Here is a 125,000-nt window from a genome sequence, read left to right on the forward strand (position 1 = left end):
CATCTGGAGCATACATAGAAAAGGAAAGGAAAGGCAGGCTTTTTCTAATAAGTAGCACCACAAATGTCCTAACCCAGGCATCGCCAGGTACCTAAGCTAGTCTCTACCTATGTCTTCTTCTTCTTCTATATCCATAATAAAAGTGAAATTATGAAATAATAATACATTAAAACTTTGTTTTTATACCACATCTGCCTCCGCAGGGGGACTCAGAGCGGTTCTATGTGTATGTCTCCCACTTCCACAGACAGGCTCCCATTTTCACGCACACCCACAACCTCCCTCCCTCTCATGGCATTGCAGGCTAGAGAGAGCGCCGTGAACCACGTCCTCCACAAACACCATTCTGCCCACCATCCAAGGGAATGCTTTTCTATGGGGACAATTTCACCCTAGATTTGATGTGTTCCCTCCACCACAGACACCTCAGTGTTTCTTACTCTTTCCATTGCTGTGGAATGTGCACGATCCCACCCACTGCCTCTTCCATAACCCTTTCCTAAACAGACCAGAACTGATCAGCTGACTCCATACAACAGGTCTTGGCACACCAACCTGACATGCCTAATTTGGAATACCGGTGGGTGTGGAGGGGACTGGCCTTAGAGGTTGGGAGTTATGGTTCACCCACAGTGCTCTCTCAGTGGGGGTTCTGTGACCCCACCGACAGATCTGGGTCAAACATGGCACACAGACCCCACATGCCATGGAGGGATTTTAGGGGGGGGGGGGCTGATACATCATGGTAGAAGTTGTAGTTCACCCCTCATCTAGGGAGCACTCTGAATCCCACCAGTAACAGATCTGGACCTAACCTGGCACCAGGGTGGGAGTTGTAGTTCACCCTGCATCCAGAGAGCATTGTGAACCCAACCCATGACCGTTCTAGACCAAACCTGGCACACATACCCAGCATGGCCAACTTTGAATACTGATTGGGTTTGGGTGGAGGGAACTGACCCATGATTTTGGGAACTGTAGTTCACCCTCATAGAATCATAGAATCATAGAAATGGAAGTCCAGTCCAACCCCATTCTGCCAAGAAGCAGGAAAATGACATCCAAAGCACCCCCAACAGATGGCCATCCAGCCTCTGCTTAAAAGCCTCCAAAGGAGCCTCCCCCACACTCTGGGGCAGAGAGTTCCACAGCTCCTGATGTTCAGGTGAAATCTCCTTTCCTGCAGTTTGAAGCCATTGTTCTGCGTCCTAGTCTGCAGGGCAGCAGAAAGCAATCTTGCTCCCTCCTCCCAATGACTTCCCCTCACATATTTGTACATGGCTATCATGTCTCCTCTTAGCCTTCTCTTCTGCAGGCTAAACTTGCATAGCTCTATCAGTCGCTCCTCCTAGGGCTTATTCTCCAGACCCTGGATCATTTTAGTTGCCCTCCTCTGGACGCTTTCCAGCTTGTCAACATCTCACTTCAATTGCAGTGCCCAGAATTGGACACAGTGTGATTCCAGGTGTGGTCTGACCGAGGCAGAATAGAATAAGGGGAGCAGGACTTCCCTGGATCTAGATGGAGGAGGAGGAATTGCGGTCGACGGATTCCCAGGGAGAAGCGCAACAGAGTTCTTGCGACCCTGGAGAAGGATAGGTGTGGTAGCCTCCATGGCAGCCCCTCCGGGCTGAAGGTCCTGCTGTTTATTGCCAGATCCGTCAAGGGTAAATCATCTATTATCCAGGATTTAATCCTGGATGAGCAGGCGGATCTGGCCTGCATCACCGAGACCTGGCTGGATGAACTGGGTGGAGTTAGTCTTTCCCAGCTTTGTCCTCCGGGTTTCGGGGTGCATTAGCAGGCCAGGCCGGGAGGGCGGGGAGGTGGGGTTGCGGTGGTCTTTCGGCAGTCCATCGCCCTGGTCAGATGCGCCGCTTTGCAACCTGCCGGGTTTGAGTGTCTCCACCTGAGGGTGGGTACCCGGGACAGTTTGGGGATTCTGCTGGTGTACCGTCCACCCCGCGACACAGCAGTCTCCCTGCCTGAGCTAGCAGAGGTGGTCTCTAGCGTGGTGCTGGGTTCCCAGCGCCTGGTGGTGCTGGGAGATTTCAACATTCACGCTGAGGCCACCTTGACAGGTGCAGCTCAGGAATTCATGGCCGCCATGACGACCATGGGACTGTCCCAAGTGATATCGGGTCCCACTCATCAAGCTGGACATACACTCGACCTGGTTTTTGTTGCGGGCGACGGTTTGGTTGGAGTGGAAGAGCAAACTATCCTTCCATTGTCATGATCCGACCATTATCTGATCAGTTTAAGACTCACCACACCTGTAAACCTCCGCAGGGGTGGTGGACCCATTAAGATGGTCCGCCCCAGGAGACTTATGGATCCTGAGGGATTCCTGAGGTCTCTTGGGGATCTGTCTGCCATGGAGCCTGACGATCCTGTCGATGTCTTGGTCGCTCGCTATAACAGTGAGTTGTCCAGGGCTATAGACATGATCGCCCCCGAACGTCCACTCTCGCTACGTGGAGTTGCCCCAGCTCCCTGGTTTACTGGGGAGCTGGCGGAGATGAAACGTGCGAGGAGGAGACTAGAGTGCCGCTGGCGGACAACTCGTGATGCATCTGACCGAGCACGGTCTAGAGCCGCTATTTGGGCCTATTCTGCGGCGTTGCGAGCAGCCAGGAAGGCTTTCTCGACTGCCTGCATTGCGTCTGCAACAACTAGATCCTCAGAGCTGTTTCGGGTTGTTGGGGAGCTCCTCCACCCTCCTCAGGCTGGGGGGGCACCTGACATCCCGGCAACTCGGTGTAGCGAGTTTGCTCACCATTTTGCAGACAAAGTCGCTCAGATTCATTCCAACTTAGATGCTGGCCTTGTTGCAATGCCAGGTGAGGTAACCGAGGCTTCTGTCTGTTCGATCTTGTGGGATCCGTTTCAGCTTGTGCAGCCTGATGATGTGGACAAGATTCTTGGAGCGGTGAGGGCGACCACCTGTGCCCTTGACCCTTGCCCATCTTGGCTTTTAAAACAGGCCAGTGGTGGGTTGGTTGATTGGTTTGTGAGAATAATTAATGCCTCTTTGGGGCATGGTAGATTTCCATCTAATCTAAAACAAGCGGTGGTGAGACCTATCTTAAAGAAGGCCTCCCTAGATTCGACCAACTTGCATAACTACAGACCAATCTCCAACCTTCCATTTTTGGGCAAGGTCTTGGAGCGGGTGGTTGCCTCTCAGCTCCAGGGATTCTTGGATGATACGGATTCTCTGGACCAATCGCAGTCTGGCTGCAGGCCTGGTTTCAGTACCGAGACGGCTTTGGTCGCCTTGGTGGATGACCTCCGCAGAGAGCTGGACAGGGGGAGTCTGACCCTGCTGGTTCTCTTGGACATCTCAGCGGCTTTCGATACCATCGACCATGGTATCCTTCTGGGACGGCTCTCCGGGATGGGCCTTGGGGGTACTGTTCTGCAGTGGCTTCAGTCCTTCCTAGAGGGGTGTTCCCAGATGGTGAAGCTGGGGGACACCTGCTCGGACCCCTGGCCATTGTCCTGTGGGGTCCCGCAAGGTTCTATTCTGTCCCCCATGCTTTTCAATATCTACATGAAACCGCTGGGCGAGGTCATCCGGGGTTTTGGAGTTCGGTGCCATCTCTACGCGGATGACACCCAACTCTACTACTCTTTTCCACCAAAATCCAAGGAAGCCCCTCGGATACTGGATCAGTGTCTGGCCGCTGTGTTGGCCTGGATGAGGGCGAACAAGCTGAGACTTAATCCTAATAAGACAGAGGTCCTCCAGGTCAGTCGAAAGTCCGATCGGGGTATTGGGTGGCAACCTGTGCTTGACGGGGTCGCACTCCCCCTGAAGGCGCAGGTCCGCAGCTTGGGGGTCCTCCTGGATTCGGGGCTGACGCTTGAGGCTCAGGTGTCGGCCGTGGCCGGGAGGGCCTTTGCACAACTAAAACTAATACCTCGAGAAGTCTGATCTGACTACGGCGGTCCACGCCTTAGTTACCTCTAGACTGGACTATTGCAATGCGCTCTACGTGGGGCTGCCTTTGAAGACGGCCCGGAAATTGCAATTAGTTCAGTGCTCGGCAGCCAGGCTTCTAACAGGAGCAAACTACAGGGCGCGTTCTACGCCTCTGTTTAAGGAGCTCCACTGGCTGCCGTTTGTTTTCCGGGCCCAATTCAAGGTGCAGGTTATCACCTACAAAGCCCTAAACGGTTTGGGACCCACCTACCTTCGAGACCGCATCTCCCCCTATGAACCTGCACGATCTCTTCGCTCTTCGGGTGAGGCCCTCCTCTCGCTCCCACCACCTTTGCAGTTCCGGCTGGTGGGGACGAGAGAGAGGGCCTTCTCTGCTGTGGTCCCCCGCCTCTGGAACTCACTCCCGAGGGAGATTAGACGGGCCCCCACCCTCCTTGCCTTTCGAAAAAGCCTTAAAACCTGGCTTTTCCAGAGGGCCTTCGACGACTAATTTTTGGGGGTTGATTTGTCTGCCCATTTAATTTAATTAGAGAGTGTTCTGCCATGATTATTGATACCTTGCTGAGTACTTCTGCCACGAAGCTACAGAAGCCCTCTATTTCGGCCTAGAACTGTTTTATCTCCTTGTTTTTAACATGTGATGTATGTATTGATTGTATGACTGCTTTTCATGTTTGATTTTACAATGTGTAATTTGTCACTGTTTTTATTATTGTTGCGAGCCGCCCCGAGTCCCCTCGGGGAGATGGGGCGGGATATAAGAATACATTTTTATTATTATTATTATTATTATTATTATTATTATTATTATTATTATTATTATTATTATTATTCCCCTATTGATGCAGGCCAGAATCCCATTGGCTTTTTTAGCTGCCACATCACATTGTTGGCTCATGTTTAACTTGTTGTCCACGAGGACTCCAAGGTCTTTTTCACACATACTGCTCTCGAGCCAGGCGTCCCCCATTCTGTATCTAGGCATTCCATTTTTTCTGCCTAAGTGGAATATCTTGCATTTGTCCCTGTTGAACTTCATTTTGTTAGTTTTGGGCCATCTCTCTAATCTGTTAAGATCGTTTTGAATTCTGCTTCTCTCTTCTGGAGTGTTGGCTCTCCCTCCCAGTTTGGTGTCGTCTGCAAACTTGATGATCGTGCCTTCTAACCCTTCGTCTAAGTTGTTAATAAAGATGTTAAACAGAACCGGGCCCAGGACAGAGCCCTGCGGCACTCCACTTGTCACTTCTTTCCATGATGAAGACGACACATTGGTGAGCACCCTTTGGGTTCGTTCGCTTAGCCAATTACAGATCGACCTAACCGTAGTTTTGTCTAGCCCACATTTTACTAGCTTGTTTGCCAGAAGGTCGTGGGGGACTTTGTCGAAGGCCTTACTGAAATCCAGGTAGGCTACATCCACGGCATTCCAGCTTGTAACTCTATGAAAAAAAGAGATCAAATTAATCTGGCATGATTTGTTTTTGATAAATCCATGTTGACTATTAGCAATGACAGCATTTGTTTCTAAATGTTCACAGACCACTTTCTTAGCGATCTTTTCCAGGATCTTGCCTGGTATCAACGTGAGGCTGACCGGTCGGTAATTGTTTGGGTTGTTCTTTTTTCCCTTCTTGAAGATAGGGACCACATTCGCCCTCCTCCAATCTGCTGGGACTTCTCCCGTTCTCCAAGAACTCTCGAAGATAATTGCCAGTGGTTCTGAAATAACTTCCGCTAGTTCCTTCAGTACTCTTGGGTGTAGCTGATCTGGCCCTGGGGACTTGAATTCGTTTAGAGAGGCCAGGTGTTCCTGGACAACTTGTTTCCCTATTTGGGGTTGGATTTCCCCCAATCCTTCGTCCATTCCATGTTGCTGAGGTTGAAGATGGCTTTCTTTTTGTGAGAAGAAGGCATTAAGTAGTTCTGCCTTTTCCCTGTCCCCTGTCATCATCACCCCATCTTCTCCTCACAGTGGCCCTATTGCCTCCTTGTTCTCCCTTTTTCTACCAACGTAAGCAAAAAAGCCTTTTTTTGTTGTTTTTTATGTCCCTGGCAAGTCTGAGCTCATTTTGCGCTTTAGCCTTGCGAACCTTTTCCCTACAGGAGTTGGCTATACGTTTGAATTTGGTGATTTCTTTGGTGATTTCTCCCCTTTTCCACTTCTTGTGCATGTCTCTTTTGAGTCTTAGCCCGGTTAGAAGTTCTTTGGACATCCATTCTGGCTTCTTTGCACTTGTTTTATTTTTTTTCTTTGTTGGCACTGTTTGCATTTGCGCCTTGAGTATTTCACTTTTAAAAAACTCTCATCCATCCTTAACTCCCTTGTCTTTTAATATTGGCGTCCATGGAATGCCGCTCAGTAATTCCTTCATTTTTTGGAAGTCAGCTCTCTTAAAGTCCAGAATGCGTGTTTGACTTGTCTTAGTTTCAGCCTTCCTTTGTATGGCAAACTGCAGGAGCACATGGTCACTTGCCCCTAAGGATCCAACCACTTCGACTGTATTGATCAGGTCTTCCACATTTGTTAAGATTAGATCAAGAGTAGCCGATCCCCTTGATGCCTCTTCTACCTTCTGGACCATAAAATTGTCTGCAACGCAAGTGAGGCAATGTGAATCAGTTGCTTTGTATTTTAGTCTCCAGAGAAGCAGGAAAAACTTGCCAATTTCTTTTCAAAGGGACATCCTTCCAAATATTGGCTCTCTTGTCCCCTTGGCCTTTTTTCCCCTCTGAACTAAACACACCCATCACCCTCGGCCATTCCCTAGAGCCCTTCTCTGGAGACATTCTAGCATCTCAAAATCTTGCTTGAATTGTGCTGCCCAGAACTGGACACAAGGTTATTCCAGGTCAGGTCTGATCAAAGCGTAGAAGAGAGTTGACTAAAACTTACCCAGATCTAGACATCACCCTCCCGTTGGTACAGCCTAAAATCACACTGGCTTTTCAAAGCTGCTGTATCACACTCGTTTTTAAAAAACAATATTTATTCAAAGACTAAAGAAGAAAAACAAATCAAAGCATGTTTACACAAATTACAATTTTGGTATTTAAAAACAGTATTTTATACAAATAATAATTTTGGTACATTTTTTTAAAAAAGGACTATTTAACAAATATAAAGGGAACAAGGACACACACCTTGGACAATAAGAACAAAACTAACTGACATCAAACGCTAATTTACAAAACTCACTCACTATATGATTTGTATCTCTATTTACTCTTATTTCCTTTCAATGCGGTTCTATACTTCATGAATGTAGTTAATATGTCCATCTCAACGGATTCATGAATCTTCATCAGTCGTTGTAGTCATTTTTTGTCTTCCATTCTCTGCAGTTGGGGAGGGATACTGTGTGTCCTAATGGACCCTTTGCCAAAGGTGGGGATTGAACAGTCTCATATCCAGAAAGGGTTTCACTCTACACAGGGATAAGTACACACAAAGCAAGGCTGATGGTCTCATGTTCCAGGGCTCTCTCGGTATAAAGTCTGAGGTTTATTAAACAAACACAAGACAAGCCAAGACCATATTATTTTATAGGAAAACTAAAGTCTTCAGTCCAGCTAAAACAGTGGTTCCCAACCTGGGGTCCATGGACCACCAGTGGTCGGCAAGAACTAAAATAGGGTTCACAGCCTCACAGTTACTACACCATTACAATGAGAGTGACTGGTCTCGCGAAACCCTCTTATAGTCCCGAGGATTATTAAATATGGTTTTCTGTGGGCGAGCAGATGACGACTCACTGGATGGCATATCAGGAATGAGAGCTGACGTGGTCTATCCAATGCAATTTTCTGAATCATCACTCCAAATAACCAAACCAAATCTAAAGTTGACCAAAAACTGATTTATAACCCTTCTGGTACTAATTTTGGAGAGTGGTCCCTTGTCAAATGATCCCTAGTTAAAAAAAGGTTGGGAGCCACTGAGCTAAAATAATTGGAGCAACACAGTTGAAGGAACAATGAATACAAGTGCAGGTCAAGAGTCCAATTATTGCGGACAAGTTGAGTACTGCAGATACAGGTCAGGAGTGAAAATTAACAAGAACCAAGGTCACAGTCCCAACAGTCACATGCCAGGAGTTCATTCAGCTAAGTTGATAAAACAACAACCAAGAAATCAAGAGTACAAACCGAATTTAGAGTCCCAAAGTCAAGCCAGAAAGTCAGGGATACAAACAAAGTCCAAGTCCATATACGAAACCTAGACGTCAGTCCAGAATTTAGAGTCAATGATTCAGGATACAACAAAGTCCAGAAAAGGGTTAAAAGTACAGGGCTAGCACCCAAAATTTCAACCAAGGGACTCAGGACAGATCACAGTACATACAGTACACATGCATGGGAAACAATTGATGCCATTGAATGCAGAAGAGCCAAGAAATAAGGCAGGAGTATGAAGATACGACGTTATCTGCAACCAAAGAGCTATTCTTTTTCAGAACCCTTTAATCCAGAGATCTCTGCTGCTGCTCATTTCAGCAAACCTTCACACATCATCCTAGAAGCCTGCGATGGGTCTCTTTGCGGAGGAGGTTAGGTGAACCCCTTCCAAGCTTGCTGCCATTCTGAGCGACACCTGCTCCCAGTAGCCGTCAACCAAGGCCACACAAACTCCGATTCATGGTGGAGAGAGAGCAAGGTGCTGGCCTTCCTCTTTCCTTCCAATGTGTTTTTATAGATTCGGAAACTCAAAGGCCCGTCTCCTCTAGAGGTACATGAGTTCTGTGATGTCTACTGTATGCTGAACTTTTTCTAAAGCTCTGTTCCTATTCCGTGCATTAAGGTGACTTCTCCTCTGTGTGGGTCCTTTGATGGGAACGTAGACTGTCACTCTGACTGAAGCTCTTTCCACATTCTATGCATTTATATGGCTTCTCCCCTGTGTGGGTCCTTTGATGGGAACGTAGACTGTCACTCCGACTGAAGCTCTTTCCGCATTCTATGCATTTATATGGCTTCTCCCCTGTGTGGGTCTTTTGATGGGAACGTAGCTTGTCACTCCGACTGAAGCTCTTTCCACATTCTATGCATTTATATGGCTTCTCCCCTGTGTGGGTCCTTTGATGGGAACGTAGATTGCCACTGTGACTGAAGCTCTTTCCGCATTCTACGCATTTATATGGCTTCTCCCCTGTGTGCTTCCTTTGATGGGAACGTAGATTGTTACTCGGACTGAAGCTTTCTCCACATTCTATGCATTTATGTGGCTTCTCCCCTGTGTGGGTCTTTTGATGGGAACGTAGACTGCCACTTTGACTGAAGTTTTCTCCACATTCCATGCATTTATATGGCTTCTCCCCTGTGTGGGTCCTTTGATGGGAACGTAGATTGTCACTCCGACTGAAGCTTTCTCCACATTCTATGCATTTATATGGCTTCTCCCCTGTGTGCTTCCTTTGATGGGAACGTAGATTGTTACTCCGACTGAAGCTTTCTCCACATTCTATGCATTTATATGGCTTCTCCCCTGTGTGGGTCCTTTGATGGGAACGTAGACTGTCACTCCGACTGAAGCTTTCTCCACATTCTATGCATTTATAGGGTTTCTCCCCTGTGTGGGTCCTTTGATGGGAACGTAATTTGTCACTCTGACTGAAGCTCTTTCCACATTCCATGCATTTAGAGGGCTTCTCCCCTGTGTGGGTCCTTTGATGGGAACGTAGACTGCCACTGTGACTGAAGCTTTCTCCACATTCCATGCATTTATATGGCTTCTCCCCTGTGTGGGTCCTTTGATGGGAACGTAGACTGTCACTCCGACTGAAGCTTTCTCCACATTCTATGCATTTATAGGGTTTCTCCCCTGTGTGGGTCCTTTGATGGGAACGTAATTTGTCACTCCGACTGAAGCTCTTTCCACATTCCACACATTCATATGGCTTCTCCCCTGTGTGGGTCCGTTCATGTACAGTAAGAGAATTTTTCCAATCAAATTGTTTCCCACATTCCAGACACTGATGTAACTTCTCCCCTGTGTGTGATCTAGGATAGGGAGGTAGAGGACTTGCCATTCTTTTATATTTATAATTCAAATATTATGCCAGGAGTTCACAGATATAACCTCCTGAACTTTGTATTTGTCTTTGTATTGCTGTAGCCTTCTGCTCGCTTTCCCAAGCCTCTCTTTTTTCAGCACAATCTTATTTCCTCCTCTTAACTGCATAGGTTTGTAGCTTGAAATATATTTTTACTACTTATTTTTTCTTGTTGTCATTGCTGTGTATTTTGAAGTCCCTTTAGACTTAGAGCACTCCTTGGGCAAAGCTCTCACAACGTATTCTTTGCAGAGCTTTTTCAGAAGTTACCTGCAGACAAATGAGGGGCAAATCTCTTCAGGAGTTGAACAGAGAAAGATTTCATGGAACATGAAAAACAAGTCTCGTGCTGTAACAAACCCAGGGGAAGAGGGTGAGCCCATTGCCTGGTGAGAAATGCTTTAACACTTGCCTAACAACAAACTATCCCTCCTCAGGTCCAAAGGGGACGGTGCGCAAAGATACTCTGCACAAAATAAAATCCAACCATACCAATTAAAATCCAACAATGCAGCAAAGCTGAAGGCATAACAGGCTGTGAACTGTGAACATTTATTTTTGGCGTCTTTCGCTGAATTAAATTATTCTCAATGTCTTGTAGAGATATGTGGTCAGCCTTATATAAATTAATGTAATAATGTTTTAAAGCCTGTTGAATATTGATATCATCTATTAATATTTTATCCTCATGTTGTATCTTAACAGTAAGTCCCCTTCAGGGTAGAGAAAGGCGGGGTAGAAATGTCATAAATAAATAAATACATAAATAAAGAATTGACAATTACATTTTTGGGCTTTCTTTCCTCAACGTATATGCTAACTATTTCCTTGGTTTGTTAGCTGATTCAAAATATTTTTTTTGCATTCTTTATTTTACTTTCCAATTCATTAACTAGTAACACAATAATTCTTTTGTAGGAGTTTTATCTGAGTTAGAATGTTTGAATTCAAAGGATTTTTCTTTAACTCCTCTTCTTTTTTTAATATCATCTGAAATTATCTGAAAATATTTCTGTCTATTCTTTCTCATTTCAGTGTTGCATTTTATAAAGTATCCTCTAATATAAGCTGTACTGGCATCCCATACTGTTTGAATATCTGTAACTTGATTTAAATTAAGTTCCAAATATTCTTTCAGTTTTTCTTTCAAATTCTCAATTACGTCCTCCTTTTGCAGTAGTGATTCATTCAGCTGCCATCTAAGTGTTTTTAATAATAATAATAATAATAACTTTATTTTTATACCCCGCCCCATCTCCCCGAAGGGACTTGGGGCGGCTTACATGGGGTCTTGATCAAATATCAAAACACAGCAATAAAACAGTTATCCAATAAAAACATCAATTACAGTAAAAACAATCGTTAAATCAACATAAAACATACAATATTAACACTGGAGACTAATTCATAGAACCCAGGCAAAGTGCAACATGTGCCGAAATGGGGAAGGGCCATTTTTTACTTTCTTTTTAATTACTAGAGTCACTGGATTATGATCTGAGATAGTTTTGGGTAGGAGTTCTGTCTTTTGAACAGGTTTTGAGTTTGGCAGATATCCATATCTTTTCCATTCTAGAGAAAGTATTTTGTCTTTCTGAAAATTGTGTACTGTATATACTCGAGTAAAAGCCGAGGCACCTAATTTAACACAAAAAACTGGGAAAAACTATTGACTTAAGTATAAGACGGGGTGGGAAATGCAGCAGGTACTGGTACATTTCAAAATAAAAATAGATAGCAATAAAATTAGATTAATGGAGGCATCAGAAGGTTAAATGTTTTTGAATATTTACATACAACTGCAATTTAAGACTTTCCAACTGTGATTAAATTATTATTCTAAGCTTCTTCAATGTAAATGTGCTTATATATTCTTCCAATAATCACCATAGTTTATTTTAACTATACATTTTGGGGGAAATGCAGTGTGTATACGAATAAAGAAAAGTGGGAAAGACGAGTGCCGAGGAGAGGAAGGCGTGCGCTGCATGGGAAAGGAGGAGAGGCTTATACTTGCGTATATACAGTATATTCTTTGCATCCCCCTCCCCGAGAGTTTGTCTTTCTTTGGTGAAATCACTCCATTCCAATCTCCCAAAAGGCACCCGTTTTCATAATGGAGGTCTGTTGGAAACTAGGCACGTGGGGTTTATATATCTGTGTAATGTCAAGGGTGGGAGAAAGAACTCTTGTCTGCCCGAGGCAAGTGTGAATGTTGCAGCTGGCCACCTTGATTGACACTGAATTTCATTTTTAAAGCCTGCCTGCTTTCTGCCTGGGGGAATCCTTTGTTGGGAGGTGTTAGCTGACCCATTGTTTCATGCCTGCAATTCTCATTTTTTGAGTGTTGATTTTTATTTACTGATTTTAGAGTCTTTTTTGATACTGGTAGCCAGATTGTGTTCAATTTCATGGTTTTCTCCTTTCTGTTGAAATTGTCCACATGCTTGTGGATTTCAATGGCTTTTCTGTGTAGTCTGACATGGTAGTTGTCAGAGTAATCCAACATTTCTGTGTTCTCAAATAATATACTATGTTGGTTCATCAAGTGCTCGGCTTCCCCTTGGCAACATCTTTGTAGATGGCTGATTCTCCCACACCAGAAGAGACTCGGGCTCTCATCTGGCTCGTCATACCTCATAGAGCTTGTTGAGTTTAGGATCGCAGTGCTCGAACCGGTTTGTAAACGGAGATGCAGACTATTTGCAGAATCGCGTCCCTGTTTACAAACCGGCTCGAGCACTGCGATCTGCGGAGGAGGCCCTGCTCTCAGTCCCACCCCCGTCTCAAGCACGGCTGGTGGGAACGAGAGAGGGGGCCTTCTCCGTGCTCCTCCCCTCCTCTGGAAATCCCTCCCAAAAGAACGAAAAACTGCCCCCTCCCTCCTTGCCTTCAAACTAAAAACACATCTATGCACTCTGGCCTACTGAGAGGAGGAAGACTAATACGACTCGATATGTATCATTGTCTAGATATATTAAATCCTGTCTAGATACTGGAATTGATCTCAATTGGACACCATCTGACCACTTAATAAGGTCTGAGCTGTTTGAAGTGTTTATTCTGTGTACATTTACACTATGTGACTATGTTTGCTAGGCTTGTCAAGTTTTATTTTTGAGGAGAGTCCTCCAAGTTCTGTCAGTCATCCAGATTTGACTGCAGGCATGTTTCAAAATCCAAAAAGATGTCCCATTGGTGAGGAAGAGGAGGGGGAAAGGCTTCCTTTCTGCTGCTCTGGAGACTAAGGGACAACGGAGCCAGGAGGTCAAACGGCAAGAAAAGGGATTCCTCCCAAACACGAGGAAGGACTTCCTGAGGGCAAGAAGAAGAGCTGTTCAGCAGGGGAACTCTCTGCCTCAGAGTCTGGTGGGAGCTCCTTCTTTGGAGGATTTAGTCAGAGGCTGGATGGAGATCTGTCGGGAGGATTTGGATTGTGTTTCCCTGCCTGGCAGAAGGTGGTGGGGCTGGGTGGCCCTTGGGGTCTCTCCCAACCCTCTGGCTTCGGGGATTCCTCGTGTCTCAGTCCTAGGCCAAGGCTGCCGCCTCCCCCTCCCCCACCTCCTCCTCAAGGACTTGGGAGATATTTGTCTTGGGATAGAACTCCCAGGTTCCTCCAACCCTCATGCCAGGAGGGTTTCTGGGCGTTGTAGTCCAAGAGAGCCATTCCCTTTGGGGAGAGAGGGAGGGTTAGAAATAAAGTTATTACTATTACTATTATTATCATTATTCCCTCCACTCTCTTGAGCAGGGATTCCCAAACTCTATTCCTCTGGGATTTCTTGGACTTTAGCACCCAGAAGCCTCAGCTGCCTTGGCCCAAGATCAGGGATTCTGGGACATGGAGTCCCCGGAAGTGGAAGGCCAGGGCTTGGGAAGGGAGGCTCCTGAGAAGGGACCAGGCTTCCATGGCTGAACTGCTCTTGCCATCCAGAAATGCTTCCCAATGTTTAGTTGGAAGCTTCTTTCCCACAATGTGAATCAACTGCTTTCCATTTTAGTCTCCAGAGTAGCAGGAAAAACTTGCCCTTTTCTCCTCAGTGGGACATCCTTCCCCATATTGGCTCTCCTGTCCCCTCGGCCTTTCTTTCCCTCTCAGCTAAAGATACCCAAACTACTCCCAAGTCCGCCTCACCTTTTGGCACCTGCTGGTCCTTCTCCACTTCGGCCTGGAGCTTCTTCTTCACGGCCTCCGCCAATCCCTCCCTGCAGACGCCCTTCTTTCCGCAGGACGGCCCTCTCTGCCGAGGGAAGGGTCCGGGTTATGGGTCTGTTGCCATTTCAAAAAAGGACAAAGCCGTCAAAAAGGGAAAAGCAGCAACAACAGCAGTTCAGCAGATCAGGAGCTCAATAATAATAATAATAATAATAATAATAATAATAATAATAATAATAATAAACAGATGAAACAATAGATCACACCCTCAGCTGCTGCAGAAAGATTGCACAGACAGACTACAAGCAGAGGCAGAACACCGTTGCTCAGATGATTAATTGGAACTTGTGCCACAAATACCATCTGCCTGCAACAAAGAACTGGTGGAATCACAAGCCCGAAAACGTTACAGAGAATGAACATGTCAAGCTACTCTGGGACTTCCGAATTCAGACAGACAGGGTTTTGGAGCACAAGACCCCTGACCTCACGATCGTGTTAAAAAAAAGTATGGACTGTCAATATTGTCATCCCAGGTGACAGCAGGATTGAGGAGAAACAACTAGAAAAGCTGACATGATATGAGGATTTAAAGATCGAATTACAAGGACTCTGGCACAAGCCAGTCAAGGTGGTCCCAGTGGGTGCAGTGGCTAAAAACCTTGGCCTGCACTTAAACACAACCGGCGCTGACAAAATTACCCTCTGCCAGCTGCAGAAGGCCACCTTATTGGGAGAGGCACGCATTACTCGCCGATACATCACACAGTCCTAGACATTGGGGAAGTGTCCGAGGTGTGATCCAAGACAGCCAGCAGAGTGTCTGCTGTGGACTCATCTTGTTATGTTTCAAATAATAATAATAACAACAACAACTTTATTTTTGTATCCCGCGCCATCTCTGCGAGGGGACTTGGGGTGGTTTCTCTGGGGACCAATCCCAACAATATACCATCAAATGCATTCCAATCCCAAGGAATGAATACATCAGTGCCTCTAAAACACAACATCCCAAAAGCGTAGCCCATGAGATGGGATCAGCCAAACAGTCTGGACCTGAACCATCCAGGGCTTGAAAGGCCATCACCAGCCCTTTGACTTGTGCCCAGTGACAGGCTGTCAGTCAGTGGAGGGGGGGGGGGGGTCAGCAACCTGGCTGCCCCGTTTTGGAAGGCGCATGCGCAGAGGGCCTGGAGGGCCGAGCAGGCCGCAGCCTCCCCGGGACAGACAGACAGACCAAGGCCGGACGGGGAAGGGAGGCCCGTCAGCAGGGACCCCGAACCCTCCCCCAGCTGCCCCTGACCTGCTCCTCTCTCTCTCTCTCTCTCTCCCGAAAGGCCTCCTCCTCCTCCTCCTCCTCCTCCTCCTCCCTCTTCCTCGAAGGGCGCTCACAGGAAAGGGCGGAAGGCGGGGCTTCGCCTGAGGGAACTAGGCGCTTCTCCCCCCCCCCCCCCCCCGCCTTCCCCCCTTCGCTTCACGGTCCGCCAATGGGAACCCGCCTTCCTCTCGCGCGTCATCGGTCTCCGGGCAGGAACGCCCCCTCCCCTCCCCTCGCCCTTGGGCCGTGAAGGGTCCTTCCAGAAATGGGCCAATGGGGATCGGCCTGGTCTCTCCGCGTCACCAGTCTCCGGGCAGCCTCGCCCTGGCCTTCCCGCCCGCGGGTCATGTGACGGGCTGAGTGACCGTTGGGAAGGCCGAGGCCTGAGCCGGGAGCGAGGGGGGAGGGGCGGGGAGGGGCGGGGCCTGCCTTCTTCCTTCCTTCCTTCCTTCCTTCCTTCCTTCCTTCCTTCCTTCCTTCTCTCCGAGCCCGAGCCTGCGGCCTCGTCCTCCGCCTCGTCAGTCCTGGTGAGTCTCGTTGCCAGGCCTCCTCCCGAGGGCCCAAGAGGAGCCAAGGCCCAAGGGAGGGAGGGAGGGAGGGAGGGAGGGAGGGAGGGGAGGCCGAGGAGGGCCCGGGCCTGGCCCACTCCCAGGCGGGCCTTCCTCTCTCGTTCTCTCCCTGGGAACACAGGCCACCACCGCTCTCTCTCTCTCTCTCTCTCTCTCTCTCTCTCTCTCAGCCAGGCCTGGGCAAGCTCCGGGCCTCCCTCCGGGGCGGGGTTTTGGACTCCAACTCCCAGAAGGCCTCCCCTCAGGCCCCGCAGGCCTCACCTTCACCTCCACCTCAAGACTGCGGAGAGAGAGAGAGAGAGAGAGAGAGAGAGAGAGAGAGAGAGAGAGAGAGAGAGAGAGAGAGAGAGAGAGAGAGAGCAAGGGACTGGGGAAGGGAGGTCAACAGACCAAGAGAAGGAAGGAAGGAAGGAAGGGCGCTCGGAAAGGGAGGGGCCCCCAGGGATCAGCTGGCATGGACATTCACAACAGAGGGACATGCAGACAAAGGGAGAACAACAACAACAACAACAACAACAACAAGATTTGTATCCTGCCACCATCTCCCCCAGAGGGGACTCGGCGTGGCTCACAGAAAGATCCCATACAAAACAGGAACAATATACAAGACAGCAATCAACAAGAAGCCCTGCTTGACTCTCAAGCCAAAAGTGGGTGGTAGAAATCACATGGTACAAAAGCTGACTGGCACAACCTGGGGATCCCAACCAGGCCCTGTAAAGACAGGCGCTTGGCTCCTCTGCTGCTGAATTCACAGGCCCAGTGGGGAAGACATCTCACCACGTTCAAACAGTGGACGTGGCTCTTCATGAGACATGCCGCACCCTCACAGGATGTCTGCGCCCCACACCACGGGAGAAATGATACTGTTGAGTCCCTCTGGGGAGAGAGGGCAGTCTAGAAATGAAATGGTATTTATTATTATGATTATGATTATGGCACCATCTGACATCTGTGGGGAAGTAGCAGCCTGTAATGAAAGGACCAAGGCAGTGACATCTCTGGCCCATCCCCTGTTTGGATATCAGCCAGCATGTCAATGCCTTAAATCAAGAAATAGTTTCCTAAGATCTACAAAGATACTCGCAGGAACACCTCAGCAACAACTTTATTTGTGTGTCCCGCCTCCATCTCTCACTCCTTCCTTCCTGGCCTGAGATGGAGGGATGGAGAATGACCTCCACAAGAGGAAACGAAATTTGGGACAGATGAGGTATCAAAGAAATTGCTTGGGGGGGGACGGGGGACACACGGTGGTATGGGATAATGTATATATATATGGGTGAAAATAACAGTGGATGCAAAAATGTATTGTAGAATTGTTTTGAATATTGAATATTATGCGTCTGCTGTATAACAAGGGGTGTCTATATTTTTTAAAAGAACTATATCAATGTCTTCTGTATCATGAGGAAAAGGAAGGGGGTGGAGGGGGGAAGAGAAGCCTTGTCTTTGTTATAGCTTTTACATCGATCTCTTTAACCCAAGCCCTAGTATTATAGACAGTGTCTAAAGTTTTGGAAGATCCAAATGTCCTCTGTGACAGAAACGAATGCACTCTTGTCCTCAGGACTTTGCCTTCCCACGCTATCCACTCTCCTTCCCGCCGCCTTTTCCAGTTCTTTGCATGTATTTCATATCATAACGACTGCCATATAGATCTAAAATATCAGTTCCATTAGTTAGTAAATTAGGATTGTGTGGGTAAGAATTCACTATGTTACATTGTTATCTTCTTTTATTTAAACACTACACAAATATGTATTAATATATATGTTGTCGCTCTAAAATACCTAATTAACAAGGCTCGCAACCTTTTGTGTTCTAATCAAAGAGTGCTGATAGGTCAATTATTCAAAGTCTCTTGAATAAAGAGTTCAGAAATAGTACAAAATGTAACTGTATACTATTAATAATATTTTAGTCAACAGATCCTGCTGTGGCCATCTTCCTTTGCTTTGTGAATTCAATGAATGGCTTCCATTCTTCTTGGAAGTTTCTGTGTATTTGTTTGTTGTACAGCTAAAGTTAGTTTGTCCTATTTGGCCATTTCAAAACCTTTTGTAATCCAGTTTTCTGGTGTTGGCATGTCTTGTTGTTTCCATAGTTTTGCGTATTCAGTTCTTGCTTCTGTTGTCATATAAAGAAAGAGTCTTTCTTGATGTTTCCCAGTAGAAAAAGTTATGGTTTTAATGGGATTTTGTACTCTAGAATAGTTTCCATGTCTGTGTGGATTTTTATTCAGAATTCGTTAGTCCCAACATATCATATGTGTGTGTGTGTGTATTTGAGAGTTTTTCTGGAGTTATGTACCATCTATGTATCATTTTGTTGAAATTTTATTTAATTGTGTGACTCCTTGTAAATTTTAGTCATTTTTACCAGAGCTCTTCCCATTCTCGTGGACTTATTGCTCAGCCTAGACTTTTCACCCACTGAATCATAGGTTTTTTAATTTCTTCATCAATTGTAAAATCTTTCAGAAGAAATTGATGCAGCTTCCCAGCTGGCTTGTTTTTTGTCTGTAGCAGTTGGTTCTGCTTACAATATGAAACACATATATCAAACAACTACAATCACATTTCAAAATTCCATTTAAATTAAATTACATTCAAACCTTTATAAATATACATTTCAAGTCCAAACGCGGTCTGTCATTATACCTTGGATCATATAGTTGTCATTTCTGCTGCTACTATTGCTCAAAAGCCTGGTCCCACAACCTTTCTGCCTTTCTTTCACAGAGGAAATGTGATTTTTGGCTGAGAATTTCGGAGTAGAGCCTGTGGAGGGATTTCTTTCCCTTGAAAGAAAGAAGAGGGAGGAAAAACATTTTGGATACGGTTGGGTTCTTCACCAGAGTGGTTCCAACATGGAGAGACCCAACTCACGTGGGCCTGAAGCAGGACCTGGGGGCAGTGGGGAATCCTGGGAAAGAACCAGACATGAGTCCCTGAGTGTGGACCTTGACAGCTCGGACACACAGCGCCAGCGCTTCAGGCAGTCCTCCTACCAAGAGGGTGAAGGACCCAGAGGGGTTTGCAGTCGTCTCCACGATCTGTGCCGCCAGTGGCTGAAGCCAGAGCAGCACACCAAGGCCGAGGTGCTGGACCTGGTGACCCTGGAGCAGTTCCTGAGCATCCTGCCCCCAGAGATGGGGAGCTAGGTCCGAGAGTGTGGGGCAGAGACCTGTTCCCAGGCGGTGGCCCTGGCGGAAGGCTTCCTACTGAGTCGGGCCGAGGACAAGGAGCAGGAAGGACAGGTGAGAGCATTCCCTCTGGGTTTCACTAACCTGGGGGCTGATGGACAGGTTAAGCTTGCATCCTGCCTTTCTTCCAAGATGGGACCGATGTGGGGGATGAGCAAGGCCCTGCTCCCTCGGCCTCTTTCCCCACCTGCTCTGCCCCTCCATCTCTACCGTCAGCTTGGTTGATGCTCTGCTCAAGATAGAACATAGACAATGATGGGAGGGGGAGGGGGGCATTGGTTCCAAACTAGGTTCCCATCTCAGAGTTATTCTTTCAAGAAAGGTCTATGGATCTGTGATATTTCTGAACTTTTCCCAAACTCCTTCTGGAACACTCTGTGCTCTTCCAGGCCCATAATAATAACTCCATGGAAGTCCCTGCACCAGAGGAATCTCCACCAGACACCACCCAGAGTCTCAGGCAGAAGGAGCTGAAGCGGGAAGGAGACGGGGCTGCCGCCTTGAAGGGTGAGAAGGAACTCTTCTGGGCGTTTTGGGGTTTTGTGCCAGTGGAAATCCCGCTTTGGGGAATTTACACAGTTTCAGCTTCAGAAGGTGAACATTTTGGGTCATTGAGATTGGTATATATCTTAAACTTATGTACCTATGTACTTTGATAAGTATTTTATAGAAATGTAGTTTTAATGTGGATCTTTTATAGAAATATTTATTTATTATTTAATTTATATACTGATCTTCTCCCCAAGGGGGACCCAGAGCAGTCTTACACAATGGCAGAATTAAATGCCACATATAATACAACATGCAAAAAAAAAAAACCAAACATAAAAGAAAAATAAAATCTGGTATCCAAATCAAATTAAAACAATTAAAACCATGTGACCATTACAACGGGGGAAGTTTTGAGCCAAAGTCAGAGCCCTAATATGCATCTTTGTTGAATTTTGGCAATGTTCGTATTTTTAAAATTGTGTTGTAACCCGCCACAAACTGGAAGGACAGGCAAATAAGAAATAAAATTATTGTTGTTGTTTTGTTGTTGTTGTTTTTCTTATATGTAGGCATTGGGTTATTTTAGGTAGCCCTTCAGTATCTTCCCAGGTGGGACCCTAAGCTGAGCTGAGCCCTGAAACTGAGCTGGAAGACAAACAGCAAATCACTTTAGTCAATTGAACTACCAAGCCCAGTACTAGTTTCATTCCAACATATTCACAGCACTGCTTGTGAGATAAAGTCCTAAACCCTCACATTGTAGATCTTCTTGGGCTGTTGAATGCGCCTGTGTTCTTAGGGTCGTTTCCTCATTGGTTTCTTTATAGGACTGCAATGGTCACCTCTGAGGCCTGTTTCTGTGACCAGCTTCCCACCCCTTGCTCTCTCTCCAGGGTCTGGAATGATGCTGTGGCCGAATCCTCAGCCGTTTCTCCCCCTTTGCGATGGAGTGGGACTGAGTCAGGTAAGCAGGAGGATTCCTGGGAGAGGAGGACGGGGCCTGCCGGGGTGCCTTTGGTTCCAGGATTAATGGCCAAATATCTGTTGAAACTGACAAGATGGAATGCGTTTCCTTAGAAGTGAAATACTGAAGGCACAATTACAAGGAGGGGAAAAAATGAAGAGAAAACTAAAGAAACCAGAATGGATGTTCAAAGAACTTTCAACGGAGCTAAGATTTAAAAGGGACATGTACATGAAATGGAAAGGGGAGGATCACCAAAGAATGTAAACGACTAAACAGCATAAGCATAAGTAGCAGATCATGAAGAAGGCCATCTGGAATCACTTAGAAAAAATGCTGTAATCACTGAAGGGCAAGATGGGTTTCTCCAAAACAAGTCATGCCAGACTAATCTGTTTTTCAGTAGAGTTCCAAGCTTGGTAGATGAAGGAAATGCCGTGGGTGTAGCACATCTTGCTTTCAGTAAGACCTTTGGAAAGGCCTCTCCTGGTTTTATAAACAACTAGTAAAAAGTGGGCTGGATAATACTCCTGTTCAGTGGATTTGTAATGGTTTGAGTGACAACGGGTGGAGTGGGCCCAGTACTGCTCAACATGCGTATCTTATTTTCAGATGACAAAAAATTAGCAAGCATAGCTGACAGTCTAGAAGATAGGATCACAATTCAAAATGGCCTGAACATGTTAGAGAGCTGGGCCAAAACTAACCCAATTAATGTCAACAAGAATATATGTAGAGTAGTACACTTAGGCAGGAGAAAAATGCCATGCACAGGTACAGGAGGGGCAACACCTGACTTGACAATCATTCATATGATGGGATCTTGGAGTGTTAGAGGACTGCAAGTGGAACATGAGCCAACAATGTGATGCAGCAGCTGAAAAGACAATGGGATTTTGGGCTGCATCCCAAGGAATATTGTGTCTAGATTCAGGGAAGTCATGGCGACCTTCTTTCTGCTTTGGGGAGACCTCACCTGAAATTACACTGTGTCCAGTTGTGGGCATCACAATAAAAGGGGGAACATACCCTGATTCCATTTCTGATTCTATATATCAATTAAGAAATGGTTCTTACCTGTGACCAACCCGTCGTCTCTACAAAGCTTACCTTTGTGGCATGGAGGCCTTCGCCCTTTCCCTTTCAAGCAACCAGCAGGAATGTAAGTTTACTTTAAATTATTTCTTGTCATCATTTTTCTTGATATCTCTCACGTGAGGAGGGAATCTTTTCTTCTTCCGCCAGGGCCCAATCGCCTTTGAGGACGTGGCTGTGGATTTCTCCCTGGAGGAGTGGGTTCTCCTGAATCCGGACCAGAAAGCCTTGCACAAGCAGATCATGGAGGAGATGAATGGGATTGTGGACTCTCTCGGTAAGGCTCCCTCACTGATGGGGATTTCTGTTTCAAAAGGCAGTATTAGCCTAAATCGTCACAGTCACTGAGGGTCCGCAAGGCAGGGCTTGTGTTAGAAATATATGACATAAGAGTAAATAATAATAATAATAATAAGAAGAAGAAGAAGAAGAAGAAGAAGCACCAATTCAGACTCAAGTGGGAAGATTTCCATAACTGGAGTCAAGGCAAAGTCAGTCAGTCAGTCAGTCAGTCAGTCAGTCTCTCTCTCTCTCTCTCTCTCTCTCTCTCTCTCTCTCTCTCTCTCTCTCTCTCTCTCTCTCAATCTCTCTGAGTGTTTGTGTGAGAAGAAAATAGAGGGAGGAAGCAGATTGGCTGGAGAGAGGGGCCGGAGAATGGATCATGAAAAAAAATCCCAAACTTCCCTTAGCTTCAGATACGCAGAGGCGGCTATACATCTTACGATCGGTGTGATATTCAACCTTGTTTTTCCTCCTAACCAGGCAGGATAACCTTTGCGTGTCTGAAGGCTCAGCTCTCTCTCTACGCTGCCTCTCCCAGCACACAAACAGCCCCCAGCCTCATTCATTCACAAGACGGTGACTTGTAATATCATGTGTTGTGTTCTGTGCTTGTGAATGATTGGGGCTCGGGTCTTTTGTGCACTGGGAGAGGCATAGAGCAGCCGTCAAACTCTCTGCCCCTCTCCTTCAAGTGGTAAGAGTGTCACTCATGGTAGTTTCACATCTGCAGAAATCTAGCTCTTTCCAATTGAGTGCATCTTTTTGAAACACTCTGTATATTTATTTCGTCCTAAATGTTAGAAAATCCCAAATTATCCGCAGCCACTTTCCTAAATTCTTGTATGTGAAGAGGTTGCAGCTTCCAGGTAAAAGGTGTGCAGAATTAGACAGGTATTGGAATCAGAGCTGAACAAAGGGACAGTCGACAGAATGGTATTTCCAAGAAGTCTCTGTTTCTGCGGCATCAGGATTTTGTTGGGGAAAATTATCCCACAAAAAGCAAACCACCTATAATTACCAACAGGATACTTATAGTTGAGCATCCAGGTCACAACAAGCAGAGCATGAAATGATGTAGCTGTAAAAAATCAAGAACTTCTGAAGCAAAGCTGCAGAGTTCAGTCTTTAAAATTACAAAAAAATTAATAACTACATTTCTTAATAGTAAAGGACTGGATCTGAGCTGCTCTCTATTTCCATATCTTCTCGGGTTTAAAAGAGAGGGAAAAACTCCAAGCCCCACATCTCTCCTGACACACAAGCAGAGAGAGGTCTTAATACACAAAGTACACACTGAGATAAAAGTCAGAAATCTGAAGCAAAAGCATGCACCATTCTACAAAACCAATCAGAATGAGAGAAAGAAACACAGAGAGAAGAGTAGATACATCCCAACTGTCAATCAGGAGACAAGGGGGAGGGATTCCCTCAGCCTATTCTGAAACTAGCTCCCTGTTTCTCATTGGGGACTGCAGGCTTGAGCAGCGTGGGGTTGAGTCACAACAGATGGATCAGCAGCTCTTTCCTCTGGTCCAGTCTTGTCCTTCCTCCCAGACTGGGATGGTGTGGAGGCAGTCTCTTCTCTCTCACGTGGGATGTTACGTGGATGCCACTCTATCTGGCCGAGTCCTACAGACATCCCTTTTTTGGTCCTTCTCTGCCTTCATCATTGTTCTCCACTTTTTCTTTACAGTCACGGTTTTGCACATTCACAGCTTTGTCAGGCAAATCTATCCCTTTGCAACTCATATTTACAGCCAACTTCCAAAAACTGTAAAAGTCCCATTTGGTAGTTGGTGGTAAAAGGGTAAGAATCTCTGCAATACGGTAGAGTCTTGCTTATCCAACCTTAGCTCATCCAACGTTCTGTATCATCCAATGCAGTCTGCCTCCCGCCGGGATCCACAGCTGTTTCTCTCGGCAGCAACACGTCTCTCTGCGCACTAGTCGCCTGCCAGGAGGGGTGAGACGTAGTCAGCGCAGACAGCGTCCGACCTGCACCGGCTGCGTCTCGCCCCTCCCAGAATGACAAACTTTGTCTGTCTGGCCTGTATCATGTACTCTGACCCAGTGGCAGCTCTCCAGATTTTCAGACACAATGGTTGTCATCCTATTTTCTTGACTCTGTTCACGAGCGATACCAGGAAGTGAAGTGCAGCAGGGGCCCTCCCTTTGAGCTATGGCCTCTTCTTCAATAATGCTCTTGTGCTGTTCACATTTCCCTCCCACCAGGACCCCTGTGGGAACCCATAGTTTCTACACATAGAATAACAAACAGCGTGTTGCTGCCCAGAAAAACAACAACACGCCCAAAAACAATACAAGTGCAGCCACGCTCCCAAACAAGTGGCAGACCCTTTCCGCCACTGATCTGTGCATGCCCTTTCTTCTGCACGAGTATGGCTACGAAGAGAAAGAAGTTTGTTTTATCCATGGAACAGAAACTTGAGGCAATCAAGAGACTGGACAAAGGAGGAACAATACAGAAAGTAGCCGACGACTAATATGTCCAACAGGTAAGAGTAGGAGACTGGAAAAGGAATCGACTGGAGATGGAAGAATGGTGTACCTCCAAAGTTACCAATGGTGTGCTGAAAGAGGAAAATGATGAAAAGGTTTGACTATGAAAAAGTTAGTGAAGCTTTGTATGTTTGGTTTGTGTAGTCCAGAGACAAAGGCGTGCCTATTTCCGGGCCTATTTTACAGCAAAAGTCGTGTTTTTGAAAGGAATTTAATGAAGGGGAACCAGATTTTACAGCAAGCATTGGTTGGCTCGACAGGTGGAAGAAGCGTTATGGAATCAGTCGGTTAAGTGTTTGTGGTGAGAAGCTGTCATCAAATGATCAAGAAATAGAGGCATTCAAGAAAAACGTACAAGACTTTGTTGAAACTCAAAGCCTAACAGGCGATCAGATGTTTAATTGCAAAATGTTACCAAGTAGGAGTCTTGCAGCCAGAACTGAAGCAGCAGCCCCTGGCTATAAGTGTAGTAAAGAAAGGCTGACAATGTTAGCAGGCAGCAGTGCTACAGAAATCCACAAAATGGGCCTCGCAATGATTGGGAAGCCCAAAAATCCAAATTGTAAATTACTACAATCAAAAAAGTTTGTTGATGACCAGTGAAATTTATTTATTTTGTGTCAAAAGCATTGCATAATAAATAAGTTTAAAAGTGGTAAAATAGAGGAATCACAAACAGCTAAATAGTTTTGGACCAAAAGCGGGCAACAGCAATCGCATTGTTCGTAGCTTTAAACAGCTCCTCCTCCGTGCATGAGGCAGGGCATTGTGGGCAAGCATACATATGAGGAGTTGTTTGTTCTGCTCCACAGTCACACAAGGTGGAAGATTCCTCCAGGTAGTGCCATCTTGCCAGGTTGTCTTTAGATCTGCCCACTCCGCTTCTTAGTCTGTTCAGGGACTTCCAAGTTGCCCATTCTTGGTTTGCCCCTGGAGGAAGACCCTCATGAGGGGCCATCCAGTCAGAATTGCCTGGTTTAGCTGCCCAAAGAGACACCCTTGCTGCTGCTGGAGGAACATCAAGAGGAGGGAGTGGTGGTTCTCATGAAGCCCTTCCGTGATTTGAGTCTACTGTGAGGAGGGTGATAGTCATGCAGTGGGTGGCTTTCACAATGTTCAACCTTTTTTCTCTCGCAGTTAGCAGCAACTTCCCGTTGCACGTCAGGAGGGGCAATGCCAGCTAACTTGTAGAGTTTATCAACAGGTGTAGGTTTAAGGCATCCCGTGATGATTCTGCCTGTTTCATTCAGTGCTATGTCCACCTGCTTTGCATGGGCAGACTTGTGCCAGACAGGACAGGCAGACTCTGCAGTTGAGAAAGACAAGGCCAGGGCTGATGTTCTTATTACTTGTGGGTCTGCTCCCCATGAGCTGCCAGTCAGTTTCCGCAGGATGTTGTTGCGTGCAGCTACTTTGTGCTTGGTGTTCATGCGGTGTTTCCTATATGTTAGTGTTCGGTCTAAGGTGACACCAAGGTATTTAGGATGGAAACAGTGTTCGAGCTCTTGGCCTTCCCAAGTAACTTTCAGTTTCCTGTTGGCTTCACGGTTACGTAGGTGGAAAGCACACACTTGTTTCTTGGAAGGGTTAGGCTTCAGGTTGTTCTCTTTGTGGTAGCTGGGGAGATCTTTCAAGGCATTAGTGAGCTGGTTTTCAACTGTTTCAAAATCTTTTGCTTGTGTTGTAAGGCCAAGGTCATCAGCATATATAAAGCTCTTTCTGAGTGGTGGTTGTGGCTGATTGTTCGTGAAGATATTAAATAAGGTTGGTGCAAGAACGCTTCCTTGGGGTAAACCATTCTTTTGCCTCCTCAATCTGCTTTTCTGGCCCTGAAACTCCACATAGAAGCTGCGGTTTTCCAGGAGGGTCTGGACAGTTTTTGTATAGTCAAAGTCCCGGGTGATATGGTAGACTTTATGCAGCATTTTTCTATGTTGCACCGTGTCATAGGCTGCCGTAAGGTCCACAAAAACTGTTCCCGTGATGCAGCCTTTCTCATAGCCTTCCTCGATATGTTCAGTCAGATGAAGAATTTGACCTGTACAATTTTTCCCTGGTCTGAAACCTGCTTGTTGTGCAATAAGCTTGGGTTCGATAACAGGTCCTAGTCGATTTAATAGCATCCTCTCATAGACTTTATATAGATGACATAAGAGGGAGATTGGTCGATAGTTCCTGGCATTGGAGGCATCTTTACCAGGTTTTAAGATGGCAATGATCTTAGTTTTCCTCCATACTCTGGGAATCTGTTTGTGTGCCAGGCACTGATTGTAGAATTTCAAAAGCCAGTTTTCAGCTTTGGGGCCCAAGTGTTTGATTTGCTCCATCATCAGGTCATCTAGGCCAGGTGCTTTACCAGTCTTACATCGCTTGATGGCTTCTTTGAGTTCTTTCAGGTTTAGAGGAGAAGACAACGGGTGGGTTTCAAGTTCTGGCACCCTGTTGATTTTCATCTTTACTCTGCTGCGGTTGGTTTTCCCATTCTGAATTAGCTGGTGAGCTATCTGGTCTGGTGTTAAGTTTGCATGTCCATGGTTGACCAGAGGGTCACTATCCAAGCGTCTCAGCAATTGCCAGGCTTTTTGGCAACTCTTGGACATGTCAAGGTTCTCAAGCAGCTCTATCCAGCGGTCTTTCTTAGCATTAGCTATGGCTGTAGATAGTTTTTGGGCTGCTGCTATAGTCCCATCACTGTATGGATTCTCTTGAAAGAGTCTGAGATATTCCTGTAGCTGATTTAGTGATTCTTCATTTAGGCCTGGTAGGTAGCTTGTGTGACAGCCTCTAGGGATTGAGAGCCTCGAAAATCTTTTCACAGCTTCTACAAACAGGTCATAATTTTCTATAGAAGGTTCTATATCAGAAATAGCTGCTTCCAAGGTCTCTGTAAACTTTGACCAGTTAGCTTTATTGAAGTTATATCTTCTGCGGAATGGGACACTTTGGTCTTACAGCTGCATATATTACGCAGCATATTGGTCTGTGCTGAGTATTAGGTATCAGGTTTAATACCCTTTTAATGCATTGGTGGATTATGCTTTCAATTACAAAAATCAGATCAGGGTTATAACCACGCTTCCATCGGCCGCTATTACATGATGGTGGTAATTTACTCTCATGAAGGAGGCTCATTCTACTATTATCGGCCCATGTTAGAACTGCTTCACCATTTCTATCATCTTCGTCATAGCCCCAGACACAATTATGGCTATTGAAATCTCCCACAATAAAATGGGCTTCATGATTGTGACAATTGGTTGGGGGCGTAAAATAGAAATCAGCCCCAGGTTTGTAGAGTGAAGATACACTGCAACTATCCAGTTCCACAGATAGGATTTCAATGTTGTTCACTTCTGTGAGAGAGGTTGCAGATATTGCTATACCAGATCGTACAAAAATGGCACTACCATATTGTCTGTGAGGTCATTCCACTGCCAGTTGCATTCCGAGAATTTTTGGTCTTCTCATTGTGATGTCTCTGTGTGTTTCCTGTATACATAAAATGTCACACGAGATGTCCTCGGACATTTTGGCTAATAGCTCTTCCTTAGCAAGTGACAAACCTTCTATATTAATAGACATAATTGTCAGCAATGGTCTTGATGAAGACCTTTAGTGTTCATCCATTTGTGGAGAGATAAAACACATTTAAAATGTTTAAAAAAATGTTTAAAAGCAATGCAATGCTTTTGGATTGGAAAGATCAGCCGTTTACAAGAAATGTTGCCCAGGGGACGCCCGACTGGATTTACTCAGTCTTCGAGGAGGCTCTTTCCATGTCCCCCACCAGTGAAATGTTCAAAGACTAATTATTATTATCATTATTATTATTATTATTATTATTATTATTATTATTATTATTATTATTATTATTATTATCCGTTATTTATATTCCGCTCTATCTCCCCAAGGAGACTCAGGGCGGATCACAATACACATACACGGCAAACATTCAATACCGTTTGGACAGAACAGAATAAGACAAACAGAAGGAGGTATGTGGTCTGGAAGTCCAGTTTTTGGGTGCCTTGGAGGCTGATGTTCTGCTCAGATTCAGTCATGGGGGTGCTGTTGCTTCATTCTCTATGACGAAGAGCCATCAGAACTTCCTCCTTCCACCTTCCTCTTGGTCACCGCATTTCTGGTCTTGTTCTTTATGGTGTTTTAAAATACCTCCCCCGCAATTTGCGTTGCCTCATTTCTCTATTTACAGCTTATAAACTCTTTTCGAACTGCTCAGGTAAACAGTGAGCTGGGCTTGAGGTCGAGCGCTCACCCCCGACCGGGCTTCGAACTGGCCACCTTTCGGTTGGTAGATCTTATTACTGCTACAGCCCAGCCCTAAGGAACTTGTTCCTTCCACGGAGGAATTTTTGAAGGAAATTTACCTGCCCAGGAAAGCGGTTTTGTTGCTAGACAATGCCCCAACACACCCTGATGCAGAGGAGCTTCAAGAGGGGGACATGAAGGCGATGTTTCTGCCACCGAATGTAACCGTCATATGCCAACCGATGGATCAGGGCGTTTTGGAAGAGCTCAAAAGGAACTATTGCAGGAAGCTATTCTCGGCAAGGATAGAAGAAATGGAATAAGTTGTTAGGCCTCTCAGGATCTCACACAAGGATAGGGTTTGGGCTCTAGAAACCGCAATGACACACATCAAGCAACAAGAAGAAGCTACGGGGATGGACATAAAGATGCCGCAAAGATGGCGAGACTTGTCAGCGGAGAAATGGCAATAGTTGGAAAAGCAGGCAAGGGTCACAGATTTTAAAAAATCTTCACAAGACTGAACTTTTTATGGATTTAACTTCCAACAGTGTTGTTTTATGCAATTCTATATTTATAGTCAAGTTTTTAGTAATAAATATTGTTTGTAGTCAATGCTTTCAATACATTGCGATGTTTTGGTGCTAAATTCGTAAATACAGTGATTTCTCCATCATGTTACCGTGTATTGAACTGCTTTTTCTGTTGATTTGTTGTAAAACATGATGTTTTGGTGCTTAATTTGTAAAATCATAATGCAATTTGACCTTTAATAGGCTTTTCCTTAATCCCTCATTATCCAACATTTTCACTTATCCAGTGTTCTCCTGGTCAGTTTATGTTGGATAAGCGAGACTCTGCTGTTCTCTGAAATTAGGTATGGGATCTTGTACGTTGGAGCGGAAAAATCCAACCTTCAGGGAGCATGGGAAAAGAGAACTGGGATTGGGGGAGAGAAATAAAAAGGAGAGAAGGATGGTGAAATGGGTAAAGTCTAAAGCTAGAGAAAAAGGCAAGCATTTGGATGTGAAGGGAAAAGGCATCCATTCCCCAGAGAGAAGGAGACGGAATAAACAACCGGGCTGGGCTGAGCAACAGGGAGCCTCTGGAGCGTATGTTACTCATCTCTCTCTTAGAGGCTCCAGGCAGACAACCAGGGTCCATCTTCACTGAACAAGGGGAGGGGAAAGGACAACAGGCATATCTTCTTTTCCTCCATGTTTATGTTGTCTTAAGGATCATTTCAATCCACTCCTTATCCCACTTCCTTTGAGTCTTTATGACGCACACTGAGGAATGATTTTTTATGTTCTTCTTCTTCACAGTAGATAACGGGGAGAAGAGCCATGTATGCACCAAATACAGGAAGCATTTGGGACACAACGGGTGCCTTCATCGACACCAGCAAGCCCACAGAGAAGATGGAGGTTCTGCCAGAGAAAGGCCCAACAAATGCATTGTATGTGGGCAATGTTTTACCCAAAATGTGGCACTTGTCCTTCACAAGACACTTGATGTTGGGAAAAGCCATCTTAAAGGGAAAGTATCTGCAAAATGTGTGGTGAAACACAAGGAATTTCACACAGGTCAGGAACAATACAGATGCCAAGAGTGTGGGAAGTGTTTTGCTTCCAGTTCAGCCTTGGTGAGGCTCAAAAGACTCCACACAGGAGAGAAGCCACACCAATGTCAGGAGTGTGGGAAATGTTTTGCTGAAAGTTCAGCCTTGTTGAGCCACAAAAGAGTCCACACCAGGGAGAAGCCATACAAATGCCAGGAGTGTGGGAAATGTTTTGCTTTCAGTTCAGCCTTGGTGAGGCACAAAAGAGTCCACACAGGAGAGAAGCCATACCAGTGCCAGGAGTGTGGGAAATGTTTTGCTTTCAGTTCAGCCTTGGTGAGGCACAAAAGACTCCACACAGGAGAGAAGCCATACCAGTGCCAGGAGTGTGGGAAATGTTTTGCTTGCAGTTCAACCTTGGTGAGCCACAAAAGACTCCACACAGGAGAAAAGCCATACAAATGCCAGGAGTGTGGGAAATGTTTTGTTTGCAGTTCAACCTTGGTGGGCCACAAAAGACTCCACACAGGAGAAAAGCCATACAAATGCCAGGAGTGTGGGAAATGTTTTGCTGACAGTTCAAACTTGATGAGCCACAAAAGAGTCCACACCAGGGAGAAGCCATACAAATGTGAGGAGTGTGGGAAATGTTCTGTTTCCCATTCAGACTTGGTGAGGCACAAAAGACTCCACACAGGAGAGAAGCCATACAAATGCCAGGAGTGTGGGAAATGTTTTGCTGACAGTTCAAACTTGATGAGCCACAAAAGACTCCACACAGGAGAGAAGCCATACCAATGCCAGGAGTGTGGGAAATGTTTTGCTTACAGTTCAAACTTGATGAGCCACAAAAGACTCCACACAGGAGAGAAGCCATATAAATGCCATGAATGTGGAAAATGTTTTACTCAGAGTTCAGCCCTTAACCAGCACCAGAGAACACATACCGGGTAAAAAACAGCCATTGTGGGTAAATGTCTGATTTCAAACTTTGAGAAGTTCTGCGTCAGATTTGGTGGAGTCCCGTTCTTGTCATTTGAACCTGTAAGTTGGAGGTCTGTTCTCTGGAGCAGCAGAAAGCAAGCTCTGTGTGACAATCCTTCAGAGCAGTGGTTCTCAACCTGTGGGTCCACAGATGTTTTGGCCTTCAACTCCCCTAAATCCTAACAGCTGGTAAACTGGCTGGGATTTCTGGGAGTTGTAGGCCAAAACACCCGGGGACCCACAGGTTGAGGACCACTGCTTCAGTGTCAGTTCCTGGAAGGTGTAGGAGACAAAGATAGGCTCACACAGCTTGTAGCCATGGAAAACTTTATTGAATCCGCCTTGCCAAAATGGCCGCAAAGCTTCTACTGCCCGTCTTCCGCTCTTTCCCCTCAGTATATTGGGTGGTTGCTTCCCTCCTCCCTTCACGTCTCTTCTTCTCCATTCACACCTCCCTTTCCTTTTGTCCTTTCCCACGTCTGAAGACCAGACCCTGTCATAAATCAGCCTTCCCAGCCAAATGGTCTTCTTTATCCGATTTGTTGTAGTCAGGTGTGAAAAGAACAGCTTGGAGAATGCTGATCTTTTTGCATCCTGACATTCAGAGAGTTAAATATGATTGTCTTGTCACCTCGTCTGAAAAGAAATAAACCATATGTGATTCCATCACTTGTTCCTCTGGTCTTAGTTTCCAGCTCCATTTCCACCTTGGTTTAAATGTCCAGTTTGTGAACGTTGTGCCCCTACAGACACATCCTCTGTTTTCCTCTTTAGTCAGGACTGGTCAGCTTGAATATTGTAAATGGCCGTTATGGGAGGGATCCAGAGTTAGCCCCTTCCCTTTCAGACAGTGGCTCTCAACCAGTGGTCCACGGACTACCAGTGGTTCGCAAGAACTAAAATACGTTCTGGCTTCTAACCTTCCCTTCCTTTGCTTTCTTTTTTCTAGCCCTTCCTTCCCCTTTCTTCCTTCTTTCCTTCTATCCTTGTCTTCTTGTCCCTTCCTTTGCCTTTTCTCTTGCCCTTCATTCCTTCCTTTTTCTCTTCCCTCCCTTTTCTCCCCTTTGCCTTTTCTCTTGCCCTTCTTTCCTTTTTTTCTTCCCTTCACTTCCCTTCCTTTTCCTTCTTTTCTCTTGCCCTTCCTTCCTTTTTCTCTTCTCTCCTCTTCCCTTCCTTTGCCTTCTTTCCTTGCTTTTTCTTGCTCTTCGCTTGCCTTCCCTTCCTTTGCCTATCATATGTTATGGACTGGAGTAGAGTACAATATATGTCTCATTTGATGCCTTATGAACTTGAATGCAAACTATAATTGTTTTTATTAATCTGTTTATCCTATTATATTATATTATTGATGTACTCTGATTGTTGTTTATGTGAGTTTAATATGTCGTAAGCCTCTTTGGGTCCAGTGAGGGAGAAAAGCAGGATATAAATAAAGATTCATCATCATCATCATCATTATTATTATTTTCTCTTGCCATTCTTTACTTCCCTTTTTCTCTTCCCTTCCATCCCTTTGCCCTCTTTTCCCTTGCCCTTCCTTCCTTCTTTCCTTGCTTTACCTTCCCTTCCCTTCTTTTCTCTTGCCCTTCCTTCCTTTTTCTCTTCTCTTCCCATATTTTCCTTTGCCTTATTTTCTCTTCCCCTTCCTTCCTTCCCTTCCCTTCCTTCGTCTTCTTTTCTCTTGTCCTTCCTTCCTTTTTCTCTTCTCTTCCCATATTTTCCTTTGCCTTATTTTCTCTTCCCCTTCCTTCCTTCCTTCCCTTCCTTTGCCTTCTTTTCTCTTGCCCTTCCTTCCTTTTTCTCTTCTCTTCCCATCCTTTCCACTACCGAGAAGGAAGGCCCTGTCTCTCATCCCTGCCAATCATGCCAGCGAAGAGGGCGGGATTGAGAGCAGGGCCTCTCCAGACGGTCTTAGACTCCGAGATGGTTCATAAGGGGAGAGACGTTTGGACAGGTAACCCATCCAACACAGGCTGTGACCCTGTGCCCTGTTTGGCCTTGCGACTGACAAGGAAGACCTCTGCGTACAGATGACATTGAACTCCAAAACTTCAGATGATCTCTCCCAACGGCTTCATGTAGATGTTACACAGCGTGGGAGACAGTATTGAACCCTGCGGGGATTCTGGCAAGGGATTCTGCTTTTCCTGCCTGGCAGAAGGGGGTTGGACTAGATGGCCCTCGTGGTCTCTTCCAAATATACTATTCTGTGAATCTCTGATTTGGGTAAGAAGGCAAGGGCCTAGAGAAGTGGGGGGGGGAGGGAGTCCTCTCTCTGGGTGACCCCAAAAAGGGGCTGGAGAGCGACCTGCGGAGGATGGTCTGGCTGGTGACGCTGCTTGGAGAGAATGGGGCTGGACTCCACGACCCACGGGATCAGTGGTTTCATGGCGAAAGAACACACATCTCTTCCTCCCAGTCAGTTTGGGTTGTGTGCTGAGGGGCTAATCATCTTCAGACCACGCAGGAATAAACCACCAAAGCACCCCCAACAGATGGGCATGCCGTCTCTGCTTACAAACCTCCAAAGGAGACTCTTATGGACTCCCGATAGGAGCAGACTCCACTACTGAACAGCTCTGACCTTCAGGAAATGCTTTCTGTTGTGTAGGTGAGGCCTGCACAACTAGTCAGTGTTAATGAGTGATGGAAGGAAAGGAGAAGCAGAGGAAAACACACACACAAGACCCCTGCTAGACAGGCAGGTGAATTCAGTCCTCTCACGGCCTCCTCCAGCTATACAATGGGACAAACTGTCTCATAGGCAAGGAGTGGATTCCAACCCCCAAAACACTGCAGAGTCCTGGTCACAGTTTCACAGCCTCTGGCCTTGTAAAGTAGTTCGTCTCTTTGAATAAACACTCTTGAGTTCTGACTTTCATCCAAAGTCCTTGGAGGTTTTATTCTTGATTTATTCACTACTTATAACTATTTACAGGTCTTCTCTTAATATACAAAGATACACATTAAGAATGAGTAAGGGCTGTTGGAGAGTGGCCTAGGCTGCCTCAGAGTGTGGTGGAGTGTCCTTCTCTGGAGGCTTCTCTGCAGAGGCTATCTATCGGGAGTGCTTTGATTGTGCCTTCCTGCATGGCAGGGGCAGGACGGGGTGGCCCTTGGGGGTCTCTTCCGGCTCTAGGGTCCTAGGAGTCCATTCCAGGAGGAGGCAACACGGGGTCTCATGGACACGCCTTTCCTCTCCGTCCACCTCTCATCCTGACCACGGCCAACCCTTTTGGGATCCAACATTTCCTTCCTGCCGAGGGAGAAGCCCTTCCTTCTTTCCTCCAAGTGAAACATACCCAGCTGTCTCTCTCCGCCCTTCTCTACATCCCGTCTCTGGAGATATTCTGACCTGTCAATATCCGTCTTGAATTGTGGGACTGAGACCTGGAGACAGGGTCATTCCAGGTGAGTCTGAACAAAGCGGAAGAAAGGAGGCCGTGACTTCCTTGGATATAGACAGAATCCTCCTATCGGGGCAGCCTGGAATCACATTGGCTTTTATAGCTGCTACATCATAATCTGTTTTTAAAAATAATTTATATTCAAATACAAGAAAGAAAAACAAATGCATATTTATACAAATTACAAATACATTTATTAATTTTTTTAAAGAAAATCGTACATCCTTTTACAGCAGCCACATAATATTCAGTACAATCTACAATACATTAACATTTGGCATCTACTGTTATTTTCACGCTTATACAGATTTCTTACCCTCCCCCAAGTCACTTTTTTTATTTATCATCTGTCCAAAATTCCTTTTCATTCCCTCTTGAGGAGGTAATTCTGTCTTTCTTTTCGAATCCTCTTCCAATACATTTTCTCCAGACATCATCACAACCACTTTGTTTCTAAATCCCTCTCCACGTCAACCTATCATTTCTTCCCAGTTTCCATACTTCCTTATACCATTCTTCTATCTCTATATTTATTTCCCTTTTCCAATTCCTTGCTATAAGCTGTCTTGCAATTGTTAATGCGTTTGTTATCGCATCTTTGTCCTCTTTTTCCAACTGTTTATTATTATATAATGAGAATAAAGCCATGCTAAGACTGCTTTCTATTTGAATGTTCATTGTGTCTTCTATCTCTCTTAATACCTTTCCCCAGAAATTATTTACATATTGACACAGCCACCACATATGTATGTATGTTCCCGATTCTTGGCATCCTCTCCAGCAATTGTTTGAGTAGTTTTTATTTATATTTCCTATTCTTATGGATGTGAGGTACCATTTCCATATCAACTAAATAATAATTTTCTTTAACACATATGGATATATTTTTCAAGTGTCTTTGTGCCCATAATTGTAACCCCTCTGTTTCATTGATTTTCATTCCTATATCTTCTTTCCAAATCTTCTTGAAGGTGTTATTCTTTACTTTTCCTTTGTTTTTTTCAATTAATATTTTAGAAATTTTACTGGATATTCCTTTCAAATTTTTATGTTCCTGATCTTTTCTTTCTTCATTCCAACCTTTAGCCAATCCCCTATTTTATCTAAGTTTTTCCCCTTAATTTTTTTATCCATCATATATATTTTTTATTTTTTGGAAATGTCTTTTCCATTATAATTGGGGTTATTATTGAGCCATCTGTTATTAACTTTCTCCTGTATTTGTTCCATATTTCTAATGCATTACTCAACATTGGGTTCCCAGTTTACCTTATTTTTTTTCTCATAAACTATTTTAAAACATATTCCGAATTTCTTCTTCCACTTTTCCTGAATCCATTATTAACTATTCTACATCCTCCTTTTCATCATTCCTTGTATAACCGATCTCAGTCTGTTTGCTTTATAATATTTTTTCATATGAGGAAGCGCTAATCCTTCTTCTTTTTGAGATCTGTTCTGTAACTTGTTTCGTCAATTTCTTTGACTGCCATTACAGTATTTATCATTTGTCCAAATGAGTCTCCTTTGGGGTGGAGAAAGGTGGGGTAGAAATGTTGCAAAGAAATAATGTATTCAACTCTTCTTCTGTAATCTGAAATGGCATTATAAATATAAGGTATATGTAAGTATAAAGTTTATCCTCAGAAGCATTTTCATTTTTAGTATTGCTGTCTTTCCAAACCAAGATAGATGTGTATTAATTTTTTTTGAACTATTTTCCTCAATGCTACTACATTTACCTCTTCTATTTCTTTTAAGTCCTTTGTTATACTTACTCCCAGGTATATTAATTTGTTCTTGATTCTAATTCCCGTATGGCTCTGTTCTATAAAGTCTTTTTCTTTTTTCTTTGTATAATATAAACCCGTTGTTTTCCCAAATATCTTTTAATGATCCTCTCTCCTATCAATTTGACCTACCCAGATATTTAATCAATAACAATGTGTCATCAGCAAATAAGCTCACCTTCTGCTTTTCCTTTATTCCTACACCTTCTACATTCTTACCTTTTTGGATGGCGTTTGCACATAATTCTATCACCATAGCAAATAAAATTGTTTTAATCATCCTTTTATTCTACGTCCCATTCCAAATTAATTCATAATCTCACTTATTATCTGCCATGCTACACAATCAAAGCATTAAATATATCTAATGCTAGTAACATTTGTCTTCCTTTTACAAACCCAGATTGATCTTTTTATATATACTTGTACATGCATTTATTCATTCTATTGGCTATTATAACTGATAAAAACCTTTCATCCTGATTAACTAATGATGTGGGCCTGTAAGACCCTGGGTCTGTTAAATCTTTTCATATTAATATTATGAATGACTTCCTCCACGATTCTGGTATTTTCTCCACAATCATTATTCCAATATACAATTCTAATATTGTTGCAGTCAGTATTTCTCTAATACTTTTGTAATATTCTGTTCCCAATCCGTCCAGACCTGGAGCTTTCCTGGCTTTATTTCTGTCCTCTTAATAGGTTGTTCTGATAATTCTTAATATAAATTACAATTTTGGCATTTTTAAGGAAAGGACTACATAAGAAACATTAAAGCTTCAAGGACACATAACCTACATAAAAAGAACAAAACTAATAGAAAAACCAATCTACAAAACTCTTGCTGCATGCTGATTTTTATCTCGATTTACTCACTTTAAATCATAGAATCATTGAATCCCAGAGTTGGAAGAGACCTCATGGGCCATCCAGTCCAACCCCCTGCCAAGAAGCAGGAAATCGCATTCAAAGCACCCCCGACAGATGGTCATCCAGCCTCTGCCTCAAAGCCTCCAAAGAAGGAGCCTCCACCACAGTCCGGGGGAGAGAGTTCCACTGCCGAACAGCTCTCACAGTGAGGAAGTTCTTCCTGATGTTCACGTGGAATCTCCTTTCCTGTATTTTGAAGCCATTATTCTGATTCCACCTGAACATAAGGAAGAACTTCCTCACTGTGAGAGCAGTTCAGCTGTGGAACCTTCTTTGGAGGCTTTTAAGCAGAGGCTGGATGGCCATCTGTCCGGGGTGCTTTGAATGGAATTTCCTGCTTCTTGGCAGGGGGTTGGACTAGATGACCCATGAGGTCTCTTCCAACTCTATGGTTATATGATTTTGTGATTTCTTCCCCTTCCACTTCCTGTTCATGTCTATTTTAAGTCATAGTCATTAGAAGTTCTTTGGACAAACATTCTGGCTTCTTTGCACTTGTCCTATTTATGTGGCTTCTCTCCTGTGTGCATCCTTTGATGGGTACGCAGATGTCCACTCTTACTGAAGCTGTTTCCACATTCCATGCATTTATGTGGCTTCTCCCCTGTGTGGATCCTTTGATGGATACGCAGATGTCCACTCTGACTGAAGCTCTTTCCACATTCCATGCATGTATGTGGCTTCTCTCCTGTGTGAGTCCTTTGATGGATACGCAGATGTCCACTCTCACTGAATCTCTTTCCACATTCCATGCATGTATGTGGCTTCTCTCCTGTGTGAGTCCTTTGATGGATACGCAGATGTCCACTCTTACTGAAGCTCTTTCCACATTCCATGCATGTATGTGGCTTCTCCCCTGTGTGAATCCTTTGATGGATACGCAGATCTCCACTCCCACTGAAGCTCTTTCCACATTCCATGCATGTATGTGGCTTCTCTCCTGTGTGAGTCCTTTGATGGGAACGTAGATAGTCACTCCGACTGAAGCTCTTTCCACATTCCATGCATGTATGTGGCTTCTCTCCTGTGTGAGTCCTTTGATGGGTGTGTAGATTTCCACTCTGACTGAAGCTCTTTCCACATTCCATGCATGTATGTGGCTTCTCCCTTGTGTGGGTCCTTTGATGGGTGTGTAGATTTCCACTCTTACTGAAGCTCTTTCCACATTCCCTGCATGTATGTGGCTTCTCCCCTGTGTGAGTCCTTTGATGGGTGCGCAGATGTCCACTCTCACTGAATCTCTTTCCACATTCCATGCATGTATGTGGCTTCTCCCCTGTGTGAGTCCTTTGATGGGTGCGCAGATGTCCACTCTCACTGAATCTCTTTCCACATTCCATGCATGTATGTGGCTTCTCCCCTGTGTGAGTCCTTTGATGGGTGCGCAGATGTCCACTCTTACTGAAGCTCTTTCCACATTCCCTGCATGTATGTGGCTTCTCCCCTGTGTGAATCCTTTGATGGGTGCGTAGACTTCCACTATGACTGAAGCTCTTTCCACATTCCATGCATGTATGTGGCTTCTCTCCTGTGTGCATCCTTTGATGGATACGCAGATGTCCACTCTGACTGAAGCTCTTTCCACATTCCATGCATGTATGTGGCTTCTCCCCTGTGTGAGTCCTTTGATGGATACGCAGATGTCCACTCTTACTGAAGCTCTTTCCACATTCCATGCATGTATGTGGCTTCTCCCCTGTGTGAGTCCTTTGATGGATATGCAGATGTCCACTCTGACTGAATCTCTTTCCACATTCCATGCATGTATGTGGCTTCTCCCCTGTGTGAGTCCTTTGATGGGTGCGTAGATCTCCACTCCGACTGAAGCTCTTTCCACATTCCATGCATTTATATGGCTTCTCCCCTGTGTGAGTCCTTTGATGGGCGCGTAGATTTCCACTCTCACTGAAGCTCTTTCCACATTCCATGCATGTATGTGGCTTCTCCCCTGTGTGAGTCCTTTGATGGGCGCGTAGATTTCCACTCTCACTGAAGCTCTTTCCACATTCCATGCATTTATATGGCTTCTCTCCTGTGTGAGTTCGTTGATGTTTAGCAAGAGAACTTCTCTCAATGAAACATTTCCCACAGTCCTTACAATTATGTCGCTTCTCCCCTGTGTGTGATTTTGACAATGAATTTTCCATTTTTTAACATTTATTATTCTAATATTATGCCTGAAGTTCACAGATATGGACTCCTGAATAGGACATTTCCTCTTCCCAGTCTCTGTATTGCTGTAGCCTTATTTTCTCTTTACCAACCCCTCTTTTTACAGCACAATCCTCCCTTTCCTTACATTTAAAGTTATGTAGCTTGAAATATAATTTCTCCAATTCATTTCTTGTTCTTGTTAATCCTGCGTACTTTCATTTCAGACGAAAGGCAAAGGGCAATGTTTTCTTCATAAGGTTCGTTTAGAGGTTACCTGCGAGATGAATAAGAGGAAAATCTTATTAGGAGCAGAGTACAGAAAGATCTCATTGAACAATAGCCTAGTGCTGTAGCAATCACAGGGGAAGAGGGGAGAAAGACTGGCCCAACTGGTAAGAGCCCGTTGCCTCCTGAGAAGCACTTTAACACTTGCCCAACAAAGAACAATCCCTGCAAAGGGGATAGCGGCCTAAGATCCTGTGTCTAATCCAACCTTGGTAAAGGAAGGCCTCTAATAATATGGTCAACACGGAAAGGGGCTAACGATGCAAAGCATTTCCTACCTAGATCCCGCTTCTTCACATCTCCACTCAAAACCTGAGTGGCCATCTGTATGGACAGACTATCCCAAGTGATCAGTCTTGGGAGAAAAATACTTCCTCCAACTTGGGGGAGAGATATTTTCCTGATCCTCTCTTTCCCTGCAGCGTGATCCCTGCCCCACGTTTCTAAAGCAAGGCGCCTGGAGACACTGAGAGCACATTAGGCCACAAAGTTCCTTGACATACTGCATTCTTACAAAACCTATACCACAAAGGTATGTAACTTCAGGCAGAACCAAGGCAAAGAGAAAAACCAAGGAAAATTCAAACTTCTACACTGATGCAGAAGCACAGGGTGGAAGGCACTCAGACTAGCAGCAGTACATGAGAGAAGGCGGTATCGAGGAGACAGATGGACAGACCCCCAGGGTGAGTGGGAATCCTGCTGCCCTCCAGATCCTTCTGCACTCCAACAGCACCCTTGGGTGGGAGACATGATTCCTGCCCAGTTCTGCTCAGTTCAGTCCATTTTAGAAAGGACATTGGCAAACTGCAGCGGATTCATAGAAAGGCAACAAGGACAGGAAGACATTACATTGTAAATGAAGGAAAAATAAAGGCAAAAGTTTGCTTTTGCACAGGAGACAATGTTGTGGCTCGAACTAAAATTATGTGCTAAAGATGATGCTTCTGTCATCTGGGTAGTACCAGGTATAGCTTGTGCCACCAGATGACTGCAACTAGGCCGACCACCTGCTCCCTCGATCCGTGTCCCTCCTGGCTAGTAAAATCTTGCCTGGAGGGATTACGGGAACCTCTGTTGAATATAATAAATAGCTCCCTTGAGCAAGGAGTTTTTCCAGAGGGTTTAAAAGAGGCGATGGTATCTCCGCTGCTGAAGAGCCCAGACTTGGATCGTTCGGTTCCCCTAGCTACCGCCCAGTCTCGAATCTTCCGTTTCTGGACAAGGTGGTTGAGAGGGCAGCAGCGGAACAGTTGCAGCAGTTCCTCAATCGTACAGCCGGACTTGATCCCTTCCAGTCCGGCTTCCGTAGGGGGCACGGGACGGAGACTGTGCTAGTTGCCATCACAGATCAGCTTCGCTGCCAAAGGGATCAAGGCGGATCAGCGCTGCTTGTGTTATTGGATCTCACAGCAGCATTTGATACGGTCGATCACAATCTATTGACCCACTGCCTAGCCATGACGGGGGTTAGGGGGATACCCCTTAAATGGGTGTCCTCCTTCCTCCAGAATCAGGGACAGCGGGTGGTGAGGGGAGGGATGGTTTCCGCGTGGTCTCCGCTAACTTGTGGGGTCCCACAGGGAGCTATTCTCTCTCCTCTATTATTTATCATCTATATGCGACCGCTTGCCTGACTGGTGCAGAGTTTTGGGCTCGAGTGCCACCAGTACGCTGATGACACTCAGCTTATTCTGAGGATGGAGGGCCAGCCGGACTCCGTACCCGATAGTTTCCATCAGTGCCTTGAGGCCGTTACTGGATGATTGCGTGCCAGCAGGTTGAGGGTGAATCCAGCGAAGACGGAGATCCTTTGGCTGGGCCGTCCGGGTGGGGGGGAGATGCAGCTGCCTACCCTGGATGGCGAGACACTGCGTCCGTCATCTTCTGTAAAAAGTCTTGGTGTCTTATTGGACCCTCTGCTCACAATGGAGGCCCAGGTCTCTGCTGTGAGCAGATCTGCGTTTTTCCATCTACGTCAGGCTAGGCGACTGGCTCCCTACCTATCTAGGAACGACCTGGCTACGGTGATCCAGGCGACGGTCATCTTGAGGCTCGGCTACTGTAACGCCCTCTACATTGGCCTTCCTCTGTCAGTGATCCGGAAACTAAAGCTGGTGCAAAACGCGGCGGCTCCGTCTTCTCGCCGGGGTGCCGGCGAGGTGGCGTATCACCCCAATTCTACAACAGCTGCACTGGCTACCGATTGAGTACCGGATTACTTTCAAGATACTGGTACTAACCTTTAAGGCCTTACATGGTTTGGGGCCGGCGTACCTGAGGGCCCGCTTATCCCCCTACCAACCCCAGAGATTACTTCGGTCCAAAGACCAAAATTTGCTTGAAGTCCCTAACATACGGACTTATCATTTGTCTTCTACTAGGCAGAGAGCCTTCTCGATTGTAGCCCCTCATTTATAGAATGCCTTGCCAGTTGAAACTCGAACTATCCGAGGCCTACTTGCCTTTTGGAAAGCCTGCAAAACCTTGCTCTTCCGACAAGCTTTCGATGGGTGAAAAACATGGGGCTATGTCTGTTTTTATTGTTATTTTAAAGCTAAGTGTATTGTTTTAATTTATTTAATTTAATTTAAACCGCTCTGAGCCAAACTGGGAGTAGCGGTATACAAGTCTGATAAAATAAATAAATAAATAAATAAATAATTAGTCCCCCAATTAACCAGAGAATTTGTTGATCACATTCACAAGGACTGCCAAAGGGGTTCCTAAGACCATCAGAAATATGTGTTTTCTGATGGTCTTTGACAACACCTCTGACATCCCCCTGGTGACCTACCCAGGGGTCCCGACCCCCTGGTTGAGAAACATTGATTTACACTGTTACCCTATTGCATATGAAATCTGTTATAGACAAAGACAAAGAGGTAACTCTGAAAACAGAAAAGGAAGAAAGAGGAGAAACAAGAATGAATGGGGAAGCTCAAATTTTGAAATCGAAGATAAAGTGAAGTTCTTCTTGTGACGAAATAGGTACAGTCCCAATGCAATCGTGATTTGTAATGTTCTGGATTAGAGAGAAAAGAGAAAGGAAATAAGGAAGATTTTTCAGTGAGACCTTGAATTGAACAGAAGTCAAAACATCTTCCTGAAGCATTGCCAAATAGAGGAGCTTGTTTAGAAAAGACATTTATTTGAAAACTTATCACAATATGACATCTATTGGATGAAAGTGGTTACATAACAAATCCAATGTTCAGTTGAAAACTCCTAAAATGGAGAAAGGAAAACAACATAATAAGATATTGGATAAACATATAGAAGTTATGAAACCAGTGGAAATTTTGAATGGATTAATCGATAGTGCCAACAACAAGCTAGATCAAGTGAATACTATCATGAAGAATTCTCTAGTGGCCCCCAAAGAAGGACAATTGAAACTGAAAAAGTTTCCAAAAGTTTCTGGGCCAAATTAAAGGTGCAGGTTATCTATATATATAAAAGAGTAATGGCATCACGGCGACCCACAAAACAACAAAACTACAGGCCCCCCAACCTCGAAATTTGACGACACAACCCATCATCCACGCCTCTAGGTTGATACAACAAAAAGAAAAGAAAAATAAAGTCCTAATTAGAGAGAGAGAGGAATAATTGCTTTTATCCAATTGCTGCCCGTTAGAAGGCTAAGCTCCTCCTACTTGGTCTCCTAGCAACCCAATAAAAAATAATAAAAAACATTAAAAAATAATTAAAAACACTAAAAAATTAATATAATAAAATACCATAATAACAAAAAATAACTAAAAATTATACAAGAAAATAATAAAATATAAAAAATAAAAAGATAACTTACAATAAAATTAATTAAAAAATACAAGTAACGTCAAATAAAAATTACACAACAAATCTTAACCAATACTACCACCACTTTGCCACAGCAACGCATGGCCGGGCACAGCTAGTTACCTATAAAGCCTTAAACGGTTCAGGACCTGCCTATCTACGTGATCGCTTCCTCTCCTACGAACCAACGCGAATCATAGAATCATAGAATAATAGAGTTGGAAGAGACCTCATGGGCCATCCAGTCCAACCTCCCGCTAAGAAGCAGGAAATCTCATTCAAAGCACCCTGACAGATGGCCATCCAGCCTCTGCTTAAAAGCCTCCAAAGAAGGAACCTCTACCACAGTCCGGGGACCCCCTAAGATCATCCGGGGAGGCGCTCCTCTCGCCCCCGCCTTTGTCTCAAATGCGGCTGGTGGGGACGAGGGAGAGAGAGGGCCTTCTCGGCAGTGGCCCCCATCCCGGCTCTGGAACTCTCTCCCTAAGGAGATCAGGTTAGCTCCTTCCCTGCCCATTTTCCGCCGGGAATTGAAAACATGGTTGTTCCGGAGCGCATTTGAATAAATAGGCCCAATAGAGCTGCTATTAGAATACTTCTTTATGTTTTAAAAGCATATGGCACTTTATCGCCGTTACTTATTTCCATGATACACCATTTTATGAAACCTGTCCCCACTGGTTTGCTTTTAATTACTCTGATTTTATCTGCTTGGATTTTAATGTATTGTCCATATTTTATTTTGTGTATTGTTGGAATGTTTTTTCTGTCAAATATGTTGTGTTGTTGTTTTGGGCTTGTTCCTGTTGTGGTCCCTTTGGGGAGATGGGGCGGGATATAAAAATAAAGTTGTTTATTATTATTATTATTATAGGTGGAACAAGAGAAGCCTCCAATTTAGTTGGGAGATACCACAGAAGAGATCTGGGGCCAGAAGAAGAGGCCAAACCAAATCTCTTCAAAAAGAGTTGGAATATACAAGGAGACACAGGTTGTTCAGACCTCTGAAGCAAATGCTGAATGCCGCACAGGAAACAAAGGCCAAGAAAGAGACCACAATGCCTTTAAACAAGAATGAGCGAGATTATATTCTTGAATGGTGAAAGCAGGACGTAGTGAAAGCAGATATTAAAGAAAGGAGAAGTCCAAAAAACGATGAGTAGTTGGAACTAAAAACGCTGATCAGAAGATAAAAAAAGAAAAAATGGGCTGAACAAGAGATCAAGAAGAATGAGATTTTCAAATGTGGTGCTTTAACAGATGATTGTTTTATATCTGTTTTAAATAGTATGGACAAACCCCTCATGTAAGAGACATTAGTTCATAGAAAGGCTGTGTAGCGGGAAAGGGGGGTGAAGGATAATGGTATCTATTAATTCGTGTACGTATAACACTAACTTACTAACAAACAGATTTGACTAATAATCTTCTAAAATTCATTTGGTAATAAATACAACGAAACCACAGTTTTCTTTAAAAAGGAGCAAGTTGCCAGGAACAATCAAGAAGAACTTAAGAAATGCCATTTCCTAATGGATTCCATCACAAAAACATGGGAAAAGTTTCTCAAACCCAAAAACTTGGTTTCTGCGGGAGGGACATCCTGCTGTAGCACATTTTGCTCTGGTTTTTCAATAAATTCCTCATCACCAGGTCTCAACCAATTCAATTCTCACTCCTTTGTGGCAGCCACAAAACCAAGTTTTCGGAGTAGAGCAACTCCTTTCCAAGTAAGGAATGCACAATAAAACAGGAAACAATACTTTCAAACCAGGAGCAGAACATTTTTCAAATTTTGTTATATTGTCATTTACCTTGTGTCACTTGTTACATCGTGTCATCTTTTAACTTGTTAATTGGAATTGGAATGTGTTCAGTCTATTTCAATTTTAAATAGCCACAGCTCACCTGCCCACCAAGCAGGACGAAAGCAGAAATGTGAGTAGATAAATAGGTACTGCTTTCAGTGGGGAGGTAATAAAGATGCCCTTAAGGACACTGATCGGGAAGAAGCTCCTCAACATGGAAGATGAAGTGACAGCCCCCCCCCCCTCCCCCCATGTCCAGTGTTGAGCACAGCCTCCAAGATGCCGAAAATAAGATGGGAAAAGTTGTTTTTACCTGTGTCTGCGTTGTCTGTCCTTGTTAATTGTAGAATCAGGCACTGAATGTTTGCCGTATGCGTGTTCTGTAAGCCGCTCTGAGTCCCCTTCGGGGCGAGAAGGGCGGGGTATAAATACTGAAAAGAAAAGACAAGCAATTGGATCAAGATCAAATACAAGAAGATGATTGAAGAAGAAAGACAGGACTATTGGATTTCAAAATAATGGACAATAATATAGAAGACAGATCAACTTTTGGGGGATTCTTTTTAGTAGTTTAAGCAATGGATGTCAAGATAAGAGAGATCAAAAACTGGGAGTAATGCAGTAACACATGGAGTACAGTAGAGTCTCACTAATCCAAGCTAAACGGGCCGGCAGAAGCTTGGATAAGCGAATATCTTGGATAATAAGGACTGATCAAGGAAAAGCCTATTAAACATCAAATTGGGTTATGATTTTACAAATTAAGCACCAAAACTTCATGTTAGACAACAAATTTGACAGAAAAAGTAGTTCAATACGCAGTAATGTTATGTTGTAATTACTGTATTTACGAATTTAGCACCAAAATATCACGATATATTGGAAACATTGACTACAAAAATGGCTTGGATTATCCAGAGGCTTGGATAAGCGAGGCTTGGATTAGTGAGACTCTACTGTATTTGAGAAAGTACGAAGTAGTGATCCAAGGCGGATTTATCCTTACGGAATCCAGTTTGCTCAGGGCTGATGGTTTTGTTCTGGTCCAGCCTGGTCTGCAACTTTATTAATAGGAATTTTGCACAAAGCTTTCCAATTACCGATAGAAGGCTAATTGGCCAGTAATTGGAAGGATCGGGAGGGTCACCTTTTCTGTAGATTGGAACTATAATGGCAAATTGCCAGTGGTTTGGTAGGATGCCCGTGTTGTTAATGATGGTGAAGACTGCCACCAAGAAGAGGGTCCACCACTCAGGATCCGATGTCAGAATCTCCGGGATAATTAACTCCGATCCAAGTACTTTTCCATTTTTTAGACCAACGATCAGGTCTGCTCCTTCACTACTGAAACAGGGGGACAGTCGGTCAATTCAGGAGAATCTATCGCTTTTTTTTCGTGTCAGGAGCAACCGGAGTTGCTTCCGGAGTGAGAGAATTGGCCGTCTGCAAGGACGTTGCCCAGGGGACGTTGCCTGGATGTTCTGCTGTTTTACCATCCTTGTGGGAGGGAGGCTTCTCTCATGTCCCCGCATGGAGCTGAGAGAGGGAGCTCACCTGGGTGGGGTTCGAACCTGGCAGCCTTCAGGTCAGCAGCCCAACCTTCAAGCCCGGAGGCTTTTATCCCCTAGGCCACCGGAGGCTCCAAAATCTACCCCTGAGCTCTGGGTTTCTAACTCATCAGCCCGAAAGAGGTTGGAAAAAATGACTATATCCGTTTGAGGGAGAGACTTATTTATTTATTTATTTACTTACTACATTTATATGCCGCTCTTCTCACCCCGAAGGGGACTCAGAGCGGCTTACAATTCAAATGTACATACAATATATTATTAGCATAGCACAATATAAGCAATTAAATTACTATATTGTACTATATAATTTCATGGTAATATTATTAGTAATATTACATTTAATATATAATATATAATTAATATTATATTATATTATTAATTAGTATAATATTGTATTGCATTATAATATTATTATCAATATTACAAGTACGTACAATATATTGTATATTTATAAATTATTGTATATTATATATATCTATATATATAAAAGAGTGATGGCATCATGGCAATTCACAAAACAACAAAAGTACAGGCCCCCCAACCTCAAAATTTGACAACGCAACCCATCATCCACGCCTCAAGGTTGATACAACAAAAAGAAAAGAAAAATAAAGTCCTAATTAGAGGGAGAGCAATAATTTTTTTATCCAATTGCTGCCAGTTTAGAGGGCTAATCTCTGCCCACTTGGTTGCCTAGCAACCAAGGGACAGCCAGGTTTCAGTTAGGGGACAGGCAGATTTAGGCCTCACTTAGACTTCTTCCACAGATTATCTAATTTGCACTGGATTATATGGCAGTGTAGACTCAAGGCCCTTCCACACAGCTATATAACCCATTTATAATCTTATATTATCTGCTTTGCACTGGATTATCTTGACTCCACACTGCCATATAATCCACTTCAGTGTGCATTTTATACAGCTGTGAAGAAGGAGCCTCATATAATCCAGTTCTGAGCAGATAATATAAGATTAGAAATATACAGTAGAGTCTCACTTATCCAACGTAAACAGGCCGGCAGGATAAGTGAATATGTTGGATAATAAGAAGGGATTCAGGAAAAGCCAATTAAACATCAAATTAGGTCATCGTTATACAAATTAAGCACCAAAACATCATATTATACAACAAATTTGACAGAAAAAGTAGTTCCATGCGCAGTAATGCTATGTAGTATTTACAGTAGAGTCTCACTTATCCAACACTCGCTTATCCAACGTTCTGGATTATCCAACGCATTTTTGTAGTCAATGCTTTCAATATATCGTGATATTTTGGTGCTAAATTCATAAATCCAGTAATTTCTACATAGAATTACTGCGTATTGAACTATTTTTTCTTCCAAATTTGTTGTCTAACATGATGTTTTGGTCCTTAATTTGTGAAATCATAACTTTATTTGATGTTTAATAGGCTTATCCTTAATCCCTCCTTATTATCCAACATATTCGCTTATCCAACATTCTGCCGGCCCGTTTATGTTGGATAAGTGAGACTCTACTGTACTGTATTTACAAATTTACCACTAAAATATCACAATGAATTTAAAACACTGACTACAAAAACATTGATTATGAAAAGGCAGACTGCGTTGGATAATCCAGAACATTGTATAAGCGAATGTTGGATAAGTGAGATTCTTCTTTAATATGAAATAATTACTGGGATAGAATAATGCAGAACAATATAATCTCTAAAACCAGGACAGTAAATAAACAGGGGAATTCCACACAGGAAACAATCAGGGCCAGCTAACACCTCCCAACAAAGTATTCCCATCATCAAAGTCTGGCAAATCCTGTTTTCTCAGGGCCACAGACAGTAGAAGCACATAAAATATCGCAAACAACACCACTCTGAAAACAAGGGAATTCCAGACAGGAAACAATCAGGGCCAGCTAACACCTCCCAACAAAAAATTCACTCAGGGAGGAAACAGCCAGGCTTTAAAGCTGCAAGGCTATTACATCCTAATCATTTTTCCTAATTGCAGCATTCATACTTGCCTCCAACAAACAAAAAAAAACCAATCAGAAATATTGTATATTCACAACCTTTAGGAAATAATATCCCCTGATGGCGCAGCGTGTTAAAGCGCTGAGCTGCTGAACTTCTGGACCGAAAGGCCACAGGTTTGAATTGGGGGAGCGGAGAGAGCCCCCACTGTTAGCCCCAGCTTCTACCAACCCAGAAGTTCGAAAACATGCAAATGTGAGTGCATTAATAGGTACTGCTCCGGCGGGAAGGTAACGCCGCTCCATGTAGTCATCCCACATGGCCTTGGAGGAGTCTACGGACAACGCCGGCTCTTCAGCTTACAATTTGACGCCTTGAATGCGTATAGAAACAAAGCCACATTTAATTTAAGACTGAGGGTGAAGGTTGGGCTTGAATTGCAGACAGGCCGCTCCCTCCCAAAGGCCGAGAAGAAGGAAGGAAGGAAGGGAGGGAGGGAGGGAGGCCTGAGGGCAGAGGGGGAGCCCCCCATCCCTCCCCCACTCACCTCCTCTCTCTCTCTCTCTCTCTCTCTCCGAAAGGCCTCCTCCTCTTTCCTTCTTTCCTTCCTTCCTTCCCTCGAAGGCGCTGACAGGAAAGAGCGCCGCCCGGCCCCGCCCATCCCGAGTCTTCCCGCCTCTCGCTGCACTTCCGCCCTCAAGAAACATGGCGGCCGCGGGCAAGATTCCCACAGAGGGGCGGGGCTTGAGAGAAGCGGAGAGGCAGGCGGAGAGACACGCCCCTTCTTTCCTTTCTTCCCAACGCCCAATGAGAATCCGCCTTCCTCTCAGAGCGGCGTCATCGGTCTCCGGGCAGGAACGCCCCCGCCCCGCCCCCCGCCCCGCCCTTCTGCCGTTAACGGTCACTCCAGGAATCGGCCAATGGGAATGGGCCTCGTCTCGCCGCGTCATCAGTCTCCGGGCAGACTCGCCCTGGGCCGGACTCTCCTGGCCCGCTCCTCATCGCAGGCAGGCTGCCCGAGGAAGCGCCGGGTGAAGCGGAGAAGGGGGGGCCAGGCCAAGGAGCGGGAGGCGCCTCTGCGTGGAGATGGAGATGGAGATGGGCGGGGGGGGGGGGGGGGGGAGGCAGGAAGGGAGGCCGGAAGGGAGGCCTTGAGGCGAAGGGCCAGGCAGGCCAAGGCCGGAGGGGGGCGCGGGGGGAGACTCGGGGACCCACTCAGCCCCCCCCCCCCAACACGCACACGCACACTCACCCCTCCTCCTCCTCCTCCTCCTCCTCCTCCTCCGCTTCCTCCTTCCTCTCCCTCCCGCGCTCGCTCTGACAGGAAAAGGCGCCTCTCGTCCTGAGTCTCTCTAGGAAGACGCCTCCCTTTCTCAGTGGACTTCCGCCCGGGCTCAACATGGCAGCCGCGGGCACGATGCCCAGAGAGGGGCGGGGCTTCGCGGCACTTGAACGGAGCTCTAGACAGAGAGAGACGCTCCTCCTTTCTTTTCCTGCCAACGCCCAAGATCCGCCAATGGGAATCCGTCTCCCTCCCTGACGTCATCAGTCTCCGGGCAGAATCTCCCCGGCCCTTTTCTTCGCCCGCCAATGGGGATCGGCCTCCAGGCAGACCCGCCTGCGCCTTCCCGCCTCCCTTTCCGGAGGAAGCGCCGGGCTGAGGCGGGGAAGGGAGGGCCGGGCCAGGAAGGAAGGATTGGCCGGTCGTGTCGGGGAAGCAGCCTCCTCTCTCCGCCTCCGCTCGTTGACGTTTCCCCGCTTCCTAATGCGTCGCTTGAGAGCCTGAAGTGCAGGTCTGACGGGACTGGCGGTTTCCTCTTCTCTCTAGAGCCAGAGCCGTGGGCGGGGCTGCGGGTGACGTCACTGGGCGAGGGCCCGTGGGCAGCGCCGAGGCCTCATCCGGGTGAGAGGTCAGTCTTGGCCTCACCTGAAGGGCGGAAATCCCCGTGGGCGCCCAAAGGAAAGGTAGAGTGGCCTTCCCGCGCTCTCAGCCTCCTTCCCGCCTCCTCTTCCCGTTCTTTGCAGGCATTTCATCTCATTCTCATGACTGCTGTATTGATTCCATTTGGTAGTAAATTAGGATTGTGTGGGTGAGAATTCCCTATGTTACATTTTCATCTTTTCTTCTTTGATTTAAACACTACACAAATATGGGTTTGTATCTATGTGTCGCTCTAAGATATCTAATTAACAAGATTGTGTTCTAATCAAAGAGTGCTGCTAATAGGTCAATGATTCAAAGTCTCTTGAATAAAGAGTTCAGAAATAGTACAAAATGTAACTGTATACTATGAATACTATTTTAGGCAACAGATCCTGCTGTGGCCATCTTCCTTTGCTTCTTTGTGAATTCAGTGAAGGGTTTCCATTCTTCTTGGAAGTCTCTGTGTATTTGTTTGTTGTGCAGCTAAAGTTAGTTTGTCCTTTTTGGCCATTTCAAAACCTTTTGTCGTCCAGTTGTCTGGTGTTGGCATGTCTTGTTGTTTCCATAGTTTTGCGTATTCAGTTCTTGCTTCTGTTGTCATATAAAGAAAGAGTCTTTCTTGATGTTTCCCAGTAGAAAACGTTATGGTTTTTTTTTCCTGTGAAAATTATTCATTTATTTTGTGCTGGACTTATTGATGCAGAATTTATTATTGGGTCCCAAGTACAGTTGAGTCTCACTTATCCAACATAAACGGGCCAGCGCCATGTTGGATAAGCGAATATGTTGGATAATAAGGAGGCATTAAGGAAAAGCCTATTAAACATCAAATTAGGTTATGATTTTACAATTGAAACACCAAAACATCATGTTAGACAACAAATTTGGCAGAAAAAGTAGTTCAATACGCAGTAATGCTATGTAGTAATTACTTTATTTACAAATTTAGCACCAAAATATCACGATATATTGAAAACATTGACTACAAAAATGCGTTGGATAATCCAGAATGTTGGATAAGCGAGTGTTGGATAAGTGAGACTCTACTGTAAATTTGTTTAGATACCAGAAGTGAACTCAAGTCTTGAACGTGGGAGCTCAAGTTTTCTGCAATGCCCAAGGGTGCTTTTGCACACTTAAAGGTATAGAGCAACTATGCCTATTCCTGGAGATGCCGGATGTTCTGGTTTTAATGGGATTTTGTACTCTAGAATAGTTTCCATGTCTCTGTGGATTTTTATTCAGAATTTGTTACCTTTTGGCAAATCCCAACATATCATGTGTGTGTATTTGAGAGTTTTTCTGGAGTTTTGTACCATCTATGTATCATTTTGTTGAAATTTTATTTAATTGTGTGACTCCTTGTAAATTTTAGTCATTTTTACCAGAGCTCTTCCCATTCTCGTGGAGTTATTGCTTAGCCTAGAGTTTTCACCCACTGAATCATAGGTTTTTTAATTTCTTTATCAATTGTAAAATCTTTCAGAAGAAATTGATGCAGCTTCCCAATTGGTTAGTTTTTTGTCTGTAGCAGTTGGTTCCGCTGATTCTCCGAATCTTGTGTCTAGACGAAGTCTCTGTTGGAGTCGATTATAATGGAAACATGTCATTGTTGATTCTTCTTTTTGTTTATTTATTTATCTATTGCAACATTTCTACCCCATCCTTCTCACCCATCAAGGGGACTCAGGGTGGCTTACAATATAAAACATATAAGCCGCCCTGAGTCCCCTCGGGTGAGAAGGCGGGGTATAAATGTTGTAAATAAATAAATAAATAAATCAAAGAATACAATCACATTTCAAAATTCCATTTAAATTAAATTACATTCAAACTTTCATAAATATACATATAAATACAGTAGAGTCTCACTTATGCAACACTCGCTTATCCAACGTTCTGGATTATCCAACACATTTTTGTAGTCGATGTTTTCAATAAATCATGATATTTTGGTGCTAAATTCGTAAATACAGTAATTGCTACATAGCATTATTTCGTACTGAACTACTTTTTCTGTCAAATTTGTTGTATAACAGGATGTTTTGGAGCTTAATTTGTAAAATCATAACCTAATTTGATGTTTAATAGGCTTTTCCTTAATCCCTCCTTATTATCCAACACATTTACTTATCCAACGTTCTGCCGGCCTGTTTATGTTGGATAAGTGAGACTCTACTGTAAACATTCAAGGCACCTTTCAAGTCCAAACCGGGTCTGTCATTATACCTTGGATCATATAGTTGTCATTTCTGCTGCTACTATTGCTCAAAAGCCTGGTCCCACAACCTTTCTGCCTTTCTTTCACAGAGGAAATGTGATTTTGGACTGAAAATCTCGGTGTAGAGCCTGTAAAGGGATTTCTTTCCCTCGAAAGAAGGAAGAGGGAGGAAAAGCATCTTGGATACAGTTGGGTTCTTCACCAGAGTGGTTCCAACATGGAGAGACCCAACTCACGTGGGCCTGAAGCAGGACCTGGGGGCAGTGGGGAATCCTGGGAAAGAACCAGACATGAGTCCCTGAGTGTGGACCTTGACAGCTCGGACACACAGCGCCAGCGCTTCAGGCAGTCCTCCTACCAAGAGGGTGAAGGACCCAGAGGGGTTTGCAGTCGTCTCCACGATCTGTGCCGCCAGTGGCTGAAGCCAGAGCAGCACACCAAGGCCGAGGTGCTGGACCTGGTGACCCTGGAGCAGTTCCTGAGCATCCTGCCCCCAGAGATGGGGAGCTGGGTCCGAGAGTGTGGGGCAGAGACCTGTTCCCAGGCGATGGCCCTGGCGGAAGGCTTCCTCCTGAGTCGGGACGAGGACAAGGAGCAGGAAGGACAGGTGAGAGCATTCCCTCTGGGTTTCACTAACCTGGAGACTGATGGACAGGTTAAACATACATCCTGCCTTTCTTCCAAGATGGGACCGATGTGGGGGATAAGCAAGGCCCTGCTCCCGCGGCCTCTCTCCCCACCTGCTCTGCCCCTCCATCTCTACCGTCAGCTTGGTTGATGCTCCGCTCAAGATAGAACATAGACAATCATGGGAGGGGGAGGGGGGCATTGGTTCCAAACTAGGTTCCCATCTCAGAGTTATTCTTTCCAAAAAGGTCTAGAGGTCTGTGATATTTCTGAACTTTTCCCAAACTCCTTCTGGAATGCTCTGTGCTCTTCCAGGCCCATAATAATAACTCCATGGAAGTCCCTGCACCAGAGGAATCTCCACCAGACACCACCCAGAGTCTCAGGCAGAAGGAGCTGAAGCGGGAAGGAGACGGGGCTGCCGCCTTGCAGGGTGAGAAGGAACTCTTCTGGGAGTTTTGGGGGTTTGTGCCAGTGGAAATTCCGCTTTGGGGGGATGATTGTACACCCACGGTTTCAGCTTCAGAAGGTGAAGGATCATTTGGCCTTGAGATGGGTATATATCTTAAACTCATGTCCTTTGTGTGATGTTTTATGGACTTAATATGTATTTTATAGAAAGGCAGTTTTAATGTAGATCTTTTATAGTTATATATATATCTTTGTTGAATTTTGACAATGTTTGTGTTTTTAAAATTATGTTGTAACCTCCCTCGAACTGCAAGGAGAGGCGAGTAAGAAATAAAATTATTATTATTATTATCATTATTATTGTTATTGTTATATGTACACATTCAGTTGCTAGAGGTGTAACTTCAGTTTGATTTGCAGTTTTCTTTCTTGCAATAGGACTGAAAACGCAGCCTTCAGTGTCTTCCCAGGTGGGACCCTAAGCTGAGCCGAGCCCTGAAACTGAGCTGGAAGACAAACAGACGGCAAAGAATCACTTTAGTCAGTTGAACCACCAAGCCCAATACTAGTTTCATTCGAACATCCTCACAGCACTGCTTGCGAGATAAAGTCCTAAACCCTAACTCATCGGTTTCTTTATAGGACTGCAATGGTCACCTCTGAGGCCTGTTTCTGTGACCAGCTTTCCACCCCTTGCTTTCTCTCCAGGGTCTGGAATGATGCTGTTGCCGAATCCTCAGCCGTTTCTCCCCCTTTGCGATGGAGTGGGACTGAGTCAGGTAAGCAGAAGGATTCCTGGGAGAGGAGGACTGGGCCTGCCGGGGTGCCTTTGGTTCCAGGATTAATGGCCAAATATCTGTTGAAACAGACAAGATGGAATGTGTTTCCTTAGAAGTGAAATACGGAAGGTACAATTGCAAACCGTGCCAACAAGGAGGGAAAACATGAAGAGAGAACTAAAGAAACCAGAATCGATGTTCAAAGAAATTTCAACGGAGCTATGATTGAAAAGGGACATGGAAATAGAAAGGGGGGGGATCACCAAGGAATGTAAACAACTAATCAGCATAAGTAGGGAAAAAGTCTAACTCAGAAAATGAGGTCAGATGAAAAAATGTGCCAAGAGTAGGGTCTGTGCCTGGAGAAGGTGGTGGAATGCTAACCGGGGATAGGCAAGAGCTAGAACATGATCTCCCAAAAGGAAATGGGTATTCTACCTGAGCAAGATGGAGCAACTGGGGAAATGCAACCCAAAATGGGTAAAGAAGTGGTCCAGGAATACCTGGCCACATTCAATGAATCCCAGTCTCCAGGGCCAGGTGAACTACAGCCAAGGGTATTGAACTAACAGCAGTAATCCCAGAACCACTGTCAATCCTCTTTGTTCATTTTTGGGAACAGGAGAAGTCCCAGCAGGCTGGAGGAGGCAAAGGTTGTCTCTGTCTCCAAGAATGGACCAAAAAGAGGTCCCCTAACAATGACCATCCAGTTATCTTGACTTGTCCCATAAGCAGTTGGAGCAGCTGTTTAGACTCCCGAATGTTTATGAGGAGATCGTTTGATGTGGATCAATAATAGTTATAGAGGGAGCGGATCTGTTTGTTTGCTATTATGCACTCTTTATCGAACCAATTTTTGGATCTCACCCTGGGTTGCCTTGGCATTCTTTGCCAATCGTATAGTTTTTAAAAGATAGGTTTTATAAGGGATTCAAACCCAGTGATGCCTCCTCGAAATCTGGGATTTCAATGATCATAGTTTCTATGGACAACACTTCCTAAGAGTTCAAGATATCCAGGCACACCCCTTTTGTCTTAACGTTCCGCTTCAGCCTGGTGTATTGTGGGTAGGCTTGTCCAGGTGGGGAAGTGCTGCTTCTCTCCAAAACCAGGAGAAGTGGGAGATAGATGATCACTAAGCAAGGAATTGTCTATAGCAAATGAATCAATGTCGCTAGCTATGGAGGGTGAAGTCAGAAGATAGTCTATGACACCAGAGCCCCTTGGTGAGACCAATGTATATTCTCCAGAGTTAGGAAACTGAGTAAGTCCATTTAGCCGAGACAGGTTGAGCTGCGTGGCCATTTTGGTCAGGCACTTTCCGGCTTCGTTTCACGGTTGGTCCTTAGAGTGTCGGGCTTCTGGTGTCAGGAGAGAGTTGAAGGGATCTTTGTCCAGGCCCTCTTCTCTCAACACATTTATTCAACTAGATCCTACCCTTGCATTGAAGTCACCCGTTATCTTGACCTAAATAACAGGAAAAATGTTGGAGCAGATCATGAAGAAGGCCATCTGGAATCACTTGGGAAAAGTGCTGTAATCACTGAAGGACAAGATGAGTTTCTCCAAAACAAGTCATGCCAGACTAATGTACTTTTCAGTAGAGCTACAAGCTTGGTAGAGGAAGGAAATGCAGTGGATGTAGCACATCTTGCTTTCAGTGAGACCTCTGGAAAGGCCTCCCATGGTTTCACAAACAACTAGTAAAAAGTGGGCTGGATAATACTCCTGTTCGGAGGATTTGTAATGGTTTGAGCGACAAAGGGTGGAGTGTCGCAGGGTTCTGTCCTGGGCCCAGTACTGCTCAACATGCGTATCAGGTTTTCAGATGACACCAAATTAGCAGGTATAGCTGACAGTCTAGAAGATAGGATCAGAATTCAAAATTCTGGCCTTAACATGGTGGAGAGCTGGGCCAAAACTAACCCACTTAATGTCAACAAGAATATATGTAGAGTAGTACACTTAGGCAGGAGAGAAATGCCATGCACAGGTACAGGGTGGGCGACACCTGGCTTGACAGTCATTCATATGATGGGATCTTGGAGTGTTAGAGGACTACAAGTGGAACATGAGCCAACAATGTGAGGCAGCAGATGAAAAGACAATGGGATTTTGGGCTCCATCCTAAGGAATATTGTGTCCTTCTTTCTGCTTTGGGGAGACCTCACCTGGAACAACACTGTGTCCAGTTCTGGGCACCACAATAAAGGCTGGAACATGCTCAGATTCCATTTCTGATTCTACGTATCAATTGAGAAATGGTTCTGACTGACCAACCCGTCATCTCTAGAAAGCTTACAACTGTGGCATGGAGGCCTTGGCCCTTTCCCTTTCAAACAACCAACAGGAATGTAAATCTACTTTAAAGAATTTCTTGTTATTCTTTTTCTTGATCGCTCCCATGTGAGAAGGGAATCTTTTCTTCTTCCGCCAGGGCCCAATCGCCTTTGAGGACGTGGCTGTGGATTTCTCCCTGGAGGAGTGGGTTCTCCTGAATCCGGACCAGAAAGCCTTGCACAAGCAGGTCATGGAGGAGATGAATGGGATTGTGGCCTCTCTTGGTAAGGCTCCCTCACTGATGGGGATTTCTGTTTCAAAAGGCAGTATTATCCTAAATCATCACAGTCACTAAGGGTCTGTAAGGCAGGGCTTATGTCAGAAATATGTGACATAAGAGTAACAACAACAACAACAATAATAATAATAATATAACATTAGTGCCAATTCAGACTCAAGTGGGAAGATTACCATAACTGGAGTCAAAGCATATTCCCCCTCTCTCAAATATATTATATATTACTGTATTTTATATTGTACATTATATACACTATATATATGTAATAAATATTATATTATTAGCATAGCATGTTACTAGGGGGAGGGCCCCAGAGCATCAGTTGGTGATGTGGGGAGGGGTCTCCAACTGATGGCACAGTAGACAAGATGGAACTGTCTTCCTGGTTCCCCCTCTCTCCTAACGTTTCGCCCGTATTTATGGCAGGTATCCTGAGAGGTGGGAGGTATATTGGAAACTAGGCTAGTGAGGTTTATAGATCTGTTTTTCCCATATACCTGACAACCTCTGAGGATGCCTGCCATAGATGCAGGCAAACATCAGGAGAGAATACTTCTGAAACATAGCCATACAGCCCAGAAAACATGGCCATACAGCCCAGTGTTTACAAAAAAACACTAACTACATTTCTTAATAGTCAATGACTGGGTCTGAGCTACTCTCTGTTTCCATCTCTTCTCGGGTTTAAAAGGGAGGGAAAAGCTCCAAGCCCTACATCTCTCCTGACACACAAGCAGAGAGAGGTCTCAATGCACACAGCACACACTGGGATATAAAAGTCAGAAATCTTGCACCATTCTACAAAACCAATCAGAATGAGAAAAAGAAATGAGAGAAAGAAACAGAGAAAGAACAAATAGATACATCCCAACTGTCAATCAGGAGACAAGGGGGAGGGATTCCCCCAGCCTGTTCTGAAACTAGCTCCCTGTTCCTCATTGGGGACTGCAGACTTGAGCAGCATGGGGTTGAATCACAACAGATGGATCAGCAGCTCTTTCCTCTGGTCCAGTCTTGTCCTTCCTCCCAAACTGGGATGGTGTGGAGGCCGTCTCTTCTCTCTCACGTGGGATGTTACGTGGATGCCACTCTATCTGGCCAAGTCCTACAGACATCCCTTTTTTGTTCCCTTTTCTGCCTTCATCATTGTTCTCCACCTTTTCTTTACTGTCACGGTTTTGCACGTTGTGATGACCCATGGGCCTTGTAGTCCTGCTCAGGACATGGTAATTCCTGATGAAGATGAAAACTTGGGGTTTTTACCTTCCCAGTCTGAACTGGATTCCTCTCAGCCAGATCTTTCCCAGGCAGATCTGGGAACCTTGCACCTGCAAGAAAGTTGTCTCCCAGAAGTATGCCAAACAAGCCCAGAGCCTACTTCTCCCGTGTTCTTGCGCCGGGAGTTTTGTAAACAACAGAGAGGTTTGGAAGCTGCTTCGCGCAGGAGTGCGAGGATAGCAGCCAAGAATTCTGCCAATTAAGTCTCCTTTTTCGTGAGAATCCTTAAGGAGTCAAACATCTGGTCTCAAAGATTAGCTTTCGTTTCTGGTTCCCAGAGAACTGCTTCGGCGGGAAAAGTTAGACTCTATATAGGTGATTTACCCGCGAAGTAACTTCGCGGAGTCAATTCGTCAGCCTACGGAGCGAGTTGTGTCTGGACAGCGCGCTCCGGTTCAAGCCTCGCTCCTGCTCAAGCCTTGCCTTGCTATCCAGCCTTCGCCTTGCTTCCCAGCCTTGTTTATCTACGGACTTTGCCTAGTTTCCCAGGATCAATCCTCGCCTTGTTCCACGGATTTATCAAGTTATTCCACGGACCTTGTTCTTGTTCTTAGTTACCTTTGTTCCACGTTCAAGCCTTGTTCCAAGTATCAAGTTATTTTCTAGACTCGCTCAAGTTCCATGGACTAAAGGACCTTGTCATCTCCCCTCACTTTGCTTGTCAAAGTGAGTGTTTCGGTTATTGGATTACAACTTTGGACCTTAATATTTCATACTGGACATTATTTCTTTGGACTAATTTTGACCTTTCCTGAAAGGTCTGCTTCTGGACTATCTTTTACATTTGCTTTTACTAACTTTATATATTTCCTTAATAAAGATATTAGATAGAATCTGGCCTCTGCGTATGGTTATTGGTGCTCTGTAGCCAGGGTCGTGACAGTTTGACTCCGCCAACCCTAAGCACCAATTAACCTCGGCCAGAATGTCTACCGGAACCGTGCCCGGTGGGCAGCCACTGAGCTACACCATCAGCAAGGACGAAGTGGATCGCATCCGCGACAGACTCAACGCCCAGGATGGAGAAATAAAGGGCTTGCGGGAGCGCGGAATCCGCCTCCCGGCCATGGCGTTGCCTACCAAGTTTACTGGAGAAGCTTCTAAGGTTCATGTTTTCCGTCGCCAATGTCAAGCATATCTAGAGGCCCGTGATGCCGAGTTTCCCCAAGAAGACATCAAAGTGGCGTGGGTTTACAGTCTTCTAGACGGGCCAGCGGCCAATTGGGCGACGGCACTGTTCGACCAAGCCTCTCCACACCTAAGATCAGCGCAACACTTCTTGGACCACCTCAAGGAGACTTGGGGAATCGAGGACAATTTGGAGGCAGCCGGTCACAAACTCCGTCGCCTTTTCCAAGGAGACAGACCTATGTCTCAGTATATAGCCGAGTTCCGAGTGCTGGCCCACAACACCGGCTGGAACGATGTAGCCCTCAGAGGACAATTCCGGGAGGGTCTCAACATTGAAATGCTGGAAGAAATCTCCAAGGTGGATCCTCCCCAGACCCTCGAGGCACTCATTGATCAATGTTTACGGGCTGAAGTCATGATTGCCAACAGGAAACAGTGGGTTCGAGGCCAGGGCAGTAGAGCCGGGGCAAAACCCCCCGCTCCCGCCAGCGTTCAGCCACGTCCAGTGTGGAGACCCCCACCGCCAACCCCATACCCCAGAGGAGGCGAGGAAGTGCCGATGCAGTTGGGCAATGTGCGTCCCAGACTAGATGCCGCCGAGAAGGCCCGTCGTCAACGCTTAAACCTCTGTTGGTACTGCGGGAACGGGGGCCACTTCGCCAGAGAGTGCCCAGCCAAAGGGAAGCCTGCCGCCCGTCTTGCGGCGGCGTCTTCCACGGAGACGAAGGCGTCTGAGCCGACTGGCACACAGCCGGCGGGGGAAGCCAACGACCGGGTGTAGAGAGGCTCGCCAACCCGGTCAAAAAATCCATTCAAGAGCCGCCAACCGGGGTCCTGTTCCTTCTCGTGGTCACATTATGGTCAGCAAAAAGGGGACCCGTCATGATCCACGCCATGATAGACTCTGGAGCTACCAACAATTTCATTGATAGAGAGTATGCCGACTCTCTGGGATTACAATATCATGATTTCAAGAATGCCCGTGTGGTGCAAGCCATAGACGGCCGCCCCCTCAAGACGGGCCCCGTAAGTCAGTGGTCGGAACCCACCAGGATGTGGATAAGGGAACATATGGAAGAGATTTCCTTCTTTGTTACCGAGGTTCCCCATTTCCCTGTGATTTTGGGAATCCCATGGCTGACTCTCCACGACCCTAACATCTCCTGGTCCAACAGAGAACTGCAGTTTGCTTCACCGTACTGCCAAAACCATTGCCTCGTAGCCAAGGTCTGCCATGCCACGGACACCGAGCCCATCATCACCTTGCCAAAGAAGTACTCCGAGTATTGGGATGTATTCAATGAGAAAGAAGCCGAAAAATTACCCCCACATAGACCTTATGACTGTGCCATTGACTTGGTGGAGGGGGCCCAGATCCCGCGAGGGCATCTCTACTCCCTGACTGAACCAGAGCAAGAAGCTCTCAGGGAATTCATAGAGACAAACCTTCGCAAGGGATTCATCAGACCCTCTCAATCCCCAGCCGCCTCCCCAGTGATGTTTGTGAAGAAGAAGTCAGGAGAACTACGCTTGGTGGTGGACTACAGAGCATTGAACAATATCACCAAGCGGAACAGCTATCCCCTGCCCTTAATCTCGGATCTACTGGATCGGCTTCGAGGAGCCAAGGTTTACACCAAGCTGGACCTTCGGGGGGCTTACAACTTAGTTCGCATCAGGGAAGGGGACGAGTGGAAGACCGCCTTCCAGACCAAATTCGGATTATTCGAGTCCCGAGTTATGAATTTCGGTTTATGCGGAGCTCCCGCAACGTTCCAGCATTTTGTCAATGACATTTTTCAGGACTATCTAGACAGGTTCTTGATAATCTACCTGGACGATTTTTTGGTGTTTTCTAGATCACAATCAGAACATGAGAACCACGTCAAAATGGTGCTACAACGATTGCGGGACCATGGACTTTATGCCAAGCTGGAAAAATGCGCCTTTGATCTACAAGAGGTAGATTTCCTTGGTTACCGCATCTCGCCTCTAGGGCTTTCCATGGATCCAGCCAAGGTTTCAGCAGTATTGGAATGGCAGGCGCCAACTAACAAGAAAGAGGTGCAGCGGTTCTTGGGGTTCGCGAACTATTACCGCAAGTTCATTCCAGATTTTGCCCGCTGGTCCGACCCCATCACTAGCTGCATCCGTGGAAAGCAGCCTTTCCGCTGGACTGATCAAGCAGAGAAAGGGTTCCAGCAACTAAAGAAACTATTCACCTCCCAGCCAATTCTACAGCACCCAAATCCTGGAACCCCTTTTGTTGTGCAAGCGGACGCCTCAGATGTGGCAATTGGGGCTGTACTCTTACAACCGGTGGGAGATCACCTCCATCCCTGTGCCTTTTACTCTCGTCAACTAACCACACCAGAAAGGAATTATACCATTTGGGAAAAAGAACTACTGGCCATAAAGGCAGCCTTTGAAACTTGGAGACATTGGCTAGAAGGGGCCAAATTTCCCATTGAAGTCCACACTGATCATCGTAATCTAGAACATCTAAGAACTGCCCGCAAACTAAATCAGAGGCAGCAACGTTGGGCTTTATTCTTCGAACGTTTTGACTTCCAGATTCATTATGTGACCCCAGCCCAGACCAAGCAAGCAGACGCCCTGTCACGTAAACCAGAATACGCTGCAGGACGCAAGGAGACCTTTGAATCCCAACTACTACAACCCGAGAACTTTGCCACGCTCACAGTGGGGAACACCAAATCCATTCCCATTGGTTCTACTTCCCCTACTCCAGGACCCCTCTGTGCTCAAGAAATCAGGGCTAGTCAGCAAGCAGATGCCTGGGCGCAGGACCAACTTCGCCAAGGTCTGCATTTTCCCTTTTCGCTTAAGGATGGGCTGCTTTGCTATAGAAATCATGTTTATATCCCACCCGGACCGGGCAGGGAAAAAGCGCTTCGTCTGTGTCATGATTGCAAACCAGCAGGACACTTCGGACTATTTAAAACCATGCATCTGATCCTAAGGGATTTTTGGTGGCCCAAGATCCGCAAGGATGTGGAAAAATATGTCAACACCTGCCCAGTATGCCAGCGCTCCAAGATACGAAGGGAGAAGCCCTCAGGGCTTTTACACCCCCTTCCTACCCCATCTCGCCCATGGGAAATAATTTCTGCGGATTTCATCACTGACCTACCACCTTCCTGTGGATTCACCACGATCTTAGTGGTGGTGGACCTTTTCACCAAGTTAGCCCATTTCATTCCCTGCGAAGGCCTCCCCACGGCCAAAGAGACTGCGGATCTATTCCTTCAACATGTTTTCAGACTACATGGATTGCCCAAGAGTTTAGTCACAGACCGTGGATCTCAATTCACCTCTCGTTTTTGGAAGGCGCTACAAAAACTATTGGGCATAGACTCTCGCTTGTCTTCAGCTCATCATCCCCAAACAGATGGGCAAACGGAGCGCACCAATGCCACTTTGGAGCAGTATCTTCGCTGTTATGTAAACTACCAACAGGACAATTGGGCTTCTCTGTTATCACTGTCTGAGTTTGCCTACAACAATGGAGTTCAAGCTTCTACTAAAGAAACGCCGTTCTTTGCAAACTACGGCTTCCATCCACGTTTCTTTCCCCCTGTCATTGAAACTTCAGAAGTTCCCGCAGCAGAGGATTGGCTGCAGGAACTCACAGCGGTACAACAACTTTTGCTCCAGCAACTGGACCAAGCCAAGGAGGACTATAAACGCCACGCTGACAAACATCGCCAGCCGGGCCCCGAAATCAAGGTAGGAGATCGGGTTTTTTTGTCCACTCGCTTTCTGCCCTCCCACCGCCCTTGCCGGAAGTTAGATGCCCGTTTCATTGGCCCCTATCCAGTGGTGGCGCAATTAAACCCTGTGACTTTCAAACTCCAACTTCCGCGTTCAATGCGCATTCACCCAGTGTTTCACCGTTCCCTGCTCCTTCCGGCGGATGGTGTGCGTCCTGATACAGACCAACCGGCCCCCCCTCCTGTTTTGATGAATGGGGAGGAGGAGTTCGAGGTTGAGGACATTTTGGATTCTCGCTTTCACCGCCGCCGCCTACAATATCTCATTGACTGGGTGGGTTTTGGCCCTGAGGAACGCTCTTGGGAAGACGCCTCCACAGTCCATGCTCCTGAGCTAACCCGTCGCTTTCATCAGACCTATCCCACCAAACCGCGACCTCGCGCCTCGGGGAGAGGGCCCCAGTTTGGGAGGGGCCTTGAGGAGGGGGATAGTGTGATGACCCATGGGCCTTGTAGTCCTGCTCAGGACATGGTAATTCCTGATGAAGATGAAAACTTGGGGTTTTTACCTTCCCAGTCTGAACTGGATTCCTCTCAGCCAGATCTTTCCCAGGCAGATCTGGGAACCTTGCACCTGCAAGAAAGTTGTCTCCCAGAAGTATGCCAAACAAGCCCAGAGCCTACTTCTCCCGTGTTCTTGCGCCGGGAGTTTTGTAAACAACAGAGAGGTTTGGAAGCTGCTTCGCGCAGGAGTGCGAGGATAGCAGCCAAGAATTCTGCCAATTAAGTCTCCTTTTTCGTGAGAATCCTTAAGGAGTCAAACATCTGGTCTCAAAGATTAGCTTTCGTTTCTGGTTCCCAGAGAACTGCTTCGGCGGGAAAAGTTAGACTCTATATAGGTGATTTACCCGCGAAGTAACTTCGCGGAGTCAATTCGTCAGCCTACGGAGCGAGTTGTGTCTGGACAGCGCGCTCCGGTTCAAGCCTCGCTCCTGCTCAAGCCTTGCCTTGCTATCCAGCCTTCGCCTTGCTTCCCAGCCTTGTTTATCTACGGACTTTGCCTAGTTTCCCAGGATCAATCCTCGCCTTGTTCCACGGATTTATCAAGTTATTCCACGGACCTTGTTCTTGTTCTTAGTTACCTTTGTTCCACGTTCAAGCCTTGTTCCAAGTATCAAGTTATTTTCTAGACTCGCTCAAGTTCCATGGACTAAAGGACCTTGTCATCTCCCCTCACTTTGCTTGTCAAAGTGAGTGTTTCGGTTATTGGATTACAACTTTGGACCTTAATATTTCATACTGGACATTATTTCTTTGGACTAATTTTGACCTTTCCTGAAAGGTCTGCTTCTGGACTATCTTTTACATTTGCTTTTACTAACTTTATATATTTCCTTAATAAAGATATTAGATAGAATCTGGCCTCTGCGTATGGTTATTGGTGCTCTGTAGCCAGGGTCGTGACACACGTTCACAGCTTTGTCAGGCAAATCTATCCCTTTGGAACTCATATTTACAGCCAACTTCCATAAAGTGTAAGAGTCCCATTTGGCAGTTGATGGGAGAAGTGTATCTGTATTGTCATGGGGCCAATTCCCAGAGCTGAGTCTGCAAGCTCTGGAATTGGAGCCATAACAACAAGCACTCCTCGATAGCTCATGCAGACACCTGGCACCGGAGCATGGGAACTTTTGGAGTGAGAATCAAAACAGCTTTAATGAATAGTTGGTGTTGTAGTGGTAGTAATGTGATATGTGGGGTGGGGTTTGGTGATGATATTTACGTGTGGTGTGACGTTGTAGCAAAGGTGATAAAAATGATTGTGTGTAAACATTATGTCATTCTCGACTTTTCCAAAGTCGTGTGTTCTTCAATAAAGATTGGTTTTGATAACAGCTACCTTTGGTCTGTGTTCATGCTGGTCGTTTGAAGTAAGCGTGACATGTATCATCCGGCGCAGTCTGTCTCCCACCGGGATCCACGGCTGTTTCTCTCGGCAGCAACATACAGTGGGTCTCTCTGTGCACCAGACACCTGCCAGGAGGGCCACTGATCTGTGCATGTGCTTTCTTCTGCGTGAGTATGGCGACAAAGAGAAAGAAGGTCGTTGGATCCATGGAGCAGAAACCTGGACAAAGGAGAGACAAGGCAGAAGGTAGCCAACAACTATGGTGTCGAACGGGTAGCAGTAGGAGAATGGAAATGGAATCGATTGCAGATAGAAAAATGGTGTTCTCCAAAGTTACCGATGGTGTGCTGAAAGAGAGGAAAACAATGAAAAATGTGACTATGAAAAAGTTATTGAAGCTTTGTATGTTTGGTTTACGCAGCTGAGAGACAAAGGTGTGTGTATTTCAGGGCCTATTTTACAGCAAAAGGTATTGCGTTTTCAAAAAGAATTTAATGAAGGGGAATCAGATTTTACAGCAAGCATTGGCTCGACAGGTGGAAGAAACGTTATGGAATCCATCAGTTAAGTGTTTGTGGTGAGAAGCTGTCATCAAATTTTCAAGAAATAGAGGCATTCAAGAAAGAAATTCAAGGGGAAAAAAATTCAAGACTTTGTTGAAACTGAAAGCCTAACGGGTGATCAGATGTTTAATTGTGACGAGACCGGCCTCAATTGCAAAATTTTACCGAGCAGGAGTCTTGCAGCCAGAACTGAAGCAGCAGCCCCTGGCTAAAAGCACAGCAAAGAAAGGCTGACAATGTTAGCATGCAGCAGTGCTACAGCAAACCACAAAATGGACCTTGCAATGATTGGGAAGCCCAAAAATCCAAGAGCCTTTAAAACAGTTTCAAAAATTGCTCTTCCTGTAAAAAACTACAATCAAAAAAGTTTGTTGATGACCAGTGAAATGTTCAAAAACTATTATTATTATTATTATTATTATTATTATTATTATTATTATTATTATTATTATTACACGTTATTTATATTCCGCTCTATCTCCCCAAGGGGACTGAGGGCAGATCACCAATACACATACACGGCAAACATTCAATACCGTTTGGACAGAACAGAATAAGACAAACAGAAGGAGGTAGGTAGTCTTGAAGTCCAGTTTTTTGGTGCCTTGGAGGCTGATGTTGCGCTCAGATTCAGTCACAGGGGTGCTGTTGCTTCATTCTCTATGACGGAGAGCTATCAGAACTTCCTCCTTCCAACTTCCTCTTTGTCACCACATTTCTGGTCTTGACGTTTATGATGTCGCAAAATACCTCCCCCGCAATTTATGGTACCTAATTTCTCTACTTACAGCTCATAGACTGTTTTTGAACTGCTTAGGTAAACAGTGAGCTGGCCTGGAGGTCGAGCGCTCACCCCCGACCGGGCTTCGAACTGGCCACCTTTCGGTTGGTGGATCTTATTACTGCTGTTGATTTACCAGTTGTGCTACAGCCCAGCCCTAAGGAACTTGTTCCTTCCACGGAGGAATTTTTGAAGGAAATTTACCTGCCCAGGAAAGCGGTTTTGTTGCTAGACAATGCCTCAACACACCCTGATGCAGAGGAGCTTCAAGAGGGGGACATGAAGGCGATGTTTCTGCCACCGAATGTAACCGTCATATGCCAACCGATGGATCAGGGCGTTTTGGAAGAGCTCAAAAGGAACTATTGCAGGAAGCTATTCTCGGCAAGGATAGAAGAAATGGAATAAGTTGTTAGGCCTCTCGGGATCTAACACAAGGATAGGGTTTGGGCTCTAGAAACCGCAATGACACACATCAAGCAACAAGAAGAAGCTCCGGGGATGGACATAAGGATGCCGCAAAGATGGCGAGACTTGGCAGCGGAGAAATGGCAATCGTTGGAAAAGCAGGCAAAGGTCACAGATTTTAAAAAATCTTCACAAGACTGAACTTTTTATGGATTTAACTTCCAACAGTGTTGTTTTATGCAATTCTATATTTATAGTCAAGTTTTTAGTAATATTGTTTGTAGTCAATGCTTTCAATACATTGCGATGTTTGGTGCTAAATTCGTAAATACAGTGATTTCTCCATCATGTTACCGTGTATTGAACTGCTTTATCTGTCAACTTGTTGTAAAACATGATGTTATGGTGCTTAATTTGTAAAATCATAATGTAATTTGATATTTAATAGGCTTTCCCTTAATTCCGCCTTATTATCCAACATTTTTGCTTAGCCAACGTTCTGCCGGCCAGTTTATGTTGGATAAGTGAGACTCTACTGTTGTACTCTGAAATTAGGTATGGGATCTTCTACGTTGGAGCGGAAAAATCCAACCTTAAGGGAGCATGGGAAAAGAGAACTGGGATTGGGGGAGAGAAATAAAAGGGAGGGAACGATGGTGAAATGGGTGGTAGTTGGTAAAGTCTAAAACTAGAGAAAAAGGCAAGCATTTGGATGTGAAGGGAAAAGGCATCCATTCCCCAGAGAGAAGGAGACGGAATAAAAAACCGGGCTGGGCTGAGCAACAGGGAGCCTCAGGAGCGTATGTTACTCATCTCTCTCTTAGAGGCTCCAGGCAGACAACCAGGGTCCATCTTCACTGAACAAGGGGAGGGGAAAGGACAACGTGTATATCTTCTTTTCCTCCATGTTTATGTTGTCTTAAGGATCATTTCAATCCACTCCTTATCCCACTTCCTTTGAGTCTTTATGACGCACACTGAGGAATGATTGTTTATGTTCTTCTTCTTCACAGTAGATAACGGGGAGAAGAGCCATGTATGCACCAAATACAGGAAGCATTTGGGACACAACGGGTGCCTTCATCGACACCAGCAAGCCCACAGAGAAGATGGAGGTTCTGCCAGAGAAAGGCCCAACAAATGCATTGTATGTGGGCAATGTTTTACCCAAAATGTGGCACTTGTCCTTCACAAGACACTTGATGTTGGGAAAAGCCATCTTAAAGGGAAAGTATCTGCAAAATGTGTGGTGAAACACAAGAAATTTCACACAGGTCAGGAACAATACAGATGCCAAGAGTGTGGGAAGTGTTTTGCTTCCAGTTCAGCCTTGGTGAGGCTCAAAAGACTCCACACAGGAGAGAAGCCACACCAATGTCAGGAGTGTGGGAAATGTTTTGCTGAAAGTTCAGCCTTGTTGAGCCACAAAAGAGTCCACACCAGGGAGAAGCCATACAAATGCCAGGAGTGTGGGAAATGTTTTGCTTTCAGTTCAGCCTTGGTGAGGCACAAAAGAGTCCACACCAGGGAGAAGCCATACAAATGCCAGGAGTGTGGGAAATGTTTTGCTTTCAGTTCAGCCTTGGTGAGGCACAAAAGACTCCACACAGGAGAGAAGCCATACCAATGCCAAGAGTGTGGGAAATGTTTTACTTGCAGTTCAACCTTGGTGAGCCACAAAAGACTCCACACGGGAGAGAAGCCACACCAATGTCAGGAGTGTGGGAAATGTTTTGCTGAAAGTTCAGCCTTGTTGAGCCACAAAAGACTCCACACTAGGGAGAAGCCATACAAATGTGAGGAGTGTGGGAAATGTTCTGCTTCCCATTCAGACTTGTTGAAGCACAAAAGACTCCACACAGGAGAGAAGCCATACCAATGCCAGGAGTGTGGGAAATGTTTTACTTGCAGTTCAACCTTGGTGAGCCACAAAAGACTCCACACGGGAGAGAAGCCACACCAATGTCAGGAGTGTGGGAAATGTTTTGCTGAAAGTTCAGCCTTGTTGAGCCACAAAAGACTCCACACTAGGGAGAAGCCATACAAATGTGAGGAGTGTGGGAAATGTTCTGTTTCCCATTCAGACTTGTTGAAGCACAAAAGACTCCACACAGGAGAGAAGCCATACCAGTGCCAGGAGTGTGGGAAATGTTTTACTTGCAGTTCAACCTTGGTGAGCCACAAAAGACTCCACACAGGAGAGAAGCCATACCAGTGCCAGGAGTGTGGGAAATGTTTTGCTTGCAGTTCAACCTTGGTGAGCCACAAAAGACTCCACACAGGAGAGAAGCCATACCAGTGCCAAGAGTGTGGGAAATGTTTTGCTTGCAGTTCAACCTTGGTGAGCCACAAAAGACTCCACACAGGAGAGAAGCCATACCAGTGCCAGGAGTGTGGGACATGTTTTACTTGCAGTTCAACCTTGGTGAGCCACAAAAGACTCCACACAGGAGAGAAGCCATACCAATGCCAGGAGTGTGGGAAATGTTTTGCTGACAGTTCAGCCTTGGTGAAACACAAAAGACTCCACACAGGAGAGAAGCCATACCAATGCCAGGAGTGTGGGAAATGTTTTGCTGAAAGTTCAGCCTTGGTGAGCCACAAAAGAGTCCACACCAGGGAGAAGCCATACAAATGTGAGGAGTGTGGGAAATGTTCTGCTTCCCGTTCAGACTTGTTGAAGCACAAAAGACTCCATACAGGAGAGAAGCCATACAAATGCCAGGAGTGTGGGAAATGTTTTGCTGACAGTTCAGCCTTGGTGAGGCACAAAAGAGTCCACACAGGAGAGAAGCCATACCTATGCCAGGAGTGTGGGAAATGTTTTGCTGTCAGTTCACACTTGGCGAGGCACAAAAGAAGCCACACAGGAGAGAAGCCATATAAATGCCATGAATGTGGAAAATGTTTTACTCAGAGTTCAGCCCTTAACCAGCACCAGAGAACACATACCGGCTAAAAAACAGCCATTGTGTGTAAATGTCTGATTTCAAACTTTGAGAAGTTCTGCGTCAGATTTGGTGGAGTCCCCGTTCTTGTCATTTGAACCTGTAAGTTGGAGGTCTGTTCTCTGGAGCAGCAGAAAGAAAGCTCTGTGTGACAGTCCTTCAGAGCAGTGGTTCTCAACCTGTGGGTCCACAGATGTTTTGGCCTTCAACTCCCATAAATCCTAACAGCTGGTAAACTGGCTGGGATTTCTGGGAGTTGTAGGCCAAAACACCCGGGGACCCACAGGTTGAGGACCACTGCTTCAGTGTCAGTTCCTGGAAGGTGTAGGAGACAAAGATAGGCTCACACAGCTTGTAGCTATGGAAAACTTTATTGAATCCGCCTTGCCAAAATGGCCGCAAAGCTTCTACTGCCCGTCTTCCGCTCTTTCCCCTCAGTATATTGGGTGGTTGCTTCCCTCCTCCCTTCACGTCTCTTCTTCTCCATTCACACCTCCCTTTCCTTTTGTCCTTTCCCACGTTTGAAGACCAGACCCTGTCATAAATCAGCCTTCCCAGCCAAATGGTCTTTATCCGATTTGTTGTAGTCAGGTGTGAAAAGAACAGCTTGGAGAATGCTGATCTTTTTGCATCCTGACATTCAGAGAGTTAAATATTAAGTTAAGTCTTGTCACCTCGTCTGAAAAGAAATAAACCATAAGTGATTCCATCACTTGTTCCTCTGGTCTTAGTTTCCAGCTCCATTTCCACCTTGGTTTAAATGTCCAGTTTGTGAACGTTGTGCCCCTACAGACACATCCTCTGTTTTCCTCTTTAGTCAGGACTGGTCAGCTTGAATATTGTAAATGGCCGTTATGGGAGGGATCCAGAGTTAGCCCCTTCCCTTTCAGACAGTGGCTCTCAACCAGTGGTCCACGGACTACCAGTGGTTCGCAAGAACTAAAATACGGTCTGCCTTCTAACCTTCCCTTCCTTTGCTTTCTTTTTTCTAGCCCTTCCTTCCCCTTTCTTCCTTCTTTCCTTCTATCCTTGTCTTCTTGTCCCTTCCTTTGCCTTTTCTCTTGCCCTTCATTCCTTCCTTTTTCTCTTCCCTCCCTTTTCTCCCCTTTGCCTTTTCTCTTGCCCTTCTTTCCTTTTTTTCTTCCCTTCACTTCCCTTCCTTTTCCTTCTTTTCTCTTGCCCTTCCTTCCTTTTTCTCTTCTCTCTTCTTCCCTTCCTTCCCTTTGCCTTTTCTCTTGCCCTTCCTTCCTTTTTCTCTTCTCTCCTCTTCCCTTCCTTTGCCTTCTTTTCTCTTGCCTTCTTTCCTTGCTTTTTCTTGCTCTTCGCTTGCCTTCCCTTCCTTTGCCTATCATATGTTATGGACTGAAGTAGAGTACAATATATGTCTCATTTGATGCCTTATGAACTTGAATGCAAACTATAATTGTTTTTATTAATCTGTTTATCCTATTATATTATATTATTGATGTACTCTGATTGTTGTTTATGTGAGTTTAATATGTCGTAAGCCTCTTTGGGTCCAGTGAGGGAGAAAAGCAGGATATAAATAAAGATTCATCATCATCATCATCATCATCATCTTTATTATTATTATTTTCTCTTGCCATTCTTTACTTCCCTTTTTCTCTTCCCTTCCATCCCTTTGCCCTCTTTTCCCTTGCCCTTCCTTCCTTTTTTCCTTGCTTTACCTTCCCTTCCCTTCTTTTCTCTTGCCCTTCCTTCCTTTTGCTCTTCTCTTCCCATATATTCCTTTGCCTTATTTTCTCTTCCCCTTCCTTCCCTTCCTTTGCCTTCTTTTCTCTTGCCCTTCCTTCCTTTTTCTCTTCTCTTCCCATATTTTCCTTTGCCTTATTTTCTCTTCCCCTTCCTTCCTTCCCTTCCTTTGTCTTCTTTTCTCTTGTCCTTCCTTCCTTTTTTTCTTCTCTTCCCATATTTTCTTTTGCCTTATTTTCTCTTCCCCTTCCTTCCTTCCTTTCCCTTCCCTTGTCTTCTTTTCTCTTGCCCTTCCTTCCTTTTTCTCTTCTCTTCCCATATTTTCCTTTGCCTTATTTTCTCTTCCCCTTCCTTCCTTCCCTTCCTTTGTCTTCTTTTCTCTTGTCCTTCCTTCCTTTTTTTCTTCTCTTCCCATATTTTCTTTTGCCTTATTTTCTCTTCCCCTTCCTTCCTTCCTTTCCCTTCCCTTGTCTTCTTTTCTCTTGCCCTTCCTTCCTTTTTCTCTTCTCTTCCCATCTTTTCCTTTGCCTTATTTTCTCTTCCCCTTCCTTCCTTCCCTTCCTTTGTCTTCTTTTCTCTTGTCCTTCCTTCCTTTTTTTCTTCTCTTCCCATATTTTCTTTTGCCTTATTTTCTCTTCCCCTTCCTTCCTTCCTTTCCCTTCCCTTGTCTTCTTTTCTCTTGCCCTTCCTTCCTTTTTCTCTTCTCTTCCCATATTTTCCTTTGCCTTATTTTCTCTTCCCCTTCCTTCCTTCCCTTCCTTTGTCTTCTTTTCTCTTGTCCTTCCTTCCTTTTTTTCTTCTCTTCCCATATTTTCTTTTGCCTTATTTTCTCTTCCCCTTCCTTCCTTCCTTCCTTCCTTTCCCTTCCTTTGTCTTCTTTTCTCTTGTCCTTCCTTCCTTTTTCTCTTCTCTTCCCATATTTTCCTTTGCCTTATTTTCTCTTCCCCTTCCTTCCTTCCCTTCCTTTGTCTTCTTTTCTCTTGCCCTTCCTTCCTTTTTCTCTTCTCTTCCCATATTTTCCTTTGCCTTATTTTCTCTTCCCCTTCCTTCCTTCCTTCCCTTCCCTTGTCTTCTTTTCTCTTGTCCTTCCTTCCTTTTTCTCTTCTCTTCCCATATTTTCCTTTGCCTTATTTTCTCTTCCCCTTCCTTCCTTCCCTTCCTTTGTCTTCTTTTCTCTTGCCCTTCCTTCCTTTTTCTCTTCTCTTCCCATCCTTTCCACTACCGAGAAGGAAGGCCCTGTCTCTCATCCCTGCCAATCATGCCAGCGAAGAGGGCGGGATTGAGAGCAGGGCCTCTCCAGACGGTCTTAGACTCCGAGATGGTTCATAAGGGGAGAGACGTTTGGACAGGTAACCCATCCAACACAGGCTGTGACCCTGTGCCCTGTTTGGCCTTGCGACTGACAAGGAAGACCTCTGCGTACAGATGACATTGAACTCCAAAACTTCAGATGATCTCTCCCAACGGCTTCATGTAGATGTTACACAGCGTGGGAGACAGTATTGAACCTTGCGGGGATTCTGGCAAGGGATTCTGCTTTTCCTTCCTGGCAGAAGGGGGTTGGACTAGATGGCCCTCGTGGTCTCTTCCAAATATACTATTCTGTGAATCTCTGATTTGGGTAAGAAGGCAAGGCCCTAGAGAAGTGCGGGTTCTTCTCTCTGGGTTACCCCAAAAAGGGGCTGGAGAGCGACCTGCGGAGGATGGTCTGGCTGGTGACGCTGCTTGGAGAGAATGGGGCTGGACTCCACGACCCACGGGATCAGTGGTTTCATGGCGAAAGAACACACATCTCCTCCTCCTCCTCCCAGTCAGTTTGGGTTGTGTGCTGAGGGGCTAATCATCTTCAGACCACGCAGGAATAAACCACCAAAGCACCCCCAACAGATGGGCATGCCGTCTCTGCTTACAAACCTCCAAAGGAGACTCTTATGGATTCCCGATAGGAGCAGACTCCACTACTGAACAGCTCTGACCTTCAGGAAATGCTTTCTGTTGTGTAGGTGAGGCCTGCACAACTAGTCAAGTGTTAATGAGTGATGGAAGGAAAGGAGAAGCAGAGTAAAACACACACGCAACACCCCTGCTAGACAGGCAGGTGAATTCAGTCCTCTCACGGCCTCCTCCAGCTATACAATGGGACAGACTGTCTCATAGGCAAGGCGTTGATTCCAACCCCCAAAACACTGCAGAGTCCTGGTCACAGTTTCACAGCCTCTGGCCTTGTAAAGTAGTTCGTCTCTTTGAATAAACACTCTTGAGTTCTGACTTTCATCCAAAGTCCTTGAAGTTTTTATTCTTGATTTATTCACTACTTATAACTATTTACAGGTCTTCTGTTAATATACAAAGATACTTAGAAAAACAATAAGAACGAGTAAGAGCTGTTGGAGAGTGGCCTAGGCTGCCTCAGAGTATGGTGGAGTCTCCTTCTCTGGAGGCTTCTTTGCAGAGGCTATCTATCGGGAGTGCTTTGATTGTGCCTTCCTGCATGGCAGGGGCAGGACGGGGTGGCCCTTGGGGGTCTCTTCCGGCTCTAGGGTCCTAGGAGTCCATTCCAGGAGGAGGCAACACGGGGTCTCATGGACACGCCTTTCCTCTCCGTCCACCTCTCATCCTGACCACGGCCAACCCTTTTGGGATCCAACATTTCCTTCCTGCCGAGGGAGAAGCCCTTCCTTCTTTCCTCCAAGTGAAACATACCCAGCTGTCTCTCTCCGCCCTTCTCTACATCCCGTCTCTGGAGATATTCTGACCTGTCAATATCCGTCTTGAATTGTGGGACCGAGACCTGGAGACAGGGTCATTCCAGGTGAGTCTGACCAAAGCGGAAGAAAGGAGGCCGTGACTTCCTTGGATATAGACAGAATCCTCCTATCGGGACAGCCTAGAATCACATTGGCTTTTATAGCTGCTACATCATAATCTGTTTTTAAAAATAATTTATATTCAAAGACAAGAAATAAAAACAAATGCATATTTATACAAATTACAAATACATTTATTAATTTTTTTAAAAAAAATTCGTACATCCTTTTACAGCAGCCACATAATATTCAGTACAATCTACAATACATTAACATTTGGCATCTACTGTTATTTTCACGCTTATATACAGATTTCTTACCCTCACCACCGTGTTCCCTCCCCCAAGTCACTTTTTTTATTTATCATCTGTCCAAAATTCCTTTTCATTCCCTCTTGTGGAGGTAATTCCGACTTTCTTTTTTAATCCTCTTCCAATACATTTTCTGCAGACATCATCACAACCACTTTGTTTCTAAATCCCTTTCCACGTCAACCTATCATTTCTTCCCAGTTTCCATACTTCCTTATACCATTCTTCTATCTCTATATTTATTTCCCTTTTCCAGTTCCTTGCTATAAGCTGTCTTGCAATTGTTAATGCGTTTGTTATTGCATCTTTGTCCTCTTTTTCCAACTGTTTATTATTATATAATGAGAATAAAGCCATGCTAAGACTTCTTTCTATTTGAATGTTCATTGTGTCTATCTCTCTTAATACTTTTCCCCAGAAATTATTTACATATTGACACTGCCACCACATATGTATGTATGTTCCCGATTCTTGGCATCCTCTCCAGCAATTGTTTGAGTAGTTTTTATTTATATTTCCTATTCTTATGGGTGTGAGGTACCATTTCCATATCAACTAAATAATAATTTTCTTTAACACATATGGATATATTTTTCAAGTGTCTTTGTCCCTATAATTGTAACCCCTCTGTTTCATTGATTTTCATTCCTATATCTTCTTTCCAAATCTTCTTGAAGGTGTTATTCTTTACTTTTCCTTTGTTTTTTTTCAATTAATATTTTAGAAATTTTACTGGATATTCCTTTCAAATTTTTATGTTCCTAATCTTTTCTTTCTTCATTCCAACCTTTGGCCAATCCCCTATTTTATCTAAGTTTTTCCCCTTAATTTTTTTATCCATCATATATATTTTTTATTTTTTGGAAATGTCTTTTCCATTATAATTGGGGTTATTATTGAGCCATCTGTTATTAACTTTCTCCTGTATTTGTTCCATATTTCTAATGCATTACTCAACATTGGGTTCCCAGTTTACCTTATTTTTTTTTCATAAACTATTTTAAAACATATTACGAATTTCTTCCTCCACTTTTCCTGAATCCATTATTAACTATTCTACATCCTCCTTTTCATCATTCCTTGTATAACCAATCCCAGTCTGTTTGCTTTATAATATTTTTTGATATGAGGAAGCGCTAATCCTTCTTCTTTTTGAGATCTGTTCTGTAACTTGTTTAGTCAATTTCTTTGACTGCCATTACAGTATTTATCATTTGTCCAAATGAGTCTCCTTTGGGGTGGAGAAAGGTGGGGTAGAAATGTTGCAAAGAAATAATGTATTCAACTCTTCTTCTGTAATCTGAAATGGCGTTATAAATATAAGGTATATGTAAGTATAAAGTTTATCCTCAGAAGCATTTTCATTTTTAGTATTGCTGTCTTTCCAAACAAGATAGATGTGTATTAGTTTTTTCGAACTATTTTTCTCAATGCTACTACATTTACCTCTTCTATTTCTTTTAAGTCCTTTGTTATACTTACTCCCAGGTATTTTAGTTTGTTCTTGATTCTAATTCCCGTATGGCTCTGTTCTATAAAGTCTTTTTCTTCTTTCTTTGTATAATATAAACCCACTGTTTTCCCAAATATCTTTCAATGATCCTCTCTCCTATCCATTTGACCTACCCAGATATTTAATCAATAACAATGTGTCATCAGCAAATAAGCTCACCTTCTGCTTTTCCTTTATTCCTACACCTTCTACATTCTTACCTTTTTGGATGGCGTTTGCACATAATTCTATCACCATAGCAAATAAAATGGTTCTAATCATCCTTTTATTCTACTTCCCATTCCAAATTAATTCATAATCTCACTTATTATCTGCCATGCTACACAATCAAAGCATTAAATATATCTAATGCTAGTAACATTTGTCTTCCTTTTACAAACCCAGATTGATCTTTTCATATATACTTGTACATGAATTTATTCATTCTATTGGCTATTATAACTGATAAAAACCTTTCATCCTGATTAACTAATGATGTGGGCCTGTAAGACCCTGGGTCTGTTAAATCTTTTCATATTAATATTATGAATGACTTCCTCCACGATTCTGGTATTTTCTCCACAATCATTATTCCAATATACAATTCTAATATTGTTGCAGTCAATATTTCTCTAATACTTTTGTAATATTCTGTTCCCAATCCCTCCAAACCTGGAGCTTTCCTGGCTTTATTTCTGTCCTCTTAATAGGTTGTTCTGATAATTCTTAATATAAATTACAATTTTGGCATTTTTAAGGAAAGGACTACATAAGAAACATTAAAGCTTCAAGGACACATAACCTACATAAAAAGAACAAAACTAATAGAAAAACCAATCTACAAAACTCTTGCTGCATGCTGATTTTTATCTCAATTTACTCACTTTAAATCATAGAATCATTGAATCCCAGAGTTGGAAGAGACCTCATGGGCCATCCAGTCCAACCCCCTGACAAGAAGCAGGAAATCGCATTCAAAGCACCCCCGACAGATGGTCATCCAGCCTCTGCCTCAAAGCCTCCAAAGAAGGAGCCTCCACCACAGTCCGGGGGAGAGAGTTCCACTGCCGAACAGCCCTTCTCACCGTGAGGAAGTTCTTCCTGATGTTCACGTGGAATCTCCTTTCCTGTAGTTTGAAGGCATTGTTCCATTGCGTCCTAGTCTCCAGGGCAGCAGAAAACAAGCTTGCTCCCTCCTCCCTATGACTTCCCCTCACATATTTGTACATGGCTATCATGTCTCCTCTCAGCCTTCTCTTCTGCAGGCTAAACATGCCCAGGTCTTTAAGCCGCTCCCCATGGGGCTTGTTCTCCAGACCCTTGATCATTTTAGTCGCCATCCTCTGGACACCTTCCAGCTTTTCAACGTGTCCTTTCAATTGCAGTGCCCAGAATTAGACACAGTGTGATTCCAGGTAAAGTGGTCTGACCAAGGCAGAATAGAGGGGGAGCATGACTTCCCTGGATCTAGACACTCTGCCCCTATTTATGCAGGCCAAAATCCCATAAGGAGGAGGGAGCAAGCTTGTTATCTGCTGCTCTGCAAACTAGGATGCAGAATAATGGCTTCAAAATACAGGAAAGGGGATTCCACCTGAACATAAGGAAGAACTTCCTCACTGTGAGAGCAGTTCAGCTGTGGAACCTTCTTTGGAGGCTTTTAAGCAGAGGCTGGATGGCCATCTGTCCGGGGTGCTTTGAATGGAATTTCCTGCTTCTTGGCAGGGGGTTGGACTAGATGACCCATGAGGTCTCTTCCAACTCTATGGTTATATGATTTTGTGATTTCTTCCCCTTCCACTTCCTGTTCATGTCTATTTTAAGTCATAGTCCTTAGAAGTTCTTTGGACAAACATTCTGGCTTCTTTGCACTTGTCCTATTTATGTGGCTTCTCTCCTATGTGCATCCTTTGATGGGTGCGTAGATCTCCACTCTGACTGAAGCTCTTTCCACATTCCATGCATTTATGTGGCTTCTCCCCTGTGTGAGTCCTTTGATGGGTGCATAGATCTCCACTCCGACTGAAGCTCTTTCCACATTCCATGCATTTATGTGGCTTCTCCCCTGTGTGGATCCTTTGATGGATACGCAGATGTCCACTCTGACTGAAGCTCTTTCCACATTCCATGCATGTATGTGGCTTCTCTCCTGTGTGAATCCTTTGATGGATACGCAGATGTCCACTCTCACTGAATCTCTTTCCACATTCCATGCATGTATGTGGCTTCTCTCCTGTGTGAGTCCTTTGATGGATACGCAGATGTCCACTCTTACTGAAGCTCTTTCCACATTCCATGCACGTATGTGGCTTCTCCCCTGTGTGAATCCTTTGATGGATACGCAGATCTCCACTCCCACTGAAGCTCTTTCCACATTCCATGCATGTATGTGGCTTCTCTCCTGTGTGAGTCCTTTGATGGGAACGTAGATAGTCACTCCGACTGAAGCTCTTTCCACATTCCATGCATGTATGTGGCTTCTCTCCTGTGTGAGTCCTTTGATGGGTGCGTAGATTTCCACTCTGACTGAAGCTCTTTCCACATTCCATGCATGTATGTGGCTTCTCCCTTGTGTGGGTCCTCTGATGGGTGTGTAGATTTCCACTCTTACTGAAGCTCTTTCCACATTCCCTGCATGTATGTGGCTTCTCCCCTGTGTGAGTCCTTTGATGGGTGCGCAGATGTCCACTCTCACTGAATCTCTTTCCACATTCCATGCATGTATGTGGCTTCTCCCCTGTGTGAATCCTTTGATGGGTGCGTAGACTTCCACTATGACTGAAGCTCTTTCCACATTCCATGCATGTATGTGGCTTCTCTCCTGTGTGCATCCTTTGATGGATACGCAGATGTCCACTGTGACTGAAGCTCTTTCCACATTCCATGCATGTATGTGGCTTCTCCCCTGTGTGAGTCCTTTGATGGATACGCAGATGTCCACTCTTACTGAAGCTCTTTCCACATTCCATGCATGTATGTGGCTTCTCCCCTGTGTGAGTCCTTTGATGGATACGCAGATGTCCACTCTGACTGAATCTCTTTCCACATTCCATGCATGTATGTGGCTTCTCCCCTGTGTGAATCCTTTGATGGGTGCGTAGATCTCCACTCCGACTGAAGCTCTTTCCACATTCCATGCATTTATATGGCTTCTCCCCTGTGTGAGTCCTTTGATGGTTGCGTAGATTTCCACTCTCACTGAAGCTCTTTCCACATTCCATGCATTTATATGGCTTCTCCCCTGTGTGAGTCCTTTGATGGTTGCGTAGATTTCCACTCTCACTGAAGCTCTTTCCACATTCCATGCATTTATATGGCTTCTCCCCTGTGTGAATCCTTTGATGGATACGCAGATGTCCACTCTCACTGAAGCTCTTTCCACATTCCATGCATGTATGTGGCTTCTCTCCTGTGTGAGTCCTTTGATGGGAACGTAGATAGTCACTCCGACTGAAGCTCTTTCCACATTCCATGCATGTATGTGGCTTCTCTCCTGTGTGCATCCTCTGATGGATACGCAGATGTCCACTCTTACTGAAGCTCTTTCCACATTCCATGCATGTATGTGGCTTCTCCCTTGTGTGGGTCCTCTGATGGGTGTGTAGATTTCCACTCTGACTGAAGCTCTTTCCACATTCCACACATTTATATGGCTTCTCTCCTGAGTGAGTTCGTTGATGTTTAGCAAGAGAACTTCTCTCAATGAAACATTTCCCACAGTCCTTACAATTATGTCGCTTCTCCCCTGTGTGTGATTTTGACAATGAATTTTCCATTTTTTAACATTTATTATTCTAATATTATGCCTGAAGTTCACAGATATGGACTCCTGAATAGGACATTTCCTCTTCCCAGTCTCTGTATTGCTGTAGCCTTATTTTCTCTTTACCAACCCCTCTTTTTACAGCACAATCCTCCCTTTCCTTACATTTAAAGGTATGTAGCTTGAAATATAATTTCTCCAATTCATTTCTTGTTCTTGTTAATCCTGCGTACTTTCATTTCAGACGAAAGGCTAAGGGCAATGTTTTCTTCATAAGGTTCGTTTAGAGGTTACCTGCGAGATGAATAAGAGGAAAATCTTATTAGGAGCAGAGTACAGAAAGATCTCATTGAACATGAAGAACAATAGCCTAGTGCTGTAGCAATCACAGGGGAAGAGGGGAGAAAGACTGGCCCAACTGGTAAGAGCCCGTTGCCTCCTGAGAAGCACTTTAACACTTGCCCAACAAAGAACAATCCCTGCAAAGGGGATAGCGGCCTAAGATCCTGTGTCTAATCCAACCTTGGTAAAGGAAGGCCTCTAATAATATGGTCAACACGGAAAGGGGCTAACGATGCAAAGCATTTCCTACCTAGATCCCGCTTCTTCACATCTCCACTCAAAACCTGAGTGGCCATCTGTATGGACAGACTATCCCAAGTGATCAGTCTTGGGAGAAAAATACTTCCTCCAACTTGGGGGAGAGATATTTTCCTGATCCTCTCTTTCCCTGCAGCGTGATCCCTGCCCCACGTTTCTAAAGCAAGGCGCCTGGAGACACTGAGAGCACATTAGGCCACAAAGTTCCTTGACATACTGCATTCTTACAAAACCTATACCACAAAGGTATGTAACTTCAGGCAGAACCAAGGCAAAGAGAAAAACCAAGGAAAATGCAAACTTCTACACTGATGCCACAAAAACAGAGATAGCGATGCAGAAGCACAGGGTGGAAGGCACTCAGCCTAGCAGCAGTACATGAGAGAAGGCGGTATAGAGGAGACAGATGGACAGACCCCCAGGGTGAGTGGGAATCCTGCTGCCCTCCAGATCCTTCTGCACTCCAACAGCACCCTTGGGTGGGAGACATGATTCCTGCCCAGTTCTGCTCAGTTCAGTCCATTTTAGAAAGGACATTGGCAAACTGCAGCGGATTCATAGAAAGGCAACAAGGACAGGAAGACATTACATTGTAAATGAAGGAAAAATAAAGGCAAAAGTTTGCTTTTGCACAGGAGACAATGTTGTGGCTCGAACTAAAATTATGTGCTAAAGATGATGCTTCTGACCGTCATCTGGGTAGTACCAGGTATAGCTTGTGCCACCAGATGACTGCAACTAGGCCGACCACCTGCTCCCTCGATCCGTGTCCCTCCTGGCTAGTAAGATCTTGCCTGGAGGGATTACGTGAACCTCTGTTGAATATAATAAATAGCTCCCTTGAGCAAGGAGTTTTTCCAGAGGGTTTAAAAGAGGCGATGGTATCTCCGCTGCTGAAGAAACCAGACTGGGATCGTTCGGTTCCCCCCAGCTACCGCCCAGTCTCGAATCTTCCGTTTCTGGGCAAGGTGGTTGAGAGGGCAGCAGCGGAACAGTTGCAGCAGTTCCTCAATCGCACAGCCGGACTTGATCCCTTCCAGTCCGGCTTCCGTAGGGGGCACGGGACGGAGACTGTGCTAGTTGCCATCACAGATCAGCTTCGCTGCCAAAGGGATCAAGGCGGATCAGCGCTGCTCGTGTTATTGGATCTCACAGCAGCATTTGGTACGGCCGATCACAATCTATTGACCCATCGCCTAGCCATGACGGGGGTTAGGGGGATACCCCTTAAATGGGTGTCCTCCTTCCTCCAGAATCAGGGACAGCGGGTGGTGAGGGGAGGGATGGTTTCAGCGTGGTCTCCGCTAACTTGTGGGGTCCCACAGGGAGCTATTCTCTCTCCTCTATTATTTAACATCTATATGCGACCGCTTGCCCGACTGGTGTGGAGCTTTGGGCTCGAGTGCCACCAGTACGCTGATGACACACAGCTCATTCTGAGGATGGAGGGCCGGTCGGACTCCATACCCGACAGTTTCCATCAGTGCCTTGAGGCCGTTACTGGATGATTGCGTGCCAGCAGGTTGAGGGTGAATCCAGCGAAGACGGAGATCCTTTGGCTGGGCCGTCCGGGTGGGGGGGAGATGCAGCTGCCTACCCTGGATGGCGAGACACTGCGTCCGTCATCTTCTGTAAAAAGTCTTGGTGTCTTATTGGACCCTCTGCTCACAATGGAGGCCCAGGTCTCTGCTGTGAGCAGATCTGCGTTTTTCCATCTACGTCAGGCTAGGCGACTGGCTCCCTACCTATCTAGGTGATCCAGGCGACGGTCATCTTGAGGCTCGGCTACTGTAACGCCCTCTACATTGGCCTTCCTCTGTCAGTGATCCGGAAACTAAAGCTGGTGCAAAACGCGGCGGCTCCGTCTTCTCGCCGGGGTGCCGGCGAGGTGGCGTATCACCCCAATTCTACAACAGCTGCACTGGCTACCGATTGAGTACCGGATTACTTTCAAGATACTGGTACTAACCTTTAAGGCCTTACATGGTTTGGGGCCGGCGTACCTGAGGGCCCGCTTATCCCCCTACCAACCCCAGAGATTACTTCGGTCCAAAGACCAAAATTTGCTTGAAGTCCCTAACATACGGACTTATCATTTGTCTTCTACTAGGCAGAGAGCCTTCTCGATTGTAGCCCCTCATTTATAGAATGCCTTGTATCCGAGGCCTACTTGCCTTTTGGAAAGCCTGCAAAACCTTGCTCTTCCGACAAGCTTTCGATGGGTGAAAAACATGGGGCTATGTCTGTTTTTATTGTTATTTTAAAGCTAAGTGTATTGTTTTAATTTATTTAATTTAATTTAAACCGCTCTGAGCCAAACTGGGAGTAGCGGTATACAAGTCTGATAAAATAAATAAATAAATAAATAATTAGTCCCCCAATTAACCAGAGAATTTGTTGATCACATTCACAAGGACTGCCAAAGGGGTTCCTAAGACCATCAGAAATATGTGTTTTCTGATGGTCTTTGACAACACCTCTGACATCCCCCTCGTGAGCTACCCAGGGGTCCCGACCCCCTGGTTGAGAAACATTGATTTACACTGTTACCCTATTGCATATGAAATCTGTTATAGACAAAGACAAAGAGGTAACTCTGAAAACAGAAAAGGAAGAAAGAGGAGAAACAAGAATGAATGAAGAAGCTCAAATTTTGAAATCGAAGATAAAGTGAAGTTCTTCTTGTGACGAAATAGGTACAGTCCCAATGCAATCGTGATTTGTAATGTTCTGGATTAGAGAGAAAAGAGAAAGGAAATAAGGAAGATTTTTCAGTGAGACCTTGAATTGAACAGAAGTCAAAACATCTTCCTGAAGCATTGCCAAATAGAGGAGCTTGTTTGGAAAAGACATTTATTTGAAAACTTATCACAATATGACATCTATTGGATGAAAGTGGTTACATAACAAATCCAATGTTCAGTTGAAAACTCCTAAAATGGAGAAAGGAAAACAACATAATAAGATATTGGCTAAACATACAGAAGTTATGAAACCAGTGGAAATTTTGAATGGATTAATCGATAGTGCCAACAACAAGCTAGATCAAGTGAATACTATCATGAAGAATTCTCTAGTGGCCCCCAAAGAAGGACAATTGAAACTGAAAAAGTTTCCAAAAGTTTCTGGGCCAAATTAAAGGTGCAGGTTATCTATATATATAAAAGAGTAATGGCATCACGGCGACCCACAAAACAACAAAACTACAGGCCCCCCAACCTCGAAATTTGACGACACAACCCATCATCCACGCCTCTAGGTTGATACAACAAAAAGAAAAGAAAAATAAAGTCCTAATTAGAGAGAGAGGAATAATTGCTTTTATCCAATTGCTGCCCGTTAGAAGGCTAAGCTCCTCCAACTTGGTCTCCTAGCAACCCAATAAAAAATAATAAAAAACATTAAAAAAATAATTAAAAACACTAAAAAATTAATATAATAAAATACCATAATAACAAAAAATAACTAAAAATTATACAAGAAAATAATAAAATATAAAAAATAAAAAGATAACTTACAATAAAATTAATTAAAAAATACAAATAACGTCAAATAAAAATTACACAACAAATCTTAACCAACACCACCACCACTTTGCCACAGCAACGCATGGCCGGGCACAGCTAGTTACCTATAAAGCCTTAAACGGTTCAGGACCTGCCTATCTACGTGATCGCTTCCTCTCCTACGAACCAACGCGAATCATAGAATCATAGAATAGTAGACCTCATGGGCCATCCAGTCCAACCTCCCGCTAAGAAGCAGGAAATCTCATTCAAAGCACCCCGACAGATGGCCATCCGGCCTCTGCTTAAAAGCCTCCAAAGAAGGAACCTCTACCACAGTCCGGGGACCCCCTAAGATCATCCGGGGAGGCGCTCCTCTCGCCCCCGCCTTTGTCTCAAATGCGGCTGGTGGGGACGAGGGAGGGAGAGGGCCTTCTCGGCAGTGGCCCCCATCCCGGCTCTGGAACTCTCTCCCTAAGGAGATCAGGTTAGCTCCTTCCCTGCCCATTTTCCGCCGGGAATTGAAAACATGGTTGTTCCGGAGCGCATTTGAATAAATAGGCCCAATAGAGCTGTTATTAGAATACTTCTTTATGTTTTAAAAGCATATGGCACTTTATCGCTGTTACTTATTTCCATGATACACCATTTTATGAAACCTGTCCCCACTGGTTTGCTTCTAATTACTCTGATTTTATCTGCTTGGATTTTAATGTATTGTCCATATTTTATTTTGTGTATTGTTGGAATGTTTTTTCTGTCAAATATGTTGTGTTGTTGTTTTGGGCTTGTTCCTGTTGTGGTCCCTTCGGGGAGATGGGGCGGGATATAAAAATAAAGTTGTTTATTATTATTATTATTATAGGTGGAACAAGAGAAGCCTCCAATTTAGTTGGGAGATACCACAGAAGAGATCTGGGGCCAGAAGAAGAGGCCAAACCAAATCTCTTCAAAAAGAGTTGGAATATACAAGGAGACACAGGTTGTTCAGACCTCTGAAGCAAATGCTGAATGCCGCACAGGAAACAAAGGCCAAGAAAGAGACCACAATGCCTTTAAACAAGAATGAGCGAGATTATATTCTTGAATGGTGAAAGCAGGACGTAGTGAAAGCAGATATTAAAGAAAGGAGAAGTCCAAAAAACGATGAGTAGTTGGAACTAAAAACGCTGATCGGAAGATAAAAAAAGAAAAAATGGGCTGAACAAGAGATCAAGAAGAATGAGATTTTAAAATGTGGTGCTTTAACAGATGATTGTTTTATATCTGTTTTAAATAGTATGGACAAACCCCTCATGTAAGAGACATTAGTTCATAGAAAGGCTGTGTAGCGGGAAAGGGGGGTGAAGGATAACGGTATCTATTAATTTGTGTACGTATAACACTAACTTACTAACAAACAGATTTGACTAATAATCTTCTAAAATTCATTTGGTAATAAATACAACGATACCACAGTTTTCTTTAAAAAGGAGCAAGTTGCCAGGAACAATCAAGAAGAAGAAATGCTATTTCCTAATGGATTCCATCACAAAAACATGGGAAAAGTTTCTCAAACCCAAAAACTTGGTTTCTGCGGGAGGGACATCCTGCTGTAGCACATTTTGCTCTGGTTTTTCAATAAATTCCTCATCACCAGGTCTCAACCAATTCAATTCTCACTCCTTTGTGGCAGCCACAAAACCAAGTTTCCGGAGTAGAGCAACTCCTTTCCAAGTAAGGAATGCACAATAAAACAGGAAATAATACTTTCAAACCAGAAGCAGAACATTTTTCAAATTTTGTTATATTGTCATTTACCTTGTGTCATTTGTTACATCGTGTCATATTTTAACGTGTTAATTGGAATTGGTATATGTTCAGTCTATTTCAGTTTTAAATAGCCACAGCTCACCTGCCCACCAAGCAGGACGAAAGCAGAAATGTGAGTAGATAAATAGGTACTGCTTTCAGTGGGGAGGTAATAAAGATGCCCTTAAGGACACTGATCGGGAAGAAGCTCCTCAACATGGAAGATGAAGTGACAGCCCCCCCCTCCCCCCATGTCCAGTGTTGAGCACAGCCTCCAAGATGCCGAAAATAAGATGGGAAAAGTTGCTTTTACCTGTGTCTGCGTTGTCTGTCCTTGTTAATTGTAGAATCAGGCACTGAATGTTTGCCGTATGCGTGTTCTGTAAGCCGCTCTGAGTCCCCTTCGGGGCGAGAAGGGTGGGGTATAAATACTGAAAGGAAAAGACAAGCAATTGAACCAAGATCAAATACAAGATGATGATTGAAGAAGAAAGACAGGACTATTGGATTTCAAAATAATGGACAATAATATAGAAGACAGATCAACTTTTGGGGGGATTCTTTTTAGTAGTTTAAGCAATGGATGTCAAGATAAGAAAGATCAAAAACTGGGAGTAATGCAGTAACACATGGAGTACAGTAGAGTCTCACTAATCCAAGCTAAACGGGCCAGCAGATGCTTGGATAAGCGAATATCTTGGATAATAAGGACTGATCAAGGAAAAGTCTATTAAACATCAAATTGGGTTATGATTTTACAAATTAAGCACCAAAACTTCATGTTAGACAACAAATTTGACAGAAAAAGTAGTTCAATACGCAGTAATGTTATGTTGTAATTACTGTATTTACGAATTTAGCACCAAAATATCACGATATATTGGAAACATTGACTACAAAAATGGCTTGGATTATCCAGAGGCTTGGATAAGCGAGGCTTGGATTAGTGAGACTCTACTGTATTTGAGAAAGTACGAAGCAGTGATCCAAGGCGGATTTATCCTTACGGAATCCAGTTTGCTCAGGGCTGATGGTTTTGTTCTGGTCCAGCCTGGTCTACAACTTTATCAATAGGAATTTTGCACAAAGCTTTCCAATTACCGATAGAAGGCTAATTGGCCAGTAATTGGAAGGATCGGGAGGGTCACCTTTTCTGTAGATTGGAACTATAATGGCAAATTGCCAGTGGTTTGGTAGGATGCCCGTGTTGTTAATGATGGTGAAGACTGCCACCAAGAAGAGGGTCCACCACTCAGGATCCGATGTCAGAATCTCCGGGATAATGAAATCCGATCCAACTGCTTTTCCATTTTTTAGACCAACGATCAGGTCTGCTCCTTCCCTACTGAAACGGGGGGACAGTCGGTCAATTCAGGAGAATCTATCGCTTTTTTTTCGTGTCAGGAGCAACCCGAGTTGCTTCCGGAGTGAGAGAATTGGCCGTCTGCAAGGACGTTGCCCAGGGGACGTTGCCCGGATGTTTTGATGTTTTACCATCCTTGTGGGAGGGAAGCTTCTCTCATGTCCCCACATGGAGCTGGAGCTGAGAGAGGGAGCTCACCCGCGCTCTCCCCGGGTGGGATCTGAACCTGGCAGCCTTCAGGTCAGCAGCCCAACCTTCAAGCCACGAGGCTTTTATCCCCTAGGCCACTGGAGGCTCCAAAATCTCTCCCTGAGCTCTGGGTTTCTAACTCATCCGCCCGAAAGAGGTTGGAAAAAATGACTATATCCGTTTGAGGGAGAGACTTATTTATTTATTTATTTACTTACTACATTTATATGCCGCTCTTCTCACCTCGAAGGGGACTCAGAGCGGCTTACAATTCAAATGTACATACAATATATTATTAGCATAGCACAATATAAGCCATTAAATTACTATATTGTACTATATAATTTTATGGTAATCTTATTAGTAATATTACATTTAATATATAATATATAATTAATATTATATTATATTATTAATTAGTATAATATTGTATTACATTATAATATTATCATCAATATTATAAGTACATACAATATATTGTATATTTATAAATTATTGTATATTATATATATATATGTATATAAAATTAGCACAGCATGTTGCTATGGCACAGGAGACAAGATGGAACTGCCTCCCTGGCTCTTCCCGTTGCTCTAAATTTACATCATTATCCAACATTCTGGATTATCCAACGCATTTTTGTCGTCAATGTTTTCAATATATCGTGATATTTTGGTGCTAAATTCGTAAATATAGTAATTACTACATAGCATTACTGCGTATTGAACTACTTTTTCTGTCAAATTTGTTGTCTAACATGATGTTTTGGTGCTTCATTTGTAAAATCATAACCTCATTTGATGTTTAATAGGCTTTTCCTTAGTGCCTCCTTATTATCCAACATATTCGCTTATCCAACATTCTGCCGGCCCGTTTATGTTGGATAAGTGAGACTCTGCTGTATATCCGTTTGAGGGAGAGATGTATTGACATCATTGAGGGCGGCTGACAACAAGGGCACCATCTGACGCCTTGAATGCCTATAAAAACAAAGCCACATTGAATTGAAGACTGAGGGTGAAGGTTGGGCTTGAACTGCTCTGTCCATTGGCCAAGAACCAAAACTGCTCGTGGTTGTTTGTTGGGATATTTATACCCCGCTTGATCTCCCCAAAAGGGACTCAAAGCAGCTTGGCATGAAAGCCTCAGGATACCATTGAAAATGCGTAACAAGACAAACATGAAAACAGCCTTCTTCAGGGGCAGCCCCACCAAGAGCGCGTCACAGTCTTCTGGATGGGAGGGGGAGGGGGAGGGGGAGAGAGAGGACGCATGCGCAGAGGAGAGAGCAGGCCGCAGAGTCCCTGGACAGACAGACAGACAGACAGACAGGCCGCTCCCTCCCAAAGGCCGAGAAGAAGGAAGGAAGGGAGGGAGGGAGGCCTGAGGGCAGAGGGGGCGCCCCCCATCCCTCCCCCACTCACCTCCTCCTCTCTCTCTCTCTCTCTCTCCGAAAGGCCTCCTCCTTCCTTCCTTCTTTCCTTCCTTCTTTCCTTCCTTCTGACAGGAAAGAGCGCCGCCCGGCCCCTCCCCCCGTCTTCCCGCCTCTCGCTGCACTTCCGCCCTCAAGAAACATGGCGGCCGCGGGCAGGAGACCCACAGAGGGGCGGGGCCCGAGACGGAGAGACAGAAGCGGACAGACACGCCCCTTCTTTCCTTTCCTCCCAACGCCCAATGAGAATCCGCCTTCCTCTCAGAGCGGCGTCATCGGTCTCCGGGCAGGAACGCCCCCGCCCCGCCCTTCTGCCGTAAACGGTCACTCCAGGAATCGGCCAATGGGAATGGGCCTCGTCTCTCCGCGTCACCCGTCTCCAGGCAGACTCGCCCTGGGCCGGACTCTCCTGGCCCGCTCCTCATGGCAGGCAGGCTGCTGAAGCGGGGAAGGGGGGGCCAGGCCAAGGAGCGGGAGGCGCCTCTGCGTGGAGATGGAGATGGAGATGGAGATGGGCGGGGGGGGGGGGGGAGGCAGGAAGGCCGGGCCAGGAAGGGAGGCCGGAAGGGAGGCCTTGAGGCGAAGGGCCAGGCAGGCCAAGGCCGGAGGGGGGCGCGGGGGGAGACTCGGGGACCCACTCAGCCCCCCCCCCCCAACACGCACACGCACACTCACCCCTCCTCCTCCTCCTCCTCCTCCTCCTCCTCCTCCGCTTCCTCCTTCCTCTCCCTCCCGCGCTCGCTCTGACAGGAAAAGGCGCCTCTCGTCCTGAGTCTCTCTAGGAAGACGCCTCCCTCCTCGGTGGACTTCCGCCCGGGCTCAACATGGCAGCCGCGGGCACGATGCCCAGAGAGGGGCGGGGCTTCTCGGCAGTCGAACGGAGCTCTAGACAGAGAGAGACGCTCCTCCTTTCTTTTTTTCCCAACGCCCAGGGTCCGCCAATGGGAATCCGCCTCCCTCCCTGACGTCATCCGTCTCCGGGCAGAATCTTCCCCGGCCCTTTCCTTCGCCGTTCCGCCATGAACGGCCATTCCCGGGACCTGAGGGCCAATCTTGACCTCAGCTTGAAGGGTGGAAAGAACATTGGATGCCAAAAGGAAAGGTAGGATTGTTTGGAAGAGTGAATGTGATGGGTCTGCTGTAGAACGAAGGAGGTCTCTTTGAGAAGAGGAAAGAAGTGTCTCCGTGTCTTCTGTGATCCCAAGAAAGAGGGAGGGAGGGCGGGAGAGAGGCCTGGCCTTGGTTTTGCCTTCACGTCCCTCTCTTCAGCCCAGGCCCCGGGATGAGAGACATGGCCTCGGGGTTGGGGAGATCCACAGGGCCTCGGAGACAGAAGCGAACGCCCTCTTCTCCTCAGGACCTTCTGGCCTTCCCAGGAGATCCGGCCTCCTTCCCGCCTCCTCTTCCCGTTCTTTGCAGGCATTTCATCTCATCATCACGACTGCCAGATGGATCCCAAATAGCAGCTCCATTGGTTAGTCAATTAGGATTGTCTGGATGATAATTCACTATGTTACATTTTCATCTTTTCTTCTTTAAACACTACACAAATATGTGTTTCTATATATGTGTCGCTCTAAAATATCTAATTAACGAGGCTTGCCACCTTCTATATTCTAATCAAAGAGTGTTGATAGGTCAGTTATTCAAAGTCTCTTGAATAAAGAGTTTAGAGATAGTACAAAATGTAACTGTATACTATTAATAATATTTTACTCAACTGATCCTGCCGTGGTCATCTTCCTTTATTTACAGTATTTATATTCCGCCCTTCTTTCTCACCCCGAAGGGGACTCAGGGCGGATTACAATGAACACATATATGGCAAACATTCAATGCCAACAGACAAACAACATTCAGTTTTAGACAGACACAGAGGCATTTTTTAACATCTTTCCAGCTTCACGATTTCCGGCCACAGGGGGAGCTGTTGCTTCACCGTCCATTGGTGGCTGTTCTTCCTCTTCTTTTCCTCGTGAGCAGTTTTATGGTGTTGTAGATTAGTTAAATTAGCCTCCCGCATAAAGCGTCCCTAAATTTTCCCTACTTGACAGATGCAACTGTCTTTCGGGGCTGCTAGGTCAACAGCAAGCCGGGGCTATTTTTTTTTTTTATGGTCGGAGGCTCAACCAGGCTTTGAACTCATGACTTCTCGGTCAGTAGTGATTTATAGCAGCTGGTTACTAGCCAGCTGCGCCACAGCCCGGCCCCTTTGCTTCTTTGTGAATTCAATGAAGGGCTTCCATTCTTCTTGGAAGTCTCTGTGTATTTGTTTGTTGTGCAGCTGAAGCTAGTTTGTCCTTTTTGGCCATTTCAAAACCTTTTGTCATCCAGTTTTCTGGTGTTGGCATGTCTTGTTGTTTCCATAGTATTGCGTATTCAGTTCTCGCTTCTGTTGTCATATAAAGAAAGAGTCTTTCTTGATGTTTCCCAGTAGAAAAAGTTATGGTTTTTTTTTTCCTGTGAAAATTATTCATTTATTTTGTGCTGGACTTATTGATGCAGAATTTATTATTGGGTCCCAAGTACAGTTGAGTCTCACTTATCCAACATAAACGGGCCAGCGCCATGTTGGATAAGTGAATATGTTGGATAATAAGGAGGCATTAAGGAAAAGCCTATTAAACATCAAATTAGGTTATGATTTTACAATTGAAACACCAAAACATCATGTTAGACAACAAATTTGGCAGAAAAAGTAGTTCAATACGCAGTAATGCTATGTAGTAATTACTTTATTTACAAATTTAGCACCAAAATATCACGATATATTGAAAACATTGACTACAAAAATGCGTTGGATAATCCAGAACGTTGGATAAGCGAGTGTTGGGTAAGTGAGACTCTACTGTAAATTTGTTTAGATACCAGAAGTGAACTCAAGTCTTGAACGTGGGAGCTCAAGTTTTCTGCAATGCCCAAGGGTGCTTTTGCACACTTAAAGGTATAGAGCAACTATGCCTATTCCTGGAGATGCCGGATGTTCTGGTTTTAATGGGATTTTGTACTCTAGAATAGTTTCCATGTCTCTGTGGATTTTTATTCAGAATTTGTTACCTTTTGGCAAATCCCAACATATCATGTGTGTGTATTTGAGAGTTTTTCTGGAGTTTTGTACCATCTATGTATCATTTTGTTGAAATTTTATTTAATTGTGTGACTCCTTGTAAATTTTAGTCATTTTTACCAGAGCTCTTCCCATTCTCGTGGAGTTATTGCTTAGCCTAGAGTTTTCACCCACTGAATCATAGGTTTTTTAATTTCTTTATCAATTGTAAAATCTTTCAGAAGAAATTGATGCAGCTTCCCAATTGGTTAGTTTTTTGTCTGTAGCAGTTGGTTCCGCTGATTCTCCGAATCTTGTGTCTAGACGAAGTCTCTGTTGGAGTCGATTATAATGGAAACATGTCATTGTTGATTCTTCTTTTTGTTTATTTATTTATCTATTGCAACATTTCTACCCCATCCTTCTCACCCATCAAGGGGACTCAGGGTGGCTTACAATATAAAACATATAAGCCGCCCTGAGTCCCCTCGGGTGAGAAGGGCGGGGTATAAATGTTGTAAATAAATAAATAAATATATCAAACAATACAATCACATTTCAAAATTCCATTTAAATTAAATTACATTTGAACTTTCATAAATATACATATAAATACAGTAGAGTCTCACTTATGCAACACTCTCTTATCCAACGTTCTGGATTATCCAACACATTTTTGTAGTCGATGTTTTCAATAAATCATGATATTTTGGTGCTAAATTCGTAAAAACAGTAATTGCTACATAGCATTATTTCGTACTGAACTACTTTTTCTGTCAAATTTATTGTATAACAGGATGTTTTGGAGCTTAATTTGTAAAATCATAACCTAATTTGATGTTTAATAGGCTTTTCCTTAATCCCTCCTTATTATCCAACATATTTGCTTATCCAACGTTCTGCCGGCCTGTTTATGTTGGATAAGTGAGGCTCTACTGTAAACATTCAAGGCACCTTTCAAGTCCAAACCGGGTCTGTCATTATACCTTGGATCATATAGTTGTCATATCTGCTGTTATTGCTCAAAAGCCTGGTCCCACAACCTTTCTGCCTTTCTTTCACAGAGGAAATGTGATTTTGGGCTGAGAATTTCGGAATAGAGCCTGTGGAGGGATTTCTTTCCCTTGAAAGAAAGAAGAGGAGGAAAAACATCTTGGATACGGTTGGGTTCTTCACCAGAGTGGTTCCAGCATGGAGAGACCCAACTCACGTGGGCCTGAAGCAGGACCTGGGGGCAGTGGGGAATCCTGGGAAAGAACCAGACATGAGTCCCTGAGTGTGGACCTTGACAGCTCGGACACACAGCGCCAGCGCTTCAGGCAGTCCTCCTACCAAGAGGGTGAAGGACCCAGAGGGGTTTGCAGTCGTCTCCACGATCTGTGCCGCCAGTGGCTGAAGCCAGAGCAGCACACCAAGGCCGAGGTGCTGGACCTGGTGACCCTGGAGCAGTTCCTGAGCATCCTGCCCCCAGAGATGGGGAGCTGGGTCCGAGAGTGTGGGGCAGAGACCTGTTCCCAGGCGGTGGCCCTGGCGGAAGGCTTCCTCCTGAGTCGGGCCGAGGACAAGGAGCAGGAAGGACAGGTGAGAGCATTCCCTCTGGGTTTCACTAACCTGGGGACTGATGGACAGGTTAAACATACATCCTGCCTTTCTTCCAAGATGGGACCGATGTGGGGGATAAGCAAGGCCCTGCTCCCTCGACCTCTCTCCCCACCTGCTCTGCCCCTCCATCTCTACCGTCAGCTTGGTTGATGCTCTGCTCAAGATAGAACATAGACAATGATGGGAGGGGGAGGGGGGCATTGGTTCCAAACTAGGTTCCCATCTCAGAGTTATTCTTTCAAAACAAGTATATAGGTCTGTGATGTTTCTGAACATTTCCCAAACTCCTTCTGGAACGCTCTGTGCTCTTCCAGGCCCATAATAATAACTCCATGGAAGTCCCTGCACCAGAGGAATCTCCACCAGACACCACCCAGAGTCTCAGGCAGAAGGAGCTGAAGCGGGAAGGAGACGGGGCTGCCGCCTTGCCGGGTGAGAAGGAACTCTTCTGGGAGTTTTGGGGTTTTGTGCCAGTGGAAATTCCGCTTTGGGGGGATGATTGCATACCCATAGTTTGAGCTTCAGAAGGTGAACATGCCGGATCATTTGGCCTTGAGATGGGTATATATCTTAAACTCATGTCTTTTTTGTGATGTTTTATGTACTTCAATATGAATTTTATAGAAATGCAGTTTTAATGTGGATCTTTTATAGAAATGTGGATCTTTGTTGAATTTTGGCAATGTTTGTGTTTTTAAAATTGTGTTGTAACCTGCCTAGAACTGCAAGAAGAGGCGAGTAAAAAAATAAAATTATTATTATCATTGTTATTGTTATTTATGTGACCAGCTTTCCACCCCTTTTTCTCTCTCCAGGGTCTGGAATGATGCTGTTGCCGAATCCTCAGTCATTTCTCCCCCTTTGCGATGGAGTGGGACTGAGTCAGGTAAGCAGAAGGAATCCTGGGAGAGGAGGACTGGGCCTGTCGGGGTGCCTTTGGTTCCAGGATTAATTGTAAAATATCTGTTGAAACAGGCAAGATTGAATGTGTTTCCTTAGAAGTGAAATCTTGAAGGCACAATTGCAAACCGTGCCAACAAGGAGGGAAAAAAATGAAAAGAAAACTAAAGAAACCAGAATGGATGTACAGTAGAGTTTCCAAGCTAAACAGGCCGGCAGAGCCTTGGATAAGCCAAAATGTTGTATAATAAGGAGGGATTAAGGAAAAGCCTATTAAACATCAAATTAGGTTATGATTTTACAAATTAAGCATCAAAACATCAAGTTTTACAATAAATTGACAGAAAAAGAAATTCATTACAGAGTAATGTTATATAGTAATTACTGTATTTACGAATTTATTACCAATACATTGCAACATTTACTACAAAAACATTGACTACTAAAAGGCAGACTGCCTTGGATAATACAGAACATTGGATAAGTGAAGCTTGGATAAATGAGACTCTACTTTGAACAGAGCTAAGATTCAAAAGGGACCTGTACAAGAAATGGAAAAGGGGGAGAATCACCAAAGAATGTAAAGGACTAACCAGCACAAGTAGGGAAAAGGTCTAACAATCTAAATTAGAAAATGAGGTCAGAAGAAAAAATGAGCCAAGAGTAGGGTCTGTGCCTGGAGAAGGTGGTGGAATGCTGACCGGGGATAGGAAAGAGGTAGAACATGGCCTCAGTCTTCTCCCAAAAGGAAATCAGTATTCTACCTGAGCCAGATGGAGCAGCTGGGGAAATGCAACCCAAAATGGGCAAAGAAGGAGTCCAGGAATACCTGGCCACGCTCAATGAATCCAAGTCTCCAGGGCCAGGTGAACTACACCCAAGAGTATTGAACTAACAGCAGTAATCCCAGAACCACTGGCAATCCTCTTTGTTCATTTTTGGGGAGAAGTCCCAGCAGGCTGGAGGAGGCAAAGGTTGTCTCTATCTCCAAGAATGGAGACATTCCAGTTATCTTCACCTGGCCCAGTTGGAGCAGCTGTTAATACTCTTGAATTTTTCTAAGGAGGAGATTGTTTGATGTGGATCGATAATCGTTACAGAAGGAGCGGATCTGTTTGTTGGCTATTATGCACTCTTTATCGAACCAATTTTTGGGTCTGACCCTGGACTGCCTCGGTGTTCTTTGCCAATCGTATAGTAGATATTATAAGGGATACAAACCCGGTGATGCCTCCTCGAAATCTGGGATTTCAATGATCATAGTTTCTATAGACAGCACTTCATAAAAGATCAAGATAACTAGGCACACCCCCTTCATCTTAAGGTTCCGCTTCAGCCTGGTGTATTGTGGGTAGGCTTGTCCAGGTGGGGAAGTGCTGCTTCTCTCCAAAACCAGGGTAAGTGGGAGATAGATGATCACTAAGCAAGGAATTGTCTATAGCAAATGAATCAATGTCGCTAGCTATGGAGGATGAAGTCAGAAGATAGTCTATGACACCAGAGCCCCTTGATGAGACCAATGTATATTCTCCAGAGTTAGGAAATTGAGTAAGTCCATTTAGCCAGGACATGTTGAGCTGCGTGGCCATTTTGGTCAGGCTCTTTCTGGCTTGGTTGCACGCTTGGTCCTTAGAGTGTCGGGCTTCAGGTGTCGGGAGGGAGTTGAAGGGATCTTCCTCCAGGCTCTCTTCTCTCAACACATTTACCAAACTAGACCCTACCCTTGCATTGAAGTCGCCCGTTATCTTGACCTAAATAGCAGGGAAGATGTTGGAGCAGATCATGAAGAAGGCCGTCTGGAATCACTTGGGAAAAGTGCTGTAATCACTGAAGGGCAAGATGGGTTTCTCCAAAACAAGTCACGCCAGACTAATCTGTTTTTCAGTAGAGTTTTACGCTTGGTAGATGAAGGAAATGCAGTGGGTGTAGCACATCTTGCTTTCAGTAAGACCTCTGCAAAGGCCTCCCATGGTTTTACAAACAACTAGTAAAAAGAGGGCTGGATAATACTCCTGTTTGGTGGATTTGTAATGGTTTGCGTGACAAAGGGTGGAGTGTCGCAGGGTTCTGTCCTGGGCCCAGTACTGCTCAACATGCGTATCATATTTTCAGATGACACCAGATTAGCAGGGATAGCTGACAGTCTAGAAGATAGGATCAGAATTCAAAATGGCCTGAACATGGTGGAGAGCTGGGCCAAAACTAACCCAATTAATGTCAACAAGAATATATGTAGAGTAGTACACTTAGGCAGGAGAAAAATGCCATGCACAGGTACAGGATGGGTAACAATGGGATCTTGGAGTGTTAGAGGACTACAAGTGGAACATGAGCCAACAATGCGATGCAGCAGCATAAAAGAGTATGAGATTTTGGGCTGAATCCCAAGGAATATCGTGTCTAGATAAAGGGAAGTCATGGCAACCTTCTTTCTGCTTTGGGGAAACCTCACCTGGAACAACACTGTGTCCAGTTCTGGGCATCACAATAAAGGCCGGAACATATCCTGATACCATTTCTGATTCTACATATCAATTAAGAAATGATTCTGACTGTGACCAACCCGTCGTCTCTACAAAACTTACAACTATGGCATGGAGGCCTTGGCCCTTCCAACCAACCAACAGGAATGTAAATCTGCTTTAAAGATTTTCTTGTAATTCTTTTTCTTGCTAGCTCTCACATGAGGAGGGAATTTTTTCTTCTTCCACCAGGGCCCAATCGCCTTTGAGGACGTGGCTGTGGATTTCTCCCTGGAGGAGTGGGTTCTCCTGAATCCGGATCAGAAAGCCTTGCACAAGCAGGTCATGGAGGAGATGAATGGGATTGTGGACTCTCTTGGTAAGGCTCCCTCACTGATGGGGATTTCTGTTTCAAAAGGCAGTATTAGCCTAAATCATCACAGTCACTGAGGGTCCGCAAGGCAGGGCTTGTGTTAGAAATATATGACAAAAGAGTAATAATAATAATAATAATAATAATAATATGACATTAGCACCAATTCAGACTCAAGTGGGAAGATTTCCATAACTTGAATCAAGTGGAAGCACACACACCCCTCTCTGTCTCTCTCTTATTCTCTCTCTGAGTGTTTGTGTGAGAGGCAAGGAGAGGGAGGAAGCAGATTGGCTGGAGAGAGGGGCCGCAGAATGATGAAAAAAAAGAACCAAACTTTGCCTATCTTCAGATAAGCAGAGGCGGTTAAACATCTTAGGATTGGCATGGTATTCAATCTTATTTTTCCCCCCAACCAGGCAGGCTAGCCTTTGCGTGTCTGAAGGCTCAGCTCTCTCTCTACGCTGCCTCTCCCAGCACACAAACAGCCCCCAGCCTCATTCATTCGCGTGACGGTGGTAACAGTGTCACTCATGGTAGTTTCACGTTCGTAGAAAACTTGTTTTCCAATTGAGTGTATCTTTTTGAAACACTGTATATTCAGCAGTTGATGGTAAAAGCATAAGAATTTCTGCAATACAGTAGAGTCTTGCTTATCCAACCTTCGCTCATCCAACGTTCTGTGTCATTCGACGCAGTCTGCCTCCCTCCGGGATCCACAGCTGTTTCTGTCGGCAGCAACACGCAGCGGGTCTTGTTAATGTGGGATTTGTGTATTGGTGGTGTTTAAATGCAATTTGTGTCTTGCCTGTATTGCATACTGATTGCATCATCCAGAGTGTAACATAGTCTGGAAAGAGTTAATTGCTGAGAAGCTGTGATGTCCTTGATATGTGGCTGGAACTGGGGAGTGTCCAGACACAAGTGTGTGCATTACTGATTACATCAGTTCTGTTCAGTTCAGAGTTCTGTCTGCCTAGAGCAGGGGTCCCCAAACTTTTTAAGCAGGGGGCCAGTTCACAATACTTCAGACCGTTGGAGGGCCGGACTATAGTTGGCCACCGAGCAATAATAATAATAATTATTATTATTATTAACAACAACAATAATAATAATAATAATAATAATAAAGAGGGTTGGAAGAGACCCCTTGGGCCATTGAGTCCAATCCCCTTCTGCCTTTGTGCACCGAAAGCACAAGCAAAGCACCCCTGACAGATGGTCACCCAGCTCCAATGTTAATTATTATTATTATTATTATTATTATTATTATTATTATTATTATTATTATTATTATTATTAATAATAATAAAGATGGTTGGAAGAAACCCCTTGGGCCATTTAGTCCAATCCCCTTCTGCCTTTGTGCACCAAAAGTACAAGCAAAGCACCCCTGACAGATGGCCACCCAGCCTCAATCTTAATAATAATAATAATAATAATAATAATAATAATAATAATAATAATAATAAGAGTTGTAAGAGAAGAAGAGACCCCTTGGGTCATTTAGTCCAACCCCCTTCTGCCCTTGTGCCGTGGGGGCCGGATAAATAGCTTCAATGGGCCGCATCTGGCCCCCGGGCCTTAGTTTGAGGACCCCTGGCCTAGAGTGAGAGTCCTGTGTCTATTGTCTGCAAGTCTGTTTGTCTTGACTATTGCTGAAGTCAGTAAAACTTTGTATATAGTTTTACCATCGTCTCTGATGTCTCTTCGTTCTGCGTTCCACTGATTCCATCCAACTTCTGCTGCGCCACAAATTACTCTGACAGGTCTCTCTGCGCGCCGATTGCCCACCCGGAGGAGCGAGACGCGGTCGGTGCAGACTATTCTCGTCAGGCACAGTGTCCAACATGCATCTCACCCCTTCCAGAATAAAAAACTATTTTTTCTGAAACAGAATGAAAAACTGTTTGTCTAGCCTGTATCATGTACTCTGACGCAGTGACAGCTCTCCATGTTTTCAAACACATTGTCAGTATTTTCTTGACTCAACAAGGGATACCAGGAAGTGAAGTGCAGCAGAAACTCTCCCTTTGAGCTATGTCCTCTTCTTCGATAATGCTCTTGTACTGCTCACATTTCTCTCCCACCAGGACCCCTGTGGGAACCCATAGTTTCTACATATAGAAAATCAAACAGCGTGTTGCTGCCCAGAAAAAAAACAACACGCCCAACAACAACACAAGTGCAGCCGAAATTTGTAAAATCATACAATAATTTGACGTTTAATAGGCTTTTCCTTAATCTCTCCTTATTATCCAACATTTTTGCTTATCCAACGTTCTGCCAGCCATTCCCCCAGAGAGAAGGAGACGGAATAAAAAACCGGGCTGGGCTGAGCAACAGGGAGCCTCTGGAACATATGCTACTCATCTGTCTCTAGGCAGTCAACCAGTGTCCATATGTACTGAACAAGGGGTGGGGATAGAACAATATGTATATCTTCTTTTCCTCCATGTCTGTGTTGTTTTAAGGATCACTTCAATTCATTTCTTATCCCATTTCCTTTGAGTCCTTATCACGCATGCAGAGGAATGATTCTGTTCTTCTTCTTCACAGTAGGTAACGGGGAGAAGAACCATTTATGCATCAAATGCTGGAAGCATTTGGAACACAACGGGGGCCTTCATCGACACCGGCAAGCCCACAGAGAAGATGGAGGTTCTGCCATAGAAAGGCCCGACAAATGCAATGTATGTGGGCAATGTTTTACTCAAAATGTGGCACTTGTGCTTCACAGGACAGTCAATGTTGGGAAAAGCCATTTTAAATGGAAAGTATCAGCAAAATGTGTGATGAAACATGAGAAATTTCACACAGGTCAAGAACTATACAGATGCCAGGAGTGTGAGAAGTGTTTTGCTTCCTGTTCAGCCTTGGTGAAACACAAAAGACTCCACACAGGTGAGAAGCCACACCAATGCCAGGAGTGTGGGAAATGTTTTGCTTCCAGTTCAAACTTGGCGAGCCACAAAAGAAGCCACACAGGAGAGAAGCCATACCAATGCCAGGAGTGTGGGAAATGTTTTGCTTCCAGTTCAAACTTGGTGACACACAAAAGAAGCCACACAGGAGAGAAGCCATACCAATGCCAGGAGTGTGGGAAATGTTTTGCTTCCAGTTCAGACTTGGTGACACACAAAAGAAGCCACACAGGAGAGAAGCCATACCAATGCCAGGAGTGTGGGAAATGTTTTGCTTCCAGTTCAAACTTGGTGAGCCACAAAAGAAACCACACAGGAGAGAAGCCATACCAATGCCAGGAGTGTGGGAAATGTTTTGTTTCCTGTTCAGCCTTGGTGACACACAAAAGAAGCCACACAGGAGAGAAGCCATACCAATGCCAGGAGTGTGGGAAATGTTTTACTCATAGTTCGTCCCTTGACCGGCACCAGAAAACACATACAGGCTAAAAAACAGCCATTGTGGGTAAATGTCTGATTTCAAACAGGACCCTTTGAGAAGTTCTGCGTCAGATTTAGTGGAGCCCAGTTCTTGTCATTTGAATCCCTAAGTTGGAGGTCCTGTTCTCTGGACCAGCAGAAAGCTGTGTGACAATCCTTCAGAGCAGTGGTTCTCAACCTGTGGGTCCACAGATGTTTCGGCCTTCAACTCCCATAAATCCTAACAACTGGTAAACTGGCTGGGATATCTGGGAGTTGTAGGCCAAAACACCCGGGGACCCACAGGTTGAGGACCACTGCTTCAGAGAGTTAAATATGATTGTCTTGTCACCTCGTCTGAAAAGAAATAAACCATATGTGATTCCATCAGTTGTTCCTCTGGGATTAGTTTCCAGCTCCATTTCCACCTTGGTTGCAAGTGTCCAGTTTGTGAATGTCGTGCCCTTGCAGAAACGTCCTCTGTCAGCTTGCGTGTTGTAAATAGCCGTTATGGGAGGGATCCAGAGTTGGCCCCTTCCCTTTAAGGCAGTGGTTCCCATTGGGCGCCTTCTCCTGGCCTCAGAGCGCATGGGGAGTGGGCCTCCCTTTCTTGGGGAAGGCGGGGCTGTAGGAGGGCGGTGGGAGCTTCCTCTTCGGGGCCCATGCCGTGTGTCCAGTTCTAACATTCCTCGCGGAGTCCCCCTTCCTGCTGGGCGCATGAGAGCTTCTTCGTAGCCGCACCAGGCAAGGGCTCCATGGAGGTAGAGGGCCAGGTGAGGGAAGAAGGCCGCTCTCGGTATCCGCGAGGGTCCTCCCCCCCCCCCCCCCACACCCGTGGGTACCGAAACCAAGTCCCATTCTCCACAGTACCTTGGTCAGAGAGGGGCCTTTGGTCTGAAATGATACGGGTGGCATGTGCTGCTGCCTGGGAGTGCACTGGGGTCTCCTCTCTTTCATTCTCTTCTCTTCCTTTGCTTTGCTTTTCCTTTCTCTTCTCATCAGTTGCCTGACTCCCTCCCTTCCCTTCCTTTCCTATCACTTTCCTTTCTGTTCTCTTGCCTTCTTTCTCTTGCCCTACTTTCCTTGCTTTTTCTTTCTCTTCTCTTCCCTTGCCTGCCTTCTAACCTCCCCTTCCTTTGCCTTTCTTTCTCTTGCCCTTCCTTTTTCTCTTCCCTTCATTTCCTTCTTTTCTCTTGTCCTTCCTTTTCCTTTTTTCTCCTCTTCCCTTCCTTTGCCTTCTTTTCTCTTGCCCTTCTTTCCTTGCTTTTTCTTTCTCTTCCCTTGCCTTCCCTTCCTTTGCCCATCATATGTTATGGACTGGAGTAGAGTACAATATATGTCTCATTTGATGTCTTATGAACTTGAATATATACTATAGTTGTTCTTCTTAATCTGTTTATCCTATTATGCTTATATTATTGATGTACTCTGATTGTTGTTTATGTGAGTTTAATATGTTGTGAGCCACTTTGGGTCCCGTGAGGGAGAAAAGCGGGATATAAATAAAGATTCATTATTATTATTATTATTATTATTATTATTATTATTATTATTATTATTATTATTCTTTTCTCTTGCCATTCTTTTCTTCTTTTCTTCAATTCCCTTCCATCCCTTCCTTCCTTTTTCTCTTCTCTTCCCATCCTTTCCACTACCGAGAAGGAAGGCCCTGTCTCTCGTCCCTGCCAATCATCCCTGCAAAGAGGGCGGGATTGAGAGCAGGGCCTCCCCACACGATCGTAGACTCCGAGATGGTTCATAAGGGGAGAGACGTTTGGACAGGTAAGCTGGGCCAGAACCGTTTAGGGCTGGATAAGCTAAAGCCATCACTTTGAATTGTGCTCGGTAGCAAAGTGGCAGCCAGTGGAGCTGGCACAACAGGGGGGTTGTGTGTGTCCTGTACGCAGCTCCGGCCCGTTGAACCAGTTGCAGCTTCTGAAGAGTCTTCAAAGGCAACCCCACATAGAGTGTGTTGCAGTAATCTATTCGGGATGTAACCAGAGTGTGGATTACTGTGGCCAAGTCAGAACTCTCAAGGTACGGGCACAACTGGCGCACAAGTTTTAATTGTGCAAAAGCTCCCCTGGCCACCAATGAAACCTGGGGCTCCAGGCTCGGTGGTGAGTCTCCCAAGCTGCGAAGCTGTGCCTTCAGGGGGAGTGAGACCCCGCCCAACACAGGCTGTGACCCTATGCCCTCTTCGGCCTTGCGACTGACCAGGAGGACCTCTCTTGTCTGGACTCAATTTCAATGTGTTCGCCCTCATCCACAGCAGCCAAGCACCGGTTCAGGACCTGAACAGCCTCCTTAGTATCAGGTGGGAAGGAGTGAGAATTGGACATCATCTGCGTACAGATGACATTGAACTCCAGAACTTCAGATGATCTCTCCCAACGGCTTCCTGTAGATGTTACACAGCGTGGGAGACAGTATTGAACCCTGCAGGGATTCTGGCAAGGGATTCTGCTTTTCCTGCCTGGCAGAAGGGGGTTGGACTAGATGGCCCTCGTGGTCTCTTCCAAATATACTATTCTGTGAATCTCTGATTTGGGTAAGAAGGCAAGGGCCTAGAGAAGTGCGGGTTCCTCTCTCTGGATGACCCCAAAAAGGGGCTGGAGAGCGACCTGCGGAGTTTGCTCTGGCTGGTGACGCTGCTTGGAGCAGAATGGGGCTGGACTCCACGACCCATGGGATCAATGGTTTCATTTTATTCATTTTATTTATTTACAGTATTTATATTCCGCCCTTCTTTATCACCCCAAAACACGGCAGAGTCCTGGTTACAGTTTCACAGCCTCTGGCCTTGTAAAGGAGCTCATCTCTGAATAAACACCCCTGAGTTCTGACTTTCATCCAAAGTCCTTGGAGGTTTTATTCTTGATTTATTCACTACTTATTACTACTTACAGGTCTTCTCTTAATATACACAGATACTCACAAACACAATAAGAACGAGTAAGAGCTGTTGGAGAGTGGCCTAGGCTGCCTGGGAGCATGGTGGAGTGTCCTTCTCTGGAGGCTTTTCTGCAGAGGCTATCTATTGGGAGTGCTTGGATTGTGCCTTCCTGCATGGCAGGGTGGCCCTTGGGGGTCTCTTCCGGCTCTAGGCCCCCAAGTTAGAAGGTCTCCCCATGCCTGCCCTGGGATCACCTTCTCTGTTTCCTTAACCCTTTAGACTACTGTGCTGTGAACACATGTCTATTGAGAACTGTATCATTGCACACGGGAGGTATGTGTCATGCATTCCTGTCTGTTACATTTCTTTCTACCTGACAGTCGGGGGGTCCTATTAATCCCCCACCCCAAATTCCGTGGCCTACTCCTTCCTCCCTGCCGAGGGAGAAGCCCTTCCTTCTTTCCTCCAAGCTGAACATACCCAGCTCTCTCAGCTTCTCTACATCCCATGTGGGACCGAGACCTGGAGACAGGGTCATTCCAGGTGAGTCTGACCAAAGCAGAAGAAAGGAGGCCGTGACTTCTTTGGATATAGACAGAATCCTCCTATTGGGACAGCCTAGAATCACATTGGCATTTATCTAATCTAAATCTATATCTATATCTATATATATAATAAAAGTGAATGTTTGTATGTGAGTATGTATCAGTGTTTTGATTGGCCAGGCAGAATATGTGCTCACGTTTTGATTGGCCTGGCGGAATATGGGCCAGCTTTCTGATTGGCCTCCACTTTCACAGGCCACTGGGACCGCTGAGGCAAAAACTACTACCAACTGGCTTTGTTCAGCCTACTTATCTCCTCAGAATGACGCTAGCTTTGGTACAGTTAACAGCCTTCGGCCTACACTTTGGTAATCAAAAACACCACTGTCACCACCAGGAAGGCTGGACCTGGACCAAACTTGACACACATAACCCCTAGGACCCATGAACCCACTGACAACGGATCTGGACCGAATAGACCCAACATGGCCAACTGTGCATACTGATAATAAAAAACTTTGGGTGCTAGGAATTACAGTTCACTCACACATTCACTGCATTCTGAATCCAACTAATAATGGAAAATAATTATGTTTTAATGCTTCTGTTATCGACCGCAATTCAGCATGGATCAACCCCGTGAAGGAGATCCGATCCGTCTCCCAGATGAGGGAACAAACCTTGGCGAGCCGACCGAAAAGTAGAAAATAACCCGGAATATAATTTACCTGAGACCAAAAGGAAAAAGGCTCTGCCAAGTTGAAGGAAAAACCGTCAAAGTGTTTATTAAAGCGATTCAGCTGAAAAGGACATCAAGCCGCGATAGTTCGACATGCGAGATGTAACAATACAGTTAAAATAAAGCCATTTTATACATTTCTAAGTTTGAAGTCTGCTTGAATTTCCCGCCCCGTCCCTCCGCCCATCTGGCTGCTGATAGGTCGAGGGCGCCGCACTAGGCGGGAGTTTGGTTTCCCGCCCTGCGCCTTGGCCAATGAGGAACAACCTTCGCCTCTGTCAGGGCCAATCAGGTTGGGGAAGGCGGGAGTCAGCTAGACAATGGGTTTTGGTGAATGAATCATTGTTATCTTTATGCAAAGCGATTACCTGAGGCTAGCGCCTTCTAAGATAAGATAATCTAGGATTATGGTTGCTTTGAATAGGGCCATCTGGAATGTCCGGAGTTCTTTACGCACGTACACAGTTCATGAATACCTGAGGTGTGACGGAGATGACAGCAAATATTGACACTATGGGATTATGGTGGCAGGACCAGCAGGAAGCTTTCCTAGGGCTCCCCAGGGGTCCAGGATGGGATTGTGATGGGATTGGGATCAACGTTACCATATGAGATTTTATCACCCCGGGGACTGCTCCGATCTGGGGTGGGCCAATCTCTCGCTATGGGCCATGCAGATGCAACATAGATTAAATCTTATGGTGACAGTTTATCCTCTTTTGTGTGTGAAGCCCAGAATATAAGGTGAAGGGAAGGCGGGAATCTTTGGGGTTAACTGGAGTTCAGGCTATGTCTTCATTGATTAAAACATACAAGGGAATGATATCTAAAATAGTAATTAAAAATAATATCTAAGATATGCCATACATTCACCGAGGGGAAGTTCATGTAAAGTATTTGGGGAATTCAGTGTGTGTACCAGCAAATTCATAATATAGTCAAAGTTCATGCACAGAGTACATAGGCAATAGAGGAAATTCATGGACATGTGGGTCATAGTTCATGAAGAGTTCATAAGCAGCTCAAGCATTTGGAGGTTCATAAAAATAATAAAGTGAAGGAATTCCTGTTGACTTCTGTTCTTGGGAGGCCGGCGTTTCATAGAACCGTAGGCAAGTATATGAATGAGAAGTCCGGTCATTCATAAAAATGAAGATGAATGAATGAACGGCGGAAGTCCGTCCGGGAGTCCTTGCCATCAGGGGGATCGCAGCTGGTCCTTGAAGAAACTACATCTCTCTCTCTCTCTCTCTCTCTCTCTCTCTCTCTCCCAGGGAATGGCAGTCCACCACCAGTAGCCCTGGGAGAAACTTGTGTCCCCGCAAAGGAGCCGAGAAACGGCCGCGGCTGCAAAAAGAGCAATCGAAACCGGCTTTTTGACAGTCAGCTGATTCGGAGCTTCAAAATGGACCGATTCTGGCGCTGTTGGTTGTCCCGGAACCAGGAGCCTCAAAAAGTGTTAGGTATAAAAGATAGGCATGCTTGGGATAGTTTTGATGAAGTTATGGGTCAATTTGTTCCGTTCGCCATGTTATTCAATGGCAGAGAGAGCGCGGCGGGGTTAATGGAGGGAAGGAGAGAGGATTTCATGCGGCTTCATGACCTTGCAAGCCTTTTTGTGTCCATTGCAGAAAGGCGGGGGGAAAATATCAGAATTAAATAAACAAACAAATAAATGTCTCAATCGTATGTATGGTTGGAATGACCTTCTGTCGGGAGGGCTTGAATGGTCTCTTCCTTTGTGGCAGACGGGGCTGGACTGGATGACCTTCAGAGACCCCTTTCAAATCTCCCAATCATATTTATGACTGGATGGCCATCTGTCAGGAGGGCTTGGATGGTGTCTGCCTCCATGGCAGAAGGGGGTTCGACTAGATGGCCTTTGGGCGCCCCTTCTAACTCTAGGATTGTATGGAAGCCTTTAAACCAGGCACAGGCCAACTTGGGCCCTCCAGGTGCTTTGGACTCCAACTCCCACAATTCCAGAGAGCCTACCCCATGATGCGCTTTATGTCCTGGTGCCGTTTGCAGGATGATGGACCATGGGTGATGGGATATGTAGTACTTTCAATCGCTACGATTCCCACAGACCACTGCGATGCCCACCAGTGACGGAACTGGACCAAACTTGGCACACAGATGGGACATGCAGTATCTTCACTCGCTTCTTGAGACCACAGCAACTGCTACATATGACAGAACTGAACCAAATCTGGTATATATATCCTAAATGACACACTTTATATGTTGCAGCAGTTTGGGGGAGGATGGACCAAGGACGATGGGATTTGCAGTACCTTCATCCAATTCACCTCCCACAGGCCACTGTGATTCCCATGAATGACAAAACTGTACCAAACTTGATACACAGGTGCAATGTGGCCCCCTTTACGTCCTGATCCGATTTGGTGCAGGATGGACCATGGATGATGGGATTTGCAGTACCCTCACCCGATTCACCTCCCACGGACCACTGTGATACCCATGAAAAACGAAACTGTACCATACTTGACACACAGGTGCAATGTGACACAATTTATGTCCTGGTGTGGTTTGCAGAAGAATGCACCAAGGATGATGGGATTTCCAGTACCTTCATCCAATTCACCTCCCACAGACCACTGTGATGCCCATGAATGATGAAACTGTACCAAACTTGACATATAGGTGCAATGTGGCCCACTTTACGTCCTCCTATCATTTGAGGGAACAACAGACCATGGATGATGGGATTGAAAGTACCTTCACTCACTTCCACAGACCACTGCGACCCCCACCAATGTCTGATCAAGACCAAACTTGACACATCAAGTCCCCATGACCTGCTTTACATCCTGGAGCTGTTTGGAGGGGGATCGACCATGGACTTGCATATGGGAGTTGTAGTTCACCCATACCAACTAAAGCCAACTGACACTGGATCAAGACTAAACTTGGAACAAAGCCAAACAATTCAGTTCTCAAATAACCCGGGCACCGCCGGGTCCCCAAGCTAGTCCATAATAAAAGAGAAAACCTGTATGTGTGTATGTGGCACAGATGTCTGCCCACACAGACAGCCTCCGGCCTCCACAAACAGGCTATAGTCCCTACAGTTAAGAATCTAGCAAGTCACTATTTCCCACTGACATTGCGGTTACAGCGAGGGCCATGAACATACAGCCCAGCCCCTGCCAACGTCCTTCCCAAACACTACGGCCCACCACCCAAGGAATGCTTTCGTTTGGGGACCATTTCATCCTAGATTTTGCTTATTCTTCCACCACAGGCAGGCATCCCAGGGTTCTCCATTGCTGTGGCATTTGCATGGCCCCGCCCACTGCCCTTTCCTTTCCAATCTCTCTGCATAACAAACAGAGCACAACTGAGCTGCAACTAAACTTACTGGAGGAGTTTAGGGATTGACTCCACATGGTGGAAGTTGTAGTTCACCCTGCATCAAGTCAGAGCCCTGTCACTCCTACTGGGAAATATAGAGGAGTTGTAGTTCACCTACACCCAGAACCCTATGAACCCAAACAAGGATGGCTCTCGGCCAAACTTGCCATGCAGACACGATAGGCCCAGATTTGAGTACTGGTGGGCTTGGAGGGAACCTGGACTGGAAGTTGAGGAGTAGTAGGTATTGGGATTTATAGTTCACCTGCAATGAATGAGCATCACACTTGGCACACAGAGGCCCCATAACCAATACAACATATTGCACAAGTTTGGGAAAAAGGGAGTTATAGTTCACCTGCAGCCAGATAAACACTGACCCCCACCGACAATGCACTAGGACCACACTTTACACAGAGAAGCCTCGTGACCTACTGAACATACTGCAGGTATTTGTGGGAAGGGGCTTTGATTTTGGGAGTTGTCGTTCACCTCCATCCAAAGACCACTGAACCTTGGCAAACACAGACTGAATATTGCCTGCTGTGGATACTGATAGATATTTCGGGGCAATTGCCCCGGGAATCTGGAACTTGCAGTAGTTCACCCCCATCCAGAGAGTACTGCACCACACCTGGGACACACGCCCAAAATGGCCAACTTATAATACTGGCAGGGTTTGGGGAAGATTCAGCCACGATTCTGGGAATTGTAGTTCCACTCCAAACAGAATACATAACACTAAAAGACAAATTATACCATCCTCAAATGACCCAGGCATCGCCGGGTCCCCAAGTTAGTCTATAATAAAAGTGAAAACCTGTATGTGTGTATGTGGCACAGGTGTCTGCTCAGACAGACAGCCTCCGGCCTCCACATACAGGCTCTAGTTCCCAGTGCTGAGGAGCCACCAAGTCACTCCATCAACTGACATTGCAGGTTACAGTGAGCACCATGAACATGTACCCTCAACCCCTGCCAATGTCCTCCCCAAACACTACAGCCCAACACCCAAGGAATGCTTTCGTTTGGGGACCATTTCATCCCAGATTTTGCATTGTCCTCCACCACAGGCAGGTATCCCGGGCTTCTCCAATGGTGTGGAATTTGCATGGCTCCGTCTACTGCCCGTCCCTTTCAAATCTGTCTGCATAACAAACACAGCAGAACTGAGCAACAACTACACTTATTGGAGGAGTTTGGGGAATTGACTCCACATGGTGGAAGTTGTAGTTCACCCTGCATCAAGTCAGAGCCCTGTGACTCCTGGGGAATTTAGAGAAGTTGTAGTTCACCTACACCCAGAACACTATGAACCCAAACAAGGATGGGTCTGGGCCAAACTTGCCATGCATACCTGATACGCCCAGATTTGAATACTGCTGGGTTTTTAGGGGAATTGGCCTGGGCATTTGGGAATAGTAGTTACTGGGATTTATAGTTCACCCGCAATGAATGAGCGCTCCGAACCCCTCCGATGATGGACCAGGACCAAACATGGCACACAGAGCCCCCATAACCACAAAACATATTGGACAAGTTTGAGCAAAAGTAAGTTATAGTTCACCTGTATCCAGAGAAACAGTGACCCCCACCGACAATGGACTGGGACCAAACTTTGCACAGAGAAGCCTCATGACCAACTGAACATACTGCAGGGGTTTGTGGGAGTGGGCCTTGATTTTGGGAGTTGTAGTTCACCTGCATCCAAAGAGCACTGACCCAGCCAATGACGGATCTGGACCAAACTTGGCACACAGACTTAACATTGCCTGCTGTAGATACTGACAGATGTTTCGGGACACTTGCCCCAGAAATCTGAGAGTTGTAGTAGTTCACTCCCATCCAGAGAGCACTGCAGCCAGGCGATGAACAGCCAACAACAGATCTGGACCACACTTGGGACACAGACCCAAAATGGCCAACTTTGAATACTGGCAGGGTTTGGGGAACATTGACCCACGATTCTGGGAATTGTAATTCACCCACTCCAAACTGAGAATACCTAACATTCAAAGACAAATAATGCCTTCTTCAAATAACCCGGGAATCGCTGGGTCCCCAAGCTAGTAATTAATAATAATAATATGGTTTATAGCTGCCACATCACAATCTGTTTTTTAAAATAATCTATATTCAAAGACAAGAAAAACAAAAACATGTTTATACAAATTACTAATATTGTTTATTATTTTTTTTAAAAAAATTCGTACATCCTTCGTTTTACAGCAGCCACATAATATTCACTACAATCTACATTACATTGACATTTGGCATCTACTATTATTTTTACCCTCGCCACCGTGTTCCCTCCCCCAAGTCACTTTTTTTATTTATCATGTGTCCAAAATTCCATTTCATTCCCTCTTGTGGAGGTAATTTTCCCTCTTTCTTTGTGAATCCTCTTCCAATACATTTTCTCCAGACATCATCACAACCACTTTGTTTCCAGATCCATGCTAAGACTTCTTTCTATTTGAATGTTCATTGTGTCTTCTATCTCTCTTAATACTTTTCCCTAGAAATTATTTACATATTGACACTGCTACCACCTGTGTATGTATGTTCCCAATTCTTGGCATCCTCTCCAGCAATTTTTTCAGTATTTTTCATTCATATTTTCTATTCTTATGGCTGTTAGGTACCATTTCCATATCAACTAATAGATTTCTTTAACTCGAATTGATGGATTTTTCAAATGTCTATGTCCCCATAATTGTGACCACTCCTTTTCATTGATTTTCATTCTTAGATCTTCTTCCCAAATCTCCTTGAGAGTGTTATTCTTTACTTTTCCTTCGTTAATTTCGATTAATATTTTACACATTTTACTGGTTATTCCTTTCAAATTTTTATGTTCCTAATCTTTTCTTTTTTCATTCCAACCTTTAGCCAATCCCCTATTTTATTTAAGTTTTTTCCCTTATTTTTTATCCATCATATATTTTTATGTTTTGGAAATTTCTTTTCAATAATAATTGGGGTTATTATTGAAACATCTGTTATTAACTTTCTCCTGTATTCGTTCCATATTTCTAATGCATTACTCAACATCGGGTTCCCAATTGCCCTGATTTCTTTTCTCATAAACTCTTTGAAAAAAATATTCCAAATTTCTTCCTCCGCTTTTCCTGAATCCATTATTAACCATTCTACATCCTCCTTTTTATCAGTCCTTCTATAATCAGTCTGTCTTTGCTAATACTCCTTTTTGAGATCTGTACCATAACTGTTTGTTTAATCTATTTCTTTGACTGCCATTACAGTATTTATCATCAGTCTGCCTTGAGTCCCCTTCGGGGTGGAGAAAGGCGGGGTAGAAATGTCGCAAATAAGTAATGTATTCAGCTCTTCTTCAGTAATCTGAAATGGCAGCACTCTAAATAGGAAGTTTATCCTCAGAAGTATTTTCATTTTTACTATTGCTATCTTTCCAAACCAGGATAAATGTCTATTTTCATATTCTATTAATATTTTTGAACTACTTTCCTCAATGCTACTACATTTACCTCATCTGTTTCTTTTAAGTCTTTTGTTATAATTACTCCCAGGTATTTCAAGTTGTTCTTGATTCTAATTCCCATATTGGTATGTTCTATAAAGTCTTTTTCTTCTTACCTTGTATAATTAAATAACATCATTTCTGATTTGTTCCAATTTACTTGTTAACCCGTTGTTTTCCCAAATATCTCTCAATGATCGTTTATCCTATCCATTTTACCTACCATATTTTTAATAAATAACAGTGTTTCGTCAGCAAATAAGCTCACCTTCTGCTTTTCCTTTAATCCTACCTCTTCTAAATTTCTGATGGCGTTTGCAAATACAGTAGAGTCTCACTTATCCAAGCCTCGCTTATCCAAGCTTCTGGATTATCCAAGCCATTTTTGTAGTTAATGTTTTCAATATATTGTGATATTTTGGTGCTAAATTCATAAATACAGTAATTACAGCATAACATTACTGCGTATTGAACTACTTTTTCTGTCAAATTTGTTGTATAACATGATGTTTTGGTGCTTAACCTAATTTGATGTTTAATAGGCTTTTCCTTAATCCCTCCTTATTATCCAAGATATTCACTTATCCAAGCTTCTGCCAGCCCGTTTAGCTTGGATAAGTGAGACTCTACTGTAATTCTATTGCCATACAGGGCCGGCCCTAGGTAATTTTCAAGAGTAAGCGAACAGAATTTTGCCCCCCCCCCCCAAGCAATCACTGAAAAATAAAAATGTTGGATAAGCGAAAATGTTGGATAATAAGGAGGGATTAAGGAAAAGCCTTTTAAACATCAAATTACATTATGATTTTACAAATTAAGCAACAAAACATCATCAAATTAAGCAACAAAACATCAACAAATCAAAAGAAAAAAGCAGTTCAATACTTGGTAATGTTATGTAGGAATTACTATATTTACGAATTTAGCACCAAACATAGAACTGGGATATAGGGAAGTGTGGACTCAGATAACCCAGTTCAAAGCAGATATTGTGGGTTATCCTGCCTTGATATTCTGGGTTATATGGCTGTGTGGAAGAGCCCTGAGGGTCCTTCCACACAGCCATATAACCCAGAAAATCAAGGCAGATAATCCACCTTATCTGCTTTGGAGTGAATTATATCTAAATTGTAAGAGACCTACTATTTGCATGACCTGGAAGAGGCCAGGCGAGGCAGCCAGGGAAGGCAAGCAGGAGAGCAGTGCCTGATTCGCCTTGTGGTTGGACCGCCCCCGTCACCATAGCAAATAGAATTGGCGAAAGAAGGCACCCAGGTCTTGTTCCCCTTGTGACTGTAATTTCCTTTGTCACCCCGTCATTAATGGCTACTACTGCTGAATTGTTTGAATAATATTGTTCTAGTAATCCTTTTATTCCACTTCCCATTCCAAATTTATTCATAATCTCCCTTAATGTCTACCATCCCACACAATCAAAAATTTAAATATATCTAATGCTAGTATCCCCGCTTTTAACTTCCTCTCTCGAGACACATATTTTGTTTAATACTCTCCCTATCAAATGTGACACTTGTCTTCCTTTTACAAACCCAAATTGATCTTTTTATATATATTTGTATACATTTATTCATTCTATTGACTATTACAGCTAATAATATCTTTGCATTCTGATTACCTAATGATATGGGCCGATGTCTGTTAAATCTTTATCAGGTTTTCATATTACAGTAGAGTCTCACTTATCCAACACTCGCTTATCCAACGTTCTGGATTATCCAACGCATTTTTGTAGTCAATGTTTTCAATACATCGTGATATTTTGGTGCTAAATTCGTAAATACAGTAATTACTACATAGCATTAATGTGTGATGAACTATTTTTTCTGTCAAATTTGTTGTATAACATGATGTTTTGGTGCTTAATTTGTAAAATCATAACCTAATTTGATGTTTAATAGGCTTTTCCTTAATCCCTCCTTATTATCCAACATATTCGCTTATCCAACGTTCTGCCGGCCCGTTTATGTTGGATAAGTGAGACTCTACTGTAATATTATTAATGACTTCCTCCATGACTCAGGTATTTTCTCTCTTTACACTATTTCAATATACAATTCTAACAATTTTGGAGTCAATATTTCTCTAAAACCTTTATAATATTCTGTTCCCAATCTGTCCAGATCTGAAGCTTTCTCAGCTTTTAAACTCTTAATGACTTCCTCTATTTCTGTACTCTTAATAGATTGTTCCAATAATTCTTTTAACAATATTACAATATTGGCATTTTTTTAAAAGGACTATTTCACAGAATCATAGAATCCTAGAGTTGGAAGCGACCTCATGGGCCATCCAGTCCAACCCCCCGCTAAGAAGCAGGAAATCACATTCAAAGCACTCCTGACAGATGGCCACCCAGCCTCTGCTTAAAAGCCTCCAAAGAAGGAGCCTCCACCACATTTAATAAACATAAAAGACTCAACAACACAGACCTACACAATAACAACAAAACTAACAGAAAAATGAAACTAAAAAACTCTCACTGCATGCTGATATATATGTCTATTTACTCACTTTAAATGCTGTTCTGTATTTACTCTTCCATTTTTAATTATATTGAACTAATTCCTAAAACCCACAATAAACAAATATCCCCTCATTATTATAACTAGTAAATTAGTAGTTCCCAATCTTGCTTGTAGTTAAACAAATATTTCCCTTCATCAACTTAGTTAAATTGTCTTAGTTAAATTTAAGAATCTTCATCAGCTGATGTCATCAATCTTTGTCTTCCATCCTCTGCAATTAGGGAGAGATGCTGTGTATCCTAAAGGACATTTCGTCAATGGTAATAGTAAGGACTGAACAGTCTCAATTACTACAGGGGGTTTACTCTAAGGAGGTATTATTATTATTATTATTATTATTATTATTATTATTATTATTATTATTATTATTATTATGTTTATATATACCCCACTTTATCTCTCCCGAAGGAAACCCAAAGGAGCTTACAATTAAAAGCATAATTTACAAATAAACAAATATTTCCCAAGGTCACAGTCCAATAGTCAGATGTCAGGAATGCAGTCACCACAGTTCATAAAATAACAACCAAGAATGCAAGAGTACAAACCAAAGTCAGAATTCCAAAGTCAAGCCAGAGAGGCAGGGATGCAAACTGAAGCCCAAGTCCATAAATCAAGCCAAGCACTCAGTCCAGAATTTAAAGTCAACCATTTAGGGTACAACAGAGTCCAGAACAGGATTATAGGAACAAGGCCAGAGTCCAGAATTCTCTCTGAGAGGCAGCAGAGCCAAGATCCAGGGCAAGAATATGAATCTATGTTGTTATCTGCTACAAAAGAGCTATTCTTTTCCAGAACCCTCTTCTCATGAAATCTCAGCTGGTGCTCATTTCAGAAAGCCTTCACAGATCATCCCAGAATCCTGCAATGCTTTTCTCGAGGAGGAAAAGGTCAGGTAAACCCCTTCCAAGCTGGCTGCAATACTGAGAAAAGACCTGCCCCCAGAATCAATTTCCTGAATTTCCAGAATGCGATTTCCTGCTTCTTAGCAGGGGGTTGGACTGGATGGCCCATGAGGTCTCTTCCAACTCTACTATTCTATGATTCTATGAGTCAGTAAAGCCAGACCACATAAACTACTGTACACGATAGATACAGACCTAGGTGGCGGCTTTCATTTTTCTGTCCATTGTCTCATTTTTTTCTGCCTGGGACCCTTGAGTGGGGAAATTTTTTTAGTAGAACTAGGAAACATGCAGGCAGGAGTCATCTAGCTGTGTGTGAGTTCTTTCATGTGTAATGCATGCTGAACCTTGTGTGCAGCTCTTTCCAGAGTCCATGCATTTATGTGGCTTCTCTCCTGTGTGGGTCCTTTCATGGATATGCAGACTTGCATTGTGACTCTTCTGTGTGGGTCCTTTGATGGGAACGTAGATGTGCACTCTGACTGAAGCTCTTTCCACATTCCATGCACTTATGTGGCTTCTCTCCTGTGTGGGTCCTTTTATGGCGACGCAGATTCGTACTCTCACTGAAGCTCTTTCCACATTCCATGCACTTATGTGGCTTCTCCCCTGTATGGCTCCTTTGATGAATGTGCAGACTCGCATTGTGACTGAAGCTCTTTCCACATTCCATGCACTTATGTGGCTTCTCTCCTGTGTGGGTCCTTTTATGGCTACGCAGATTCGCAGTCTCACTGAAGCTCTTTCCACATTCCATGCATTTATGTGGCTTCTCCCCTGTGTGGATCCTTTGATGGGCATGCAGACTTGAACTGTGGCTGAAGCACTTTCCACATTCCAAGCAGTTATGTGGCTTCTCCCCTGTGTGGGTCCTTTGATGGGAACGCAGATTTCCACTCTGACTGAAGCTCTTTCCACATTCCATGCATTTATGTGGTTTCTCCTCTGTGTGGGTCCTTTGATGGATATGCAGTTGTCCACTCCAACTGAAACTCTTTCCACATTCCATGCATTTATGTGGCTTCTCTCCTGTGTGGGTCCTTTGATGGATATGCAGTTGTCCACTCCAACTGAAGCTCTTTCCACATTCCACACAATTATATGGCTTCTCTCCTGTGTGGGTCCTTTTATGGAGACGCAGATTCGCAATCTCACTAAAGCTCTTTCCACATTCCATGCAGTTATGTGGCTTTTCTCCTGTGTGGATCCTTTGATGGGAACGCAGATGTCCACTCTCACTGAAGCTCTTCCCGCATTTCATGCATTTATGTGGCTTCTCCCCTTTGTGGCTCCTTTGATGGGAACGTAGATGTCCACTCTGACTGAAGCTCTTTCCACATTCCATGCATTTATGTGGCTTCTCTCCTGTATGGATCCTTTGATGGATACGAAAACTTGTACTGTGACTGAAACTCTTTCCACATTCCATGCACTTATGTGGCTTCTCTCCTGTGTGGGTCCTTTGATGGGACTGCAGATGTCCACTCTGACTGAAACTTTTTCCACATTCCATGCATTTATGTGGCTTCTCCCCTGTGTGCATCCTTTGATGTGAGCGCAGCGTTCCACTCTCACGGAAGCTCTTTCCACATTCCAAGCATTTATGTGGCTTCTCCCCTGTGTGGGACCTTTGATGGGTACGCAGATGTCCACTCTGACTGAAGATCTTCCCACATTCCATGCATTTATGTGGCTTCTCCCCTGTGTGGGTCATTTGATGGATACGCAAGCTTCCACTCTGACTGAAGCTCTTTCCACATTCTATGCATTTATGTGGCTTCTCCCCTGTGTGGATCCTTTGATGGGAATGCAGACTGGCACTGAGACTGAAGCTCTTTCCACATGCCATACATTTATGTGGCTTCTCCCCTGTGTGGGTTTTTTGATGATTATGTAGATGTACACTCTGACTGAAGCTCTTCCCACATTCCATGCATTTATGTGGCTTCTCCCCTGTGTGGATCTTTTGATGTGTACGCAGATGTCCACTAAGAATGAAGCTCTTTTCACACTTCGTGCATTTATGTGGTTTCTCCCCTGTGTGTGATTTTGACAAGGAATGGAGATTTTCCATTTTTTTACGTTTATGATTAAAATATTATGCCAGAAGTTGACAGATATGTACTACTGAACCAGACAAGTTTTCCTCTTCTGAGTCTTTGTATTGATTGCTGTAGTCTTCTTTCCTCTTTACCAAGCCCCTCTTCTTACAGCACAATCCTCCCTTTCCTCCTTGAATACACAGGTATGTAGCTTGAAATATAATTCCTGCAACTTATTTCTTGTTCTTGTCAGTGCTGTGTACGTTCATTTCAGTCCTAAAAAAGGTCTGTGTTCTTCACAAGGTTCATCCAGAGGTTACCTGCCAGAGAAATGAGAGGAAAATCTCATCAGGAGTGGAGCAAAGAAAGATTTCACTGGATATGAAAAACAATAGCCTAGTGCTGTAGCAAATGCAGGGAAAGAAGGGAGAGAGACTGGCCCAACTCAGAGAGCCAATTGCCAAACAAAGAGAAATCCCTGCTCAGATACAAAGGGGATTGTGGCCCAGGATTCTGTGAATGAGATTTCTTGCACTGCAATGTGTTGAGAGTGGAATTCAACCTTTGTAAAGGAAGACCTCTAACAATATGGTCAGCTTTGCCAAGGTTGCAAAGCAATTCCTGTCTGGATCTAAAAACAAGCTCTAGAAACAAAGTAAAGCATTTTCCTGATCTTCTCTATCCCTGCAGCATGATCCCTGCCCCATATTTCTAAAGCAAGGCACCTGGAGACACTGAGAGAACATTAGGCTGCGAAGTTCCTTGACATATTGTATTATTACAAGACCTATACTACGAAGGTATGTGACCTCAGGCAGAACAAATGCATAGAGAAAAACAAAGGAAAATGCAAACTTCTACACTGAGACCACAAAAACAGAGATAAGGATGCAGAAGCACAGGGTAGAAGGTACTCAGTCTAGCTTTTGGACTGGATGGTCTTTGGGGACTTCCAGGGAAATAATACTGTTAAGTTTAAGTTGGTTAAAAAAACCCTAAAAATCAGTGGACGTGCAAATATTTATTGAACTTTATTTATTTATTTACAACATTTCTACCCCACCCTTCTCACCCGAGGGGATTCAGGGCGGCTTACAACTGGCAAAATTCAATACCTAACAGATCAATAAAAACAGCAACACATTTAAAACCATTAACAATAATCCATAAAATACATTAGTCAAGCTAAAAACATATTACTTAAAACCATTCTTCCAAGGAACCACTGCACAAAAACCTAAGTTCAGATCTTAGGGATCTAGCTGGCTCATATGAGGAGATACATTCGGATAAGTAAATTGGGCCAGAACCGTTTAGGGCTTTATAGGTCAAGACCACCACTTTGAATTGGGCTCGGTAGCATATCGGCAGCCAATGGAGCAGCTTAGCAGGCTTGTGGTACTCTCCCTGTATGCCGCTGCAGTTATTAATCTGGCTGCTGCCCTTTGTACTAATTAGAGCTTCCAGGCTGTCTTCAAAGGCAGTCCCACGTAGAGTGCATTGCAGTAATCCAAACGGGATGTAACCAGAGCGTGGACCACCGTGGCCAAGTCAGACCTCCCAAGGAACGTGCACAGCTGGCACACAAGTCTGAGTTGTGCGAAGGCTCCCCTGGCCACCACCGAGACCTGGGGTTCCAGGAACAGCGATGAGTCCAGGAGAAGAACCCCCAGACTGCGAATCTGAGTCTTCAGGGGGAGTGCAACCCCATCCAACACAGGCTGTAACCCTATGCCCTGTTTGGCCTTATGACTGACCAGGAGGACCTCTGTCTTGTCTGGATTCAATTTCAATTTGTTCGCCCTCATCCAGTCGGACACAGCGGCCAGACACCGGTTCAGGACCTGGACCGCCTCCTTAGTGACAGGTGGGAAGGAGTGAGAGAGCTGGACATCATCTGCGTACAGATGACACCGTACCTCAAAACTCTGGATGATCTCTCCCAGTGGCTTCATGTATATGTTGAACAACATGGGGACAGTACTGAACCCTGCGGGACCCCACAAGTCAATGGTTGTGGGGTCGAGCAGGCGTCCGCCAATGACACCATCTGGGAACGCCCCTCCAAGAAGGACCGGAGCCAATGCAAAACAGTACCTCCGAGACCCATCCTGGCAAGGTGCCCCAGAAGGATACCGTGATCGACGGTATCAAAGGCCGCTGAGAGGTCTAGCAGAACCAGCAGGGACACACTCCCCCTGTCCAGTTCCCGGCGTAGATCATCGACTAAGGCGACCAAGGCTGTCTCGGTACCATGCCCCGGCCTGAAGCCAGACTGCGCCGGATCTAGATAATCAGTGTCATTCAAGAATGCCTGGAGTTGTGCAGCCACCACATGTTCCATGACCTTGCCCAAATAGGGGAGACTGGAAATAGCCCAATAGCTCTCCTATAGAGTGGGATCCAGTGATGGCTTCTTTAACAGCGGCTTGATCACAACCAATTTGAGGCTCGCTGGAAAAATGCCTTCCCGAAGGGAGGCATTCACCACCACCTTCACCCGCTCAGCCAATCCCCCTCTGGCTTCTCTCACCAGCCAGGATGGGCAGGGGTCTAGGATGCATGTGGTAGCCCTCGCCTCTCCAAGCACCTTGTCCACATCCTCAGGCTGAATCAATTGAAACAAATCCATTAAAATAGGACAAGCAGGTGCTCGTGCTACATCCTCGGAGACTGCCGTTAATATGGTGTCAAAGCTAGAGCAGATCAAAGTGACTTTGTCCGCAAAGAACCGAGCAAATGCTTCACAGTGGGCTGCCAAGTTGTCAGGGATCTCGTCTTGATGGACGGGATATAACAAACCTCTGACAACTGGGAACAGCTCCGCCGGATGGTTCTTTGCGGATGCAATATTAGTTGCAAAGAATTCTTTGCAGCATCAATTGCCACGGCATATGCCCTAGAATCATAGAATCATAGAATAGTAGAGTTGGAAGAGACCTCATGGGCCATCCAGTCCAACCCTCTGCCAAGAAGCAGGAAATCGCGTTCAAAGCACCCCCGACAGAAGGCCATCCAGCCTCTGCTTAAAAGCCTCCAAAGAAGGAGCCTCCACCACTGTCCGGGGGAGAGAGTTCCACTGCCGAACAGCCCTTCTCACAGGGAGGAAGTTCTTCCTGATGTTCAGGTGGAATCTCCCTAAGATAGGAACATAGCAGTGTTCAGTTTGACTTGCTCGGCTCCGAGCGCCACACGCACTCTAGCCCCCTCTTCTTTCACTTCATCGTTGCCAGCTCCTCGGTGAACCAAGGAGATGGTTTAGCTCAGGTACTCAAAAGGGGACGTTCTGGAGCAATCGTGTCTATTGCCCTGGCCACCTCCTCATTCCAGAGAGAGACCAGAGCATTGACAGAATCACGAGCCGAGGTGTCGGGAAACTCCCCAAGAGCCATCAGGAATCCATCTGGATCAATAAGCCTCCTGAGGCAGACCATTTTAGTAGGTCCTCCACCCCTGCGGAGGTGCAGTAAGTCTAAACCTGATCAGGTGATGGTCGGTCCATGGCAACGGAGCGATGGTAAGCTCCTCCACACCGCCACTTTCCTCCCATCCCTGACAGAAAACCAAGTCAAGTGTGTGCCCTGCTCTTTGGGTAGGGCCAGATACTAATTGGGACAGCCCCATGGTTGCCATGGTGGCCATGAAGTCCTGAGTTGCACCGGAGGGAGTGATCTCGGCATGGACATTGAAGTCCCCCAGCACAATAAGTACCGTATACACTCGAAGATAAGCCGAGTTTTTCAGCCCTTATTTATGAGCTGAAAAAGCCTCCCCCGCTTATATTCGGGTCAAGGTCAAGCCAGCAGCGGAGCCTGGAGGGCACAGTATGTTTTCTTTCCCAAAACCTCCCTCCTTCTCCTCCCAGGCTGGTTATCTTATATTTTTTTGAGAGAGAGACAGAGAAGAAGAGAATGTTTTCAAAAGCAAAAGGAGAGTGTGAGAGAAACCCTTGCAAGCCAGATTGCATGGGCAGAAGGGGAAGAAAAAAAGATTCTTGAAAATTTGCACGATTCATTGCTATTGTTATTGTTATTATTACTACTACTACTACTACTATTGCAAGAACATTTGAGTCCAAAGGGAGGGAAGGAGGGAAAAGAGAGCAACAGAAGGTGTGTATTTCTTTTTATTCCTAAAGAAACAAAAATGAGGTGGGCTTTTTTGGGAGGCGGAGAGAAGTTTTAAAAAGCCTTTTCTGGCTACTTTTAGAGTTTGAAAAAGGGAGAAAGAAAAGAGATGGGAAAGGGCAGAAAGAGGACAAAGTTGTTTTTAGGGGGGCTTTGTTTGCATTTCTTCCTTGGGTAAATGCATGCCTCAAAACTTCTAAATATTTATATAGATGTTCCCCCTACAAATACATTAATATATGAATTTTCCCCTATGTTTACAGGTCTTTGCAAATCCTATGTAAATATAGATAACTAGAGATTTCCATGTACCTGTATATCTGTTCCTATATGTATACATTAATTTTATATATGAATTTTACCCTCACATGTTTGCAAGTGCAGAGGGAAAATGCATGTGCACGTGCGCGCGCGCACACACACACACACACATGTCTAGATAGATATAAACATTGATAAATTGGGCTTGGAAATATTGCAGGAGGAAAATGCACATAGAGAGAGGATTTGCAAAGGTTTCAGGGGGAGATACACATGTGAAATTAGTATATATAATGAGAGATCTATATCTAGCTCTGCATTGTTTATGTAGGCATTATATGTTTGTCTGTTACTATATTGGAAGCTGGTCTGAGTCCCAGGGGGAGAGAGATAGGGCAGGGGACAAATGAAGCTGTTGATGATGATGATGATGATTATAAAGTTATTGTGGCTTTTCCACTTATAGAGTTAGTTTACTGTTTTTCTTTGAAATACAGTAAATATTCAAAACATTTAACCCACTGATGCCTCAATTAATGTAATTTTATTGGTATCTAATTTTATTTTTGAAATTTACCAGTAGCTGCTGCATTTCCCCCCTTGGCTTATACTCGAGTCAATAAGTTTTCCCAGTTTTTTGTGGTAAAATTAGGTGCCTCGGCTTATATTCGGGTCGGCTTATACTCGAATATATACGGTAATTGGGACTGCAATGCCAGGCCCGAGACCACCCCACCTAGCTCAGGCAGGGAGACTGTAGTGCAGCAGGGGTGGGAATGATGCCCTGGTTATGTCGTATCATTGAAAATAGAAATTCAAGGGGTAGGTAGACAGTGGTAAATGCGTTCTACCATTGTAGCAAGTTTCATCCCAATAGCTCTAAAAAAGAGGGAGAAAGGGGCCCTGGAAGCTCCCTCCCTTGGGCAATTACATAACAAAAAAGTAACTAAAAATTTACTTTGCCATCATGCAGCCCTGCTTAGCCCCATGTGTAGCACTAATTGTAGAAGTTAGATGGCCTTCCTCAGAGCATCTACTTTGGCAAACAATATTGATGCGTGGTTGTCTAGAAACAACTGATATTCAAAGACCTCAACTTGGACTTCCCGTTTAGGAACGGCGGCAGATGAAATGACGAAAGGCTCTGTCCATAGTCATTAGCAAGATTAGTGCCTCCAATGAGCTCAGAATAAGGGCAGCAGTTCACCTGGCTACACATAAATAAGCCAACGAGAAGTGCGGACCTTTGCAAACTTTGCAATGGCGGTGTTGATAGGGGAAGCTGTGATCTCAAGGTTTGTAGCCAAATTGTCCTTCTGCAACTGTTTTCAGCAATACTGCCAACCCGCGACTACCTCTCCCAACCGGATTACCTTCCCTCAAGACCACCTTGGAATCAAAGACTATTGCAAGAGGGAGGAGGAAATGAAACAAAAATAATGTACTCTGTTTCCCCGAAAATAAGACATCCCCAAAAAATAAGACCTAGCAGACGTTTTGCTGAATTGCTAAATATAAGTCCTCCCCCAAAAGTAAGACCTAGCAAAGTTTTTGTTTGGAAGCATGCCCAGCGCCCGCCAAACAAAACACCAGAACTTGCAGGATCGGTAAATGTACATACCAGTTGTACATGGAAATAATGGTAATAATATATTAAAATGTTATATTATCTATATTTATACAGTAGTAACAAGAAATTCTTGACAGGAGTCATAGTTTGTCTGGTTTGGTTATGTTGGTTTGTGTTGACAACTACTGTACAGTATATAATAAATGTTCATTTTTTTTGTCCAACAATAAATGTGAATTCTTCTTCATGGAAAAATAAGACATCCCCTAAAAATAAGACCTAGTTTTCGGGCCACTGTCCCATGTTAGCCGACCCAAGTCCCTGTGGGAAGATGGTGGCGAGATAGAAAAATAAAGTTACTTACTTACTAATTACAACATGCACACCTGCCTCCAACAGACAAGAGTTCTTTCTCCCACCCTGGACCTTCCACAGATATATAAACCTCCCTTGCCTAGTTTTCCAACACACCTCACAGGATGTCTGCCACAGATGTGGGCAAAATGTCAGGAGAGAAAGCTTCTGGAACAAGACCAGAAAGTGCGAAAGACTCAAAAAAAATTAACGACTCTCTATTGGCAAGTATTTCATTACAATGATTTACACTGTTAACCTATTGCATACGAACAGGAATATCTAACTGATACAGACAAACAGGCTTAGCACAGCAGGATAAACCGCTGTGTGTGGCAGAAAAATCATGCTGATTAAAAGGTCGGGAGTTTGAGCCTGGGCCAGGGTGAGCACCGGTTGTTAGCTCCAGCTCACTTGCCCATCTAAGCAGGTTGAAAGCCAGAATGTGAGTAGATAAATAGGTACCTCTTTCAGCAGAGAGGTAATAAAGGCGCCATTAAGGACATCAATCAAGAGGAAGTTCCTTGACATGGAAGATGGAGTGACACCACACACCCCCTCTGCCCCCCGTGACCAGTGTCAAGCACAGCCTCCAAGATGCCGAAAATAAGATGGGGAAAAACTGTCTTTACCTCTGTCTCTGTTGTCTGTCCTTATTAATTGTAGAATCAGGCACTGAATGTTTGCCGTGTGTGTGTTCGGTAAAGCCGCTCTGAGTCCCCTTTGAAGCGAGAAGGGCGAGGTATACTGAAAAGAAAAGACAAGGAATTGAACCAAGATCAATACAAGGAGATGATTCAGAAAAATAAGATTATTAGGTTTCAAAATAATAAACAATAATATAGAAGATAGATAAACTTTGGGGGGGATTCTTTTTAGTAATTTAAGCAATGGATATCAGGGTAAGAGAGATCAAAAACCGGGAGTAATGCAGTAACACATGGAGTATTTGACAAAGTACCAAGCAGTGATCCAAGGATG

General features: G+C 44.7%; 4 protein-coding genes and 4 long non-coding RNA genes across 13 annotated transcripts; 5 read left to right on the top strand and 3 right to left on the bottom strand.

The window, feature by feature from the left end:
- Positions 1–6,915: 6,915 nt before the first annotated feature.
- LOC134292308 (zinc finger and SCAN domain-containing protein 2-like) lies at positions 6,916–50,054 on the bottom strand. 3 transcript variants are annotated; one of them, XM_062966955.1, is made up of 3 exons: positions 49,677–50,054; positions 45,915–46,032; positions 37,766–39,978 (listed from the first exon to the last, which is right to left on the bottom strand). In XM_062966955.1, the coding sequence occupies exon 3, from the start codon at positions 39,695–39,697 to the stop codon at positions 38,051–38,053; it is 1,647 nt and encodes a 548-aa protein (XP_062823025.1). In that variant the 5' UTR covers positions 39,698–39,978; positions 45,915–46,032; positions 49,677–50,054; the 3' UTR covers positions 37,766–38,050. The 3 variants fall into 3 exon arrangements, with proteins under 3 accessions (XP_062823026.1, XP_062823025.1, XP_062823027.1); XM_062966957.1 differs by having other exon boundaries at positions 39,690–39,978; positions 49,677–50,046; XM_062966956.1 differs by lacking the exons at positions 37,766–39,978; positions 45,915–46,032; positions 49,677–50,054 and adding exons at positions 6,916–10,269; positions 14,135–14,352.
- LOC134295003 (uncharacterized) lies at positions 15,706–20,284 on the top strand. Its single transcript, XR_010001585.1, has 2 exons — positions 15,706–16,953; positions 18,787–20,284. It is a non-coding gene; the product is annotated as an uncharacterized LOC134295003 (long non-coding RNA).
- LOC100553212 (gastrula zinc finger protein XlCGF17.1) lies at positions 20,793–102,682 on the top strand. Of its 4 annotated transcripts, XM_062966952.1 has the most exons (5): positions 20,793–22,078; positions 30,198–31,383; positions 68,599–68,643; positions 68,710–70,427; positions 100,592–102,682. In XM_062966952.1, exons 1-5 carry the CDS (start codon positions 22,045–22,047, stop codon positions 101,182–101,184), a joined length of 3,576 nt encoding a protein of 1,191 aa, XP_062823022.1. In that variant the 5' UTR covers positions 20,793–22,044; the 3' UTR covers positions 101,185–102,682. The 4 variants fall into 4 exon arrangements, with proteins under 4 accessions (XP_062823022.1, XP_062823019.1, XP_062823020.1 ...); XM_062966950.1 differs by lacking the exons at positions 20,793–22,078; positions 30,198–31,383; positions 68,599–68,643; positions 68,710–70,427 and adding exons at positions 94,296–94,468; positions 94,852–94,922; positions 97,651–97,777 and having other exon boundaries at positions 100,331–102,682; XM_062966951.1 differs by lacking the exons at positions 20,793–22,078; positions 30,198–31,383; positions 68,599–68,643; positions 68,710–70,427 and adding exons at positions 94,296–94,468; positions 94,852–94,922; positions 97,651–97,777 and having other exon boundaries at positions 100,334–102,682.
- Positions 40,036–45,457, top strand: LOC107983717 (uncharacterized). The gene is made up of 2 exons (XR_001731033.2): positions 40,036–40,096; positions 44,668–45,457. It is a non-coding gene; the product is annotated as an uncharacterized LOC107983717 (long non-coding RNA).
- LOC134295004 (uncharacterized) lies at positions 65,285–67,911 on the top strand. Its single transcript, XR_010001586.1, has 2 exons — positions 65,285–65,636; positions 65,907–67,911. It is a non-coding gene; the product is annotated as an uncharacterized LOC134295004 (long non-coding RNA).
- On the bottom strand, positions 75,114–89,460 carry LOC134295001 (zinc finger protein 814-like). The gene is made up of 3 exons (XM_062966953.1): positions 89,381–89,460; positions 86,718–86,835; positions 75,114–80,801 (listed from the first exon to the last, which is right to left on the bottom strand). The coding sequence occupies exon 3, from the start codon at positions 80,518–80,520 to the stop codon at positions 78,622–78,624; it is 1,899 nt and encodes a 632-aa protein (XP_062823023.1). The 5' UTR covers positions 80,521–80,801; positions 86,718–86,835; positions 89,381–89,460; the 3' UTR covers positions 75,114–78,621.
- LOC134295005 (uncharacterized) lies at positions 80,798–86,375 on the top strand. Its single transcript, XR_010001587.1, has 2 exons — positions 80,798–80,928; positions 85,479–86,375. It is a non-coding gene; the product is annotated as an uncharacterized LOC134295005 (long non-coding RNA).
- Positions 102,683–110,874: 8,192 nt separating the features above from the next.
- Positions 110,875–124,949, bottom strand: LOC134295002 (zinc finger protein 420-like). Its single transcript, XM_062966954.1, has 2 exons — positions 124,652–124,949; positions 110,875–118,027 (listed from the first exon to the last, which is right to left on the bottom strand). Exon 2 carries the CDS (start codon positions 117,737–117,739, stop codon positions 116,075–116,077), a length of 1,665 nt encoding a protein of 554 aa, XP_062823024.1. The 5' UTR covers positions 117,740–118,027; positions 124,652–124,949; the 3' UTR covers positions 110,875–116,074.
- Between the last annotated feature and the right edge of the window lie 51 nt (positions 124,950–125,000).

This window comes from Anolis carolinensis, unplaced genomic scaffold (assembly GCF_035594765.1).
Source record: "Anolis carolinensis isolate JA03-04 unplaced genomic scaffold, rAnoCar3.1.pri scaffold_52, whole genome shotgun sequence".
In the NCBI taxonomy this organism is placed as follows: Eukaryota; Metazoa; Chordata; class Lepidosauria; order Squamata; family Dactyloidae; genus Anolis; species Anolis carolinensis.

Coding starts and splice junctions, on each gene's coding strand:
- LOC100553212 (XM_062966952.1), top strand. CDS start 22,045: ATGGAGGAGATGAATGGGATTGTGGACTCTCTCG. Junction 31,384..68,598: donor CACCAGAGAACACATACCGG/GTAAAAAACAGC, acceptor AGGTTCTGCCAG/AGAAAGGCCCAACAAATGCA. Junction 70,428..100,591: donor GCACCAGAGAACACATACCG/GCTAAAAAACAG, acceptor AATTTCACACAG/GTCAAGAACTATACAGATGC.
- LOC134292308 (XM_062966955.1), bottom strand. CDS start 39,697: ATGGAAAATTCATTGTCAAAATCACACACAGGGGAGAAGCGACATAAT.
- LOC134295001 (XM_062966953.1), bottom strand. CDS start 80,520: ATGGAAAATTCATTGTCAAAATCACACACAGGGGAGAAGCGACATAAT.
- LOC134295002 (XM_062966954.1), bottom strand. CDS start 117,739: ATGGAAAATCTCCATTCCTTGTCAAAATCACACACAGGGGAGAAACCA.